General features: G+C 38.6%; 1 protein-coding gene across 7 annotated transcripts; it reads left to right on the top strand.

Annotated features, from left to right (window-relative positions):
* Positions 1-50,586: 50,586 nt before the first annotated feature.
* HIPK3 (homeodomain interacting protein kinase 3) lies at positions 50,587-143,796 on the top strand. 7 transcript variants are annotated; one of them, XM_024559068.4, is made up of 17 exons: positions 50,587-51,139; positions 71,232-72,330; positions 113,668-113,791; positions 122,759-122,878; positions 123,504-123,590; positions 124,062-124,246; positions 125,358-125,517; positions 125,884-126,007; positions 132,691-132,812; positions 133,087-133,205; positions 133,298-133,459; positions 133,616-133,678; positions 133,976-134,266; positions 134,559-134,699; positions 136,207-136,442; positions 136,659-136,786; positions 139,866-143,796. In XM_024559068.4, the coding sequence occupies exons 2-17, from the start codon at positions 71,234-71,236 to the stop codon at positions 140,340-140,342; spliced, it is 3,636 nt and encodes a 1,211-aa protein (XP_024414836.1). In that variant the 5' UTR covers positions 50,587-51,139; positions 71,232-71,233; the 3' UTR covers positions 140,343-143,796. The 7 variants fall into 7 exon arrangements, with proteins under 7 accessions (XP_024414836.1, XP_024414835.1, XP_024414838.1 ...); XM_024559067.4 differs by having other exon boundaries at positions 133,084-133,205; XM_045193982.3 differs by lacking the exon at positions 50,587-51,139 and adding an exon at positions 51,505-51,908 and having other exon boundaries at positions 133,084-133,205.
* The last annotated feature ends 383 nt before the right edge of the window (positions 143,797-144,179 follow it).

The following is a 144,179-nucleotide window of genomic DNA, read 5'->3' as shown; positions in this document are numbered from 1 at the left end:
CCCTCCCTTTCCCTCTCTCTAAAAATAAATAAGTACAATCTTATTTTTTAAAGTTAAATGTATGCTTACTATATCACCTAGCAATCCCACTCGAGTATCTACCCCAAGATAAATAAAATTGATAAAATTGTTTTCACACAAAAACCATATATAAATGTTTATAGCAACTTTGTTCATAATCTCTAAAGATTGGAAGCAAACCAAATGTCCATCAATTAGTGTTAGATAAATGAACTATGGCACATCTGTATAAAGAAATACTATTCAGCAATTAAAAGGAACAACCATTGATATATGGAATAATACAGATAAACCTCAAATACATTATACTTAGTGAAAGAGAAGCCAGACTCAAAAAGACTACATACTGGTTGATTCCATTTATATGACATTCTGGAAAGGGAAAAACTATAGGGATGGAGACCAGATCAGCGTGGTTGCCAGTTACGGCAACCTAGCACCAGGTGTTATAACAATCCTGAACTTGTATGATCTTCCTTCTTTGTCTGTTTGCTGAATGAATACTCTTTATCTCCCAAAGTTAGAATGTTCCAGGACTTATATTCACATTGTTGTGCAATAGATCTCTTATAGAACATTTTCATCTTGTACAACTGAAACTTTATACCCATTAAGCATTAATTTCCTCCTTCCCTTTTCCCCAGCCTTTGATAGCCGCCTTTCTATTTTCTGCTTCTATGATTTTGAAATGTGGAATCATACCGTACTTGTCCTTTTGTGACTGGCTTATTTCACTTAGTATAATGTCCTTGAGGTTCATTCATGTTGCAGCATAATAGGACTTCCTTATTTTTTAAAGCTGCATAATATTCCATTATATGTAGATACCACTATTTTTTTTCAGATTGGTCTATTTTTGTGGTAAAATTGGTATGCAAGATTATATGTATTTCAGGTGAACATTATATTCTAATATCTGAATACACTACCTAATGTTCACCCTGTATGTCTGGTTACCATTCATCACCATACAATTGATCCCTTTCATCCCTTTTGCCCTCCCCCCAAACTTCTTCCCCTTTGGTAACCACCAGTCTGTTCTCTGTATCTGTGAGTTTGTTTCGTTTGTTCATTTGTTTTGTTTTGTTTAGATTCCACATATAAGTGAATTCATACAGTGTTTGTCATTCTCTTATTTAACTTAGTGTGATACCCTCAAGGTCCATCCACATTGTTGCAAATGCCAACATTTCCTTCTTTTTTATTGCCGAGTAGTATTCCATTGGATATACCACATCTTCTTTCTCCATTCACCTATCAGTGGGTACTTCGGTTGTCTCCATTTCTTGGCTATTGTAAATAATGTTTCAATGAATATAGGAATATAGGGGTGCATATATCTTTTTGAATTAGTCTTTTCATATTCTTTAGAGAAATACCCAGAAGTGGAATAGCTGGATCATATGTATACAGCATTTTCTTTATCCATGCCTCCATCGATGGACATTTCAATTGCTTTATTTAACCTCTTGGCCACTGTGAATAATGCTGCAATGAAAGTAGGTGTGCAAATATCTCTTTGAGATCCTGTTTTGAATTCTTTTGGATATATACCCAGAACTGGGGTTGCTGGATCATATGGTAGTTCTATTTTTATTTTTTTGAGGAACTTCCATACTATTTTTCATAGTTATCACATCACTTTACATTTCCATCAACAGAACACAAGGGTTCCAATTTATGCATCCTTACCAATACTTGTTATTTTTCATTCTTTTAATAGTGGCCATCCTAACAGGTGTGAGGTGGTATCTTTTTAAGAATATATATGTATTTATTTATTTTTAGACAGAGGGGAAGGGAAGGAGAAAGAGAGGGAGAGAAACATCAGTGTGTGGTTGCCTCTTGCACGCCCCCAACTACATCCCAGGCTACAACCCAGGCCAAGTGCCCTGCCTGGGAATTGAACCAGTGATACTTTGGTTTGCAGGCCGGCACTCCATGCACTGAGTCGCCCAACTAGGGCAGATCTTTAATCCATTTTGAGTTAATTTTTGTATATAGTATAAAGTAAGGGTCCAGCTTCACTGTTTTGCATGTGAATAGCCAAGTAGCTATTGATTTTTAAACTTCCTTTTTTGCATGTCTGGCAAAGATTTTATTATAATATCATAATATATTGATTATTGAGGGCATAACAGTGGCCTTTTCTTTTTTCTTTTTCTTTTTTGGTTTTTCTTTTTTGGTGTTACTTGATAGGAAAAGTTCTCAGTTTGGTTATATAAAAGGTATGTGTGAATTTTCTCTGTAAATATATTTGAATACATAAGCAACAAGTACATTCTGGTACATCTTATAATGTATAAAAGAAAAAATATCTGAGCTACTCTAATGGTACTTCATAAGTGCTAATATAGAAAAGTTAGTTGGATGGAAAGAGCAATAACAGTAGGAAGAAAGTAATTTATTAGTTAATTTCCTTTCCAAAACTTAACCTGTAATAACAGGGATTTTGCTTAGAAAAGTAACACTAAAAACAAACTCATATGCCCGCTACCAATTGTGCTAAGTATTTCTATTTCTTTTTGTTGCTTTCTATTATTGCTTTTTCTATTTCTCTAGGAAAAAAAAATAGAGGAATGTCTTAGGTAGTAGTGGAAGATGGGACAAAACAAGAGGCATTTGGATTGATGTAATTAGTGCCCTGTTGAATTTAAGAATATAGCATCCTACACATGTGCGAACATAGGTCAGCAGCAGATTTAGGGAAGCACTATTAGACTGCACCTGTTGGGGTCCTCAGTGATTCCAGGCCTGTTCTAAGGCTTCCACTCGGAGCTGGCAGTTGTTGTAGGGATTAAATTATTTAAAGCCTTCAGCTGGCTAGTGGAGGCAAGCAGTAGCTTAGAAAACACTCGATCTATTTTTTAAAATCTGTTCCTAAGTTTGCTTTGCTTAGGCTGTAAGACTTCATGCACCACCCACCTGCCACATTCTGGAATCTTTTTGTTAAAGAGGGTAAATTTATCCAAGTGGGGGAGAAGATCTTTAAGGAATATCTATATTTTAACACATAGTTATTTTGAACATAATTTATTTGTCATAAATATTTTGCTACGCAACTAAAAAGGTATTGCTTAAATTTCTTTTCAAAAGGTGATTACCAAATTACTTATTTCAATAGCTATCTTAAAGTATTATTTTTAATTATAGTTAGAGGGGCTTTTTTAACCAACAATATGTGGACCCTTTCAACAGGAACATTTTAAGAAGGCAACTTCCATCTATATTAACTAATTTGGTAGACTATTATAATATATCTGACTTTTTTTTAGAAAACAGTATTACTTAATAAGCTGTACTGTGCCTTGAAATGATCTAACAGGGAGTTTGGATTAAAAAAAACTTCTAGATAACTCTGAAGCAGAGGCTTTATTAGGCAAATCTATTTGTATGTAATTAACCACTATTAGAAGCCCAGTGTATTTTTTTTTTCACTGAGGAAAGCTGCAAATATCTTATTTTCCACCAGAAATTTTTAGTCTGCTTTGAGTCTATCACTTAAATTTGTTAGATGCATTATAGATTAAATCAATATATTTCCAAAATGAAGAACTACATTTCTGAAATTATTCACTGTCTGAAGTTCTTTCTTGACTGCTTTCTAAAATAGTAAGTATGTTATTTTTCCAAATTGTGGCATATGGAATAGGATAACTATGGTGGGCCATATACAGTTATTTTCCTAAAATTTATATGTAGAATTTTTGAAACAAACAAAACCCAAAGAAATAAGAATAAAGTGTTAAATGTAAAAGTCTAAACTTCTTAGATTAGAGGCCTGAAGATTTCTTATTTGTAATCTTGTAAAACACAAATTTCATCACCTTCTTTCTTTCCCCCCTTAAGACTTTTCACTACTTTTTTTTTTTTAAGATTTTATTTATTTATCAAGAGGGGAAGATAGGGAGAGAGAGCTTGATTAGTTGTCTTTCTCATTAGTTGCCTCTAGTCTGCTCCCCAACAGAGTGGCAGTGGGCAGGGGTAGGGGGTGGGAAGGTGGGGACAGGCCTGCAACCCAGGCATGTGCCCTGACCGGGAATCAAACCGGTGACCTTTCACTTCACAGGAGGACGCCCAACACACTGAGCCACTCCGTCCAGGGCTCATTACTTTATTTTTGGAAGCTTATTTTTGGCATGATAAGATGAAGGCAAAAATTTTAGATATGTAGGAGATGAAAGAAATCAATTTAGGACAAACAATCTTTTAAATAGACAAGGTAATGGTTGAGCTATTCATTAGTGCAATTTCTTATTTGACTGCAAGTAAACCCCCAAAGACAAGTGGAACATGATTTCATGCTAAATGGTGGCATCCTTTGCAGAGTCAACTTGGGCAAATCAAACCAAATGACCTAAACATTACACCAGCTTATTTTAACTAATTTTATTCAATCAGGCAGAGTTTCATAGTTTCTCCAGTTTGGTTGCTTTAAAAATGTTTACATTGGGCACTATCCCAGAACCCCACAGGCAAGGCTTTTAAGAAGTGCCAGCTCTATTCCCACTTCTAGTCCACCTCCCCCCAAGTCTCTTTCTTGCTTTCAGCAGGCTCCCTAGGGATTCAGCACTCATTCCTCTACTCCTCACAGCTGTCACCACCTGCTCTATTTCCTGGGGTTCCTCCCCCACCCCATCCCACCTAAGACTGATTGTGGTCGGACCCAGTTTCTTTAGCTTCACCCCTTCCTTTCTGTCTCTGAAAATAAGTGTGAAGGCTGTTTATACACTGAGAAACTAAAGTGCCAGGATGAACCACGAATCCAGCTGTCTCTACCTTTGTCATAAACATTTCCTTTGTTGGAGACCCATCAACCCTCATGCTCCCGACTACCCCTTAGAATCTTTAAAAAATAAAACCGAGATGTTTATTTAACTTCTCTTTAAGCTATTTGACTTTTCAGCTAAGTATCACTTTGCCTAGAGTAGCTTCCTACTGCAAACACAATGATTGTTGGCACGAAATAGTTAAACAATAAAATCCTAAGCTGTTGTACCCAGAGGGGCTCTTGAATGGAGTCAAAGGGAGTAAGCACTGGTCACTTGGCTACCCCGACCTGCTTCACTCACTTAGAGTCACCAGCCTGGACTCTGTAGGTGTTTAAATTTTCCCTTCTTGCCTTAGGTCTCTCTCAGCTGAATGCTTATCAACATTAGTCAATCATGTCTATAAATTTCTAGTGTGTACTATAAAAAGAGTACTACCTGGAGGAAGTAGTATGTTGGAGCCTTGATTTCCCGTGTGTTAGATGGGCAAACACGACCCTTTCCCTATTGGCTTAACTCTGTAACTCTTTGACTCCTCACCACACCCACAGCAAAGGGCACTGGTAACAAACAATCTGTGGCAACACCTAAACTCTTACCCAGGTAAGGATTCAAGATCTCTTTGCTTTAGTCTCCTTTGAACCCTCTCATATATTAGCTCTTCTCCAGTCCCAAGCTGACTGAATTTGCATCCTGGTTTTCTCTTCTTTTTCCTCATTTGTATGTAATTATCAGGTTTCATATTACACACACACACCCCTGTCCCACCCTTGGAACTGACCTGATAACTCCATAGAATACTGCCTCTGGCAAATTCCTTTGACCCAACAGGAAAATTAGATTAAGTCCCTTCAAGAATAGGGGCCATGTTGTATCTTTTATCCACGATACCAAAATGGTGTCTTTTGTGTAATGTGCATTCATCATCAAATTTTGTTGTTAATGATGATGGTGTTGAAGATTATGGCTTTGACAACTAGATCTGCTTTAAGAAAGCACTCCGGAAGTCTTAATCTTTGCATTGACATGGTAGGCTTATAGTTAGCCTACAGGGAGATAATATAGTGTACTGACTATGATCGTGAACTCCAGAGTCAGACCTCCTGTGTTCAAATCCTTGTTCTGTCACTTTCTAGCTATGTGACTTTGGTAAATTGTTTTAGCTTCTCTAGGTCTCAGTCTCCTCATCTATACACTGGAGGTAATGACAACACTTCCCAGGGTTGTTAGGAGGATTAAATAAGTTCATGCTAATAATGGAGTTAGAGCAGAGTTCAATACTTAACAAGCACAAAACGGTTAAACAAACTAATTTTTAAAATAACTACTTAACTTCTGCCTGCCTAGGTAGTATTAAAATATTGTAATTAAAAATGTTTTTATGCAGTTCAGCCAAGTTCCAGAATAAATTTAATCATAATTGCTTTGCCTAATATTGAATGCTTTCAGTTTCAGCTTTCAATCACTAATAACCATCATCCAGTGGATAATTATGATGTGGGTTACTCTGAAGCTTAGCAATGAGTGTCAATAGTGTCTTCTCTTTTTCTACAAAGTCTCTCTAAAATGGAAATACCTAAAATAAAAATAAAATAATAAAATGGAAATACTTTTGACATAAAATGAATACTTAGAAAGTGTATGCTTAAGTACAGTAGAAGTGTTAAAGTGTTTGTTTTAAATTTCTTTCTACATTTTCCTTTACAGATTAAGACTAACATATTGACAACACTTTAAAAGGGAATGATTATCCCTGGCTTATGTGGCTCAGCAGATTGAGTGCCAGCCTGCGAACCAAAAGGTCACCAGTTCAATTCCCTTCCAGGGCACATGCCTAAGTTGTGGGCCAGGTCCCTGGCTGGGGGCATGCAAAAGGCAACTGATCAATGTTTCTCTCATCAATCTTTCTCTCCCTCTCCCTCCCTTCCCCTCTCTCTAAAAATAAATAAATACAATCTTTTCTAAAAAAGAATTTAAAAGGGAGTGATTGAAGTAAATCATTTAGATCCTTATAATGGTCTACTGGCACCTGTTTAAAAGAATGCAGTAAATTTATATATACTATAATAATATGAAACAGCCATCCAGCTATGCTATGATAAAAAAGGAAAGTGTAGAACAGAATGTATGGTATGCACACATATGCTTTTGTAACAATCCTATTAAATGGGTCACACTCAAAATAAGGTAAAAGTAAAAAGCAACTTCATTCTTTCCCTTCACTATCCCTTTAAACCTCGAAGAAAATCTTGTGCAAGATCATAACTTTCTTGGTTACTTTTAGAACATTAAAAGTCTTCAGAGCACTTTTATTTCCAATAATAGTTTCATTTCTGTAATTAAATTGGCCAGTTGGTGAAATAGTTGCAATTCCAAACTCCTGTGTAAATTAGAGCTTCTTCCTTTCCCAGCTCAGCTCTTCGTTAAACACGAGGAAAGTGGCAGGCTGGGGGGCTTCTCAGCTTCTCAGCCGTGGTCTTCTTCTGCCTCTCTTCTGCTTCTCTAAGCTCCTCTGGTCTTCTAGGAGTAGCAGGTTCTGGTTCTGATTTCGGACCGCTTTTGTGGTTTTCTCAGAGATCCCCCAACTAGGAACCTCCACAATCAGGAACCTCTGATTGCAATTCCTGTGATGTGGTTGATGCCCTTGTCTGGTAGGCCACTTCCATCTCTGATCCGCAGCCCTTGGGTGTCTTATGGTTATACACACACACACTTTCTGCTGGGGGTCTCACACACCTCTGGGTAGCCCAATTAGGCAATATTGCTTTTAAACCAACTTCAATGCGTTTTTTGCCCATGATTGTACTTGGCCTTCACATTAATGCAGCTCACTCCTGGGGAAGCTTGGCCTCTTCATTCTCTGCCTCTTCAGGCCTAACGCCATAGCTTCTCACCTTAGATTCCCCAGGTGTGCATCAGACACCATTCCACCATGTTCCCCAAACCTTGAGGGATGCTGTCCTGCTCAGCCTTAGAAGTGAGCTCTTTGAAGGCTTCTTCTTGGTTTCAGGTAAGGGAAAACACCATCCTATTGCCCCCCATGGGCATGAGGAAAACACAGAAATAACACAATCTTCTCCATAGAAAATGCCCCTCTCTGGCCAGTTCAACTTAAAGACTTTAATACCCTCACGAATGGCTAAAGTTTGCAAAGCCAGTTTTTTATTTTTGCCTTTTAAGTCCTGTTTGGCCACTTTCTGTGGAATATGAATGTGTGTTGTATGTACTGTTTTCTTTCAAATTTTGAGGAGCTACAGCTGAATTAAGACAGAAAGGGTCTCATTATAACATCCTACTTAACATACAGGGTGGGGAGAAAGTAGGTTTATAGTTGTTCATATGGAAAATAATACAATAATTAATAAATAATAAAACAAGAATAAACTTTCACATATTCACCAGTGTAAACCTACTTTCTCCCACCCTGTATATTCGGAGAATAACTCTTCATCGATATACAAGAAACAAGTGCTTGCGTCCAGAGGAGCTGGGGGGGAGGTAAACAGAGGGAGATATGTCACTGTATAACCTCTTGTAGTTTGAAAATTTTAGACTGCCCTGGCTGGTGTGGTCAGCTGGTTCAGCACTGTGCCGCAAACCCAAAGGTCACTGGTTCGATTCCCAGTCAGGGCATATGCCTAGGTTGTGGGTTTGGTCCTTGGATGGGACACCTACAAGAAGCAACTGATCAATGTTTCTCTCTCACATCAATGTTTCCCTCCCTCTCTTTCTCTCTCCCTTCCCCTCTATCTAAAAAAATAAGTAAATCCTATTTTTTAAAAAATATTTTATTTACTTATTTTTAGAGAGGGGAAAGAAAGAAGAAAGAGAGGGAGAGAAATATCAATGTGTGGTTGCCTCTCATGTGCCCCCTACCAGGGATCTGGCCCGCAACCCAGGCATGTGCCCTGACTGGGAATCGAACCAGTGACCCTTTGGTTCGCAGCCTGGGCTCAATCCACTGAGCTACACCAGCCAGGGCTGTTTTTTTATTTTTAAAGCAAGTGTCGAAGATAAATGAGAATATCTACTGCATTATATAGCCAGTGGCAGCCATTGTTCTTGCCTTGTGCTACCCTTAGGGTTGGAGTCAGTACTTTATGTCTCAGAAAGAAAATCCATTCTACAAGGCACTAGAGGGAAGATTTTGTAGAGAAAATGGATTGGAGGGTTACATCATAAAACATACAGTAAAATTTAATAAAACCCCCATTAACCAGTTCTGTTCTTTCCCCAAGTTCATCTCTGGATACCAGATACCTTCCCTCCCTTCTAGCCCGTTTTTCAGGCAGTCTATCCTGTTACAATCAGCTTTACAGTCATTGAGATCTTCTCTCCAGACTCCTAAATTTCTCCTTTTTCTCCTACAGAGCAACTCAACTCTCTCAGTTCCTTCAATTGTGCATCTTCACATATGAAACCCTGTTAATCTAATAATGCACTTTTATTCAAAGAAAGCAAGTAATAAACAAAATTTACAATCTACTTTTTTTAAATATGTTTATTGATTATGCTATTACAGTTGTCCCATTTCCCCCCCCACTCCACTCCATCCTGCCCACCCCCCTCCCTCCCACATTCCCCCCCTATAGTTCATGTCCATAGGTCATACTTATAAGTTCTTTGGCTTCTACATTTCCTACACTATTTTTACCCTCCCCCTGTCTATTTTCCACCTATCATCTATGTTACTTATTCTCTGTACCTTCCCCCACTCTCCCCCTCCCACTCCCTTAATGACAACCCTCATGTTCTAGTTGTTTGCCTAGTTTGCTCTCGTTTTTGTTTTATGTGTGGCCGTTAATAACTGTGAGTTTGCTGTCATTTTTACTGTTCCAACTTTTGATCTTCTTTTTCTTAGGTAACTCCCTTTAACATTTCATATAATAAGGGCTTGGTGATGATGAACTTCTTTAACTTGACCTTATCTGAGAAGCACTGTATCTTCCCTTCCATTCTAAGTGATAGCTTTGCTGGATACAGTAATCTTGGATGTAGGTCCTTGCGTTTAATCTTGGGTAATGTAATTATGATGTGCCTTGTTGTGTTCCTCCTTGGGTCCAGCTTCTTTGGGACTCTCTGAGCTTCCTGGACTTCCCGGAAGTCTATTTTCTTTGCCAGATGAGGGAAGTTCTCCTTCATTATTTGTTCAAATAAGTTTTCAATTTTTTGTTCTTCCTCTTCTCCTTCTGGCACCCCTATAATTCGGATGTTGGAATGTTTCAAGGCGTCCAGGAGGTTCCTAAGCCTCTCCTCATTTTTCCAAGTTCTTGTTTCTTCATTCTTTTCTGGTTGGATGTTTGTTTCTTCCTTCTGGTCCACACCGTTGATTTGAGTCCCAGTTTCCTTCTCATCACTATTGGTTCCCTGTACATTTTCCTTTGTTTCTCTTAGCATAGGCTTCATTTTTTCATCTGTTTTTCGAACAGATTCAACCAAGTCTGTGAGCATATTGATAACCAGTGCTTTGAACTGTGCATCCGATAGGTTGGCTATCTCTTCGTCGCTTAGTTGTATTTTTTCTGGAGCTTTGAAGTGTTCTGTCATTTGGGCCATTTTGTTTTTGTTTGTTTGTCTTGGTGCCTCTGTTACTTTAAGGGGCGGAGCCTTAGGTGTTCACCGGGGTGGGGTAATGCTGGTCGCTGCGCTGTGACGTTGTACGTGGGGGGAGGGGCCGAGTGGGAGCAATGGCGCCCGCCTCACTCTCCTTCGGATTTCAATCTTTCACTCAGATACCCACAATCAAACTGGGCCACTCTGGTGCTGGTTCCCGAGTAAGTGGGCCTGTGCACACTCTAGGCCCCTGTGGGTCTCTCCAACAACCTCTCCTGTGAGGCTGGGAGTCTCTCCTGCTGCTGCCCCAACCCCCACGGGCGTTTTCAATCAGAGGTTTGAGGCTTTATTTCCCTGAGCTGGAGCCCTGGGTTACGCGGTCTGCTTCGCTCCCTGCTGTTCGTCCGGTTTATCTGTGGGCGAGTGTGGTGCCGCGGGGTGCTACCCGCTGCTCTGCCTGCCCCGTTCTCCGCCACTCTGAGTCCGGCCTTCTGGGTTTATCTGTGCAAATGTGGGGCCTCAGGGTCTGCTAGTGCTCAGACTGCCTGCGCCATTTGTCCCACACTCCGCCAGTCTCAGTCCCGCCACAGCCACGCGAGTCCTCTCCACCCCGGTGCCTGTCTCCGCCCCTCCTACCAGTCTGGATGAATGTTTATTTTCTATTTCCTTGGTGTTGGTCCCCCTTGCTGTTCGATTCTCTGTCAGTTCTGGTTGTGCGACGAGGCGCAGTGTGTCTACCTACACCGCCATCTTGGTTCACAATCTACTTGTTTTAAGATGGAAATTTGTCCTGCCACATTACAAGAAAGCAGTAAACACAGAATCCAGGTTTATGCAGCTGAGGACATTTGGTGTCACAAAACCCCCAAATATTAGAGGCTTAAAGGCCCTGATTCAAGAGATGAAGAAACTAAGATGTAGAATAAGATCCATGGAAGACTATTAGTTATCCTTCAAAATCTGTTTCCCCATCTTTCACAGTAATAGGTTTATAGCTTGGTGTGGCCACAAGAGTAAATTCTTACCAATGGAACAGGAGCAGAAGTCATTTGTGCAGCTTCCAGATCACTTGCTTAAAAGGAAGTTGCTTATTTCTCACTTCCTCTTTTTGCTCCTTCTCTTGAACTGGAAATCAGACTTGATAGTGACACAACTGGGACCATTCAGACAAAAACAATGCCCTAGTATCTTGCTACTTTAAGAATGGTCCATGGGCTAGTAGCATCAGCATCAGAACTTCTCAGAAAGAACTTGCTAAAATAGCCCCACCCCAGACTACTTAACAAAATACCCATGTGATTTGCAGTTATATCAAAGATTGAAAGAACTACATAGCAGTCCCCCGTCTTTTTGGTACCAGGGACCAGTTTCATGGAAGACAATTTTTCCACAGACCAGGGTTGGGGAGATGATTTCAGGATGATTCATTCAAGCACATTATGTTCAAGCTCATCTTCTGCTTTGTGGCTTGGCTACCAACAGGCCCAGACCAGCACCCCTGCATGGAGTCACAAGATAGAAGGAATTAGGGTCCCTGACTGTCAGAAGCTGAAGTACCCTGATAGCCTCTACCTGCCCCATCCCCATGCAGGTTTTTTATTGTGGTAAAATACACAAAACATAAAATTTACCATCTTAACTATTTTTATTTTTTTTATTTGTTGACTTTAGAGAGATTGGAAGGGAGAGAGGAAAAAAACCCATCAATTTGCCTGGCTGATGTGGCTCAGTGGATTGAGCACTGGCCTGTGAACCAAAGGGTCACTGGTTTGATTCTCATTCAGGGCACGTCCCTGAGTTGTGGGCCAGGTCCCCAGTAGCGGGCGTGTAAGAGGCAACCGCACATTGATGTATCTCTCCCTCTCTCTCCTCCTTTCCCTCTGTCTATAAATAAATAAAATCTAAAAACAAAAACAAAACAAAATCCTACATCAGTTTGTTGTTCCACTTATTTATGAATTCATTGGTTGTTCCCTATTTCTGCCCAGATTGGGATTGAATTTGCCAACCCCAGTGCATTGCAACTATGCTCCAACCAACTGAGCTACCTGACCAGGGCCATCTTAACTATTTTGCTTTGCAATCCCGGTGCTCAATCCACTGAGCCACACCAGCCAGGGCTCGTCTTAACTATTTTTAAGTGAACAGTTCGGTGTTATTAAGTATGTTCATATTGTTATGCCACCATAGCCACCATCCATTTCCAGAACTCTTTTCACCTTGCAAAACTGAAATTCTACACCCATTAAACAATACCTTAGGGATTTCAAGCAGTGTGCTGCAAGAATTTTTAAAACATGCAATACCTTACTAGCCAGGGCGCTGACTTCTTTTCCCTTAGATTGTCAAAAAAATGACAACAGCCAACACAATAGCCATCTGGTGTGAATAAATCAAAATTATGCCTACTCTTTTGTCAGGTCAGCAAAAATTTTTTTTTTTTGGTGTGCCACGGAATTTTCATAATTAGTTTATGTGTGCCATGAGATAAAAAAGGTTCAAAATCACTGCAATTCTCTTCTTCTCCCAACTCCTGGTAAACACCGTTCTTCTTTTTTCTGGATCCACCTACTCTGGAGCTAGAGAAAGAGAGAAGGAGAGAAAGAGGAAGAGGAGGGAGGGAGAAAGAAAGGGGGAGTGGAAGGCAGGGAAGGGGGAGAGAGAGGGAGAGAAAACAAATATCTAACTTATTAAGCCACTGTGTTTTGGGGTGGACTGCTCAGATTCCCCTCCTTTAGAACTGAAACACTTATTTTCTCAGCTGGTAAGATTATTGGCAGATGACAGCCTTGACTGAGCCCCTGTCTCCAGAAATTGCCCTTGACTGAAGAGAGATAACTCACCCAAAGTCTTTTGGGGGGCCAGCCATTTTACATCCACTGGATACAGGGGTGAATGTAAGCACTTCCCCAATTTGGGATAACTCTAAGGAATCATTCCAGCTGCAAAGCTTCCCTTGAGTTATTGTGATTGCGTCATTCTTCAACTTTTCCCTCTACCTAATTCTACCTCCTTTACTCTTCCACATGGTTAGTCTCTTGAAGACTCCAGAATAAACCCTGATTTGGTATCCTTGGCCTAAGGATAAGAGCTATCATAGTGAAGAAGGACATGATTCTAAAGCTACCAGTCAAGACAGTAAATAAAAAATATCATCACATTCTGGGGGTAGTGGCCTCATAGTATTGTTGGCCCCCTAAGACCACCCTTTTGAAACCAAAAGAGTGCAGTGGTGGTGGTCACAGCACCTCCATTTGTAAGAACTGCCAAAACGTCTTCTGAAGTAACTGTGCCATTTTGCATTCCCACCAGCAATGTTGAAGAGTACCAGCTTATCACATGTATCTGTTTTTTAGCCGTTCTAATGGAGGGCATAGCTATAGCTCATCATGGTTTTACATTCCTTTCCTTAAATATTAATGAGGTTGAGAATCTTTTCATGTGCTTATTTTCCCACTGTCTATTTTCTTTGGTAAAGTGTCTACATAATTCCTTTGCCCATTTTTTAATTGGATTGTTTATTTATTTAATCAAGTTTTAAGATTTCTTTGTGTCTTTTAGATACAAGTTCCTTTTTTAAAAAAAGATTTTATTTTTTTAATTTTAGAGACTAGAAGGAGAGAAAGGGAAACATCAATGTGTGGTTGCCTCTCACACGCCCCCTACTGGGGACCTGGTGCAACCCAGGCGTGTGCTCTAGACTGGGAATCAAACTAGCAACACTTTGGGGCGCAGGAGGGCACTCAATCCACTGAGCTACACCAGCCAGGGTTGGATACAAGTTCTTTATCAGATATGTATTTTGCAAACATTTTCTCCAAATTTGTGGCTTCTTGTTTCATTCTTTAACAGTTGTCTTTTGCAGAACAGAAATTTTTTATTTAATTTTTAAGAAGATTTTTATTTATTTATTTTTAGAGAGAGGGAGAAAGAGAGGGAGAGAAACATTAATGTGTGGTTGCCTCTTGCACGCCCCCTACTGGGGACCTGGCCTGCAACCCAGGCATGTGCCCTGACTGGCAACCGGACCAGCAATACTTTGGTTCGCAGGCCCGTGCTCAGTCCACTGAGCCATACCAGCCAGGAAAAGCAATTTTTAATTTTAATAAAATCAAATTTGATTTATATATTTCATGGATTGTGGGTTTAGTGTTATATCTAAAAACTCATTGCCAAACCAAAGACACCTAGAAATTAGGAATGCCTTCTTCTAGAAGTTTTATAGTTTTGCATTTTAGATTTAGTTCTGTGACTTATTTTGAATTAATTTTTGTGAAAAGTGTAATGTATGTGTCTGGATTCATTTATTTTATTTTATTTTAAATTATATTTTATTGATTATGCTATTATTGTTGTCTTGATTTTTCCCCTTTCGCCTCCCTCCACCCAGCACTTCCCACTCCCCCAGGCAATCCCCCCACCTATGTTCATGTCCATGAGTCATGCATATAAGTTCTTTGGCTTCTCCATTTTCTATACTGTACTTTACACCCCCATGGCTATTCTGTAACTACCTATTTGTACTTCTTAATCCTCTCACCTCTACACCCATTCTCTACCTCCCCATTCCCATCTAGCAACCTTCCAGTAATTAACTTATTTTCTCTTGCTTTTAAGAGTCTCTCTTTATCTTTAATCTTTTGCCTTTTAATAATGATATGTTTTGGAGTGGGCCTCTTTGCATCCATTATAATTGGGCCTCTGTACTTCCTGGAGCTGCATGTCTATTTCCTTTGCCAAATTAGGGAACTTTTCTTTCACTGTTTTTTCAAATACATTTCCAACTTTTTGCTCTTTCTCTTCTCCTTCTGGCACCTCTATGAAGTGAATGCTGGACCTCTTAAAGTTGTCCCAGAGGCTGTTTATACTATCCTCATTTTTTTGGATTTTTTTTTTCCTCTAGTTCTGCATGGTTGTTTTCTGCTTCCTTATGTTCCAAATCATTGGTTTAATTCTCAGGTTCATCCATTCTACTGTTGTTTCCCTGTAAATTGTTCTTTATTTCAATTAGTGTATCCTTCATTTCTGACTGGGTCTTTTTTATGCTGTTGAGGTCCTCCCTAAGTTCCTTGAGCATCCTTATAGCTAGTGTTTTGAATTCTACATCTGATAGACTGCTTATCTTCATTTTGTTTAGCTCTTTTTCTGGAGTTTTGATCTGTTGTTTCATTTGGACCATGTTTATTTCTCTCCTTATTTTGGCAGCCTCCCTGTGTTTGTTTCTGTGTATTAGGTAGAGCTGCTTTGACTCCATGTCTTGGTAGTGTGGCCTAATGTAGTAGGTGTCCTCTAGGGTCCAATGGCACTCCTCTATCACCCAAGCTGGGTACTCGAGGTGTGCCCTTTGTATGGGTTGAGTATACCCTTCTCTTATAGTTGAGACTAGGTTGCTGTTGGTGGATCATTGGGAGGGATTTACCCAGGCCAGTCAGTTGCAAGGACTGGCTGTGACCACTGACTATCAACCTCCACCTTCCATGGAGGATCAGCTGTGTAGGGTCAGGGTATTGGTGCACTGGATGTGGTCTATAGCTGTCCACTGGGTGCATTGGCCCTGAGGTTTCCCAGGTAGTGTAGGCAAAGGTCAGACCCCACCTGTGTTTTGTCTAGGGCCATCCTGCCTGACCTGTAAAGCAATCTGAGATGGCTGCTACTTGTGTTGGGTTTGGAGATTCCCAGGTGAAGCCAAGCTGTTCTAATTTGGCTGCTGCTATGACTCACTGAAGCCAGCTGTTGCTTGTTTGATAGAATTTAGGAGCCAAGACCAGCCATTCTTATGGAAAAGCAACTTGAGCTTCTGTGGCTCTCCAAGGTGGGTCACACAGTGTTAGCCAGGTTGATGGAGTCTCAGATATGGCACCAGCCTACTGGCTCTGTCAGGGGAGGGCTCAGCAAAGGGAAAATGGCCTTTGCTTGCCCCAATACTAGACACTTCAGTTTCTCCCTGTATATCACTGGTGCCCTTCAAACTGCCACTCTGGTGCAGGAGCTCAGAGGGAACAAGTCTGAGTAGGTGAGTCTGTTCGTGGGCTCCCCAAGAGGAACTGCATGGGGCTCCAGCAGCCTCCTCCACCAACTCAATCCCCGCTGGTTTTTGCAGCTAGAAGTTGTGGGGACTTACCTTCTTGGCACTAGAATGATGGGGTGGGGAAACTGGTGTGGGGCTGGGACTCCTCACTCCCAAGATATCCCCCTGAATTTTTATCCACATGGCTATGGGGCCAGCCTGTTCTGTGTCTGGGTGGGTGTGGTTTCTTTAATTCCGTAGTCGTCAGACTTCCACTCAACTTGATTCCTGACTTTCCTGAAGTGATGGTTGTTCTATATTTTAGTTGTAATTTTGATGTGGTTGTGTGAAGAGGTGAACCATGTCTGCCTACATGGCTGTCTTGACCAGAATTGTATTCTTTTTTTTTTTTTTTTTTGCATATGAACACCCAATTGTCTCAGTACAAACTTGTGCAAAAGACTGTTCTTTCTCTGTTGAGTTGCTTTTACTTCTCTGCCAGTGGTCCGTGGGCTGTATTTGTGTGGGTCTGTTCCTTGGATCTCTGTTCTGTCCCGTTGATCTGTGTGTCACAGAGCCTGTTTTTCAGGTAGCCAGCCTTAGTGTTGTAGCTGATACTCACTGAGTGTTTATCCTATGTTTGGCACTTTTCTGTGACCCCTGTATCCCAAGAGAGAAAAGTAAGGAACAGCTGGTTAATAACTTGTCTAAGGTTACATGGCAAGTGACAGGGCTGGGCCGTGAACCCAGAGCGTCCACTTTCCAAACAAAGCTCATGCTCTTAAATCATTGTGTGGTGTTGCCTCTCCATATTCAGGGGTCGAGTCAGTGGCAAAAAACAAGCCTGTGACTTGGGTTTCCTGAGTGCCAGTTTAGTGCACACTTCCTTCTCTCTCTTCACTATATTTCCCTAGTTCTGGGTAAAGTTTTGCCTATTCTCCAATAAAGGTTGTGCCCTCCCTCTCACGTAGTGGTAGTGAGTCTCCAGCACTTACTAGCAGTGTGCCATTGAGGGTATTACTCACAGTCTCTGAGTTTTAGTCCCTTTGTATGTAAATAGGAGTAATAATAGTACCTGTTTCATAAGGTTGATATAAAGATAAAATGGGATAACATTTAAAACGTGAGGTAAAACCCTAGCATATAATAAGCCTCAATAATGTTAGCTGGCATTATCATTATTTCTGCCTGGCTTCTGGAGCTCTAAGGAGCTTCTCTCTTTGCCACCCCTTATTGTCAGCTTTAACTTCCCATTCAGACTGGGGAAAGCTGACTTCTGAGAGGTCATTTTAATCTGGTTACTCAAGTTCAAAACATTGACTGGCAGATGATGGGAGAACACTGTGCTTTGCCCTGATATGTACCACATAGGGATTCCCTGGAGTCTCATTCAGTGCGTACGCAAAGCAACTGCAGACATGACCACACAAGACAGAGGACTGTTCATTTGTGCCTCAAGTATCATTTCTGCTATGTTATCAGGAAGGCGGTGTTTCTTTAAAGGCAGTAGTTCTAATAGGGCTATCCTTCTTTCACAAATACAAATACTTCATAGCATCTACTTTATTATCCTGAAATAAAATTCACTGATAAAATAACCCATTCACACAGATAATTTTAGAAAACTGTCAAGGTCCTAATTGAATATAAAAGAAAAATGAAGGAAAAGCATTTTATATTAAAATATGTATTTTAATATATCAATGCTTGGGCATAACTACATTATGAGATCATAAAGCAGTTGGATGTTTTTACAGGTAAACCCATGCCTAGAAGTATACCTGTAATAGCTCACAATTCAGAGTGCTGCAATTGTGTTGAACTAGTGACTTGAGTGTCTTGAGTACTGTGGCTGTCCTTGATTTCTGAAATGGTGAAAAGTTCTTTGTAAAATTCCAAACAAAACAAAACACAGCCTTCCCACATTATACCTACAAGGTATGTTTCAGAAAATTCAGTGTGTATTAGAGTTTGTGTTCATATCAAAGATGAGAGTAGCTTGTAGACTCAGGCCTTTATAAATAGGTGTTTCACTGATATGTCTGGAGAGACATCAAAAGTTGTGAGGGACTCAGGGTAATTCTTTGGAGTGGACGGCGTCCCTGGCAACTGTCCATTAAATCTCAGCAGTGCTTCTCATTAGGACATCCAAACATGCTCCCGCAGAAGCCAAACTGCCCCTGGAGAAGTTCCACTTGCTTTGAGAAGCACAGCTTTAAGGAAAATGTTATTATATCAAGGCAGGGGAACTAAAAACTTCCCAGAAATATTTTCTTCAATATAATGATTATTTCACACCACCACCGTTTTCTAAATGAGGAAACAAGCTAATCAAGATTAAGTCACTTGTGCCAGGTCACACAGCCATTAAGTATCAGATTTGAATAGTTCCAGCTCTTAGCCTTACCCCACCCTGCTCATTATATCCTTCCACTGGGAATGCATTGGAAAATTTCACATCTTTGGCTCAGGGCCCAACAATGAAATTGCTAGAACTTCAGTGCCCCCCACCCTAACCTCCAGCCCCTAGAAATCCCCTAAATTCTGGTTCCAGGGGCTCCGCTCAGCTGCCTTGCTGGTGGTGCTTGCCTTTCCTCTGCCCCTCTCTAAAGCCCCGTGCCCCTGCCACCCTCCCTGCCTTATTTCCTTGGCCACTGGCTGCTGTTCAGGTTTTCTCACAGAGTGGCCTGGCTGAGGGGGCAGAAGTACCCGCCTTGGGGGTGACTCTGCTTCCAGTTTCCTACAAGGCTTCAAGGGGACAGCAGCTGTTTTACTTGATTTGGTCTTTTTTTTTTTTTCCAAATTATAAGAGAAAGTTTATTTAGAAAGTTACAGAGGTAGTAAAAGTGAGCCAGCTGGGCTGTGTAATCTCAGGAAACAAGTTACAGAGGCAGAAGAAGGGCTCTTGGAGCTTAGAGAGAAAGGCAAAGGTAATGTACCTGGGGAGAAGAGAGGAGGGAAAAGTGTTCCTAAGGGGGAGAACACCTTATTTGGTCTTTATTCCAGGTCACTGTCTCTGGGAATCTGACATGGGCACTGGGGACTGGCCTGGAAGGCTGTCACCCCTTGATGCAGACTCCCATCAGCGGCATCCGCGGTGTTGTGGATGCGACGAACAAATTCACACGGACTGCAGAAGTCCTGTGGAGAAAAGGGATGGCTTGGCCACTCTCTGAGTGAGAGAGCACCCTGACCCTTGCCTGGACAAGCTTTTATTGCTTTTCTGGGAGCATTATATCAAGGAAGGTCCTCATTCATTATGCACAGTTTTGCTTTAGGTGATTATCTTTTACAGATAACAAAGAAAAGGATGTTGCTGATTACTTCTTACAGGTAACAAAGAAAAGAATGTCGAAAATGCAAGGGAAAAAGTGGTTGAACTGGTCATAATCCATCCTTGGCAGGTTTAGCACAGACTTTAGGAAGTTACTTCAAATATATGCATTAAACATTTGCTGCCTTAACTCAGGGTGAGGGAGTTTTAGCAAAAGCAAGCCTCAAAGCAATCTAGGTACAATGCAGGCCTGGTTCTCCATCGGAAAGCCAATCTGTGGGCCTGGCTCCTGTGTGCCTCCTTGTGCCTGTTGATTTTTTGAACCAGGGCTGAGCTGCTGCCATGACGACTGGTTCACTATAACCCCTCACTCAACAGTGTCCTTCCCTTCCATATTCCAACCATGCTGCTATACTCTTACCCCTCCAAGTGAGTCCTTGTTCCAATCACTTGACTGTATGGGAGCTTAAAAGGGGGAGGGGAAGGACATTATTCAGTAGCTCCTTAGAGGATATTCCAGCTCTCTTAGCCTAATATTAGCCTCATGCTTCTTCAACTGGAGTTGGCCGGCCACTTAGAAGTCATATCCCTTGAAATATGCAGCAGTGTAATGGAGAAGCAACAGGGTAAATAGGGAATATCTCCTTGGACACTCAACTTTTCTAAACAGTGATTTTAAAATATCTTAATTTTATAACAAATGTGGAGATTTTGTGGAATAGAATATTCACGAATAGAAAATATTCACGAATGTTTGGGATAAAGCTTGTGACCTAGAGAGATTCCTAGTTCTTGATGTTCTTGTATGTCTATCCTTGTTCCTTCCTTTCCCCTCCTCTACCCTACCCTCAGACCATCAGAACTATGCACTCACCTTCCTCCATCTCAGAGATAAAAGCAGGATTATGGCGTCTTTTTTTATGGTACTCAAGTGTTTATGTTAACTATCTACTGACCTCCCCAACTCCTCCGTTCCCACCCCAAACATGTGCATTCTAGGAAGATGCCTTGCTTTACCAATCATTTTAGGGTGCCTTGCTATGTACCCCAGGGCAGGGCCTGACCTTATTTCATATTTATATCACACTGGAACCAAATGCAGTGCTGGCACTTAGTATGTGTTAAATAAATATATGAATGAATGAATCAAATACTTTTTTGAGGTCTGAAATGAAAAGCTCTACCTCACCATTTAGTTAAATGATAATTAAAATAAGTGATGCCAATCACCACCACTTCATTTGACAGAAATTTTAAGAGGATAAAACACAGTGTGGGTATAGTAGAGGCCATTCTGCCGTGTCAGGTGCTCGGTGCTCTGCTAGCACTCTGCAGCACTCAGCAGTCCATGGTGGGGCAGAAGAACAGCATGTTTATGTTCACAGTGAGACTGTACGTTGGTACTGCATTGCCAAAGGGCAACTTGGCAATAATATTTTCACGCTCTAGGACAAAAATTTATCCTAGAGGAGTGATAAGATATACATAGAAAGATTTGTTGATGGCAGGAGTCTTTATAATGAGAAAACTTGGAAATAATCAAGTATACAAACTATGGTACTAGTTAAATTAATTATGGTATATCCATACAATAAGTTATTATAGCATCATTAAATATTATCTCCCAAGAATACTTAATGACATGGAAAAAGATTCCATAAGGTGCAAAATAAGATAGTAACTGCAAACATTGCTGAAATTTATTTATTTATTTATTTATTTTAGAGAGAGGGAAAGAGTAAGAGAGAGAAGCAGTCAGACAGACATTGATTTGTTGTTCCATTTATTTATGCATTCATTGGTTGACTCCTGTATGTGCCCTAACCAGGGATCAAATTCACAATCTTGACATATAGGTATGATGGTCTAACCTACTGAACTTCCTGGCCAGGGCTGCTGAAAGAAATTTTAAAAGACACAAATAAATAGAAAAACATCCTGTGTTCATAGATCGTAAGATGTAATATTATTAACATGTCAATACTACCAAATTGATTTACAGATTTAATTCAATCTCTATTAAAATCTCAATGGCATTTTTTTCAGAAATAGAAAAAAAACCCTAAAATTCATGTATAATCTCAAGGGACCCCAAATAGCTAAAACAGTCTTGATAAAGACAAATAAAGTTGGACTTCTCACACTTCCTGATTTCAAAACTTATTACAAAGCTACAGTAATCCAAACAGTGTGGTACGGGCATAAAGACAGACATTTAAACTAATAGAATAGAGAGCCCAGAAATAAATCCTATCATATATGGTCAAATGATTTTCAACAAAGGTGCCAACACCATTAAATGGAATAGAACAATTCATAGTGATGTATGGAAGCAAAAGCACAGGCAACAAAAATAAAAAATAAATTGGACTATGTCAAAATTAAAAACTTCTATGTATCAAAGGACACAAACAATAGTGTATCCAGTATATACAGAGTCTGGCACAAATAACATCCCTTTTCATTACAAAGTCTGTTATTACAAAATCCTAAGCATGTAACTGTAACACAACAATATCACACTCAAGCACACCATATAACTTTTAGGTGAAATGTTCAGATTAAAACTATAAATTATTATACCCATATTATTACCCTACCAACCACAATCAAGCAGGCGTGACTTCTGCCAGACCCTGTATGTAGAACTCGTACAACTCAACAACAACCAGAAAACCAAATAACTCAATTAAAAAATGGGCAAAGGAGTTGAATGGATATTTCTCCAAGGAAGATATACAAATAGCCGACAATCACATTAATAGATGTCTAACATTGCTAATTATTAGGAAAACATAAATCAATGCCACAGGGAGCTAGCACCTCACACTTACTGGGATGGGAGAAAGAAAGAGAGAGAGGCGGCGGGAGAGAGAGAGAGAAAGAGAGAAAAAGAGAGAAAAAAAGGAAGGAAGGGCGGGATGAAAAGCTGGCAAGGATGTGGAGAAATTGGAAGTCTTGTGTGTTGCTGGTGGGAATGTCAAATGCTGCAGCTGCTGTTAAAAAACACTATGATAGTTCCTTGAAATATAAAAGTAGAATTATTATATGATCCAGCAATTCCATTTCTAGTTATATATACAAAAGAATTGAAAGCAAGCCCTAGCCAGGTAGCTCAGTTGGTTAGAGCATCGTCCCCATATGTCAAGGTTGCTGTTCAATCCCTGGTCAGGGCGCATACAATAAACAACCAATGAATGCATAAGTAAATGGAACAACAAATTGATGTTTCTCTCTCCCCCACCCCCAATCTTTCTCTTTTCACCTCCCCTCATTCCTAAAATTCAATCAATAATTTTTTTAAAAGAATTAAAAGCAAGATCTTGAAGAGATATTTGTGCACTCATGTTCACAGGACCATTATTCACAATAGCCAAAAAGTGGGAGCAATCCTGGTGTCCATCAGTGGATGAATGGATGAAGAAAATGTGGTATATGCAATAAAATATTATTCAGCCTTAAAAAGGAAGAAAATTTTTACATATGTTGCAACATGAATGAATATCAAGGACTTTATGATAAGTGATATATGCCAGTCACTAAAAGGGCAAATACTGTATGACTCCACTTACAGAGGTATCCAGAGTAGTCAAATTTACTGAATAAACTGACAGTTTGATGAATGTTTTGAAAGGGCCATCTAAGCAAAGCAGCCCCCAAATGCCAAGGGAGCTGAGAGGCCAAAGAATGAGGCAGGCAAGTCCAGCTTGTCAGTTTAAGGAATTTAATATGGAACTTAGATACTGAACACAGTCCAGGACAGTAGCAAGATGAACTGATCCCCATTCCCTCCACCCTCCACCAGACTCTGTTTTATAGCTAAAAGCAGTGAGAATGTGTGGATGATCAGAGGGGTCGGGGGCTGGAAGGCTCTGGTGCCAGAGTCAAGGACATCTATGGTGCTTGTCCCAGAGGGAGAGTTTGTGGGAATCCTGTGATCAGCCCAGAGCTGTGCACATATTTCAGAGCTCACCCTGGGGGATGGGAAGGGGGTCAAGGACCCGGGTTCACCTACATGTCAAGATGGCAGATTAGCTCTAAGACGGAGTCACTTCTGGTCTGCACACTGAGGAATGAGACATTTACATAAACCACAAAATACATTCTAATGTCTTCAGACCTCCTGACTGAAGAGAAAGACAGAATTGTCTTCCCAGTCAAGGCAGTCTTTGTGGTCTAGGAAGTTTCAGTGACAAAGTTTCAGTGACTTACTGCTTTTTGTTCCCTTAATTTATCATACTCCACTCCATTTTTTGTAATCAGTTGGATTCAAGAACTTCAGAAGGAAAGAGCATGAGGACTAGTGATGAGGAATCCTGCAGGCCACGCTCCAGACAAGGATTCCCGTCTGCAGCTCTTGCATGTCGTATCTGCTGTAGCTTTACTTTTCTCCCAGGTGGCTGAGCTGGAGTAGTTGAAGTAGTATAGCATAATGGCTCTGGAGGCCTTCTGGAAAATTCCCAGTTCTGCCAAATGGCAGCAATGTGGTTAAGTTTCTTTATAAGAACTGAAAAAAAAGTCTCTGCCCCCATGGAGCTTACTTTGTAACGGGGATGTAAGAAAAATACAATAGACTTAATAAAATATGTAGCGTGTTAAAAGATGATTGCTACAGGAAAAATGAGAATAAGGAAGATCTTGTACATTGGGAGGATAAGGGCAGGCTGCAGTTTTGCAGGGTGGTCAGGGGTAGTGTTACTGAGAAGGTGACATGTGAGCAAAGATTTGAAGGGAGTGAAGGAGTGAGCCATGTGGACATATAGGTGAAGGTTATTCCAAAAAGAGGAACAGCCGGGTCTTAGGGCAAATGTACTAGAGCAGGAGAATGAGTGGTACTTTTAGGAACATCAGAGATGTTAATGTGCTGTGGCTGGGTGAAGTGATAGAAAGAGAGAAGATTAAAAGATAAGGGCAGAGAAGTAGGGGAACATAGGTGATACAGAGCCTTGTTGGCTGTTCTTAGGATTTCGACTCTTTTAAAATGTTTTTTATTGGTTGATTTGAGAGAGAGAGGGGGAGGAGAGAGAGGGGGGAGAGAGACAGGGAGAGAGAGATTGATTTGTTGTTCCACTTACCCATGCATTCACTGGTTGGCTTCAGCATGTGCCCTGACTGGGGTCAATCCCACAACCTTGCCTCATCCTGATGATGCTCTAATCAACTGAGCTACCTGGGAAGGGCAGGACTTTGACTTTTATCTTGAAGACACCAGAGGGTTTTGAGCAGAGAAGAGACATGATCTGACAGGTTTTAAAAGGATCCCTCTGAATATTTTCCATATGTTGAGAATAGATTAGAAAAAGGTCAAGAGTGAAAGCAGGGAGATCAGTTATGTGCCCTCTGTAGTCATTGGGGAACGACAAGATTGTTTGGACCAGGCTGTTAGCAGTGGAGTCAGTGAGAAATGGTCAAACTCTGAGTATATTTCGAAGGTAGGATTGTTCTGATACACTGATGTATGACTCCCAGGGATTTGTCCTGAGCAATTGGGAGGATGGAGTTGCCATCAACTGAGACAGGCAAGACTGTGAGTAGAGCAAGTCTGGGAAGAAATATCAGAGGTTTCATTTTGGACATAAGTTTGAGATGCTTATAAGACATTGGAGAGATGTCAACTAGGTAGTTGGCTATATTATTCTACAGTTTTATAGCTAGATCTTGACTAGGTATAAAAATTGCATGTAAAAACCTTTAATTCAGTGTCTGGAAAATGGTAAATGCTCAATAATGTTAGCTACAGTGCTGCTGGTGATAATTTTCATTACTCACTACTGAAGGCGCTCTGACTCCCAATTTAACCATCCTATCCTTTTAATCCAGCTAAACTAAAATTGCTTTTCCCAGTACTCCAACTTTTTTTAATATATACAGCACAAACAAAATAATACAATAATAGAGCAAAACTGTTTTTAAAAAGCCTCATAATCTTACTATGTAACCAAATTTTTTTCTTTTTCCATGTGTGTCCCTTTTGTCTTATTTTGAAAATATCATTTAAAATAGTTGAATCATGGTGTATGTATACATATGTATCCCAGTTACTTCAAATAATATTATCTCATAAGCTCTTTTCCAAGCTGGCTGCATAGTTTCCATATTTACAAATTTTCATGGTTGAAAACAATCCATATTTAATTGTGCCTTTTGCTATTGTTGCTCATTTACACTGTTTTTTAACCTAGCATTCATAATTAGGGCTGCAATCCCATGCACTTACAATTTTTTCCTCCTAGGACATCTTGCCAAGAGTGAGCAGAATTACTGGATCAAAGGGTATAAACATATTAAAAACTATCAGTATATAATGCCAAGTTGTGAATGGGTTGTCCCAATTTATAATGTCAAAGGTTGGATTTTATTTCATAAGAAAAAAGAGAACAAAGAATAAAATAAAATGCATGAAACTGGAGTCATTTACAAAACAAATTTCCTGATTCCTTTATAATGAAACTCCACCCATTGATGTTTTTAGCTAGGCTACATAGCCTCAGCTCATGTTTTCAGCCTATTTGATCTCTATGTTACACTTAAATTTTACCCTGAGTTAGGTAGGACTTGCTTGCCACTGGGTATAGTGAATGCTCTGATATAATCTTTTTGTTACTTATACTGAGAACTGATTTTTTAAAAGGTTTTATTTACTTATTTTTAGAGATAGGGAAAGAGAGGGAGAAAAAGAGAAACATCAATGTGCGAGAGATACATTGATTGGTTGCCTCTTGTACACCCCAAACTGGGGGCCTGGCTCACAACCAAGCATGTGCCCTGACCAAGAATTGAACCAGCGACCTTTTGGTTTGCAGATCGGCACTCAATCCACTGAGCCACACCAGCCAAAGCTGAGAATTGTTTTTTAAAATCATTTTGTAATTAAAAGATTCATATTTCCCTCTTTATATTCTTACTTTCTAAGTCAGATGTTCTAGCTTTTGGTCTGACTTCAGCCCTTTTAATGCACCAAGGGATAATAAATGATTTAATTTGGCCCCACCCCTACTGCCATGGCCTAAGTTAGCTGTTCAAAGTTACCTAACAGGTAGAATTAACTGGCCTTGGTGACGAACTGACTATCTAATCTCCCTTCTCTTTAAGGGTGAAAAGAGGCATGTCTGAAGTTGGATACTGAAGTAAAAAACCAGGTAAGCTGGTTCAGACTGGGTAGGTTGTAGCTCAAGGTTACACTATAAGAGCAGGAGTAGTAGGCCAAAATAACGTTACTTAACAAACTATCCCAAAACTCAGTGGTTAAATCCCCAGTCCTTGTTCTCCCTCCTCCCTCCTCCCTCCTCATCTTTTCCCTCCTCTTCCTGAAGCATGTAGGCAGGGCTGAGCAAGGTGACACCTATGCCTGGCTGGTTTGGGAAGCCGTGGCTGCCACAGCAGGGTGGTTGCCGAAGCCTGAGTAGGGTGAAGATGTCTGCTTAGGGTGTGTCCGAGTGGGGGGTCAGAGCCTGAGCAGGGTAAGAGAGCTTCTTACGGGGGGGGGGGGGGGGGGAGTTGGTGCCAGAGATGAGGAATAGGTCACACTCAGGGGTTCATAAAATAATGATAATAAAGACAACGGAGAATGGTTTGTTGCTATTGGAAAAGGGAGGTACAACCATAGAAAGGAAGAAAGACTTAATAAATCCTGTATTATTTATCAGACTGGATTTAGAACTATCAATGTGAACTCATGGTTTTTAATATATTGTATATTATAATATAACAGAATTATATTCAATTTCATAGAAGTGTTACACATGTAGAAATCCATATTACATTGAAATATATGTCCATATATATATACATAGATGTCAATCTATGTTCTGGAATTGGATTAGATAGTAGTCATGGTTGTACAACATAAAGAAGATGCTAAAAGCCACTGAACTGTGCACTTTAAAATGGGGGATTTTGTTATGTGTATTATATCTCAATGATATAAATATACTCCATTTAGATATATGAGTGGGAAATACAGATTAAATGTGAGTACATACACACACGTACGCACATGCATACCTATATTGCCCAACTCTGTCCAGTGAGAGAACCTTGCTGCAGTGAAACCCAACAGCAATGCTTGTGATTAGTGTGACAAGGTGCTGATTTTTTTAAAACATGGTGACTACAATAGCATAATTTATTTTAATCACACGATTAACCTATCATTAGCTTTCAAAAACTTTTATGCAATATGCCCCCATTAATTCAATGTCTATTAAATAACAAGTTTATCTTTTACTTTTAAAATTATATTTTATTGATTATGCTTTTACAGTTGTCTCAATTTTCTCTCTTTACCCCAACCCACCGAGCATTCCCTTCTCCCTCAGGCAATCCCCACACCATTGTTCATGGCCATGGGTCATGTGTATAAATTCTTTGGCTACTCCATTTCCTATACTGTACTTTATATCCCCGTGGCTATTCTGTAACTACCTATTTGTACTTCTTAATCCTCTCTTACCTCTTCGCCTATTCCTCCACCCCCTCATCCCATCTGACAACCACCAAAACACTCTCCATATTCATGATTCTGTCTCTGTTCTTGTTTGCTTGGTTTGGCTTTTAGATCCAATTGTGGATAGATACGGATTTATTGCCACTCTATTGTTCATGGTCTTGATCTTCTTCTTTTTCTTAAATAAGTCCCTTTAACGTTTCATATAATAATGGTTTGGTAATGATGAACTCCTTTAGTTTTTTCTTGTCTGGGAAGCTCTTTATCTGCCGTTTGATTCTAAATGATAGTTTTGCTGGTTAGAGCAATCTAGGCTGTAGGTCCATGTTTTTCATGACTTTGAATATTTCTTGTCTATCTCTTCTAGCCTGCAAAGTTTCTTTTTGGGAAATCAGCTGACAGTGTTGTGGGAACTCCCTTGTAGTAACTAACTGCTTTTCTCTTGGTGCTTTGAAGATTCTCTTTATATTTAACCTTTGGCATTTTAATTATGATATGTCTTAGAGTGGGCCTCTTTCCATCCATCTTGTTTGGGACTCTACTTCCTGGACTTGCATGTCTATTTCCTTCATGAAATTAGGGAAGTTTCCTTTCATTATTTTTTCAAATAGATGTCCAATTTCTTGCTCGTTCTCTTCTCCTTCTGGCACCCTGTGATATGAATGTTAGAATGCTTGAAGTTGTCCCAGAGGCTGCTTACACTTTCCTTGTTTTTTTAGATCCTTTTTTCTTCTTGTTGTTCTTATTGGTTGTTTTTTGCTTCCTTATGTTCCAAATCATTGATTTGCTTCTCAGCTTCATCCACTCTACAGTTAATTCCCTGTAAATTGTCCATTATTTCAATTAGTGTATCCTTCATTTCTCATTGGGTCTTATATATGCTGTTGAGGTCCTCACTAAGTTCATTGAGCATTCTTGTAACAGGTGTTTTGAACTCTACATCTGAAACATTGCTTTTCTCCATTTTGTTTAGTTCTTTTTCCGGAGTTTTGATCTGTTCTTTCATTTGGGCCATGTTTATTTCTCTCCTTATTTTGGCAGGCTCCCTGTGTTTGTTTCTGTGTATTAGGTAGAGCTGTTTTGACTCCATGTCTTGGTAGTGTGGCCTAATGTAATAGGTATCCCATAGGATCCAGTGGCACAGCCTCCCCTATCGCCTAAGCTTGGTACTCAAGGTGCGCCCTTTGTATGGGCTGAGTACACCCTCCTCTTGTACTTAAGCTTTGATTGCTGTTGGCAGGTCAATGGGAGGTATTTCCCCAGGCTAGTCCATGGCAAGGACTGGCTGTGACTACTGCTTACCAACCTCCACCATCCATGAAGGATCAGCTGTGCAGGGACAGAGTGGTGGTGCTCTGATGTGGTCTGTAGCTATCCACTGGGTATGTAGGTTCTGGGGTTTCCTGGGTGGTGCTGGTTGAGGTCAGTGCGTACCTGTGTTTTGCCCAGAGCCACCCTGCTACTCAGAAACAATGGAACACAGTGGGTATCTAGCTCACAGGCCCCTGCCTAAAGCCCAGCTATTTACCATACTTAATTCAAATTAGGCTATTCTACTTTCTAAGATTTCCTTCCTAAAGTAGGTTTTTCTGTCCGAAGCTCTTGAGCAGGAAAGGGAAGGGGACTGTCAAAAGGTTCTTTCCGAGTCTTGTTTATTAATAAACAGCTTAAAATCAGTATCCCCAAATGGCAGCTTCAAGGTGATAAAACTTGGTTCCCTTCACCATTGTTTACTAAAAGGAACCAGAGTTCCTTGAGGAAATGGTTGGTTGCAGGGATGGTGCAGAGGAAGTAATAGATAAGTCTGGACTATTTTATGTCAGAAAAGAAGGAAATGTTCAAAGAATAATGGAGATATGTCAAAAGACATGGAAGCCAGCGTGAATTGGCTCCCACTGGTCTACTGGGAAAAATTAAGCATCTAAATAAAATAATAATAGCAACAGGTTATAAACCATTGAATAAATAGGAAACCATGAGTTCATATTGTTATAAATAAAAGGATAAATTGAAAATTTGACAAAGGAATGGGAAATGTACATAGTTTCAAAAAATACCAACAAAACGTTTATTACAAAGGTGAAAAGAGTAACTTCACAGTGAAGTCTAGTGGATACCACCTTTGTCAACTGACCAAAGTGAATATCATCATTTATGGGAAAATCAAAACCCTTTGCCACCTGATAGGTTGCAACAGAAGAATACAGCATTACGTCAGTCATATTCAGTCAAAGATGCATAATCCGAAGCTATTTGTAGAAAAACAGAAAAAGACAAAATAACTGTCCTGTAATTTTAAAAAATGTAATAATTAGGAAAAGCAAGGAAAGATTTAGGAACTGTTTCACACTAAAGAAAACTAATGAGACATAACTAAATGAAAACATGTGACTCTGAAATGGATCCTATGACAATAAAGACCATTGCTAGGACAACTGATTAAATTTGAATATGGTCTAAGGATTAGATGGTGGTAATGTTTTAATGCTAATTTTTTTTAAATGTTGAGTTGTGGTTGTTTAGATTGTCCTTGTTAGTAGGAAATATACACTTGAGAATTGGGGGGGGTCAGTAATGGGACATTATTTTGGCATCTTACTCTCTAGTGATTGAGGGGAAAAATTCTGTGTACTGTGCTTGCAAGTTTCCTCTAAATTTCAAATTAAAAAAAAAATAATGTGAAAAATGTACAAGGTCTGTTCTGAAAAAGTCCAGCCACTATTAATATAATCAGAATGGTTTACATGATATTGATGTAACCTGGTATCCAAGGAGAATGGATTGGAATGCACATGCATGAACGATGATGACTTCACTGTATTTCTCAGAGGGGTGGTAGATGCTGTTGAGTGAGCATGTGTACTGAGTGGCTATCACACTCAAAATGAGTAGAGCAACGTATCTGTGTCAAATTTTGTGTTAGGCTTGAAAATTCCTTCTCAGAAAAGTATTCGGATGATTCAGAAGGGTGCAGCTATGGGCAACTGGTGATTGGCTGCTTCATTACAACAATGTGTCCACTCACACATCATGTCTCATGCAGAATTTTTGATGAAACAGTAAATTACCCAGGTGACTCAGCCTATAGTCCAGATTTGGCACCCTGTGACTTTGGGCTTTTCCCAAAATTAAAATCACCTTTTAAAGGGAAGAGATTTCAGTCCATGGATGAGATTCAGGAAAATAGGACTGGGGAGTTGATGGCAATTGGGAGAACTGTGTGAGATCTGAATGTGCCTACTTTGAAGGGGACTGAGGCATCATTGTCCTGTGTAAAGTTAGAATGTACTGGGACATGGAGGACCTAAACCATGGCCTATGCTGGAACAAAGAAGCTATGTGTCACTGGCTAAATACCAGACCACGAGATTCCCCATTATCAGAAGCAACTGAGGCATAGCTGCTGGCATCCTGCTGGAAACAGGTTGAATCCTCACTGCCCCTTCCCTTTCTTCCCAGAAACAAGACCCATAAATCTCCCCAACTTTCCATTGCTGTATCAGCCAACTCTATCAGAGGACATAGTCTTGCAAACACCTATACCCTGGATACCTGGGGCAAATCAGCACTCTCCCTGGGGGTCTGCTACACACCCTTAAAAACCCTTCTACCCTTTCCCTTGCTGCCGTAATCTGCTTGGACTCAGCCTGCCTGATCACAGTGTCCTGCCTTGAATAGAAGCCCTTAATTGGATCTTTGGCTCCCAGTCCTTTTTTAGCCACCTTGGCTACCTAACAGTATGTTGTATCTTCTTCAATAAATGTCTCTTTTTTCATATTACATGGCTGGATACCTTCTGGACAGACCTCGTATATATGCATATGCATAAATAAAGAAGAAAGTTCTAAATGATAATGATACAGAGAAATCTGTTCAGATCACTGGGGAGGAGTAGGAAGGGGCATTAGGAGGAGGTTGCCCAAGGCAATGGTAAATAGTCTAGGACGGGACTGGCTGAGAAGATGAATGCCTCCAGAGTGACTGGAATTATGTCCAAGAACACTGGAAATAAAGGAAGTACTCTCAGGCTCTCAGGCTCTCCAGCTAGCGGGCTTTGGCTCTGCAACTCTTCTTCTTGGAGGATGCCTGGATGATTGTGCTGCAGCTGCCTGCATTTCCCAAAAGACGGTATTTTGGATGGGAAGGAACTCTGGGCACAGCCTAGGATCAGGTGGGCCTGGCAGAGGATGGCAGGTTTATTCTTTGGGTGTCCTAGAGAGAACAGGCTCTGAGGTAGAAGCTTGCCATTGTTCCTAAATTGTGTAGCTGTTGTGTCTTATGTTGTTTTAATTTGTAAACTAACCTTATAGAAAAAAGATAATTAAAACTAACAGGGAAATGATAGGAGAACTCAGGTGTTAGAGTTTAGCCATAATTGATAGGTTTAGGTGATTAGTGCTGTAACTAAAGAGTTAAAGAGTTTAGACTTAACTGATAGCTTAAGTGACTAAAGTATGTGGAAAACTGTTATTACAAAACTGTGAAGCTTTTGAATAAAGACTCCTTTCCTTTATCACCAAACCTTTGCCTCTGGAATTTTGCCTAGAGGGTGGCGGTGGGTAGCAGGACCCCAGTTGCTGTTCAGTAACAAAGACACACATTAAACTGTTAACTGTGGTTAATTTTGAGGAGTGAATCATGAAATGGAGCAGGACTAAAGAGGGACCTTAAGATATTTTCTATAAACTTTTGTATTGTTTGAAACTTTTGGAAAAGGAAAAAAAAATAGTCAAGCTATACCTCTGAAGAAAAAAGACCTAACTTAAAAAAAAATAGATTTTGTTTATTTACTTTTAGAGAGAGGGAAAGGGAGGGGAAAAGAGAGGGAGGGAAACATTGATGTGTGAGAGAAACAGCAATAGGTTGCATCTTGCAGGCCCCCAGCTAGGGACCTGGCCTGCAACCCAGGCATGTGTCTTGACTGGGAATCAAACCCGTGACCTTTCAGTTCCCATGCTGGAGCTCGATACACAGAGCCACACCAGCCAGGGCAAAAAAAAGGAAAAGAAAAAAAAAGGACCTAACTTGAAATGAGTGAACTTTAAGAAGCTGCGAGTCATAAACAATATTTCTGGCCCTCCGAGACACCCAGACTGCTGGTTTTAAAAGATTTTAAAGGAGTTATGGGAAGTTCAGGGTTTTGTTTAAATTTATATTTGTAACAGAAGCCCTTCCCAGTAGTATACTCATTCGTTTTTGTTTCTTTGTTAAATATTTACTGATTTCTTTACTCCTACTGTAGAACTATAATATTTTAATATTGCTTCTGTCTTTGGAGTCTGTTTGGAGAGTCGGTCACCCTTACCATAGCTGAGCTTAGCTACCGATATTTTTTTCTTTTGTATACTTCCTCTAAGCTTTCCTTCATGGGTGTTAGGGAAATTTTATGTACTTGATTGAAGAGAACTTTCTTGTACAGTATGTCCTCACTTAATTTTGTCTATAAGTTCTGAGACTTGAAGCAAAATGATGGATAAAGGAACCTATTTTACCTTAGGCTAATGGATATAAACAAGAATTAAGTTTCTGTGGCATCTCATCAACATTATAATGGAGTGGAACAAAGTGACTTCTTTAATGTGAAGATCTGCTATATTGTGTTCAAATGACCAGAGAAGAAAGAAATCAGTAAATATTTAACAAAGAAACAAAAAGGCATGCGTACACTGTTGGGAGGGGCTTATGTTGCAAATACTAAGTTTAAATAAAAGTCTGACCTTCCCGTAACTCCTAATGAGTCCATAAGATTAATAACTGTTTCTGAACTTTGCATTATCAGTAGACTAGAATTTAAGTTCCTCTCAGTTTTACTGAGTATATATTATACATGTAAAGAAAAAAGAAAAAAAAACAAAAGAGGAAGAGGGAATTTTAAAACCATACAACAATGTTTTCTATCAAACCACAAAGTTGTGCAATTACCTTTGTTTTTTGTTTTTTTCTGAAAGAAGTGTTGAGGACTCGAATATGTTCTTGAGTAACATATTTAGAGCAATTTGTCCTCTGAAGTGTTTTAAAGTCATAGGCTGTATGTTTGTATTTAGATTTTAGGTGACTCTCCGTACAAGGTAGAATCACAGCACTCTAAGCTGTTGCAGAACCTCACTTCTGGCCCCATTTTTTCACTGGCCTGTAGTGACTGCCACATAAGGTTACGTAACATTCAACGTTGATAAACACAGCAACAGATACATACATTTAGGGAAACTTTACAACATAGGAGTCACCTGATGAAAAGGGAACTTGGGTTTTGGGAACCATTAAGTTTCTGGGGTTTTGTTGTTTTTACATAAAATTAGATTTTAGGCTTCTTTTTGTAAAAGCCCAAAGTGTCTAGTATGACGCTTGGCTCACAAAAGACTCAATAAGTACTTGTGGACTTTAGAACAACGTACTCTGATAAGTGTCCTTAGAGACATATTTCCCGGTCCTGATTCCCTCAGGCTTCTATAAAAATAGAACATGACCTAAATGTGTTGCAGAAACAAACTTCTGGAAATATGCAGTCCTGGGTCATGCTTTTTTTTACCCTTTCTACCAATAATCACAGTATAACTATGTACATGGAGTTGCAATTTCACCTCATTTAAGTTCTCACTAACCCTCTGGAAACAAGTTCAGCTTAGGCATTTCATTTTAAAGTATTTGAGCATAAGAGTTATTTCTCTCTCACTTAGTAGTGCTTTCTTGTAAAAACATATTCTACAGAAGCTGCAATTTGACTTTTAACCTCTACTAACATGAATAAATACAAGTTTCAGAAGACTTATTTAGGCATAGTTTTCCATGTTCTTGCCAATAAAATTTTATGTGATGCACTGTTTTAGAAAATATTTTGTGTGTATTCACTCTTTAAAGATCTGATTCTTTAAAGGTTTCTTATTTGAGTAAACATACTTGTCTTCAGCTTTTTTTAAATTAGGAAACTAAGTAATTCAGGGAGGTGCACTAATTCTTCCAGGCCCCTGGGGTACCATTTGGTGGTGGTGCCTTCTTCATCACCAAATCACTTACAAAGTGGGAGCATAATATGTCCTCAAATTTGATTCCTAGGATCAGGCCCACACAAGTTGAGAAACAGAGAAAGCATATTGCTACACCCACTGTCATAAAGCTCTAGCTTTTGAAAAATGTACTCTGCCCTATTTAAGTTTCCTAGTGAGTTCATACAACTTCCAGAACCATCTCATACTCCCAAGCTTTTCTACCACTGTGGGCTCTACTCACTCTTGTGACTATTTTCCCTTTCCAAGTACTGCTTCATGCTTCACACTTTCTGCTCATCAAAACTTATCTGTCCCTTGTCCAATTCTATTATTGTCTTGCTACACAAATTACCTAATTTAATAAAATAATTATAATAGGGAATCAACTACTGCTTCCCTCCAGTATTTTACTGGCAAGACTGTCTATTGCTAGGAGTATTCAAAACATTGAAAACCAAGAATACTCTGTTGTTCTTGGAAAATTCTCTTTCAAATGTTGACTCTGATGAGTTATTTTACCCCTAGTGAATCATGGGAGTAATGATCACTTTTACAAAGCACCTATAATGAGATGGGAGAAAGAACAACCTAGGCAAAATTTAGATCTGTGAAAACGTATTTTTGGTTTAGAAATCTATTGTTAATTTGCACAACATGTTCTGATGGCAGAATGACTTCCTAAATTTGAACTTGAAGTTGACACAGAGAGAAGCAATCTGACACCTCTGTTGCAACCAGCCTATTTTCAACAGTCAGAAAACAAACTCAAATAAAACTTATCTCTGAGTTTTTGGTAGGATACCACTGAAAGGATGATGTAACTTTTCCTTTCTTGTGTTTTGGAGCTCTATGAGGCCATTTCCTGGGAAATGAGTACTTTACTTATAATGAACGTGGCAGGCAGATGGATCTCATAGGGATGCTTCAATGTCTAACAGTTTGCAGTTTCTGGAAGAGCTGGAAATTTCTATTTTAAGTGGAGGCTTGGTAAGCAATACTGATAAATGTTTACAAAATTGGTTCAATTACTGCTGATTTTCACATTCTGTTTTTGATTTGAATCTTAAATATTTAACAATTTAAAGTGTGGAATTCACAACCAACAAATAAAAAAATCATCTTTGCAAATTTCTCCAACATTTAAAAAAAAGTGATAAACATTTTGAATTTACAGTAAGCACTTGTTTCAACATATTGGGCTATTGTCTGAAATGGAAAGAAACTTTTTGCTAATAGGAAATCTTGGCTATATCCCTTTCATGATTAAAAAAATGGGGCGGGGGGGGGGGGGCGGAATCCCTGGCTGGTGTGGTTCAGTGGCTTGAATGCTGGCCTGCAAACCGAAAGGTTGCCGGTTCGATTCCCAGTCACACATGCCTGGGTTGCAGGCCAGATCCTCAGCTGGGGGTGTGTAAGAGGCAACCACCAAGGGATGTATCTCTCCCTCTCTTTCTCCCTCCCTTCCCCTCTCTCTAAAAATAAATAAATAAATAAAATCTTAAAAAGAATGGTATAGTGTTTTAGGTATCTTTGCTAAGAAAAGAACTATAGAGTCATGCTAAGATGGAATGGACTATTTGGGAAATGATTCTTCAAATTGCAAACGCTTACAGGTAGCAACCTGTTTTTTAAAAAATAGATTAAGCACAGAATAAGTACTTAATGTTTTTCATTTGTTTTTTAAAGATTTTTATTTATTTATATTTATTTTTAGAGAGAGGAGAAGGGAGGTAGAAAGAGGAGAGAAACCTTGATGTGAGAAATATCCATCAGTTGCCTCTCTTATGTGCCCTGACCAGTTATCAAACCCTGAGTGGGAATCGGACTAGTGCCTTTTGCCTTGCTGAATGATGGCCAAACAAATGAGCCACACCACAAATGGCTGGGCGGCTCAGTGGATTGGGCATCATTCTGCAAACAACAAGAGTGATGGTTCGGGGCCTCTTTTTTAAATAATTTAATTTAATTTAATTTTTTTAAGAGAGAGAGAAAGAGGCATCAATTTGCTGTTCCACTTATTTATGCATTCATTGGTTGCCTCTTGTATATGCCCTTACCAGAGATCAAACCTACAACCTTGGTGTATCAGGTAGCATCCTTTTAATGAATTGAGTGGCAACAGGGAACCAACATATCAGTGTGGCTATATAAGTTAGATTATTTGCAAAGGCCAAACAAGGAAATAAAAAAGAGATGAGTGAAGATCATGTGTTTGATATTGGTGAATTAAAATGTATTATAAAGATAGTGATTATATTTTTAATATACATATTTCAGGTCCTGTCCCCTGGAAGCAAACATCAAGATAGATGAGAAGTACCAGGGATTTATTAGGGATACGTCCTAAGAAAGGTAAAAGGGAGAGAACAGGAGAAGTCAGTCTGTGATGAAAGTTGGACACCTCTAGGAGGAGCAAGTGGAGAACTGAGAATTGATTAGGGAGAGCTTTGGGAGATGGTGCAGCTCTGAGAAAGTCTTGGAACTTCCAACAGGGAGTTGAATGCAAAGAATGTGAATAGAGGAGTCCTGTGTTGGGCAGAAATGGCCAGGCTCCAGACCCCAAGCCAACCATGCTCAGTCATTGGCTAAGAGCTGCCTGGGGAGGGTGTGCCCTGGGCTTGGAGGCTTTGTGCCCTGACTGGGTACCTAACTGGTGCTCTTTTTGTTTGCAGAACGATGCCCAGTCCACTGAGCCACCCCATTCAGGCCTGTAGGATACTTTGTCATCTTCTTCATCTTCTTTTTTTAAATTAAGTTGGTCTTTTTCTTAATGATTTGTAGAAGCTGCATATTCACATAAAGGAAGTTATCTTTTACATGAGAGTCCCTAAGTTTTAAAAATTCATGTTCAAAGTGGGTTGGAATCTTTCTATATTAAATTTTAAATTTCTTATTATGAATGTACATACTATAAGGGAAAGAAGGAATTGTATACATCTCAGGTGAGGATTACTAGTTGAAGTTTCCTTATTTAATATGATACTTTCCTTTACAATACAGTGAATCAATCTATAAAGGCATATTAAAATTTTTACAGTGCTGATCCTATGAAATAAAATAAACCTTTTAGTATTTGTCCACTATGTGAGCAAATTTCTTTTCTACTGGATACTTTGTCACTTTCAGTAATTTATCTTTTTTCCTCAGTGACATTCTTAACAGCATAACAACAAAGAGAAACATAAGCAAAGTTGAGCCTTGTATAACATAATTCCCAGAGACAGATGCAAAGCTATAATATAGCCCAGTATTTCAGCAGCAAATAGAACTACTAGTCTATAACATTTTCTAAGAAGTTAAGCCCTACCAAACTATAGATACTTTTGTTGGCATCACAGCAGTTGTGATCTGCAAAATCTTAAAGAAAGTTTTTGCTGTAGCACATTAGATAATACTAAAGAGTTTGTTTATTTTTGATCCTATGACTTCAGATTTTAAAAAATTAAACCATTTTACACTCAGTGTTTACAAATTAATTTTATTTGCTTTTCCAAGTATTTTTCATTTTGACAAAAAAGGAATAGCAAAAATGCTACATATTCAATGGTGCCATCTTCCTATGACGCCAATTTTGGAGAACTCTTTAAAAAACACTCCTCTTTCGAAAGATACTTATCTACTTGCAAAGGAACATAACCCCCAAGAGATTTTCTGGATTGTTCCCTGATTTGTAGGGTTTTTATATAATTTCCTGCATATGCTTATGCACTCACACCTAATTAGTCATAATTCTTTAGAAAAGGCTTGTTTTAAAGAGGAGCAGTTTAAAGACAACAACTGTGACGTCTTTGGAATTTATAAATATCTAGTGTAGGACTTCCTTAAGCTTGTCATCTGTTTCCTCATTTCAACAGTTGGAACAATGTTAGGCTGTATTTTAAAAATGTTGGGTTTGTTTTGCAAATACAGGAAAAGCAACATTTCCTAATTTGCTTAGAATGGCGCTCACATAATTTGGAATGATGTCAACTCTAGCTAAGGACTATTGCGATATGGCATCGAATAGGTTGTATGTGTGTACACACAGATGCCTCTCTCTGACTGTGGACTGAGTGTGCGCAAGTAACGTAATAGAAGATTTTATTTCATTTTTAAGTATATTTCATTGATTATGCTATTAAACATTTGCGACCCACAGAGAGAAACTGAGTTAAAGTGGACACACCTGGTGCTATTAAACACATTTCCTTTTCTTTAGCCATGGCTTAACTTATTCACCTTAAATAAAAAAGTGATCGTGGTGTTTGTTCCTTAAATCCTCGCGTTAGGCCCTGGCTGGGGGCTCAGTTGGTTAGAGTGTCATGCCAGTGCACCAAGGTTTCTAGCTTGGTCTCCGGTCAGGGCACGTACAAGAAGCAGCCAATGAGTGCACAAAGAACAACAGATCAGTGTTTCTTTCTCTTTCTCTCTCCCCCTTCCTCTCTCCCTCTAAAATCAGTTAATCAATCTTCAAGTGAAGGTTCCTGAATAACCATATTTTTAGTAGGAGAATGGTATTTCTTGAAATGGTGTTAAGGTGAGTTATACATTAGTAGAGTCTTTTAAATACTTAATAGTTGCTTATCATCATTTATATCACAACTATACTAAAAACAATTGTATGGATCTAGCTCAAAATTCTATTGTAGCCCTGACCAGTGTGGCTTGGTTGGTTGGGTGTCCTCCCGCAAAGGCCAGGATGCAGTAATTGAGAGGTATCTAGTAGGGGATGAAGTTAGAGAGGCAGGCCTTATGGCCTTGTGGCCCACGGGAAGGAGCATGGTGTTACTCCCTTTTCAATGGTTGGCTTTGGGCTGGTTCAGGCAGGGAAACTACATGGTCTTCCTGGCTACTCACTGGCCTTACCTCACGCCGTTCTCTCCCTGATTCCTCTTCCCTGGCTACACTGTCCTTCTGGCTCTTCTTGGATTATGTCAAGCTCTTTTCTGCCCTTAGGTCTTCACACTTCTTATTTGATCGGCCTGGAACAAAGCAAAAACACTATTTCTCTACATAATGATGTGGCTCCCTCCTCTACATCATTTAGGTCTCTGGTTAAAGCCATTTCCTCATACAGCCTATCTAAAAATGCTTCACCCCTACACTGGCTGGTGTTGCTCCGTGGGCTGAGCACCAGCCTGTGAACCAAAAGGTCTCTGGTTCAATTCCTGATTAGGGGTGTGTGAGAGGCAACTGATTAATGTTTCTCTCTCACATCATTGGTGTTTCTCTCCCTCTCTTTCTCCCTCCCTTCTCTTCCAAATAAATAAATAAATAAATAAATACAATCTTTGAAAAAATAAAAATGCTTCTCCTGTACCTACACACTATGTCTGTTCTCCAGTCTCTGGGGATGCTCTATATCTCTCTTTTGCTTTTTTTTCTTCAGAGTATTGCTACCTGAATTTAAAATTGTTTTGTTTATATGCTGTCAGCCCCACTGGAATGTAAATAGGACACGAGGACATGGATTTTGACTGTGCTGTGCACCATTGTGTCCTCAGTGCCCAGGACACTGACAGGGGGTCCAACCTTTTGGTGTCTCTGGGCCACAGTGGAGGAAGAAGAGTTGTCTTGGGCCACACATTAAATACACAAACACTAACAAAAAACTGATGAGCAAAAAAAGGTTTTAAGTAAATTTACAGTCTTGTGTTGGGCTGCATTCATAGCTACCCTGGGCTGTGGGTTGGACACCCCTGGTAGCACATAGTGGGTGATTTAATTTGTTATCCATAAAACAATATTACCCAAAGCCTCGTGGCTAAAAACAACAAGGATTTATTATCTTACAGTGTTAATGGATCAGGAATTCAGGATGTGCTAAGCTGGGAGGTTGTGGCTCAGGGTCTTTAAGGTGTTTCAATGTTAGACAGGGCTTCAGTCATCTGAAAGCTTCAGTGAAGCTGGAGGGTAGGCTTCCAAGCTTTTCCATATGGCTGCTGGCCAGAGGCCTCAGTTCCTTCGTTTCTCTGTTGGGCTGCTATCAACCTAGAAGCTGGAAAGTGATGAGTGAGAGAGACTGATTAAGGCAGAAACGCCAGTATGTTCTTATGACCTAGTGTCTGAAGTTGCACACTGTTAATTCTGCTCCATTCTATGTGTTAAAGATAAGTCACTAAGTCCAGCCCACACTCAAATGGGGGAAACTAGAGTCCACTTCTTGAAGGGAGAAGTTTCCAAGAATTTGTGGACATATTAAAAAACTAACACAGAAATCAATATTTGTTGAATGGAAGGATGCATAAGTTGGGTTATATGTTTATACAATCCTTTTGGATGCTATGTGGAGAATGGACTATAGGGGGCAAGAACAGAAAAAACAAGACTGATGATGATGATGACGATTTGTTAATTCATTTTCTGTGCCAGGAACTGGCCCAAGTGCTTTACAGCCATTAACTCATTAATCCTCAGAGCAAATTTATGAGGTATATTTCATTCTGTTTTCCCTATTTTACAGATGAGGAAAACAAGGCAGAGACTTTAAGGAACAGCAGTGTAGGCAAAAGATGGTCTAATGCTACAGTTAACACCAGCTCTGGCCGGGAAGATTTCAAATGCCTACATGTTCTCTAATTGGTGATCCCAACTCCTAACACCCTTGAGCATAAGGTATTAACAGGATTCTTTAAACTGGTTGAAGATGATGCCACAGACATACAAGATAATATACTCATAAATATGTACTCTAGATTCTAAGTTTCTTCCAATGATATTATAGAAGTCCATGATTTATCTCTCTCTCCTTTTTTTCAATAATAGAAGTATATTGCTATTATGAGGATAAAACTGTGGGTTTTTTAATCTTTACTTTAAAAGTTTTTGGAGCAAGAAGTAATAAATTTATAAACATAAGGATACTCATGAGTGTTTTTAATATTTTGTGGATTTTATAAAAACATTTATTTTTGTTTTTCAGTTATTTGGACAAGTATATTTTTAACCTCAGAACTTAGTGCAGTGCTATCAAGCAACTGAATCTTTTTTTTTCTGAATCTAGATGGTTCATGTGTGATATATGATTTCCTATTATATCAAATATGTAAGAACTACATTAACATACCATTATTTTACTTCATTAAATAATTTATATTAAAAAATAAACTATGTAAATAAAGTAGGTTTTCCTTTATGCAGTTTTGAAATATTCTACTGCTTGTCATGCAAAGAATGAGTCAGTTGTCTTCTTCATTTTGAATGAAATTCTGTAGTCTGATTGCAGATCAAAAATGACCTTTACACTGCAATTCTAGTATGCTGATTTAAAACAATGCTTGTTTAGAATTTATTGCATATTTTATTTAATTTTACTGCAATGTGAACTAACTCTACTTTGCATAGGGAACTATATCATTTGTATTTTTGCTTTCACATTTGATTGCTTCCCCCATAATCTCATAGGCCTTTGAATGACAGCCCTCTTTTTCCTTTTTCCTTCTTTCTGCAAACATGTTTTACCCTATTGCTGTGTTAATTCCAATAGCAATTTTAGGAATAAATTTCCTCCATTACTTATTTCAAAGACATGAGCAGGTGCCTCTGCTACTCAGAAAAGACAAACTATGAAGACTGAAAAGACTTTAACCAGATCAGTGTTTCAAGAAATGGAGAAGATGCACCACGGCATTAATCTCCTGCATATCTAATGACATCCATAGTCGTTGTGCTCCCAGTAATTTGGACATATGGGCAGGTAGTGAGCAGGTGACATAAATAACTATACTTATATTTACTGAAGGCAATTTAAGCATTTGTGGGGTTAGTTGGGGATAGGAGAAATGTGAACAAGGTCTGAGCAGAAATTCCAGTTGGTATTTTATTATTAACTGAGAGGAATTCAGACAGTTGGGATTCTGTGTTTTCTCTTTGGGGATACTACTAGGATAGACTTCAGAATTTTTTTGCATTGAGGGCAAGACAATTCTCTTCTCTCAAGGAAAACTGCCCCTTTCAAAGTAGAGTAACAACTAAAAAGGATGATCCAGACATAAAACTGAATGTAGTAAAAGGGAAGGAGAAAAGGTTAAGCATGAGAGTGACTAATTCCTCCTTTCAGTCTAAAAAGAGAAGATGAAGGCAAACAGAGGGGAAATTTTGAGGAAAGACAAGCGCTTCCTTTTGTAGCTCAAGTCTTCCCCTTCTTTCCCTGTCTCCTGTGGCTGACCTCAAAGGGGACATAAACTGAGCAATGTGATCCTAAATATCTTCTCCAGTTAGCCTGAAATTTTACTAATTAGACCTTCTTAAACATTTAGATTCACCTAACCTTTACATTGAGTGTACCATGTATTGAGTTTGCATAAACGATCTCATTTCATCCTCAGCTTCTTTGCAATGTAGGCATTATTATATCAACTTCAAAGATGGGGGGAAAAACTTAGGGAGGTATGACCTGTGCCCAAAGGCGCATAGATAATGGAGCAGTCTGCTGATTCCTCCCTGTTCAGTCTCCTCCCACCACTTCTCGGGAGTCTCAAAGGACAAAAATAGAAGGCTAAAATCTACAGGGCTGTTGCTTGGACCATGCAGGAGTCACATGGCGGAAATCACTGATTTGTATGTTTATTATGACACTTTTCAGACATATGGCAGAAAAGTGTGTTCCATTAACAAAACTAATATATTAAGACAATTTTCTGACAGATGGAAGCAAAGCATCATGAGAAGTGCCTTTTCTAATTTCAACAAAGACTTCGGGCTATTGGCTGCTTTGGCTATTTTGAAACATAAAATTTGAAAGTATGTTTTAAATAGCATATTTCCCTAAGATTAAACTTGAAGTTTCTTGGGGAATGGGTATGTTGATCAAGGAAAGAAGTAATTTTGATCAAAATTGGTAGGAATTGGAGAGTCACAGGGTGGGGCACCTTTGGTAGCCACAGCCTAACCTGAAGCAGTTCTAAGGGAGTGTCATTGAAGAAAGGAATGTAGAAGACTAGGTATGTAAGGGGAATGTAATATAAGGGGCATCACAGTACTTAGGAATAGAGCACTAAGGAAGACAGGAATGTCGATATAAAACTATCCAGCCTTGACCAGTGTGGCTCAGTTGGTTGGGCGTTGCCCCGCAAAGCAAAAGGTTGCTGGTTTGATTCCAGATCAAGGCACATGCCTGGGTTGCTGCTTCCATCCCCAGATGGAGCGTGTACTAGAAGCAACTGATTGATGCTTCTCTCACATTAATGTGTCTCTCCTTCTCTTTCTCCCTCTCTCTAAAAATAAATAAATAAAATCTTAAAAAGAAATAATGTCAAAACCTGTAGAAAATTTTTATAAGAGTTTGTTAGAGTTCACTTGAGCCAAATAGAGAACACTCCTGGAAGCGAGGTCTCAACGGACTGAGAAAAATGCTTCCCAGATGACAGTTGCAGTTTCTTTTATACATTTGGAATTAAGGAAGATTACATAAATGTGGGAGAAGCAAGGCAGGGAAATCTCTGTGATTGGATTATAGGTCAGTTAACAAGATTATATGTCCTCTTGAGGGTGGCATTTCAAAGGGAGTTAACCTAGATGCACAAAAACAGGACAAGGCCTGCCTAAGACAAAGGTAATCTTTTATCAGGCAAGTTATAGTCCTGAGGTGTGAATGCCAGCATTACCTGCCAAGTTAGGAATTTATCATCATAAATTACCTGTGAGCTTACTCTGGTTAGATTTATTATAGAGTCCCTTGCCCTGGCAGGGTAGTTCAGTTGGTTAGAGCATCATCCCAAATACCGCAAGGTTGTGGGTTTGATCCCTGGTCAGGGCACATATAAGAATCAACCAATGAATGCATTAATAAGTGGAACAATAAATTGATAATTTTGTCTCTTTCTCTCCCTTCTTTCCTCTCTCTCTAAAATCAATTTTAAAAAGTTTATTATAGAGCCCCTTTTGTTTGTCCATAGGAGAGTATCAATTCAAACCTCACGACTTTATCTAGGCCCACTCTGGTGTCTGTTCTGAAAGTCTCAAAAGCAGCTATCCGGAGGGTGTTCCCCTGCCTCATTCACACTAGGGCCCTTGGAGCATTTTTGTCCTTTAGAAGAGCCTGATTGACACATATGCAGAGTAGGTTGTGATGTCACATGAAGACAGAATTTTTTCTTAAATGCCTGAAATGTCACTAACCTGGAGGAATCTAGGGTTTTTGTAACAGGCAGAGTTTTGTATTTGTAGTAGTTGTATTTTGTTGTAGTTGTTACCTGCCTAGGTATGACTGAACACCCCACTTTTGTTAGGTGAGCAGGGATTCTCCTGGTTGATCCTTGCATACTTCTCTATATGTCCTGCTCGGACACATGAGCTCAGAAAGAAGGGATGGGTAATTTACTACCTGGAGGCAGGCATTCAATATTGAATATGCAGGAACTGGGCTGTTTCCCTAGTTCAGGTGTAAAGAAACGAAAGGAGGAATTTGGGGATCAATCAGGGAGTTCCTATTTTGGGAACCCAGTCATTTTAATGAATCAGGTGGGATGACTGAGGTAGGAGGAATAGACAGACCTGTATAGTTATGGGCAAAGAATGAAACTGGTCTGATCCTCCGTGCTCAGTTATCTGAACCTCTGTTCTCCTGATGAACTTGAGAATTATAAAATTCTACTTTCCTCCTAGAGCTTAATATTTGTCATAGCCATGATCTGATGTTGACTTAGTTCATGTCCATGGGTTGTACATATAAGTTCTTTGATTCTCCATTTCCTATACTATTCTTAACCTCCCCCTGTCTATTTTGTACCTACCATTTATGCTTCTTATTTCCTGTACCTTTTCCCCCATTATCCCCCCTCCCCCTCCCTGCTGGTTTCCCTCCCTGTAATGTCCATTTCCGTGATTCTGTTCCTCTTCTAGTTGTTTGCTCAGTTTGTTTTCATTTTTTTAGGTTCAGTTGTTGATAGTTGTGTGTTTGTTTTCATTTTACTGTTCATAGTTGTGATCTTCTTTTTCTTAGATAAGTCCCTTTAACATTTCATATAATAATGGCTTGGTGATGATGAACTCCTTTAACTTGACTTTATCTGGGAAGCACTTTATCTGCCCTTCCATTCTAAATGATAGCTTTGCTGGATAGAGTAATCTTGGATGTAGGTCCTTGCTTTTCATGACTTTGAATACTTCTTTCGAGTCCTTTCTTGCCTGTAAGGTCTCTTTTGAGAAATCAGCTGCTAGTCTTATGGGAACTCCTTTGTAGGTAACTCTCTTCTCTCTTGCTGCTTTTAAGATTCTCTCCTTATCTTTAATCTTGGGTAACTTAATTATGATGTTCTTGGCATGTGCTTCCTCGGGTCCAACTTCTTTGGGACTTTCTGAGCTTCCTGGAATGAAAGGAAAATTTTAAAAATACAAAAAAGTAAAAAATAGATGGTGCCTGTTAGGGTGGTCAGTGCTGCAGGCTGTGAAAAAATTCACAAAGACAAGAAAGTGTAGTGAATAAAGTTTTTATTCATTCTCCAAGAAAGGAGAGGGGCATGGTATGGAGAGATATACCAGCATTGAGGGGTCAGAGCTTTGAACTTTTATTGGATTATAATCGGATTAAAGAAGGGTGGGGGCTTCTATTGTGTGGCCTCTGGGATGTTGCAGCATTGCAGCACCAGGCTGCAGTTTGTTCCAATGTATCTTCCACCTGTGGCTGTAGGGAACGGTTAGTTGTTTTCTTGCTTTCCAGTAATTTCCAGTCCTGGGGACATAAACTCGGAAGAATTTATCGCAGTCACCTTTAACAATGTCATAGGCCTGGGAGGCAAATGGTGCCACAACAGCAAATGGGGCCGACTTCATCCTTTCAGTTCCCTCACTCAAAGCCGATGGCTTCCTTGGTCATATTGTGTCCCTCTGAAATCCTTCACTAGCTTTGTAAGAGGGGTAGCCAGGGGACCCCCCAAAGAAGGATTTGTAATGGGGTCCAGAACTCAGGGTGTCCAGGAAATATTAAAAATATGGGATATCCTCACCCCTACAAGTCTGAGCTGGGGGATGGGATACATGGGGCAGGGCCATTGAGAGTTGTTTTGCATAGCAACAGTTTTGCAAATAACCTCAGGATTGGTCATTTAACATATCTATAACCTTTAACTGGTTTCATAGATATGTTAAATAGCTGTGGCCATGCTTTGAGCCAGGGGGATGGGAGTGACTTCCACCCAGGATGTAACTGGGAGTCAATGCCCCCTGGTTACAGAGCCTATGTTACAGAGCTTGGAGATGATTGGCTCCACACCACAGGGCCACACCTGCCCAGATAACTATGGCAGCTCAGAAAAGTTGGAAAAATACGGGAATGCTGGCAAGTATAGCCGATTGTGGGAGGAGTCCGAAATGGGGCTGCAGAGGAAGATTGGTGCTGGGATTTAAACCCAGGCGCAGCAGCCAGGACAGAAGAATCACACTGCTTTAGCAGAGAGGAACCGCGCGGCTCTGGCAGAGAAGAACCATGTGGCTTTAGCAGCGGAGAACCTCATGGCTTTGGGTCTCCCTTTGCCACTCAGCTTAGGAAGCTGGAAAGCAAGATGTAGCAGCGATGCAGAGCTCTTTCTTAACAGTTTGGAAGAAGGCAGGAGAGACTCTGTAGGAAGGAAAGGGGTGAAAGGACTCTTGCTGGTGGCCCAGAAGGTGCCATGTGGGTTTGGATTAAGAACTGGAGATTCTGGTGACACAGCTGATGGTGCTGAGAACTGAGGGAGGCCTATCAGCAGAGTGCAGATTACTGGGAAGAACTGGGGGCTACCTGAGCCACAGATTTCTATTTCTTTTCCTGAGATGCGGTACCCCAGACTGGGCAAAAAGGGGAAGGAAGGACTGTGTGTTTGTGGGTGTTTTAAGGGGCTTTGGGATTTTAGTGCAGACATTAAGTCATTACTCTTAAGTCTGTATAACTTTTGAATAAATAATTCCATTCCTTTTCACCAATCTCTGACATGGAGAGCTATAATTCCCTGGTGGTGGGCAAGGTGAACCTAGTACGGAGAGACCCCAGGAGAAGGGGGGATCCATTCAGTAATATTGTTTGGCCCCTTCTTCAGTGGCCAATCAGGGAAAATCATGGGAGACTGCATGCAAAGTAGCTTTGAAGTAACACAACTACTTGTATGTGCACAATAAAAGCCCACCAAAACTAGCCAGGAAGGATACGCCCTATAAGAATAGAATCCCTCCAGCCCGTGAGGTCAGTCTCTGCTTGGAGTTGGCCTGTTCCCATGTTCTCTGCTATAAACTCTGTTTGTTCGGTTCAATTCTTTGTCCCGAACACCAAGAACCTGGTTAGCTGTGCCCACCTGTGACAGCTTCCTTTGCTGATTGAATAAATTTCTAAACCTCAGTCTGACCTTTGCTTCTCCCTCTACCCTCATCTGCTTTGGTTTATCTTCACTCTGACTATAAAAACTGTGAGTCTCTCAAAATTTCTATTCTCTATGGCCTTTTTTTTCTACATGACTTTTGCATCTTGCATTTAAAAAAAGAACTTAAGACTATGAAAAACTTTCCTTTTTCTTTCAAAATATAAGAGAAAGTTTATTTAGGAAGTTACATAGGCAAAGAAAGGCACTTGGAGCTTGGGTAAAGGTAAAGGTAAGGCACCTGGGGGGAAGAGGAGGGGGACAGGAAAGACTTGGGCCTGCTCCTGGGAGGGAGGATGTTAACATTTTTTTTTTTTACAAACTTCATGAAATGGCTAAATCAGGAACTTTGAAAAATTTCCTGGGTATTGGTGTTCAGAATGGATTAAAGAGGAAAAAAGGCAGGAGATAAAGAGATTAAGTTGAGAGACAATGGGTAAAGAAGATGACTTGAATTAATAGTGTTTACTTATTTAGCAATGTTTACTAAAGACAACTATAAATCAGTTTATTAGGCACTGGCAATGCAATGGTTAAGAAAAGGATGACAAAAACCCTTCCTGGAATTTACATGTCTCCTGTGTCTCAAGTACCAACCTCAGGAAAGGAAGGGGGAAAAAAAAAACGTTCCCATTTTCACCTTCTTCATAGATATAGCAATGCCACATAACAGGAGAATGGAAGCCTTCAGTTACAGGTGATCTAGAGAAATGCTTTGCAAAAATTCTGAAAATTTGAAATTCTAGTGGAATATGTTTAACTTATTTTCTATCACTGTAACTTTTTCCTTTTGAGGAATGTTTTCATCCTTTTTTTTTTTGGTTCTTTCCACTATTGTTTTAAAATCAAAAGTAAATAATACTATGTTAAAAGAAATGGCTACATGCAGCTATCTCTCTGAGGGACACTCACAGTTTTTCTATTTTGGAAGACGTTTCAGCTGGTTATCCTATCTTTCCTTAACTTGAAGAAAACATCTGCTACTTGAAAATTTTATTTCCAACTGTCTGCCTTCCCAATTTCCGACTGTATGCCTTTCTCTTTTAAAGGCGCCTTCCAAAATACTCCCAGTTTGTAAAGCAGAGAGTAAATGTTTGGTATTAAATATGCAGCAATTCGCCACTCCCTTTGCCCTACCCCAGTTACTGCAACAGAAAATATCTGGATATAAATAGGTATGTGGTAGATTCAACCCTCCTAGAGAAGATTATGAGGGGAACAAAGGGCATTTGCATTGCTCAGAGAAAGGTGTTCAGTCCCCAAAAGTTAAACATTAATTCAGAACAAAAGGAAACTGTTAAAAAAAAAAAAAACCCACAACAAAACACCTCGGGATGAAAGGTACTTAGGTCGGGTCTCCTAAGGAAAAGGAAAGGAGTGTACCAGGGCTTTGCTGTATAACCTTGGGCAGGTCACATAAACTTCTTTGAACCCCTGTCCTAGCTTAAGAGTTTGGATCAAAGATCTCTGTATTTTCTTTCGTCTCTAAAATTCTATCGTTCTATGATTACGTTGTTTGAGACGGGCCGTTTTGTTGATTTCCCTGTCTCCGGGAGGGAGGTAACTAATCCTTGGTAGTGGAATTGACAACGTGATGGAGAATTATCCACGCAGAGGCGGGTTACCTTCACATTTCCAGGTGTTTGGATCCTCGAGACCCTTTTGGAAAATTTCCAAGAGGGCCTTTCCCCTGTTCTTTAACCTGACTACAATTCTCTTGACTCTTTGGGACGGGAGAGCGGGAAGGACCTATGTTAGATTGGGATTGTTCACTTGACTCAACATTTCCCCTTTCCTTATTTTTGGGCCTTAAAAGAAAAAAAACGCCAAAAAAACCAAACAGATCTTAAAGGGGTGAAAGGGGAAACTATGATTACAGGATCTTGAAAAGCTTGCCAAAACCCCTCGCAAGCATTATCATCCTTTGGTGGTTAGGATCTTTCTAAAAATACGTATTTTTGGCGGAGTGGGCCTAGGGAAAGCGAGGTTTGGAACAGCAGAGGGGGCACTGGCAGATGCTTCCTTTGCAGGACCGGTGGTGTAAGGGAGCGCTGGGTGGGATCTACGCCCGCCGCCAGGCGGGCTCCGAGCTACTAGGGCGCGGCAGCGAGCAAGCAGGCGGGCGGGCCCCGGGGAGGGGCTTCAGGGAAGCGCCGCTGCCGGAGCGGAGCGGGCAGCCCGGCTCAGCGCGCAGTGCGCCCGGGCAGGCGGTGGCGCTGCGGAGGCGGCTGCTGAGGCCAGCGGGCGCAGAGGAGGGGCCGGAGACTGGGGCGGCTGGCGGCAGCTGCCTCGGTGACGACTGCCGGCAGCGCGGAGGCCAGAGGAGACCAAGCGGCGGGCCCCGCGGTCTTCGTCTCTCCCGGCAGTCTTCCTTCTCCTCCTCTCTCGGCAGAGGCGTCAGGAATGGGCCCCAACTGCCGTGGGCCCCGCACCCCGCGCCTCCCGTAGGCCCCAGCAGTCGGAGGGTGGCCTTCGCCCCAGCCAAGCCCAGCCAAGCCGTCCCCACCCCAAATCCCCGGGAAGAAGATGAGGGAGACGGGCCCGGAACTCAGCAGCCAGAGCAGCAGCAGCAGCGGTCGGGGGAGGGTGTTTCGCCGTTTCCTCTTAGCCGCCAGGACAAGATGGCAGCGGCCGCGGAGAGGGGCTGAGCCCGGGCTGGGTGGTGCCGCCTGCTGAAGCGCCTGGCTCCCTGTCCTCGGCACTGCCCCGCACCCCACCCCGGACATGCTCAGGGCTGCGGCTGCCCGAAGAGGGGAGAGCGCAGGCCTCTAGGAAGGTAAGGGAGCAGGGCAAGGGGTGGGGGCACTAGCTCATCCGAGGGGCCAGTGCCGTCGGGCTAGGGCGCCCCTTATCGGGATCCCTGCCGGGCAGACACTTCCCGGGCGGCGCGTACTCGTCGCACGTTCTGTAGCCCATCTCTGTGCCCTCCTGCCGCGCGCTTCGGCTCTGGCCTCCGCCGGGCGGCGGTCCGGGCGTCTCCCTAGGGGCTGGTGCGGCCCCGTGTCGGAGGCCGCGCGTGGTTCCTGCGCGTGGTGGCGCAGCCTCCGGGAAGCCGCTCTTGGGCCAAGCCTCTCCTTGCCAAGGTTGCGCAACGGCTTTTCCCAGCAACCAAAGTTTTGTTTAGTCTCACAGGGTGCCTCTTCCCCCATCGCAGCCATAGGCCGTCACTACGGATACCTCTTGTCTTTCATTAAGGGGAACAAACACAAACACAGGCACGCACGCAACTGGAGCGCCCCAGCCCATGGCTGCGTCCCTGGCTTTGTGGCCCAGTCACCGGCGTCGCAGAGCGGCGGGTTTGGAGGGTGTCAACTCCTGGGACGTGAGTGCGTGTGATTGTTGGGGAGGAGAAATGTGATCCGAGGCTTCGCGTCCCCTGTGGCTGCCGAGGAAGGCGTGGCGGCCGCGCGGCGGGGCTGTTGCCGGCATCTCTCGTTACGGTGGCGGCCGCCGCCTTCCCTTCGCCGTGCTGGGAGAACTCATGGAAGGCCCTGGGATGAGAATGTCTGTTTTCCCGTCGGGAGGGAGGAGTCTGTTTTAAAATGGTATGTTCAGCAAACCCTGTTTCTCAGTCTTATTTCTGCTTGAGTAGTTGGTCTAAAGGGTTTGTGTATGTGTCTGTGAATTACCTTGGACCTGTTACAAAGTAGTCCTAACACGTTCAGTCCTTGAACCGTGTTTTCACAACCTCTTGCTGCCCTGGTTAGAATTTATTTTCCACCTGTCAGTTCGCTGCTTCTAATTATAAAGAGCTTCTATTAGCAACAGTGGAGTTTTTCAGATTATCATCCAGTTTACAGGGAAATGTTATGGTTAATTCTGTTGCCAACTTTGATGGCTCTTTGGTACAGAGTCAGGAAAGGAAGCTGGTAAAACAGTCTGTGTTTGTGCTTGTGTGTTCCTTCTAGTAGTTTGGAGGTCGGCTGAATTCTTTTTACTTTTTTTTTTGGAGGGGTATTTGCTTGTTATCTGTAACTTCTGAAGTAGAATTACTACTGAAACCATTCCAATTTGTTTCAAAGTTTTAATTGCTGGGCGCTTAAAATTTTAAGAGATTCCCCTTTTGATCAAATTTTTGATGAAAACTTTTGAGTAGGATCGTTGGGTTTGTTCCCAACTAAAACATTTTAATCCTGCATTCTCATTTAATTTTTCAGAAGCTGGGCAAGCCTCAACATATGTTTGATAAGTCTAGATTCTGCTTATGTTTTCAGGCGCAGTGCTAATTTTATACAATGAGCCATGATACGGTTTTGATAGGTCATGATTAAACAGTATTTAAATAAAATATGACTGAGCTTTTTAAAAAGACTTTTATAGTTCTGTTTGTTACCTTACGCCTTCATGCCACTTGACAGTAATTGAAAATGTAACCAACCAAATAAAATTCTTCACGTTTAAATCAACGAGGCGTTTCTTGGCATATTTATGGGTGCATTCATAAAGTGTAGGGAGCTATTATTTGTGGAATGTAATGTTTAACCTTGTTGAAGATTATTTTTCTTTTATTTTTGAAACTTCCTTGTTTTTAATTGTGTTAAGGTAGAGGTGTGTTGAAATAGTTGATTGAGATTTGGACATTTCATTTTTTTGGTCATTATGGGAAAATTGAACAACAGTTTGTTAATTTTTCTTTCTACTCCAGAGAAAATTTTTCTAAAAAAAAATTCTTAGATTAAAACCATGTTTTAAAAAGGTAAGACGAGCTTGAAATCTAGAACAGAACCAGCCATTAAATGTTTTAAATTTATATTTGGACATTGCTGACTGCAGTAGCTAAACATACATATTAGGCAAGCAGATCATAACATGGTGAGCCAGTCTTAGTTTATTGTCATAATACCTTTTCCATTGAACTACTCATTATCTTGCTTGTAAACCAGTCATTGGCTTCTGGGCATGGAGTTTCAGAGTCACATAAAAGTGGATGGTTTTTATGAGATAATTCTTCTTGTAAACATGCTTGAAAAGAAGCTTCAGATCATACTGTTTTAATTTTTGGGCTGTTCTGTCATGGGTGCCATAAAGTAAGGTGCAAATTACAGAGGTAGGTGGCTGTACTAGCATGGCAGGACATGTAAATATTTGTTTACTACAAGGTGTTCAAAGCCCCCTTGCAACTTAAACAGCAACAGTTGTCAAGTGAACTTTTTTATTGAGCTTGTGTTTTTAATATTTGATACGTGAACACTGAAGGTGTATATATATAACGAAGGGGATAAGGGACACATGCATATTTCAGAATGCTGAAACTGTTTCCCATACATTGAATGGAACATTTGTTTGCATGTTATTTTCCATTTGAATGCCTGAATGACTTATTCTGGTCACTTTTTAAAAGTGTTTATTTTTTTAAAGATTTTATTTATTTATTTTTAGAGAGAGGGGAAGGGAGGGACAGAGAAAGGAGAGAGACATCTATGTGCCAGAGATAAATCGATAAGTTGCCTCTTGCACACCCCCAACTGGGGACCTGGCCCACACCCCAGCACCTGGCCCACAACCCAGACATGTGGCCTGAGCTGGAATTGAACAGGCAACCTTTTAGTTTGCCGGATGACGCCCAACCCATTGAGCCCCACCAGTCAGGGCTTATTCTGGTAACTTTTGAAGTTAACTTTATTTTGTTTGTTAAGAGGAGTTAACTTTCTTAATATGCTGTTCTCAATCCAGCAGCTCCCCAAGGGTGGTGACACAGTAGGTTCGAATTGCATTATTGGTGGTTATGGTGATTCAAAGGCATAAAAAATGTCATTTCCACTGCAGCTTTACATCTGCATTTGGAGATGGCAATACTTATAGGGTGTTTGTTCTAAGGAACTTTGAAGTTCTCCATATTTAAAATACCTCTAGAGTTATTCTTGCATCTTAACTATTAGAGAACACAAAATGACTTGCTGTATGATGATACTGTTGCTGCCAAAAGTAATGTCCATGTAAAATTTCGGGGTTTGCAGCTGCCCTAATTTCCTAGTGTCTGAATTGAGACTTCTAATGTGGTATGTTTAACTTGGAAATTACTTCTAGACAGACTACTAGAATTTTGTTAAAATGGAGGAATCTATCAATATATTGTATTGCTTTTTAAAAGTTGCCTCTCTTGTCCCACACAACTTTCTGAAAGCTTTGTCATGGGTAATCATTTTTCTGTGATAAAATGGGAGCCTCAAGAAATTGCTCTAAATGTCCTTACTGGTTCTGGGTCCAGCTGCTTAAAAAGTGTATCTTGCCTGGTACCTTTAAACACCTAGAATTGAATAGGGACATAAATACAGAGTAGAAGTTTTAAATCAGTGGAGTCTTTTAGGGTAGCCAGAGCACTTAATGTGACCAACTTAGGGAAGTACAGCCCACTTCTCTTGGTTGGCTTGGTATAATTAAGAGTGGTTTGGGGGAAATACCTTAATATTAGTGTGTTGATTCTGTAGCTTTGTCATAGCTGTTGTTTTGGACTTTATCTTTAAAAACATTTTTTTAAGATTATTTTTATTTTTATTGATTTTAGAGAGGGAGAAAAGGGGGTGGAGAAAGAGCAAGAGAGATGGAGAGTGAGAGGGAGGAAGAGAGAAGAAAAACATCGATTTGTTGCTCCACTTATGCATTCACTGGTTCATTCTTTTGTTTGTATGTGCACTGCCTGGGGATCGGACCCACAACATTGGGACGATGTGCTAACCGACTGAGCTACCCGGCCAGGGCTGGACCTTATCTTACTCACTGTTAGGACCGAGCTAGAATAGAGATGGGGGTTGTATGTTATATATATTATTTACCCAAGTGTTTGTCAAATTAGACCTTGACCTATTTGGCAGTTCAGGCTGTTCTCCTTCGTTGATACTTGGGCTGTGTCTCTACGCAAAGGCAGCACATTGCCTCGATTTCGAGGCACACCACTGTGTCCTGAGGGTCTTAGAGCCTCTACTCTTCCTACTTGGAAGTTAAAAGAACTGGATGAACATTGAAAATACCATATTTTTCGAGTGCTATTTGTGGTTAGGGAAAGGTAAGTCATTTAACTAACTTTGTCCTTTATGTTTAGAAGTTAATGCAAAATCAGTACTTTTGAAAGCTGTATTTTTCCAACAGAAAGGCTTTGAAGTGAAACAAACCGAGGACAATATTTTTTACCTTAAATGTATTTTGTTATCATGACCCCCAAATTTTCTCTAATTGAATTTTTTCTTCCTGTGGGAGAGTGAATGAGAGGGAAGGTAGTGGGGCAGGGAAGGTAGAGAGGCAGGTATGGTAGAAGACGCTGGGCCACAGTCAGGGGGAAGCTGGTTTATTAGATCTGGGAGCCTTCAAAATCTGTTTTGACTTGAATGTTGAAATTGCTGGAGACCAAAGTTCACTTCGTTATAGTCAATTAAATATTGTGGTAGCGTGGGGGAAAGATTAAGAATGTGCTTTGACACCTGCTAAGTGATCAGTCTTGTGAAATAGTATCTGTTTATCATCCTCCACCAGTTTCTTAAGTCCTCCTCCTCTCCCTCTTTGTGTCTTTTGTTTTTCAATCTAAAAGACTCTTTTTCCTTATTGTAGAATTTTGGGAATATAAACTTTCTATCTAATTTTAAAAATATTACATTATAGGCCTGACTTAAAATCAGAAGTGTGAAGAACGTAGAACATATATTTCTATTAAAATGAGTTTGATTTATGGGAATACTTTTTTTGGTCTTTGGAAGTCCTGAATGATAAAACTAAGATGCACGTAACATATGAATTCGGGTTTTTCAGACTGAAGTAAAACCCTGACTTCTCTGTCAGTCACACAGTCCTTTTTTACTGTCTGGGAAAAATATTTCTTCTTTTAAAGCTTAGGTTTGCAGATACACTTTTTATGTTGCATTTTCTTTTCTGTTTTGTCATTTTTTTAAAAACAAAAACATTGCACCTAAAAGAAGTGGAGATTTAGTGAAGAATAATAAAGAGAAATGTAGTACTTTGGTCATTTGAACTGTACTTTTCCCTTTAGGTAAGGACCTACATTACGAAAGTTGAATTTTAGTGTATAACTCTTGGTCACATTGAAAAATAAAGGATTGGCAGGGTGGCCAGGTAAATTCTTTTTTGTTTTACATAATTGTTAATGCTGAAGCACCTTTTCTAGTATGAGAAAATTATTTTGGATAGATATTGAAATAATCAGATGAACAGATGTAAGTCACTCCCTCTCCAGTTTAAAATTTTATAGCCACTTATTACAGATTATATTTGGTTACATATGGCTTACCAAGAAAACAAGATTTGATAAATGATGTGAAACTTGGCTGCATTTGACTAACCAATTATTCTAGTTTAGAAAATTTTAAAAAGTATTTGACTTTTTCAAAGCATTTATATTACCTTTAGATTCTTTAGCTTCCCCCTACTTAGTTGCATATAACTCAAGTTAAAAAATATTTTACAATTTTGGAAAAACAAAATTGCCAGCTTTGACACGTTTGCAGAAAAGTACTTGCTTAGAAAATGTTTCCTACACTGTAAAGCACTTATATAAAGGCCTAAAAATTTCATCTGTATATATTTTGATGGTGTTATCTGTTTAATAATACAAGAGTCTCGTAGCTTGGGTAAACTATACGACTTTAGGTATATAATGCTACAGTCTTAAATAGTTAATAAGTAAGGTAGTGTGATAACATATTGAAAATTGAACCTGACTTTCTAGAGACATTTCTTCTAATGTATAATTTAAATTAACACTTCTGAGGCTTTAAATACGTAATTTATTACAGTTTCTATTGAGATTAAATAGGGTATAGTGACAGAATCAATGAAAATTACAGGTTATGATGCTATACTTCCTCACAATCTCAAAAGAAAACCAAACCAAACCATGTTTTTGGCCAACTTATAATCAGTTTTACTGGAGAAGGAACAAGTATCTTTGTGGTATAGTACTTGTGTTTTAATATATTTTAGTTATAAAGATAAGAATAGTATTGGGTTAAAAAATACTAGATTTTTAATCTGTTTAGCATACTTTAAATATTTTTGTATAGCTGGATCACAGACTGAGTGTAAATAAATGAAAAAGTTTTCAATGGATGGTAAAACAATGGTAAGTCACTGTTTTGAGCAAGTAGTAGATGAAATTAGCTCAGTACCATAAGTTTGTTTCTGTGTATGTGTACATGAGTTGAAAAACACTGCCTGAGAAAAAGAATGGTTTAAATAGAGCATAGTCGTGTTTCGTAAGACTGTTAATTTCATTTTGTTATGACATATTTAAGCTACCAGGAACAGTTCAGGTTTTTGTTTATTTATTTTTGATCCTCACCCAAGGATATATTTATTGATTTTAGGGAGAGGAAGAGAGAGAGAGAGAGAGAGAAATATTGATCAGTTGCTTCCAACCTGCAACCTAAGTATGCGTCCTGACTGCCCTCACTGGGGATTGAACTCTCTTCCTTTGGGTGTGCAGGGATGACTCTCCAACCAGCTGAACTCCTCAACCAGGGCTAGTTCCTTTTCTTAAAGTTGTGCGTTAGTATTTACCACTCTTACCACAAAAGCAAAAAAAAGTCATTTAAAAATATGAACCATGCCGTGGCTCCTGTGGCTTAGTTGGTTGGAGCGTCGTCTTATAGAGCAAAATGTCGTGCGTTTGATTCCAGTCAGGGCTCGTGCCTAGGTCTCAGGTTCAGTCCTGTCTTGGGTGCACGCGAGGAGCGCCTGATCAGTATTTCTCACATTGAGGTTTCTCTCCCTCTCTCTTCCTGCCTTCCCCTCTCTCTAAGATCAATAAGCATGTCCTTGAATGAGGTTAAAGAAAAAAGGTATAGCCATCTTGAAATTGTTTCCCTTTACTCTGGTTTGAAGAAAATGAAGTGCTTCAATTTATAACCTATTACAAGGTAACTTAATATTGCATTTTAGGAAAAGGTTATATTTAAAAATATAAAATAGTATCTGAACTGTTTCTTCAGGTCAGAAACAATGTCTTAAAGATTTTTATATTCCTAAAGTGCTTAATAGACATTGGGGGATAAAAGTAATCAAATACAGGCATGCTATATTCTACCTATTGTAACTACCTTAAAGCAGGGGTGTCCAACCTTTTGGTGTCTCTGGACCACACATTAGATACATTGTGACATTTAATCACAAAAAAATCTCAGGATGTTTTAAGTAAATTTATGATTTTGTTTCGGGCTGCATTCACAGCCGTCCTGGGCTGCCTGCTGCCATAGGGCGGCAGGTTGGACACCCCTGCAAGTATAGCAGCTTTATTAAGTAGTTCGACAGGCACCTGACCAGACACCTGTGAATGTGTTATATAGACATTTGACTTCTGAAGACATACTCTACCCCTCACCTCTTTTACTAGCAGATGAGTCTGTTTCCCACATAGAGTTAAATAGGCATGGCTTTCCTCCAGATTTCCAACCTCTACCTCTGAACATAACTTGTACCAGTATTCATTGTGTTTTCACCACTGCCTCAAAGAAAGAAACATCCCCTTTTCCCTAGAATTACCCCCTATTCACTGTGTGGATTTCATCCCGAATTGTGTTTTTCAACACCTTGAGCCTGTCCGATAACTTCAGGCACCCCTCCCATTTTTTATTGGCCCCCTCTTTTTTTTTTTCAGCCTTTTAAAAATAGGTATCTAGGATCTTAAGTGGCCATCTTTTAATTGTGCCTCTTCAAGTCTGTGGACCCATTTTCTCTTTTCTGTTTCTTCCACACTTCTTAAATGTGTACTGTAGCCTCTATTTGAATTTCTGTTCACTTCTTCGTGGTTGGCAGTCTTACTCTGTCCGGGACACTCTACTGAAATTTCTCCTAAGCTCTCCATGGGTTTATTCATAGCTTACATATTTTTCCAGAAGATTGCATCTGTAGTGTACCCTACTCACTTGTGAGCTTTCAGTTCATCTTTTGAAATATGATCTCATTGTTTCCCCCCATAGGTGGCTCAAACTGAATTATCTATCTTATTTCCAAATGTTTCATTTTCTGTATTTTCTTTTTCATATTCTCATTCATTTCTGTTGCTGCTTATGTTTGAAATGTTAAATTTTAAAATATTTATTCTTAAAAATCTTCACCCAATGATATGTTTATTGACTTTAGAGAGAGAGTGAGGGAGAGAGAGAGAGACAGAAAGAAACATCAATGAGAAAAAGCAGCATCGATCAGTTGCCTCCCATACGCGCCCTAACTGGGGCTTGTACTCGCAATCTAGGTATCTGCACTGACTGGAATTGAACCTGTGACCTTCATTGTATGGGTCGATGCTCCAACCGAGCCACCTGGCTGGGGCTTAATACATTTTGTTATGGTAGGTGGATTTCAAAGAGCAATTTAGTGGGATAATTTTTACTTCTTTCAATTTGCAAGGTTTCTGTGAATAACATTTTAAGTGTTAACATTGTTATAAAATAACTGGGCATTTTATTATGTATAATTAATATGTAATCATTGCTTTTATGTCTGTATTTTGTATATTCTATCTAGCTTCTTATGCAAATGCCTGAAATATGGCATAAGGTCAGTTTGGGCCAATTTCTAGTTATTAAATGAGAATAGATTTCTGAACAGTAGATTGTAACTACTTTGTGGCCATTTTCAGTCAAATGATTTAGTGTATTTTTTTTTATTTTATTTTTAGAGTGAGGGGAAGGGAAAGAGTAAGAGAGGGAGAGAAACATCGATTTGTGGTTGCCTCTCACATACCCACTACTGGGGACCTGACCCACAACCCAGACATGTGCCCTGACTAGGAATCGAACCGGTGACCCTTTGGTTCACAGTCCACCACTCAGTCCACTGAGCCACACCAGCCAGGGCCAAGCTTGTTGGACATTTGATAAAATTATGAATCTAGGATTGAACTTCCTCTGTTGATTTTAGTTGTCTCAAAGGTAGATTAAGTTAGGTCGTGTTCTGGTAAGGATCATTTTACCTTTGCCTTCTCTGCCTTTAATATTTCATACTCATCTTTAAAAGTTTCACGTATTTTTAAAACAAGAAACACAAATTTCATGGTGGTTGTTGGGGTAGATTTCCCATAAAGTGGAAAGTAAATCATTTGGCTTTCTATTAAGGGAGTTGTCATAACCCAAATTGATAAAACTGTTAACTTTTATTTGAAATGTCTACAAAACAGTCATGTTCATATTTTTTCCCCTGTATCCTTTTCCTAACAATCCATTGGAAGGTATTGGTAATCATAGATATTGTGTGATGAGTTTAAATAAAATTTTCTTTTGTACTTAAGTTTTGTAAACTAGATTTGACTTGTTAAGCTTAAAGTTTACTTCAAGAAAGAGTGCTTTGGTGAATTTTTTATTTTTAGTCAGCTTTTCTGTCAGTATTTCCATTTCTTGAGTTTTGGTATTATATAGCTTGAAAAAAATCTAGAAAATTATATGCTTCAGTAAGAATAGTCCTTAAATGCTGTTTTTCATGAACTCTTTCTAGCCTTTCTAGAATAAAGATTTACGTTGGCAAGGTGATTTCTAGCAGCTTTGAAATGTGCACTGAGTCATTTTCTGTTCCAAAAGCTGGAATTTTTTGCTAAGTCAGATGGAGCTTGTTGTTTAACAGGCTGATCTGTGTTACAGTCAACACATTCCCTGGATGCTTTGTCCACAGCGCTGCTGGAAAATACCCAGGACTACAGTGTTTTCAAATACATGTTTTGTAGGCGCCTCGACAGCAGGTTTATTTTATGAAGTTTTCCAATATGTGGTGGTTCGTTTATGTGAAAATGCTGCTTATGTGAAATGTTTTAGTGTAAGTTTCTGGATAGAATGCTGGTAAAATAACCTGTTAATGATGCAGGTGTTTAAAATATTGAGATTTAAATGGCCATTGGAGAGTTAAACTCATTTGCTACATGCCAAAAACTTATTTGATTGTGTATCCTATCTTTTAGTTCTAAGAAGACATGTTATTTTGTCTTTTATAAATACATACTTAAATTACAAAGAAATTTAGAAATATCAGTAAGTGGTTTGACTAGAAACTACTTTTTAGTGTCTAAATATTGCTAGCTATGTAGTTCCATTTTTTAAATCCTGTTGTAGAGCCCTTTTTAGACCAATACTAGGGTTCTCTGTCTTTTCCAGAATGAAAAGTCCTTCTTATTTTCAACTTTATTGGACCACATAGCGAAATTCTACTTTTAGTCTCTATTGATTGAAGAAATTATATAATGACTGTAAGTTCCAAAAATTGTGAACTAAGTAATACTTTTAAATGAAAAGCTTTTCTTTTCAGTGCTTATGAATACTTTTTTATTAATGCTGGCAGATGATCCCAGAGATCAGGCTGGTGTGCCTGATCATTTTAGGTTTTTGGTAATTTGGGCCATGCCTAAGATATTCAACAGTTCATTCCCAAATGTGTAACCCTTGAAGAGCAGCCTTGTGCAAGAAAAACATTGTTTTGTGCCTGTCACTCATTCTTCTTTTCTGTTTATCACTTGACAAAAATTCAGGTATACAGAAAAGTTACAAAAATAGTACAAAGAATTCCTACATATCTTTAACCTAGATTCTTTAAATGTTACTATTTTACCCCATTTGCCTTTACCTTTTCTCTTTGTATCTGTATTACTTCTCCCCCTGAACTATTATAAGTTGCAGACATAATGTCCTTTTATTCAGTTTTTTCCTAAAAGTTTTTATGTCTCTGTAGTTTTCTGTAATCCAAAAAGTGTCTCAGTCTTTGTGTTGCTTCCTGACATTGACATGACAAATGCTACCAGGTGGATTTTTTTTAAAGAATGGCCTTCAATTTGGATTTGTTTTCTTGTGTTTAGGAATGTCACAGTGAAGTGTGTTCCTCTTAGTACATCATATCAGGAGGCACATGATGCTCACGTTGGTCATTCCGTTAAGGTGGGATCTGCTGGTTTCTTCCTTTAGATTAATATGTATCTTGTAGTCATGCGCTTTGAAGCTGTGTAAATGTTAACTCTCAAGGGTCTTGCAAGATAAAAATTAGCTACGGATGCTGGCGGAAGATAGGAGATAAAGGACTTTTTTGGGGGGTGGTAAGGTCAGAGATAAAGGACTTTTTTATTTATAGTGATAGCAGTAGTCAGTCAGTATGTCAGTATTTGCCCTAGTTCCCCAACTCCATTCCCACAGGGTGATGTGAATGGGACCAGGTGACTTATGCAAAAAAGAAGTTACATAATAGGAGTTACATAATAGGAGTACCAGGCTTAGGAAACTTGAATCTTCTACTAGGGGCAATAAGCCTGCCTGACATTTGCCCAAGAGGGAGTCATAATCTTTATTTTACTGGGCATTAGTCAGCCTGTCCTTTGCTCAAGAGGAAAACATTATTTCTACCTTACAAGGCCAATATACAAATATCATTGAGAACATACTCCAGAGCAAAGACGTGCAATACAGGGAGAAATATGAGAGTCCCACAGTGAACTGTCTCCCAACAATAAAATCCTATTATTCAAACTTTCACCCACTAGTTTTTGTACCCATTGATAATTATTGTTTGAATCAGTTATGACTGTTGCCAGATGGTGAATTTTTTTTTAAAGATTTTATTTATTTATTTTTAGAGAGGGAAAGGGAGGGAGAAAGAAAGGGAGAGAAACATGGATGTGTGAGAGATACATCAGTCGGTTGCCTCCCGCACTCCCCCATCTGGGGACCTTGCCTGCAACCCAGGCATGTGCCCTGGCTGGGAATCAAACTGGCGGCCTTTCGCTTACCAGCCAGCACTCAATCCACTGAGCCACACCAGCCAGGTGCCAAATGGTAAATTTTCAATTCTATCATTCCCTTACGTTTATTTAATTTTTTCTCTTTCCTGTCTTATTCCTCAGGTCTCTCACTCCTGCCCTCTGGGATAACTTCCAAGTAAACTCCCTGAATACAGGCCTTTCTTTAAGATTCTACATTTAAGAGAACTCAGGCTAAGTCACAAGGAACCTCAAACTCAATATGTCTAAAATTGAGTTCAGTGTTTCCTCTAAATTGTCCTTTTGCTTTGCTTTTTATTCATTCATTTATTAAATAAAAAATACATTTATCGAGAGAGAGAGAGAGAGAAATGGAAACATCAATGTGAGAGAGAAACATTGATTGGTCACTTCCCATACATGCCCTGACAAGGGAGAGAATCCACAGCCTAGCTGTATGCCCTTTGGTGTACAGGACAATGCTCCTAGCAACTGAGCCATCCCGTAAGGGTTGTTTTATTTTTTAAACATTTTCTATATTATTATTTGGTGATTCATTTTTCTTTCTTTTTTTTTTCCTTTGGTTTTTTTGGTGATCGGTTTTTCAAGCCAGAAACATGGTCGTGTCATCTCCTTCCTTTCTTTATTCCTCACCAGGTTCTGTGGTTCTTTCTTCTTCCTACCTGTTGGCAGTCAGTACTTTCAACTTCATTCCCTTGACTAACAGTAGTCTTTCGGGTGTTGCCATTATTGTTCCTTTTCAGTTTATCCTTCACAAACTTGTCAGAGTGATCTTTTAAAAATACAAATATGAGGCACCCTATCACCCATAACTCCTTAGCCTGGAAGACAAGGGTCTTTAAGATCTGTGTCTTTTCTTTTAAAGCTGTGCTTCTTCTTAGGGTTTATCCTTTTCTTTAGCTGCCCCCTCTACTGGCAAGTTAGTGTTCTAGTGCGGAGATTGGCCAAATTTCTTACAGGGCCAGATGGCAAATATTTTAGGCTTTGCAAGCCACATGTGGTTTCTGTTGCATACTTTTTTTTCTTTTAACAACCCTTTAAAAATGTAAAAAACATTCTTAGCTTTTGGGCCATACAAAAATAGTCTGGGTAAGATTTGGCCAACCATAATTTGTGTGTCCCTGTTCTGGCCAAATAAAGCTAGTGTATCATGTATTTCATTAGTCTCTGCCCTTATATATGCGGTTGGTTGGTGCTGCACGGAATATCCTCTCCTACACAGCTGACTTCTTCACATCCTCCTTTCAAATTTAGCTCATAGGTTAACTTCTTACTGAATCCTTTTGTGCTCCTTTAGCGCATATGTTAATCATCCCCTTTTCTTTGCCACCTGAACCCTTATGGTGCTGCTGTCACTATGAGGTAGTTATTCATATGCATATGTTTGCCTCTTGCTAGGAGTTCATTGATGAAAAAATGTTTGTTTATTGCTTATTCTTCCCTTTCCTAAATGTCTTTACTTGATTTGAATTTTTAAAAATTACACTTAAGAGGGTAAATGTTACGTATATTTTACCACAATTTTTTTTACTTTAAATAACTTTTTAGAAAGGTTTTATTTATTTATTTTAGAGGAGAAGGGAGGGAGAAAGAGAAGGAGAGAAACATTGATGTGTGAGAGAAACTTCAGTTGGTTGCCTCTTGCATGTGCCCCTACCGGGGACTGACCCACCACCCAGGCAGGTGCCATGACAGAGAATGGAAACAGAACCTTTCTCTTTGCAGGACGACACTCAACCAACTGAGCCATGCTGGTCAGGGCAACCTTTTATTTTTTAATGACACTTGACATACAATATTATATAAGTTTCAGGTCTACAGTCTAGTGATTAGACATAATTATATAACGTGTTAAGTGATCATCCCAGTAAATCAAGTACCCATCTGACACCATACATAGTTATTACAATATTATTGACTGTATTCCTAAGCTGTACTTTACATCCCCATGACTATTATGGAACTACCAATTTGTATTTCTTTTATTATTTTCTATTTTTTTTAACACTTTCTTTTTTTATTTATTCTAGAGAGAAAGGAAAGGAGGGAGGAAGAGAGGGAGATAAACAGTGACGGGAGAGAAACATTGATTGATTGCCTTTTGTATGCCTTGACTGGAGGCAGAACCTATAGGCCAGGCATGTATCCTGACCAGGAAACAAACCTAGCCTTTTGGTTTGTGGGACAAAGACCAACCAATTGAGCCACACTGGCCCATGCCCAGTTAGTATTTCTTAATCCATTCACCTTTTTCACCCATTCCCCACCCCCTTTGCAATGGGCAACCATCAAAATGTGCTCTGTATCCATGTGTCTATCTCTGTTCTACTTATTTGTTAATTTTGTTTTTATAAATTCCATTGTTCACAGATGTGTGTTTATTGCCATTTTATTATTCATATTTTTATCTTTTTTCTTCTTCTTCTTAAAGAAGACCCTTTAACGTTTTACGTAAAACTGGTATGGTGGTGATGAAGTCCAAGAGGGTTGATCTTGTTTGGGATTCTCTGCACTTCTTGGATGCGAATGTCTATTTCCTTCACCAGGTTAGGGAAGTCTTCTGTCGTTATTTTTTTACATAGGTTTTCAATTCCTTGCTGGCTCTGTCTCCTGCCACTCCCATGATGTAAATGTTGGTTCTCTTGAAGTTGTCCCAGAGGCTCCATACACTGTCTTCATTTTTATGGATTCTTTTTTCTTGTCTTTTCTGCTTCCTTATCTTCCAGATCTCTGATTTGATCCTCTGCTTCAGCTACGCCATTGTTGATTCCTGATAATGTAGTCTTCATTTCAATTAATATATTCTTCATTTCTGACTGGTTCTTTTTTATATTTTCTAGTTCATTTTATGTTTCCTGTGTCTTTGTTAAGGTTCTCACTATGTTCATCTACTCCTCCCCTAAGTTAGTTGAGCATCCTTATAACCAGTGTTTTGAACTTTGCATCTAGTAGATTGCTTGTCTCCATTTAGTTTAGTTTTTTTTCTGGAGTTTTGTTCTGTTCTTTTATTTGGGACATACTTCTTTTTCCCCTCATTTTGTCAGCCTCCCTGTGTTTGTATCTCTGTGTTTAGTAGAGCTGCTATACCTCCTGGGTGTGGTAGTATGGCCTAATGTAGTAGGGTTCTGTAGGTCCAGTGGCACTGCTTCCACTGTCACCCAACCTGGGCACTCCAAGTGCCCCTCCCCCTCCTGCCCCTTGTAGGCTGTGTACACCCTCCTGTAGTAGTTGAGCCATTTATTTATTTTCATTTCTGTTTGAGCCATTTATTTATTTTCATTTCTATTGAATTTATTGGCGTGACATTGCATAATAAAATTACATGTTTCAGGTATACAATTCTATAGTACGTCATCTGTATAGCATATTGTGTGTTCACCACCCCAAGTCAAATCTCTTTCCATCACCATTTATCCCCCGTATACCCTCTTCTACCTCTACCCAACCCCCTTGTAGTTGAGCCTCTATTGCTGTTGCCACCTCAGTGGGAGGGATTCACCCCCCAGACTGATTGGTTACAAGGACTGGCAGGGACCACTGCAGAGAATAAGCTGTGCAGGGGCCCATCCCACAGATCAGGACTTAATGTCAGTGGGGCTCTAGTGCCTGCTGTGTTGCCCCTTGAATGTATTGCTTGTGGAGATGGTGGGGTGGTGCTTTCACATGGTCTGAAGCTGTCCACCCAGTGCACTGGTTTTGGTGCATCTCAGGAAGTGCAGAGAAAGGCCAGCCACCACCTGTGTTGTGCCCACGGTCGACGGCACAACAGAGTGATCTACATGTGACTGCTACTTGTGCTGGGCTTAGAGGTGCCCGGGAGAGGCCAAGCTCTGAACCAAGGCTGACTGCTACTAGTGTTGGGCCTGGGATCACCTAGTGAGAGATATGGGGCATGTGGAGGCCAGATGCTGCTTGTTTGAGAGATTTGGAAATAGCTTGAGTGGGTAAGTTGGGTGGACATGGGTCTTAGTTAATCACCCGGGCAGGGCTAATGATGTTAGCCAAGTTGATGGAGGCTCAGATAGGGTGCATCTTCCTGGCTTGTCGGGGGAGGGCTCAGAAAAGGAATAATGGCCTCTGCCAGAATGTCTGTCTGGGATAATGCTGCCCCTGCAACTCTTGGCTCAAAGTCAGATAATTCAGTTCCTTTTCGTATGGCCCTTTGCTTTTTTAGCTGCAGCCTCCAGTGCTGGAGCTTAGAGCAAGTGAGGCAGAGTGAGTCCATGTGTGAGTCCTTTAAGAGGAATGCCTAGGACTCCAGCAGCCTTTTGTCTCACTCAGCCATAATTCCCACTGGTTTTTACAGCCAGAAGTTATGGGGATTTCTCTTCCTGGCACTGGAACCCTGGGCTGGGGGTGGCCTGGTATTGGGCTGGGACCCCTCACTTCTCAGAGGGTACCTCTGAAGCTGAGATATCCCTCCGGATCTTTATCTGCTACACATGGGTTCTGGGTCTCTGCCCCTCCTAAAACGTCTCCACGTGGCTTCTCCATTATATCCTTGGTCGTAGGACTTCCATTCAGCTAGATTTCAGGTAGTTCTGAATGAGGGATGTTCTGTAGTTTATTTGTAATTTTGATGTGGTTGGGGGAAGATGCAAGTGCCATGTTTACCTACGCCCCCATCTTGACTGGAAGCCTGGATTTAATCTACCACGGTTTTTTAAAGATTATTTTTATTTATTATTAGAGAGAGGGGAAGGGAGGGAGAAAGAGAGGGAGAGAAACATGGATGTGCATTGATTGACCAGTTGCCCCTCACATGTCCCCCACTGGGGACCTGGCCTTCAGTCCAGGCAACCCTGACTGGGAATTGACCGGCGACCTCTCAGTTCATAGGCCAGCACTCAATCCACTGATCCACGCCAGCTAGGGCTCTGCTATAATTTTTTTATAAGAAAAAATTGAAACTTCAGAATTGGCCCTGATTGGTGTGGCTCAGTTGTTTGGGTGTTTTTCTGCATGTTGAAGGGTCACTGCTTTGAGTCCCAGTTAGGGCACATGCCTGGGTTGTGGGCTCAGTCCTGGTCTGGGCATGTGCAAGAGGCAGCTGATCAATGTTTCTGGCATCGATATTTCTCTCTCTCTTTTTCCCCTCCCTTCCCCTCTCTCTAAAAATAAATAAATAAAATCTTTAAAAAATAAAAATAAAAATTGAGAACTGGCCCTTCAGGGTAGCTCAGTTGGTTAGAGCGTTGTCCTGATATGCCACGGTTGCAGGTTTGATCCTCTGTCAGGGCACATCCAAGGTACAACCAATGACTGCATAAATAACTGAATAACATCCGTGCTTCTCTTTCTCATTTCCTCTCTCTCTCAAATCAATAAAAAAAGGTGTAAAAATTGACAGTTGAACAAGTAAAAGAAAGTTGATTACGGGTAATGCAAGGCATTATTGTCTTTAATTAAATCTGTTTGTGATACCAGAGCACATTTGAAGGAAGAACCTGATTACAAACAGAATGTGTAGAAATTTGGCAGAAAATGATTCAGACTTTTCATATTGGCTAATGAATGTAAGGTAGTAAAATATTTCAATCTCTGCTTCCTCCCTCTCTTTTCAGAAGATTTGTAATATGCATAATAAGAAAAAGAAGTTTTATTTTGGCTAGTGTTAGATCCGTGCTCGTGGGCGTCGATATTGGTTACATGGCTGTTTTGGTAATTTTAAAATGACGTGAAGAATTTGGACAGAGTTCAGATGGGTCTTAAAGTTTTTTAGAGGAATGGAAAATAAAGCCCATTAATCAAAGTTAAAGTACCTTAGATTATTAAGCTTGAAGATTGGAAGCATAATGGGTGCTTTAACATGGGTCTTCACCATCCTCTGAGTGGTATTTTATAGGCAACTCCATCTCACAAAGGGGTAGAATTTCAAAACTTTAGTTTCTTAGTTGATAAGGACAAATGACAAATTCATGAGTAACAGTTGCAGAGGTATAACATAGTATATATGGCTATGAAAAATAATAGGAAATGGTATTTTACCGAATGAGTGTTTTGGATCCTAGGGACTTCAGCAGCTCCTTGGAATACTGTACTCTGTAAAATCTGTGAATGTGCACCGTAAATCCTGACTGGGGTGGCTCAGTGGTTGGGCATTGGCCCGCAAACAGAAAGGTTGCTGGTTTGCTTTCTGGTCGGGGCGCGTACCTTGGTTGCATGCCAGGTCCCCTGTTGGGGGCATGTGAGGGGCAGCCAATCGATGTCTCTCCTGTGTATTGATGTTTCTCTCCCTCTCTTTCTCCCTCCCTTCCCTTCTCACTAAAAATAAATAAATAAAATCTTCAAAGAAATATGCACTATAAAATACTCTTATTAGGTCATGAGTTTATCTGATGGAGGGTGGGAAAAGGGAAAGGCTAAATACTTAGATATGCCAGGGAGTCCCAGTGCTCAAGTTAATTAGTAATTTTGAATTGTTTTTTTGGGTCTGTTGTAACAGCTATCTCTAGCACCACTCCCATCCCCTTCTTCTTAGGTGCTGTGTATATTATGTGACATCCTATCTGTTTATTCTCTGAAGTCCCCTTTGAGATTGGTCCCACAGAGCAGTAGTTGGGTTATTGGTTGATGAGGGTTAATTACTTTTTCTAAGCTTCCCTTAGTTGTTGGCCTTGGTTGGGGCCCTTGGTTTAACTAATTGCCTTCTAGCTTGGTGTGTTGGGAGAGGAAAGGTATGAACAGCAGGATTCAGAAATTGCCATAGTTTCTTTAATATGTCTAGGGTATTTACTTGGATCTCAGCTGTTGTCCGCAGAACACCTTAATTAACATGGCAAGGAGTGTCCTAGAGTGGTATGCATTCGATTCCCTAGGACTTCTTGTTGACCACTCAGACATGAGGGCCCTGAATTGGTAGGACTTGAATTTGTGTAGTTTCTGTATGGACTAGATCACTGGTTCTCTGAGTTTAGTGTCAATCTAAATGGCTTTGGGAGCTTGTACACATGTGCAGATGCCTGGGAACTCACCACAGGCCTACTGGATCAGAATCCTTTCTAGGTGGAGTTTTATGTATACATTATTTGTTGATTTAACTTTTTATTAATGAAAAATGCCAACATACTCAAAAGTAGTTAGGGTAGTATAATGAACTCCTTTTTATAATCAAGGTACTGTAATGAACAGTTTATGGCTAACCTTATTTAATCCATATCCCCATCCATTTTCTCTTCTATTATTTTGAAGCAAAACCCAGATGTATTATTTTATCTATTAAATATGAAATGTATATATTTTAATAGGTTCCCAAGATGATTAAAAGCTTTTTGAACAGGTCATACATTTACATTGTAAAAATTAAAGTGGTAGAGAGGATGGACAGTGAATAACAAATCTTTCTCATTGTCCCCAATATTCTTGTTTTCTCTAAAGCAAAGAAATCTACAATTTTTTAATGTATGTACAGATATTCAATGTATATTTAAATGTATGCACATATAAGTCACTTTTTTACATTAAACACACATAATAAATATTTACACATTTTTCTGAATTTTGCTTTTTTCCAGATAATAGTAATATTTTCACAATCAGGCCTTAGTAGGGTAAAGAGATTGATTTCATTCTTTTTAAAGACTATAGATTGCTTATTTATCAAGGTGTATCTAGCCAGTGCCTTTTAGATGGATGTTAGGTTATTTCCAACATTGTGTTTCTTTACACAATGCTGCATGAATATTCTTGTATTAACTGTAAATGGGTTGCCTGGTTCTAGATGAGAGGACATACCCGTTTGCAGTTCTGTTAGGTATGGCCAAGTTGCTTCTTACCATCTGTGTATGGTATGCAGGGTTCTCCAGGCTCACCAGTTCCATTTTTAAAATGCGTTTCAAGTCTCTCCTATTTGTGCTTATGCTTTTGTTTAAATCCTTGAATATTTTTATAATAGCTGCTTTAGAAATCCTTGTTTGTGAGTTACATCGTTTGTCTTTCTGAATCTACTTCTATGGGCATGAGTCATAAAAGTGACTTTTTTGCAACACTCATAATGGCTGAAGAACTAACTAAAGTAGAGCTATTGAACATGCTTATCTTCTCCAAGGGAAAAAAAAAACCTTGATGGAATTTAATTGTTTTTATAAATTAAGCATTTGATCCTTTTAAAGTTTTCTTCATGAGACTTAAAATTAAATTTTTTGTAGTTAATGTTCTTTTTCTCTTTCTTTTGCAGGTATGGCCTCACAAGTCTTGGTTTACCCACCATTTGTTTATCAAACTCAGTCAAGTGCCTTTTGTAGTGTGAAGAAACTCAAAGTAGAGCCAAGCAGTTGTGTATTCCAGGAAAGAAACTATCCACGGACCTATGTGAATGGTAGAAACGTTGGAAATTCTCATCCTGTCACGAAGGGTAGTGCTTTTCAGACAAAGATAGCATTTAACAGACCTCGAGGACACAACTTTTCATTGCAGACAAGTGCTGTTGTTCTAAAAAACACTGCGGGTGCTACAAAGGTAATAGCAGCTCAGGCGCAGCAAGCTCAAGTAGAGGCACCTCAGATTGGGGCGTGGAGACATAGGTTACATTTCCTAGGAGGCCCTCAGCGATGTGGATTGAAGCGCAAGAGTGAGGAGTTGGATAATCATAGCAGCGCAATGCAGATTGTCGATGAATTGTCCATACTTCCTGCAATGTTGCAAACCAACATGGGAAATCCAGTGACAGTTGTGACAACTACCACAGGAACAAAACAGAATTGTACCACTGGAGAAGGTGACTATCAGTTAGTACAGCATGAAGTCTTATGCTCCATGAAAAATACTTATGAAGTCCTTGATTTTCTTGGTCGAGGCACCTTTGGCCAGGTAGTCAAATGCTGGAAAAGAGGGACAAATGAAATTGTAGCAATCAAAATTTTGAAGAATCATCCTTCTTATGCACGTCAAGGTCAAATAGAAGTGAGCATATTAGCAAGACTCAGTACTGAAAATGCTGATGAGTATAACTTCGTACGAGCTTACGAATGCTTTCAGCACCGTAACCATACTTGTTTAGTCTTTGAGATGCTGGAACAAAACTTGTATGACTTTCTGAAACAAAATAAATTCAGTCCCCTGCCACTAAAAGTAATTCGACCCATTCTTCAACAAGTGGCCACTGCACTGAAAAAACTGAAAAGTCTTGGTTTAATTCATGCTGACCTCAAACCGGAGAATATTATGTTGGTGGATCCTGTTCGGCAGCCTTACAGGGTTAAAGTAATAGACTTTGGGTCGGCCAGTCATGTATCAAAGACTGTCTGTTCAACATATCTGCAGTCTCGGTACTACAGGTAGGTGACAATGCTTTTTGGTCATTAAACAAATGCTGAATTTATGCTAACTGAAATGAATTTGTGTGTGATGAAAAAAGACTGCTTTAGATAAAGAAATCAAGACAAGATCAGTTTAGGTTTGAGGTTTTAAAAAGATTTTTAAAATTTAGGCATAAAATCTGCTGAAGCAGAATAGTAATCTTTACTGCAGAGTTCAATGCGAAAGACGTTTCGTTATTTTTATTGTTAATAGAAGACCTGAAGGAATGATGATCAAACAGAAGTTTTAATATGTTGGAGAAGGGCTTATAGTACAATGCCTTTTTTATATATCTTTGGGCCTTTTAGCACTTAAGAGAACTAGTTTATTGCCCTGGCCAGGTGGCCCAGTGCTTGGAGTGTTGTCCCCGTACACCAAAAGGCTGCAGGTTCAGTCCCTCGTTGGGGTATGTATGAGAGGCACCGATTGATGTTTCTCACTCACATCGATGTTTCTCTCTTTCCCTTCCTCTCTCTCTGAAATCAGTAATAAGAGAGAACTTTTTATTACTGATTTATTAAAAATAATCAGAATTTTTTTTTACTCTTTTATCCCCTTTATTCTCCTCCTCCCTGCACCCCACCATCCTCCAGCATTCCCCCTGCCCCCCAACTTTCATGTCCATGGGTTGTATATTATAAGTTCTTTGTATTCTCCACCTCCTATACTATTCTTAACCTCTCCTTGTCTATTTTGTGCCTACCTATTATACTTCTTATTCCCTGTACCTTCCCCTCCTCGTTCTCCCTTTCCCCTCCCTACTGATAATCCTCCAACATTTAGAAAAGTTATAAGGATTCAAACAATTATTTTAATTAATTATTTTAATATTCATACACATTTCCATGGCTATCACTAATGTTCAGGCCACCTTTTCATAACAAGTTTTATTATGTTCTTTCCACCTATATGCTATTTATAGTGCTATGGATGGAATTTAAAGAAAATAATTTCCACGTTGATAAAGTGCTACAATGTCACGATTAATACCTCAAGTACAATAGATACTTATATGGGCTAGCCAATGAATCCAAATATCTTCTTGTGTATGTAAATGATTTGAATTTATAATTTTACAATTTTGAGAAAATTGTTTCACATCAGCCTGCATGAGTTGATTGTGGTCTTGGTATACTCTAGAGTCCCGTGAGTCTCAGCACAGTGGGCACATACAGGATCTGTTAGTGTTGGCCATGAATAAGTTAGTAAGTAGATGTATACATGCAATTTATTGTTAGAAATTTTTAGAACATGAGGGTTATTAATTTAGGCCCCCGAAGGGGTAGTTATTTTCAGGTGTTACATCTGCCTTTGTATTATCTTCTAACAGTGATTAGCTTCTTCCAAATATGTGCTGCAGTAAACAGGACAAGATAAAAGAGAAATTAATTAGCTACTACAAAAATCAGCTTCAGGAGTTTGTCTAAGATGTAGGTGTAGGTGGATGCTGTGCTGGCTCCTTCATAAGAACACATCAAATGCACACCAATGTTTAGAGCAAATCCTCCTGAGAGACAGTTGTGAGCTAACTGAACAGCCTCTGCACAGTGAGCAAGACTGACTGCATAGATAAGGTTGGGGAACCACAAGAGCCCTCTGGGAGCTGAGGGAGTGACCCAGTGGAGGAACTGGAGAATGCCATTATTTATGATTCCCCTGAACCTTGATAGCAAGTGGGTGCTCCGTCCCCGTATAGTATACACAGGTTCTCTGGCAGACGTGTGTGGTGCTATACCACATCCCCAGGCATCCATACTGGAGCTAAATCCAGCAGAAACAGGAGAGCACCATAGTGTATGTACAAGGGGCCTCTTCCGAAGATTGATCCAGCAGGTGCAGCAGGGAGCATGCACAAGTGGGGCTTCCCAGCCCAGAGACAGTGAGGAGTTAGAAAAAGTTTGTGGTATTCACACTCTGGGCTTCCCTGTCCTGAGTGAATGGTGTGCTGCTGTGTGCATACCCATGCAGGAACTCCTGCCCCTGCCCACAGAGAGTGTGCTCATAAAAGGCTGTGTCACCTGGATAAAGGATGGAACGGGACAGGCATGCAGACCAGCCCTGTCCAGACCCTACTCTGATTGAGGACAATTAAAGCAACAGGGCACACAGGCAGGAGAGATCTGTACATAGTGAGAGGGGTGCTGCTATGTGTGCACATGTACAGGAGTACCACTCCCTGGCTCTGCAGCCCAGAGAGTTCAGAACTACCAAAGTTTGGCTTACATGTGTGCACATGTAAGGATGCACCACCTGGGAAAAGGGAGGAGCTAGGAAGGCACACAGAGCAGTCCCACCCAGACCTTACTCTTACTTCAGACAGAGCAACAGGGCACTCAGGCAGGGCTGCCCTGTGTGGTGAGAGGGGGTCTGGCGGAGATCACTGTTGCACCACAGGCTGAGGGGCAGAAATACCAAAGTACTGTTGTGTATGCTCGTGCAAGCCTGCCATGACCCTGCTCAAGGATAATTATCCTTGCTAAAGGATAATTTAAGCAACCTTGCAACCCCCCATGGCTGCCTGTAGAGTGAGTGGGGTGTGGCCAAGTGTGCAAGGAGCCATACTGCCTGGAAAGGGAGCAGAACTAGCAAAGTGTCGAGGTGTGCGCACACAGGCAGGCCTGCCCTAACAGGAGAGGAGAGGACCTGGTGGGGTCTTGAAATGCAATCTTGCAAAGCAACCCTGCCCGGATCCAGCTGGGATCAGAGAGGGTTAATTTGATAGGGTATTCCAAAAGCACATGGAGGAGCCCTGCTTGCATCAGGCAACCCCATCCAGATTAAAAGGGCAAGGAAGCTAGCACACACCAGGCTAACCCCACCCAAACCTGCCTCTCCAGGCTAGGTGACGTAGAAGTAGATAATTTGCTTGGTACAGAATTCAAAGGAACAGTCACAAGGATGCTCAACAAACTTGAGAATACAGTCAAGGAGCTCAGAACACTTAAACAAAAAGGTACAAATTGTAAAAATGAACCAATCAGATGAAAAATATAATGGCTGAAATAAAAAAGACATTCAAAGGAATTGATAGCACATTAGTTAATACAGGAGAATGGGTTAGTGGTCTGGATGACAGAATACTGGAAATCACCCAATGAGAACAGCAAAACCAAAAAAGTATTTCAGATGAGGATAGTATAAGCGTTCCCTAGGATAACATGGAGATCCTCACATTTGTATTATAGGGATTCCAGAAGGAGAAGAGGGAGACAGGGGCAGAAAGAGTATTTGAAGTAATATCTGAAAACTTCCCTAATCTAGGGAAGAAAACATACATCCGGGTCCAGGAAGCACAGAGAGTTCCAAAAAAGATGAACCCAAACAGACCCACACCAAGATAATATTATAATGAAAATGACAAAGGTTACGCTCCTCTCAAGAGACATAGGGTGGCAGAATGGATAAAAAAATGACACACTAATATGCTGCTTACAAGAGATTCACATCAGATCAAAAGACACACAGACTGAAAGGGAAGGGATGGAGAAATATTCTGTGCAAATAGAAATGAAAATATAGCTGGGGTCAATACTCATATCAGACTAAATAGACTTCAAAACAAATAACGTAAAAAGAAACAAAGAAGGACATACATAATTTTAAAGGGGTCACACCAGGAAGAGGATACAGCAATTGTAAATTTCTAAACACCCAACGGAGGACTACTTAATTATATACATGAAGCAAATGTTAATGGACATAAAGGCAGAAACTAACAGTAATATTATAATAGTTGGGGACTTATAATATTTTATTTCAATGGATAGATCACCCAGACAGAAAAATAATACGGAAATAATGGCCTTAAGTCTCACATTACACAAGTTTGACTTGATAAACATTTGTAGACCATTTCATCCAAAACCTGAAGGTTATACATTTTTCTCAAGCGCATGTGGAACGTTTTCTAGGATCACATACTAGGCCACAAAACAAACCTCTATAAATTCAAGAAAATTGAAATTATATTAAGCATATTTTCTGATAGTAATGGCATGAAACTAGAAATCAACAGAAAAAAACTGGAAAAAACACAGATACATGGAGACTAAACAGCATTTTTCTAAACAACCAGTGGATGGAAGAGGAAATGAAATAGGAAATAAAAAACTACCTCAAGACAAATGAAAGTGAAAACAACCTTACAAAATCTATGGGATGCAGCAAAGCAGGAAAAATCCCAGATAAACAAACTTACACTTAAACTAGAAAAGGAGAAACAAATAAAGCCCATAGTAAGTAGAAGGAAGGGATAACAAAGATGAGAGTGGAAATAAATGAAATAGAAAATAGAAAAGCAGTAGAAAAGACTAATGAAACTAAGAGCTGAATTTTGGAAAGAATAAGTAAAATCAACAAGCTGCTAGCCAGACTCATCAAGCAGAAAAGAGAGAACACAAATAAAATCAGAAATGAAGAGGAGGTATTACAACTGACACTACTGAAATACAAAGGATCATTAAAGAATACTACGAGCAATTATATGTCAACAAATTTGACAATGTAGAAGAAATGGATAAAATTTTAGCAACGTACAACGTTCCAAGACTAAACCAGGAAAAAACTATGAACAGACTAATTACTAACAATGAAATTGAAGCAGTAATAAAAAAAAAATCTTCCAACAAACAAAGGCCCAGCACCAGATGGTTTCACAGGTGAATTCTAGCAAACGTGAAGAATAATTAGTAGCTTCTCAAACTATTCCAAAACAATTGAAGAAGGAACACTTCTAAACTCATTCTGTGAGGCTACCATTACCCTGATACCAAAATCAGACAAAGACACTGCAAAGAATTACCGGCCAATATCCCTGATAATATATATACCAAAATTTTCAACAAAATACTAGCAAACCAAATTTAACAGTGCATTAAAAGGATTATATACCATGACAAACGGATTTATATCAGGAATGCTAGAGTGGTTCAACATTCATAAAACAATATAATTCATCACATCAACAAAACCAAAGGTAAAAAATCACACGTTATCTCAATAGATGCACAAAAAACATATGACAATTTAACATCATTCATTATAAAACTGAATAAAGTGGGTATAAAAAGAACTTAGCTCAACTTAATAAAAGCTATTTATGACAAACCCACATCTAACTTCATAGAGTGGTGAAAAGCTAAAAGCTTTTCCTCTAAGATCACGAACAAGACAAGGATGTCCACTCTTGCTGCGAATTTTTACATAGTACTAGAAGTCCTAGCCATAGCAACCAAACAAGAAAAAGAAATAAAAGGCATCCAAATAGGCAAGGAAGTAAAACAGTCTATATTTGCAGATGACATAATACTATATATAGAAAATCCTAAAGAATCTACCCAGAAATTAATAGAATAAAAATTTAGTGAAGTAGGAGGATAAAAAATTAATATACAGAAATTTATCACATTCCTGTACAGTAATAACTAACAATCATTAGGAGAAATGAAGAACACAATCTCATTTACAGTTGCATCAAGAAGAATAAAATACCTAGGAATAAACTTCACCCAGGAGGTGAAAGACTTGTGTTCTGAAAATTATAAGACACTCAAGAAAGAAATTGAAGGAGACACAAATGGAAGGATATACAATGCTTACGGATTGAAAGGATTAAAATTGTTAAAATGACCTTATTACCCAAAGCAAATCACAGATTGAGTGCAATTCCTATCAAAATACCAATGTAATTATTCTCAGAACTAGAACAAATAATCCCAAAATTTACATGGACCCACAAAAGACAATAACCAAAGCAATTTTGAGAAACAAGAACAGAGTTGGAGATATGCTCCCTAATCTCAAACTATACTACAAAGCTATAATAAAAACAGTATGGTACTGACACAAAAACACACACAGATCAATGGAACAATAGAGAGTTTATATGATCAACTCATCTATAACCCAGGATGTAAGGAGATACACTGAAGTAATGACAGTGTCTTCAAGTAGTGTTGGGTAAACTAGACAGATACATGCAAAAAAAAAAAAAAAACACAAAAAACTGGACTACTGTCAAACCATACACAAAAGTAAACTCAAAATGGGTTAAAGACTTAAATGTAAGGCTTGGAATTATAAAACTCCTGGGAGAAAACATAGGAAATACACTTTTTGACATCAGTGTGTGTAACAACTTTTTGGGTATGTCCCCTCAAGCAAGGGAAAATAAAAGCAGAAATGAATGGGACTACATCAAACTAAAAAGCTTCTGCACAGTGAAGGCAATCAAAAGGGCAACCTATTGAATAAAATATTTTTGCAAATGATATATCTGATAAATGTTTGATACTTAAAATATATGAGAAACTCATACAATTCAATAACTAAAAATAAGCAATGGATTGAAAAATGAGCAGAGGCTATGGATAGATATTTCTCCAAAGAGGACGTACATGTGGCCAACAGACATATGGAAAGATGCTCCACCTCATTGTTCATTAGGAAAACGTAAATCAAAACAACGAGATGCCACCTTGCACGTCAGAATGGCTATTATCAAAAAGTCAAATAATGTGTTGGCAGGGTGTGGAGAAAAGAGAACCCTTGTGCACTGTTGGTAGGACTGCGGACTGCCGCAGCCACTGTGGAAAACTGAATGGAACTTTCTCAAAAAACTAAAGATAGATGTACCACATGACCCAGCAATTCCAGCTCTGAGTATTTATCCAAGGAAAATGAAAACACTAATTCGAAGACATAGGCACACCTATGGTTCACCACAGTATTTACAATAGCTAGGATATGGAAGCAGCCTAAGTGTCCATTGATAGATGAATGGATAAAGAACATGTATATACACATTGGAATGTTATTATGCTAAATGAAGTCAGGCAGAGAAAGATAAGCACCATATGGTTTCACTTATATATGGAATCTAAAAGAAAAAAACAACAGAAACAGACTCATAGAAGCAGAGACCAGAATAGAGGGGCGGGGGGACAGGTGAAAAAGGGAAGGTGAATATAATCGATAATGTGATAAGTTTACATGGTGCCAGATGATGGTGATTACTCAAATTAGTGTGATCATCACATTGTAAGGTATAAAAATTTTGAGTCACTACATTGTGTACCTGAAACCAATAACTACTATAAGATTGTATACCAACTTCACTTAAATTAAAAAAAAAATTTAAAAAATCAATTCCAAACATATGCCCTACTAGCAGGACATCAGAAGATTTCTATATTTACATCACTTGGTGATTATTAGAAATTAGGAGTATAGCCTAATTTACCCTTTAGTACATTCCTGATTATGTGATTTTTTTTTTTTTTTTTTTTTTTTGTAGTATGAGTGCTAGATACTGTTCGTAAACCTACTAGATGGTTTAAAAATTATTATAGTTGTGGCAGGGTAGTGAGTATTAGTATCTCACTAAGAGATACTAAGATTTATATGATCCTTTGTTTCCCTGACAAACTTTATTTTAAATTTAGTGGAATATAAGATTAGCTTTTAGTTAATTGTTTTCTGGGCACATTATTTTTAAATCTTATGTAACAGCATGAAAAGAATAGTGGTGTTTTTTCCTTCCCTTTGTACTCTATGGATTCTGTCTTAAGAGCCTTTAGTAGTCAGCTAGCATATTCTATAAGCCCCCGGGCTCCAACTGCTTGGGCACTCTGTTTAGTTCATTTGTTAGTAAATGACTTCCTTTTATTTCAGGCCTGCATTATTCTACATATCAGATTTAGTCCATGTGCTATCTAGATTCCTTTTCTTTATTTGAAGTTCTCTGGATCAGAGTAAAAAAGAAAAAAGCTTTATTTAATTTTTATACTTGACATTGTCTATTATAAGATATTTCAAGAGAGTAAAGAAAATTCTTTAAAAAGCAATCTCATGTCCAAAATATTTTATGATAATGGTTTCTGCCAGTACTAGTACTGCTCTGTTGGCAATGAAAAAAGAAAAGCTGTGACTAATTGCTAAGGAAATTAGTAGTTTCTAATTTGTTTTTATATTAAATTTTGAAGTAAATAATCTGCCTGATTCTGGAAGCTATACAATTACTATGCTAAATTACAGGTTCTGTGTTTAGAATTAGGAAAAAAGTGAGGTTTTTATTTGTAAACAAAGTGTAGTGCTAAGAATTTGGTGGATGATGTCTGATGTTGGTTGACAAAAACAGTTTAAATTGGACTTTATGTCAGTTAGATCTAAGAGTTAGAAGAGTTAGTAAATATTAAGGTAGATTGGTAAAAATGTAGTATAGTTCTTAGTCAGGTACTGTCTTAATATGTAGTGTAATTTTGCATGAAAATAGCAGCTAACCATTATTTTTTTCAATGTTTTTGGCAGTTTGTATTTAAAAACATTACCAAATCTGGATTCGTTTATGAATGCGTTTACTTATAAATATGATTAGGCAATAAATAAAAGTCTTACCTTTGATTTTTTACTTTTTGTTTTAAAAATACGTTGTATTTAAAAAATAAAAGCAGGAAGTGGAAACTTACCAAATTAAATATTTTTGAGCTAATCACAGTAGGAACACACATACCCCAGGTTCCAAGGTAAATGATTTGTGTTTAAACACAGGTTCATGTGTTATTTTATTTCTTTGAACTGTACAGCACAGAAATGTAGTAGGGATATCTTAAAATAGACAGGGGACAGTGGCCAGAAATTGTTGACTACTATAGATGGTGAGGCTGTCTAGCTCTTGTGGTGATAGAAGCCAGAAGTACATGCTAAGGGTGCTGATTTGCTCGAGGTCAGCATGTTCTAAATTCAGCTGCTTGAGTGTGGTTTCTGTCAAGAACACATAAGGCTCTTGAATGCATAAAAGGTTTTAGCAGCAGAAGGTGCTGTATTTATGAGGTGTGGTGGCAACATTCAGGTCATGAATATCTTTTTCTTTTTCTTTTTTAAATATAAATTTTAGCCTGTGGCTCTGAGTCATTTCAGAACATAGAGACAAGAAAGTGGGCTGTGAAGTGACCTGTACAGCACTTGTATTCTTTGCTACTGTACTAAGTAATTTAGCATTAATTGTTGTTGAAGTGAAAAATGCTTTCTATATTGCATGTAATAGCTGACAGAAAGGCATGTGGTTAGTGGTAAACTATTTAGACTTAATAGTTTTTGTTTAGGGCATTCCCACCCCCTCATGCCTTATTAGAGCCTTAATTTCCAAAGAGAATGTTTCTGTAATACAATAAAAGTACATAGAATTGCCTCCCAATAATAACTAATATTTTATACATGGTACTTTATAATACTAGAAGACCATGTATATGTACTGCATCATTTTTTCAAGTGATTTTACGTTTATTTCCTTCGTTTCTCATGTTTCATCCCCATGAGTTAGGTATGACCATTGGTGGAATTCCAACTTAATAAGTAGAAAACGAGACTTGTAGAAGTCAGGTCCAAATTCACACTCACAATTTTTGTTGAGCCCTTTTCAGGTTCTTGCACTGTGCTGAGTGCTAGGGATACAGAAGTGATTTAAATATGGTTTCATCAGCCCTGGCTGGTGTAGCTCAGTGGATTGAGTTCAGGCCTGCGAACCAAAGGGTGACTGGTTTGATTCCCAGCCAGGGCACATGTCCTCAGTGGGGTGCATGCAAGAGACAGCCACACATTGATGTTTCTCTCCCTCTCTTTCTCCTTCTCTTCACCTCTCTCTAAAAAAATAAAATCTTTAAAAAAATGACAAAAAATACGGTTTCATCATTTGGATGAGGTGTGTGTGAAGTACCATGGGAACCAAGAGGGGGGGCATTTAGCCTAATCTGAGGGTTCAGAGACAGCTTCTGGGGAGAGATGACCCCTAAATGAGCCTCCAGAGTAGGGTAGTTAGGATTGACTAGTCTTAAAGGGTGTTGTCTCTCACTCATCCAGCCTTACAAAACAAAAGCTCAGTGTTGGTCTGAAATTTCTACCAATTTGTTCTCTGTGTCATAAATAGTTTTTGTTTGGGGATCTTTATTAGACAATTACAAGGTTATCAACTGTGTTTGGCTTTAGCAGATGTTGTAATAGAAGGTTGTGAAAGTCTTTAATGCAGTGGTTTTCAATGCCATACATTGTGGTCACAGACACAGATTACTACATATATCAGGCCTCCAAATACAAATTTTGGCAGAGCTCTTAAAGTTTTTTTTAAGAACAGCTTTATTGAGATAAATTCACATACCATGGGTTTCTCGTTTAACATGTACAAGTCCGTGGCTTTTAGTATATTCACACCTACACTGCATCACCACAATCAATGTAAGAACATTTTCCTTACCCCTAAAAGAACCCTCCCCCCGCCCCCGCTACTCCTCCACCCTTTAGCATCTTTCCCCACTCTCCCCGTCCCCTCTGGCCTAGGCAACCAAATATTCTAGACATTGCATAGACATGTAATTATACAATATGTGGTCTCTTTTGACTGGATTTTTTACCTAGCGAGTTCTTAAGGTTCACCCATGTTGTAGCAATGTATCAGTACTTCATTTCTTTTTGTTGCCAAATAACATTCCCTTATGTTGATGTACCACATTTTACGTACCCACTTACCAGTTGATGGAGACCTTAAAATTGTGTCAGTGAAAAGAGACATGTATAGAAGACCACATTGTGGTCCATGACTAAGGCTTTTATTAAAAATATTTAGGGCATAGTCCTGGCTCAGTGCTCAGTGGGTTGAGCACTAGACTGCAAACCAAAAGGTCGCCCGTTCATTTCCCAATCAGGTCACACGCCTGGGTTGTGGGCCATGTCCCCAGTTGGGGGCGTGCAGGAGGCAACCAATCAATGTTTCTCTCACGCATTGATGTTTCCTTCTTTCTCCCTCCCTTCTCCTCTCTCTAAAAAACAAAAAATGAATAAAGTCTTAAAAAATATTTAGTGCACATAAGGGTAAAGTATTATGCTGGGTGCTAGTTATACATTGAGGAGCAGTAATACAGACCATACCATTATGCTCCTTACAGTCTAATGGGTAGACGACCAGACAAGTAAAGTCCTCTGATTGAAAAGAACAGGGGGAGAGAGTATTGGAATGGACTTACTTTTTTTTAAACTTTGCAACTTTTTTGTACATCTAAAATTATTTCAAAGATAGTGTGAATTCCTGTATATCCTTCACTTAGATTCTCCAAATGTTTCAAATTTAAACATTTTACCAGCCTAGGTTTATCACCTATTCTTTCTTTATGTGAACACACATACATACATACAATATTCGAAAATAAGTTTCAGATGTGAAACCCCTTTACCTCTAATACTTCAGTGTGTCTTTCCTGAACAATAGCATCATCAGTTAACATCAATTTAATGTTACTGATTTTTTTAAAAGATTTTGTTTATTTCTTTTTACAGAGAGGGGAGAGGAGGGAGGAAAAGAGGGAGAGAAACATCATCATTTGGCTGCCTCTTGTGTGTCCCCACCTGGGGACCTGGTCTGTAACCCAGGCATGTGCCCTGATGGGGAATCGAACCAGCAACCTTCCTGTTCACAAGCTGGTGCTTAATCCACTGAGCCACACCAGCCAGGGCTTATGTTACTGGTTTGATGAACTATTTGAACTATTCAAAATACTGTTTAAGTTGGTTAAATTAAAATCAATTTAATAATAGTAGTGTATTCAACACTGTATTCAGATTTTTCCATTTGTCTCACTAATGACTTTTTTCTGGCCCTGCCTTCCGTCCAACATCACACACTGCATTATTTTCCATGCATGTCTGTTTAGTGCAGACTCATACTGAATTGTTTGCCATGGGTGTGTTTTTAATTCCTCAGTTCTTTCTTCGCCTTTAGCGATACTGACACTTTGGGCCAGTTATTTTATAGAATGTTCCTCAGTTTGGGTTTGTTTGGTATTTTAAGGTTATGTGTTTTTGGAATAACTTCACAGAAGTGATGTGTTCTCACATATTGGGAGGTGCATGATGTTAATTTGTCCCATTACTGGTAATGTTAACTTTGATCACTTGGTTGAGATGGTAACTGCCAGACTTTTCCACTGTACGGTTTTATTTTTCTTTGTAATTAATAAGTATATCGTGGAGAGATATTTAGAAACTCTTCACATACATAGTTTCTCATCTTACTTTCAGTGATCAATTTTAGTATCCATTCATGAACATAGCCTTAAACAATTACAAGTGTGGGGTGGGAAATGATGATTTTCTAATTTAATTATTCCTTTGTAAGGAAGAGCTTTCCTTCACTTTTATTTTTTGTTCATTTGTTGGTTTCTCTGTATGAACTCATAGATTCATATTCAGTGGGTTTTAATCTGTTATTTGTCATTATTTTGCTGCATAATTGTCCTAAACTATCCAGCAAGAGCCTCTTTAAGCTTGCTGCTGTGTCCCTTTAACTTGGCCCTGTCCTTCCTTGAGTGCCTGCTTTCTGGCACCATGTGATGTTCCAGGCTTAATTTGTACTGTTCTGCCTCATCCCTGGAATTGGCCATTTCTCTGTGGAGCTGTGGCTCCTTTTATTGGAGAATGCTGTTTAGAAAACACGATCTGGATGCTAGTCCAGATGTGCTCATTAGTAGTGGGGCGTTACTGCTTTTATGCCCTATGAATGGGAAAGTTAGAAAATGTGTATGTGTTTGTGTGAATGTGTGTAGCTCTGTATCTGTCTGTTCATACAGTAAAATCATGAATTCGTACTGACTCGTCCAGGTCTAACACCTCAGCATTCACACTATCCTTTTTCCTCTATTTGTACTCCCTTCTCTGACACCGAGAAATTCGGCTGTCATTACCCACAATATGTTACTTATTTGCTCAATTCTAGAATACATTTAAAGTAGTTTGGGAATTGCTTGCCAATACCACTGCTAATTTGCCAACCAGGGTACAACATTTATTTATAGTCTTTTAGCCTCAGACTTGGAGTATGTGGTCGAAATACTGTGTATCAGAGTTGCCTGAGCAGGTCCTTCCCCAAGTCTCCTCTGTTCCACCTTCACTGTGATTATGTTACTTATTTGAAATATAATTAAGTTCATTTATTTGTAATTCATTTTGAGTCCTCCGTGTACTTTTTTATTTATTTGACTATATGAAATATTAACATGGGTTTAAAAATCAGATCTATTCCAAAAGGTTATCTCAGAAGTGTCAAATGCCCTATCTGCCCCCGCCATCCATTCCATGTCATTCCTTCCAAACCCATTTTGGTAACCAGTATTATTAGTTTCTAGTTCATTTGTGTGTGTGTGTGCGCGTGCACGCGTGTGTGTGTTTGGTGAGGGTACAAATGAGCAGATAAATGTCTATTTTTTCAATCCCCTTTCTTCCAGGAAAGATAACATATTACAGACACCCATTTGCACTTTGCTATTTTCCCTTTAGAGTGTTTCTTGGAAATAGCTTTACGCCATTCATAGAGGTAGTTCTCATTCTCTCTTACTGCTGAATCGTACTTCATTGTGTGGGTTACTATTGGTTATTCAGCCTCTTCCCTAATTGTTGTCATGGTGTTCATCAGTGTTTACAAACAGTTGCAGAGAATGACTTTATGTAATACTGGAGCCACCAAAAGAAGCTGGAAGGGGCCAGAAAAGATCTTCCTCTAGAACCTTGAGAAGGAGCGTGGCCTTGCCACACCCCAACTTCAGACTTCTAGCCTCCACAGTTGTGAGAATAAATGTCTGTTGTTTAAGCCACCCCCTAACAAAAAAGAAATAACTTTATGCACACGTAGTTTTACATTTTTGGGCTTTTATTTTTAAGGTAAAATTCCAGAAGTGGAATTATTTAATGAAAATGTACATGAATATGTAGTTTTGTTAAATATTGCCAAATTCCTTTCAATAAGGATTCTTCCAATTTCCATTGCTACCTACAATATATGATAGTGCCTATTTCTCTGTAGCCTTACCAACAGGAAATGTAATCATTTTTTAAACATTATGCCAATTAATTGGTATACCTATGTAGTTTTAATTAGCATGTCTCTTGTTATGAAGTTAAACATCTTATGTTTAAGGGTCATTTAAAACTTGTTGGGGGTGTGTGTGTGTGAATTACCTGTTTATGTCCTTTGCTTATTTTTCTATCAAGAGTTTGGTCCTTTTGCCCTGGTCAGTGTGGCTCAGTTGGGTGGAGCATCCTCCTGGAACTGAAAGCCTGTGGGTTTGATTCCTGGTCAGGGCACATAGCTAGGTTGCAGGTTTGATCCCCAGTCTGGATGCATATGATCCTTGGTCCAGATGCACACGGGATGCAGCCAGTCAATGCTTCTCTCTCATCAGTGTTTCTCTTCCTTTCTCTCTAAAAGCAATGAAAAAAAGGATTCCTCTGGTGAGGATTAAAAAGAGTTTGGTCCTCTGTGTCTCAATTTTCAAGATTTCTTCATATATAAAGAATATTACCCATATGTATAGAATTTTTTTTCATTTTGTCATCTTTTTTTCAGTGGAGTTTGTTTTTTTTTTTCCTTGTAAATTTTTTCATGCGTGTGGTCAATTTTATCAGTCTTTATAGTCTCTGGATTTTAAGTCATAGTTAGAATCCTTTCCCCATACTTAGTTTAAAGAGGCATTTGTCCTCTTTTCTTCTAGTACTTACTGAATTACATTTTTATCATTTGGGTCTCTAATCCATTTTGAGTTCATGATTATAATTGGTGTGAGGTGTGGCTCTAATGTTCTTTTTCTAAATAGCTAATCACTTGTAGGAACCTGCTTTGGATAGGGCGTGCAGAAAACAGCTATAAGGACATGATGTACTAAACTAAGACTTGAAGGAAGCCTGTCATCCAGAGTGGGTGGGATGAGAGCCCTAGGCAAAGGGAAGAGCATGTGTGAAGGCTCTGAGATTGGAAAGAGCTTGGTAAAGTAAAAGCCTGCCGGTGAGACTGAGGCCTGGTGGAGTGGGTAAAGTTGAGGTTGTAGGTAGCCACCGTGCGGTTGGTTTGTATCGCTCTGGCTGCTGTTCGGAGGGTAAGAGAACAAGAACGAAAGTAGGAGCAGGAAAACCATTAGGAAGCAGGTGCCACAGTGATCCACAGTGGAGAAGTGTTGGCAGTGGAATGAAGCGGATGGATTTGAGATGCATTTTGGTATTAATGCTCTTACTTTGTTTTTTACTTGGATTAAAAAATGTTTTTTTTGAAGAGGTAGATACTTTGTTATGGTTGATGATATTTGTTGACTTAAATTGTGTGTGAATTTAGACAAACACCTGACTTCAACAGCCTATGTTTTCTTATTTGTCAAATAGGAATATCATCATGATTCAGAGTATATCTATATCCATATACACTTTTATATATACAGAGTAGGGCAAAAGTAGGTTTACAGTTCATAGAGACAGTAACACAATAATTAATAAATAATACAATAATAAACTGTGTACTCACAACTGTACACCTAGTTTTGCCCCACTTTGTATATATATTTAATGCTGTTAAAGTTGTGCATTAAAAAACTAACAAGGAAAACAAAGGAACCTGGAAAACCCTCTACTAGTTGTATTTAGAATGACCCAATCAGAGGAAGTGAAATACAGTCTTCAAAAGATTTTTTTAAAGCTTAAATCATAACATTTTGTTTTTAAATTAAATTATTTTAGGCTGATTTGTTTCAATGCCCCAAAATCAGATGTTAGTGTTTGTCCCATAGAAATGACCACTTTTTAAAAATCATGTATTAAGATAACTAAATAAAAATAGGGTCACAGAAGATACTCTGTTTTGCGATTTGCTTTTGATTAACTGTATAGCTGTAGACTTTTTTGATGTTTTCTAATGTAACCTCCTACCTATACATGCATTACTTTTAATAATATTGTAATTATTTATTTAGCCTCAAGGTGAGGCTAAATAAATAATTGCTTTTCAGCAATCACAGGAGACTTACTTTCTGAAACTGGGTCCTGCTTATACCCATGGTACCTAAGTTGTGTGGGGAAGAAATAAACCTTTTTTCTTAAACAGGTATATTATAGAATCAGGTATTTTTCTAGGGCCATGAGTTTAGTCTTCTCTAGTTTTTCTTTTATGTCTATATTGGTGGAAAATTTTGAGAATTACATGAAATAATCTCCCCCGCCCTTTTTCCTGGCATCTTTCATTGTTAAAATTCCCCATTGGTAACCAGAAATCTAACGTGTCCTTACTCCCATTCACATAATGCAGTAATTCTGCTAACCATAAGAAACTTGGTTAACAAGTAGATTAGGTACATGTATTTTATCTGAGGAACATAAATATATTTATGTTTCAAATTCTGAAGTATTAGAACTGAGTATAGTAGCATTTTGCTTAAAGCACTGTCCTTGGGCTCTGTGCCGGGGGCTTTATTTTATTTATTTTAAGATTTTATTTATTTATTTTTAGACAGGGGAGGGGAGAGAGAGAGGGAGAGAGAGAAACATCAATGTGTGGGTTGCCTCCTACCTGGCCCCTGCAACCTAGGCATGTGCCCCGACTAGGAATGAAAATTGAACCAGTGACCCTTTGGTTCACAGGCTGGCATTCAATCCACTGAGCCACACCAGCTGGGGCCAGGGAGCTATGTTTTAGACATGGTCTCTTAAGTACCAGAGGAACTAAACTCCTTGTAGAAAGGGAGAGGAGAGAAAATACAACTACTTTGCCATGTACTAAAGTCTGTCCATTTGAAAACAGCTTTGGAATTATTCTAAGTATTAGATCTTCTAAAGGTTATCTAAGACCCTTTCAGTTCGAAAATTCTACAATTGTATATGCCAAGGCACTTGTAACTTCTAATTTCCTTCCCTCCCAATTTCTTTCTCATTTTGCTCCATCCTTAGGAGATGAAATGAAAAATGTTTCCTACATAATAATTTCCCATATTTAAAAGAGTTCCTAGTTTATTCTCCCTATTAATTTCTCTAAGATAATTTCTTACTTAGTTCTTTTTGTATAATGACAAACCAGTGCTTATGATTCAATAAATGATTTCAGTAATATGAAGAAGAAGCAACATGAATAATAGGATGGAATTTGGGTAGAACCAGAAAACTAGGAATTCTGAGTTTTAATCCTAATTCTATTACTGAATGACTTAGTAATACACCAGTGGGCAAAAGTAGGTTTACAGTTGTGAGTATATGGAACACAGAATTGACTTGTATTCTTGTATTATTATTTATTCTTTTTTCCTTTTTTAAAAACTGAATGTATTGGGTGGCATTGGTTAATAAAATTATACAGGTTTCAGGTGTACTAGTATTTATTCTTGTATTATGTATTTTTCCACACAAACAACTATAAACCTTCTTTTGCCCACCCCTGTATATGACTTGTGAGGAGGCAAATTAACTTTGTATGTTTGTACACTAACGGGTTACAGTTGGTGTCATATGATCCTCTTGCCTCTTAGGTGTGATGTTAGGTTATAAGATAATATAGAAATGCTAAATAATAATAGTCAAGCATAGATCAAAAACATTTGTAAAAGATTGGTCAACAGGTGACTTAATTCTGTAGATTGTAGATGTGAAATATGTAGTATGGGTAATGGCATATAAGCTGGGCTGATTTGTAATTTTATGTCAGGTTTGAATGACTATATCCTAGAATTGCTTACAACTTAAATAGTTATTCATAGGTTAAAAGGAAGACTTTTGTGATTTTTTTTTTACATTGAGTAAAAGCTTGTGATTTTAGAGTTATTAGTGTTTTTCTTTGTGCTAGTCTTTGTCTTAAAGGTACACATGGTGTCATGAATGAATGGAATGCAGTGATATCATGGATTAGATGTCAGTCCTGACCTCACACACTTCAGAATGTATGTGCCTGTTTATTTCGGAGTCTTCAGAGTTTTCCCGTGAATGGAATGCAGCACCCTGGATGTTATTCACAGTGTCTGCTGCTGTGGAAAAGTGCCAGTTCAGTGGGCAGTGAATAATTTAGGCATCAGTAGGTGTGGTGAGATTGTATTACTTAGGAGAGAGAATCTAATATGTGCTAAATTTTGACATTAAGAAAAACAGATGTTTCTTGTGTGAGAAAACACTGGATCACAAAAATTTTGAATATATGCAAAAACCAGTGTACTAAATGAAAAATGAGTTGATTTAATGTTTTAAAATTGTGATAGTAATGAATGCTCACTGTAAGAAAATTCAATGAAAGAGAAGTCCATGCAGCACACAGGAATGATTTCCCCTTTCTATTATGGCTGTTTTTATGATTTGTAACTTTATTTTTACAGCCCTCTATGATGTACATTTCACTTGTTTTCTTTTTTAAAAAGTATAGTTTATAGATTGTGCTGTTACAGTTGTCTCAATTTTTCCCCCTTTGCCTCCTTCTGCCTGGTAACCCTCTTCCCTCCAGCAATCTGCCCCCTTAGTTCATTTCCATGGATCATGCATATAAGTTCTTTGGCTTCTCCATCTCCTATACTGTTCTTAACATCCTCTTGTCTGTTTGTACCTACCAATTATGCTTCTTAATCCGTGCACCTTTCCTCCCATTCTCCCTTTCCCCCCTCACAGCTGATGACCCTCCAAATGATCTTCATATCTATGATTCTATTCCTGCTCTGGTTGTTTGCTTAGTTTGTTTTTTTAGATTCAGTTGTTGATAGTTGTGAATTTGTTGCCATTTTAATGTCCATAGTTTTAATCTTCTTTTTCTTAAAGAAGTCCTTTTATCATTTCATGTAATAATGGCTTGGTGATGATGAACTCCTTTAGCTTTACCTTATCTGGGAAGCACTTTATCTGCCCTTCCTTTCTAAATGATAGCTTTGCTGGATAGAGTAATGTAGGTTGTAGGTCTTTGGTTTTCATCACTCTGAATACTTCATGCCAGTCCCTTGCCTGCAGTTTCTTATGAGAAATCAGCTGACAGTCTTATGGGAACTCCTTTGTAGGTAACTGTGTGGAGGAGGGCTCAGAGAGGGGACAGTGCTGCCGCGTGGCTTCTGGAGGTTTGGCTAGCATTTGCCCCATTTCTAGTCACTTCATCCGCTCCCCATGTGTGACTGGCACCCTTTCAGCTGTTGCCTTGGTGCTGAATCCCAGAGTAGGTGGGTTTGTGTACGTTCTAAGTCCATGCAGGCCCTTTAAGCGGAGTCCTGAAAATCTGACAGTTTCTTCCACCGCTCCAACCCCTACTGGTTTTTATAGCCAGAAGTTACAGGGATTTATCTTCCTAGCACTGGAACCCTGGGCTGTGCGATCTGGCCTGGGCTGGGATCCCTAGCTCCCAAGGTGTCCCTCCTGATTTTTATCCACCACATGTGAATGTGGTACTGCCTGTTCCGCCCACCGCCGTGTCTCTGCCCCTCCTACTTGTGGGGATAAATGTGGCTTCTTTAAATCCATGGTTGTTGGACTTTCATACAGTTCTATTTTCTGACAGTTCTGGGTGTTACTTGTTTTGAGGTTTAGTTGTAATTCTCTCTGTGGTTGTGCAAGGAGGCAAAATGTGTCTACTTATGTCTCCATCTCGACCATAAGTATGCTATGAGGACTTGTAAGAAAACAACAATCAGACCCCTGGGTGGTGTGGATCCCATGAAAGGACCAGGGAGCTGTGGAATAGCATGTATTGGAAACAATTAAGTCTTCTTATAAGAAAATCACTGTTCTGAATCAAATCTTGGTCCTGTACTGCTGTGAAATGTTTCCTACACGAAGTCCAGAACCCACACACGACAGGCCGGCCCAAGGCAGACTTGCTCTGGGCCAAGCCCCATCCGTAGCATTCCCATCCAAATCCCTAGGAGGGAGTGGTTCCGCCCCTCCAGCACAGGGGCGAGTCCCTCGGAGGACGGCAGTGCCTGCAGCTTTCAGGGGCTCTGAGCCCCTTTATCTCCTAGTACAGCTCAGCTCCCATCCTCAACGCCAGCCCTTCCTGGGATTATCTCCCTCCTTTTTCTCGGGAACCCCATGCCCTTCGTTTGTCTTCCGATAGCGCCACAGAGAACCTTCTTCTCTGTTTTGGACACACATAGTTACCTTTTTACTACACTTCCAGGAGACTTGTTGGGTCAAAGGATATGTGCATTTTGCTGATGGGTGCTGCCAAGTTTCCTTTCAGAAATGTACTCTTCCAATTTATAATTTAAGCAGTAGTGTTTGAAAATGCCCTTTTCCTCACAAGGGGTCATCACAAGGATATTTCTAGTCTTATTTCTAGTCCTGTTGGAGCTCTTTCGAATTGTTGGCTTTTATTAGGCAAAAAACAAAACCAAGTTTTAAATTTTTCACCACTGTGTACTACATATAAAAAATGTTTATTGAATTATTGAGGTGACATTGGTAAATAAAATTATATGGACTTCAAGTGTACAATTCTATGATACATCATCTGTATATTATATTGTGTTCACCACCCAAAGTCAGTTCTTCTGTCACTACTTATTCTTCTTTACCCTCTTCTACCTTCCCCCACTCCCCTGCACTACATTGTAAAAAAAGTTGTAAGTCTAGGCTATATTGGTAGGTGCTTTTTGGTGTGGGAAATGAGAATGTAAAAATGAGCGAGTTAATAAAATAATAACACTCAGATTGCTTAGGACTAGCCACTGGGATAGAAACATTTCATAATTACCCTTTACCCATGATAAGTAATAATAACATTATCTTTGCAAATACGGAATTCGAGATCTGTAAGCAACTTTGCCCAGTGGTGCATAGCTAATAGATTGAAGAGCTATGGTTTGAGCTCAGTCTGCCTCCCCACTTTACCATGCTCCTTCTTCAGGGATTTCCCCTCATCTTTCTGAAACTCTTCTCCTGAATGACACTGATGTCTTGTTTGTTAATCACGAAATATGATGGATTTGTTTTTAAAGTCCACATTTGGCTGGGCCTCTGTCATGCAGCTGTGTTAGTGCTTCGTTTTATTGAAACTTTCCTTGTCTAACTTCCTAAACACTTTACCCTCAGACTCTTCTCTTTCTTCTCTGACAACCTTTTCGTGTTCTTTTACTCACCTGTTAATTGAATACACTCTCTGGGGTTCAGTCCTGGGGCCTTTTCTCATTTAATACTGTTCCCTGTTGGAGCTCTTACTCTCCCCCATAACCTCAATTGGTTTATTTATTTGTTTGTTTAATATGGTAAACTTTCAAAAACATTTCTATATTGCTGATCTCCCTTTAAACACACAACTTCTGTTTTCAGTTATTTCCTTGGACAGTCTCTGGGTGTTACCAACTCATATTTAAACAATTCTTCTTTCTCCTACATTCTTCTCATTCTCCCCTACTGTACATCAAGATTAGAAAAGGAGCCATTGACCTGGCTTGGTTGCTCAGTTAGATGGAGCATTGTCCCAATATGCCAAGGTTGTGGGTTCCATTCCCAGTCAGGGCACATAGAAGAATCAACCAATGGTCCTGGCCATGAGGCTCAGTTGGTTGGGCATCATCTTGTACACCAGGAAGGTTGCAGGTTCCATCCCCAGTCAGGGTACATATGGGAAGCAGCCGAACGATGTGTCTCTCTCACATCAGTGTTTCTCTCTCCCCCTCTCCGACTTCCTCACTCTGTAAAAATCAATAAATATACCCTAGGGTGAGGGTTAAAAAAAAGATTCAACCAGTGAATGCATAAATAAGTGGGACAACAAATTGGTTTCTCCCTCTCCCTTTCTCTATCTAAAATCAATCAAAAATTAAATAATATTATTTAAAAATTTTTCCCCACTTATTCAGTGTTGGACACTTTGAGTTCTTTGGCTTGACTGTTTTTCTGCTATGTATCTAATCATTATGTGACCAAATCCTATGGATTTTTACCTCTGAAATAATCTTCATGTGTCAATTTTGCCATACTCTTATCACTGCCCTATTCTGGACTTCTGTAGTAGATTAAGAATTCATTTTTTAACCTGTAGTCTCTCCCTCTTCCTATTTCTCCTCCATTGTTAGAGATGCATTACAAGTTGCTGCAAGAGATCACAGTGTGTGCACACACACATACTGGAAAGTTTTTACTACTTTGCTCTCTCTTACCCCTTCAGTTCCCAGTAAGAATGTACTTAACAGCAAACGTCACAAACTAATGGCCTCTTAGAAACCCAGTTGCAGTGGCATCAAGATTATAGCACGCTTTGGGCCTTGAGTTGGAAAAAGCTGACAGAGTTAATCAAAAAAGGGATTAGGGTACTTGAAAAATGTGCGAGTAGAGTGTTTTGCTTAGGAAGCTTTTGGTGACTAAAATAGTTTTACAGTCCGTGCCCGGCTAACAGGAGCCCTCTATCTCCGTTCTTGCATCAGGAGTGTCTGAGGGTCTCCTCTCTCTTGGGTAAGGAGCTCCTTAAATTTCACCACAATGTTTCCTGGTGCTGTAAACGTGGCGTTTCGTGTTTTTGCCTTTTACTCAAAGCTAAATCAATCATCCACAGTTCTTTGTAAGTGATAAAATATAGTTGTAATGACTATAAAATGTATAAATATATAAATATAAAAATATAAATATAATGGCTATAAAAGTCACCTAAAAATAGGGTCATTTTCAAACAAAATACTTCTAGAAGTATTTAGAAGGAATAAACTCATTGAGAGGATTTATATTTGAGGTAACGTGGTGGTGGAGCTATATAACATGACATGAGTCTGAATCTTTTAAAAATTTTGCTTGCTCTAATTTGTTCATTAAAATATAACTCCTTCAGAGAGAATGTCATTGAATTAGTAACAGGATTCTAAACACTTTTGTATTTTGGATATGATAGAGGGTATTTTTTTAAATTTATATGGGCATTAATTACAAAGTATTTTCAAAGAGGGATAGAATTGAAGTATAAAAACAAATGAAACAATATACTTATGTCCGTTGATGCTGAATAATGCTAAGTAACAAATTATGTTTCTGTGTTTATTTACAGGTTCGTTATTCTAGTTCTGTTACTTACTGTGCTCCTAGAGCAAGTTGTTTAATTTTTCCATTTACTCATCTGTAAAATAATGATCGTAACAGCTACTTCAAAGGTTCTGGTGAAGGTTAACCTCTTTAATGCGCATGTAAAGCACTTAATACAGTCTTGGGACGTTGTATACACTTTATAAGTAGAAGCTATATAAGAAAATGAGGGGGGCCCTAGCTGGTGTGGTCGGAACGTTGTCCTGTAACCAAAAGTCTTAGATGGTCTAAGTGTACAGATTTTAAATTTACAACTTGATAAATTACAATATGAATTAACTCATAACCACTACCCAAGTCAAGTTTATCAACTAATTGGGTGTTTTAATTTGTGCCAATTTTTTGCCTAATTTTCTCTTCCCTTTGCTGTCTTACTGTTCATTTATGGGTTTTAAAGTGTATATTTCAACATGAAAACTTTTGGAGCAATATTTTTCATTCTCTGGCTACCTTTTGTACTCTCTTAAAAGCTAATTCAGGTGATTAAGTGGGCTAATTTGATACATGGTCTTATTTTAATGTTTAATACTTAATATTTTATCTTTTAAAAACTTCCTTTATGATTAGCACTATTTGTGTCCTATTAACAAATCTTCACCTACTCTAATGCCACTGTTTTTCTGTTTTCTTTCTTTTCTGTTTTCTTAGTGTTTTACTTTTCACGTTTAGACCCGCCATCCATCTGGAATTGATTTTTATGTGTGGTGTGAGCTAGGGATTAAGGCATATTTTCCTCCATGTCAACATCCTTTAACTGAGCACCATGTATTTATTATCTCACTGCACGGCAGTAACACCTTTGTCGACCCAGGGGAGCTTGCAAGTGTGGGTCTGCATTTGGACTCTGCTATTCATTGCTTTGTCTCTTCTTGTACTGGAATCACAGCGTCATTTCCACAATTGATAGTGTAAGTCCCTCTACTTGTTCCTCAAAGAATTGCTTCTGGCCCTTTGCATTTCCAGAAAAATAAACTTATTTTTGAGGTATGTTGTCCCTTAGATATGCTCTGAGAGTTATTTTCTTTCAACACTTTCAGGATATTTTCTTGTTATATTCTGGCTTCTGTTATTTGTAGAGCAAATTGGCTTCTTCGGTATGAAAGTGTCCTTTTTCTCCTCTCTGATCACACTTAAGGTTTTTTCCTTGTGTTTGGTTTAAGCAGTGGACTCTGTATCTAGGTCTGTGTGTGTGTGTGTGTGTGTGTGTGTGTGAGAGAGAGAGAGAGGGAGAGAGAGAGAGAGAGAGGGAGAAATGTGCTTGGCCTATGTTTAAATTTCACCCCTCTCAATATTTTACTGTGAAACTTCAAACTTAAAACTAACTTTAAAGGATTGTTTAGTGAACATATATATACCTACTACCTGGATTTTACAATTAGCATTTTGTTACATTGGCTTTATCATCTCTATCCATTTATCATTTCATTTTTATTTTATGCGGCAATTCAGGGTAAGTTGTAGGTATCAGTACACTGTACCATGAAACACTTAAGCATGTCTTTCATAAAATTGCTCAGTATTTCTTTGTTTTGGAATTAAATTTTATATACAATGAAATGCAGGTTTAGTGAGTTTTGTTTTTTAATTTTCAGAAAGATTTTATTTATTTCTTTCTAGAGAGAGGGGAAAGGAGGGTGAAAGAGAGGGAGAGAAACATCCATGTGAGAAAGAAACATCGGTATCAATCGGTTGCCTCTTGTTACGACTGGGAATCAAACCCGCAACCCAGACTCATGCCTTGACCAGTACTCGAACCAGTGACCCTTCAACACCCAAACAACTGAGCCACCCTGGTCAGGTTGCAAGTTCAGAGAGTTTTGACAAATGCCATATACCTCTGTAACCCTAAGTTACAACATTATCATCACCCTAGAAAGTTCCATGTCCTTTCCCATTCAGGGCTAGTCTGTCCCTCTTCCCCCTTCCATATGTAACTACTGATCTGAGTTTTTCCCACAAATTAATTTTTTCTGTTCTAGAGCTTCACATAAATGGAATGATACAGAATGTACTCTTTTGTCTAAGGTTTATTTCTTTCAACATACTACTTTTGTGACTCACTGATACTTTGTATCAGTAGATCATTTTTTAAAGTTTTTAAGTAATTTTTCTGGCACAGGAAGATTTCTAGGCTCACCTTATACTTTCCCTGCCTCAGTTGTAAAATGAGCCATTTCTCTGAGGATTGCTTAGTGGGGGAATAGTATCTAGAAATCAAGAATTTGTTGTTTTAAAAAGTAGATTCCAGTTTTATGGAAAAATTTTTTATCATTTAATCTACCTTCTTGAACATTGGGCATTGCGATATGCAAGGAACTCTGGATGATAATATCTTCCTCCAGAGGTAATTCTTTTTTATTCTGAAAGCCAGGTGGAGTAGGTAGATCATGTTATTCCAAGTGAGGCTGGTCTATTTCAGTCTGCCCTTGTTCCTAGGGTGGAGCCTTTGTGGTTTCCGCTGAAAAGCCTGGATGGAGCGAGCATCTGCCAAGGCCCCTCTTCCTTGGCAGGTTCTGAATTCCAGTTTTTGTTTTCCCAGCCCAGTGGGCCAGCTGCCATTGCTTTCTGTTCAGCCTCGGTGCCTCACTGTCAATTGGTGACTACCTCTAGGAAATGTAAGGCTCACTTTAATAAGTTTTCTCTTTCCTCTGGGACTTTATTTCCTTAAATTCTAGCTGTCTGGTTTGTTCTCTGATGACTTCATACAGCTTTTTGTTTTTTAAAAACTTTTATTTCTTAGAGCTTTTTTAGGTTCACAGCACAATTGAGCAGAAACCACAGAGTTCCCATATCCCCTCCCCTTCCACACGTACAACCTGCCCCACTGTCGACATCCTCACCACAGGGTTACATTTGTTGTAAGTGATGGACCTGCCCTGACCTCATCATTATCACCGATAGGCCGTACACACAACTATTTTTGTGTGGTTTTTATCCAGCTTTTACAGTTGTTCTCACTGGGGCTGTTAATCTGATAACCAGGTACTAAATTACCTTCCTTTTCCTTCTATTAGGCAGATTATAATTCAGTATATTTGAAAGCTTTTCAGTGATGCCTGGTGGTTCTCTAGAATGGTTATTTGTTGGTATTCATGGTTCTGGTAGGAAATTATTCGGGGTTAAATAGGTGGGAGAAAATGTGTCTGTGGGTGTTTCACATGTTCATATTCCCTTAATTCCACTGGTCTAGGTCCAGAAGTTGCTCAATGTAGTCATGCATTTTGTAGGTTATCAAATACCTGAGAATTTCATTTTAAATGTATATTAAAATGGAATGTATGTTAAAGAACATTGTATCTAAATGAATATTTTGTGTCTACTGAGCACATCTGAAAGGAGTGACTGGTTGTAAAATACTCTGCCATGGACGGTGAGAGGCAGCTCTTACTCTTAAGGACCTTAATGTTCTTCTTAGTGGAGAAGATAAAACACATACATAGATATTAACAGGACTGTTTGTAGAAGGCACATTTTATTGCTTTTAAGGTTTACAGGCTAAACTCAAGTTTTTGTTTTGACACCACCATTTGATGGCCCTGTGACTTTGGGGAAATCTCTCAAGCACTCGATTTCAGATTCTTTTTGGAGAAAGGGAGATTAATTATTGCCACAATAATCTGGACCCACAAGTATGTCCTTCGTTTGCAACGGAATGAATTGAGGTGGCAATGACATTGATAAGTGCCTAAGGCCTAGAGTTTTGTAAGTAACTGCCAATACTGGGATTTGAGTTCAGTTCTCTGTTACTCCACAGCTTGTTGTTATTTGATTATACCAGCATATAACAATTTATTTTGAGAAATATTAATAGATACTGAACAAATTGATAGTAGTAATATGCTTTCTAACATACACTTAAAAAAAATTAAGTGTAAGAGAGCATTACTCCTGTGGTATTCTTGCTGAAAATAGATAACTTGAACAGAAATTGAGGGATGTTCCACAAAATAAGTGGTCTGTATTTTAAAAATATGGTAGTATCTTCATTAAAACCACAAAAGTGTTTGGTGGCTATCCCAGATAAAGGAAATTAAAGAAAGAGTCATGGGCCTGGAATTGATTTATTTTTAAAAGTTTTGCCATAAAGGATGGCAAAATTGGAACAATTGGAAATATCTGAATAATAGTATTGTATTAATACTTATATTCTGATTTTGACAAATACACTAGAGCTATGTAAGAGACTCTCCGTGTTTTTAGGAAGTACACACTAGATGAAGTACATAGGTAAAGGATACTGTTTCTGCAACTTGACTCTCAAATGATTCAGAAAAATTGCATTTGTGTGTGTACATCAAAGAAGAGCAATACAAATGTGGTAAAATATTAACATTTGGTGATTCTGGTTGACGGTATATAAAAATTTTTAGTACTTCACTGACCAGTGTGGCTCAGTTGCTTGGAGCGTTGTCCCAAAGCCTATGGGGTTGCGGGTTTAATCCCTGGTCTCGGAGGATATGGGAAGCAACCAGTTGATGTTTCTCTCTCCCCCTTCTCTCCTTTCATCCAGAAAAGCAATGAAAAGGATGTCCTTGGGTGAGGATAAAAATAAATAAAAATTCTCTGTACTAATTTTGCAGTTTTTCTGTAAGTCTAAAGGTATGTCAATATAAAAAGTTACAAGGAAAAATAAACATGGGAAAAATAGTAATATATTTGCCTAGCTGTTAAGAGATTTTTTGCCATTAACAAATGGTATGCTCCACCATACCACCAGATTATGTTAGAGATCATCGGATGAATCATTGCCTAATCTCCTGCCTGTTTGTTAATGCATAGGTATGTGGTCGTGGGATTAAATAATTTATTTGCAGTACTTCATAAAATAAAAATGACTTATCTGCGCAGTGTCAAGGAGCTTGGACTCTTATTCAAGCCCCACCACTCACTAATGAGAGAGATCTTGAAAAGTTACTGCTCTGCTTCAGTTTCCTCCTCTCTGAAATGAGATAATACAGGACCTACCTCAGAGGATTTTGTTATAATTTAATGAAATAATGAATGAAATATGACTTCTAACAAGAGCTTAATAAACATTTTTTATTTTAATAATTATTATAGGGTTACAAAATTGAATCATTTATTACAATAAAATAATTTTGTTGTTTGATTTTATTTAAGCACACCTTATACAGTATGAGCTTTTGTTGGCATCAACTGGTAATACATTATAATTTTAAATATATTTCGTAGTCAGATAAGTTTAAGAAATTCTGGACTATTTTATGCTTTCCTCCTAATCACCTGTAGAATAGGGATAACAACATTTATCTCTGTTACCTCATAGAGTAAAATATTCGAAAGAGTGGTAAAGTACAATGCAATACAAATATAAGATATTAATAATGTAGTTCATGTATATTATGATGGGTGGGTTTTCTGTATCTAATAGTATATAAACCGACATATAAAGAACAGATACTTCTCATATTCCCCTACCAATCCATCTCTTGGTTTCTCTCTCAATATATGTTAATAACAATTTTCTTACAGTTTTCTCTTTCATATCATGAAAATTTTGAGTGATCTTGTAACTGCTTTTGGTATATAAAGCATGAAATAAATAGTGCTGTCTACAAATGAAATACATTTCTCCTACCATTACAAAATATTAGCCCCTGGTTAATCAAATATGCAGGTTATTGATGTGTCCATCTTTTAGGGCATAGGGTTCTGAGCGTTTGGAGATTGGTAATGCATATTAAATCTTTGCTATCTCCTGTCCTCCCCCTCTCAGATTTAACATTTAATAAGTTCTGAAAATGTTGTCAACTGCTGTCCTTTGTACTTGGGGCTTTGATCTGGATCATTGTCCCACATACTCAAAAGATTAAGTGGCTTTGCCATAAGGATATTTTTAATTGGGATATTTTTAGCCTCTGACTCAAGCTACATTTGAATGAGTGTCTATTCTAAGAGCCTGTGCTTTGATTACATTTCAACATGTTATTGAGTAGTTGCGTTGCAGTTACAATCATAAAGATATAATCTGTGTGAATATCCAGTGTTTTGTAGTGATGTTATTGCCTAAAGCAACACACTTCTTATCACATTAAAAACATTCATAACTTTAAAAAGAAAAATATTTCTAGAAATATTTTTAGAAATAGTTGGTTGTCTTTTTTGAAATCTGAACTCAAAATACCTTTCTAAGATTGTGTTGAAGTTTTGATTGTTATTTTTAAAACGCACCATTCTGCAGGATATTGAAAAGAATGATGATTAAGCTGGAAATAAAGTCGTTAGTATATTTTATTTTTTAAATTTTATTGATTATACTATTATAGTTGTCCTGATTTTTCCACCTCTGCCCCCCTCTACCCAGCACCCCCCACTCCCTCAGGCAATCCCCCCACCATTGTGCAGGTCTATTGGTCATGCTATGAAGTTCCCCGTCTACTCCATTTCCTACATTGTCTTTAACACCCCCATGGCTATTCGGTAACTACCTATTTGTACTTCTTAATCCCCTCACCTCTTCACCCTTTCCCCTCACACCTCCCTCCCATCTGGCAACCATCAAAATACTCTCTGTATCCATGCTTCTCAGTTCTTGTTCACTGAGTTTGTTTTTTTAGATTCAATTGTTGATACGTATTTATTGCTATGTTATTATTCATAGTTTTGATCTTTTTCTTAAATAAGTCCCTTTAACATTTCATGCAATAGTGGTTTGGTGATGATGAACTTATTTAGTTTTTTCTTGTCTGGGAAGCTTTTATCTGCCCTTCAATTCTAAATGACAGCTTTTCTGGGTAGAGCAATCTTGACTGTAGGTCCCTGCTTTTCATGACTTTAAATATTTCTTGCCACTCCCTTCTAGCCTGTAAGGTTTCTTTTGAGAAATCAGCTGACAATCTTATGGGAACTCGCCTGTAGTAACTAACTTCTTTTCTGTTGCTGCTTTTAAGATTCTCTCTTTATCTTTAACCTTTGGCATTTTAATTATGATGTGTCTTAGAGGAGGCCTCTTTGCATCCATCTTGTTTGGGATTCTCTGTGCTTCCTGGACTTGTATGTCTATTTCCTTCACCAAAGGGAAGTTTTCTTCTATTATTTTTTCAAATAGATTTCCAATTTCTTGTTCTTTTCTCCTTCTGGCACCCCTATGATGTAAATGTTAGACTTTTTGAAGTTGTCCCAGAGGTTACTTATACTGTTCTCACTTTTTGGATCCTTTTTTTTTTTCTTGTTGTTCTTATTGGTTGTTTTTTAATTGCTTATGTTCCAAATCTTTGATTTGATTCTTGGCTTCATCCAGGCTTCTCATGTTTCCCTGTAAATTGTTCTTTGTTTCAATTAGTGTATCCTTCATTTCTGACCAGATCTTTTGCATGCTTTGAGGTCCTCACTAAGTTCCTTGAGTATCCTTGTAACCAGTGTTTTGAACTCCGCATCTGATGGATTGCTGCTTATCTCCATTTCGTTTAGCTTTTTTTTCTGGCCTTTTGATCTGTGCTTTCATTTGGGCCATGTTTCTTTGTCTTCTTGTTTTGGCAGCCTCCCTGTGTTTGTGTCCATGTATTTGGTAGAGCTGCTTTGACTGCATGGCTTGGAAGTGTGGCCTAATGTACTAGGTGTCCTGTAGAGTCCAGTGGCACAGCCTCCCCTATCACCCAAGCTGGGGACTCAAGGTGGACCCTTTGTGTAGGCTGAGTACACCCTCCTTTTATAGTTAAGCCTTGGTTGGTGTTGACAGATCAATGGGAGGGATTTACCCAGGCCAATGTGCCGCATGATTGGCTGTGACCTCTTACCATCAACCTTCACCCTATGTGGAGGATCATCTGTGCAGGGGCAGGGTGGTAGTGCTCTGACATGGTCTGTAGCTGTCCACTGGGTATGCTGGCCCTGTGGTTTTCTGGGTTGGTGCAGGCCAAGGTCAACCCCCCACCTGTGTTTTGCCTGGGGCCACCCTGCTGGGTTATAAAGCAATCTGAGATGGCTGCTACTTGTACTGGGCTTGGAGCTTCCAAGGGAAAGCCAAGCTGTGGATCTAGGCTGGCCACTGCTAGTGCTGGGCCTGGGACTCACTGAGGCCAGCTGTTGGTTTTTTGATAGAAATTAGGAAGCTGTGAAGCATGAGCCAAGACCAGCCATTCATATGGAAAAGCAGCTTGGGTGGACTGGTAAGTTGGGTGGGGCAGAGTCTCTGAGGATCTACAAGGTGGGTCAAACAGTGTTAGCCAGGTTGATGGGGTCTCAGATATGGCACCAGCTTGCTGTCTCTGTGGGAGGAAGGCTTAGAAAAGGGAGAGTGGCCTCTGCTTGCCCTGATGCCAGACATTTCAGCCTCTCCCACTATGCCACTCATGCCCTTCAAGCTGCCACCCTGGTGCTGGAGGTCAGAGGGAGTGAGTCTGAGCAGGTGAGTCTGGATGTGGGTTCTTTAAGAGGAACTGCTTGGGCCTCTGGAATTTTCTTCAATGGACTCAATCCATGCTGGTTTTTGTAGCCAGAAGTTGTGAGGACTTAACCATTCAGGCACTGGAACACTGGGCTGGGGTCCTGGTGTGGGGCTGGGACTCCTTGCTCCCAAGATGTCTGTCCTGAATTTTTATCTACCACACAGGGGTATGGGACTAGCCTGTTGTTGTACTACTGCACTCTTCCTGCCAGCCTGGATGGATGTGGTTTCTTTAATTCTGTAGTTTCAGACTTCCATTCAACTCAATTTCTGATGGTTCTGAGTGATATTTGTTCTGTATTTTAGTCGTAATTTTGATGTGGTTGTGTTAAGAGGCAAGCCATGTCTGCCCACGCTGCCATCTTGATCAGAAGTCTAGTTAGTATATTTTAACTATCATTCTTCTGTTAAAGTTGTCAAAATGTTCTTTAATAATACACATTTTTGTTGCATTATTATTTGGAAGGATTCTTGGAAGTCCTTCAGTGTAAGTTGCCCTGTTTTGCTTAGAAGAGTCTCTTTTATGATATCATCTACACACGGTGATAGAGCCTTTAAGTACGGAGACCTCCATTATTCCTTCCCTCCTGAGGCAGTGCATTCCAATATCCAAAATTCTTCCTATAGCCCTGACTGGTGTGGCTCGTTGGTTGGGTGTAGTCTCACAAAGAGAAAGATTGCTGGTTTGATTCCCAGTCAGGGCGCATGTCCGAGTTGTGAGTTTTGGTAGTCTGGGTGTGTACAAGAGGCAACCAAGAGATGTTTCTCTCTCATATGGATGTTTCTCTCCTCTCCTTTCTCCCTCTCTCCCCTCCCCCTCTCTCTAAAAATAAAATTAAAAAAAAGAATCCTTATTAGAAAAATATTCCTTATAATGAAAGGAAATAAAGGTAAGTCACCTAACCCTGGTCATTTAGTCTAATTTGATGACAATAATATTAGAAGAAAATGTGAATTTTTAAAAAAATTTAGATGATTGACACTTTTTAAACAGTAATCTTTTATTAAATAGTATAAGATATTTGTTTTACAAACAAATGTTGTGAAAATGCATATTTTCCCCTCCTTTTTGTTAAGTTGTTTACTCAGAGATAATTGCCCATAAAATTTGGGTGTATATTTTTTCCAAGATTTGCTGTGCTTGTACAAACACATGTTTACTGGTATCTGCATTTGATAATCACTGTAGGTCTTTGCTGTCTTTTGCTAAATATGGGGTTATGATTTGTTAAAATTTATTGAGTGCATGACGTTGAGTTGGTATTTATGAGTAGTCAGACCTATGGACTGACTAGTGGATGGTCACATCCACTGTTGAGCTCATTTCCTAATTGTCCCATGTAAAAGGATCTTACACAGCCATCTTGAGGAGCACAGTAACTGCCAAAGTAGGAGCCTTATTTTAACTAAGAGGTATCGTCCAGATGTCTGTGTATTTAATATGAAAGATCATTTATGCTTAAGATGAGTAAATGCTTAAAGATGAGGAAAATGACTTAGTAAAATGTCAACTAGAGTTCTTTTAATCTAAGTATATTTATAATAATTTCACATTTCCTGGTTAGTCTTAAAACCAAAGTTGATGTGTTTAAAGAGTAAAAGAAGAACACAATAATAAGTATAGCATCCAAGTGGGAGAACTTTCAGTAAGATAAAAGTCTGATAGTTTTAGTAATTCTAGGAATTATTTTAAGTGTAGTAGATGAGCATAAATTTGGAAGCTGTAAAAACTGGCTTTGTACCCCGGGCTGCACCTGGTACTTGCTTTGTGACCCCTAGACAAGTACTTGCCCTTGTATCTGTTTCTTTATTGTTAAAATAATTATTAGGAATATCAAATGGGTTAATATTTATAAAGTGTTTATTTTTTATAGAACAATTTGTGTTTTATTTGGTATTTCTCAAATAACATTTCTTTTTTTTTAAATTTTATTTTATTTTTAGAAAGAGGGGGAGGGAGAGAGAGAGAAACATCAGTGTGTGGTTGCCTCTCGCATGCTCCCAAATGGGGGCCTGGCCTGCAACCCAGGCATGTGCCCTGACTGAGAATTGAACTGGCAACCCTTTGGTTCTCAGGCCTACACTGAATCCACTGAGCAACACCAGCCAGGGCTCAGATAACATTTCTGAAATGGATCAGCATGGCTTACGTTTCAAAGAATAGAAGATGAATTTTAGGGAAAAAACTGGCAAAACCATTCTTCTGAAAGGGAATTGCAGTAATCCAGATGAGAGATGATGGTGGCTTGGACTAGGGTGGTAGCAGTAAAGGTGGAACAAAGTGATCAAAATCTGAATATATTTTAAATATAGAGTCAGTGGGCTTTTTGGTAGATGTGGGAAGTCAGGGAAGAGTCCAGTTTGATTCTTGAAAGTCATGGGCCTAAGAAAGTAGAAGGATAGAGTTGGCATTTCCTATGATGGGGAAGGCTAGGGAAGGAGTAGGTTGGGGGCAATTGGGAATTAGGAGTTCTTTTTGAACATGATCAATTTGAGATATCTAATAGATACTCAAGAAGAGATGTTGAGTAGTAGTTGGGTATCTAAGTCCTGAGTTAAGGAGAGCTGTCTGAGTTGAAGTTAAGATACACAGAGGAGAATCTTATGAATGGAGGTGGTATGTATTTAAAAGTGTGAGTGGATAAGAAGATCACCTAAGGGAAGTGAATGTACGTAGAGATGATAGATTTCCAAAGACTGAGCCCGGGGGTACTCCAGAGTTGAAAGGTTATGGAAATGAGCTGGAGCTAGAAAGGAGCTTGAGAGGGGAGGGGTAGTGAGGTAAAGAGGAGAAGAGTGGAGTCCCGGAAGTTAGATGCAGTGTTTAAGCAGGAGAGAATAATCAGCTGTGTCAGTGCTGCAAGTCAGATTGACTATGTGGCAGTGCAGCAGCTGATGGTGACCTCAGTGAGAGCTATTTTGGTGGAATGATGGGGTGATGAAAGCCTGCTTTGAGTGAGTTAAAGTTAGAGGCAGAATTGGAGGTGTCTTTTCTAAACAGTGCTTTCAGAAAGGACTGGTGTAAAGGGAACAGGGAAAAGGGTTATGGCCGAAGGAGAATACATACACAAGAGATTTTTTTCAAGGTGGCAGATGTGGGAGTGTTCTGTATATAGAGAGGTATTGATGAGAGAGTGGGAAATGGGTATACTTCATTCAGTGAACATGGATGCCTTAGACAGAAACACTGGCAGGGGCAAGTGGGCTAGTACCTGTGGTGCTGAAAATGTGAAATTTCTTTCAAATTCCATCTTTCTTTTTTTTTCCCCTCAGTAAAGTAGAATGCAAATAAAACAATCAGAAATGTGGATGGGGGAAGAAGTGGTGGTTTGAGAAGACAGGTATGAATTAGGAAAGTGGGAGCATGAATAAATTAGGGGAATACACAGTACTGTTTTACATTTTACACACTTAGTCCTCTCTCACTTAGTCCTGTAGATAACCTTTGGAGTATGTAAGGTATTAAAATCCCATTTTAAAAATGAAGATGCTAAGGCTCAGGTAAATACTTGGTGGTTAGAGAGAGAGCTAGGTGTCTATTCTTGAGTGTTTCAAGCCTATCTCTATTTAGATGGTTTTCCTTACTTGAAATCAGTGCTTCCTTACCAGCCTCCAAAATTTGCATAGATTCCCAATGCTTTAGTGCCAGTTTATCATAAAGTCCTTATGAAATTTACCCAAAGGGAATTCCACCCCTGATCCATGCTCTTTTATTAATATATTGGATTGCCAGTGTATGGACCAAGGGTTCTTATTTTATTTAGTGCCCTGGAGGATTGATAAAGGGGTGTACCCTCGTAAGATCAACTCAGTCATAAAGTCTGCTTCATTGAACAAAGTAGAAAAATCAGTAGTTTCTTCAACAGTAGTACCCTCTTTTCCTTTTTGGACATACTGTATATTCCATCAAAGGCATTTCTCTCTGTACTGGCTGGTTCTGTCCGAGGCAGTGTGTGCTTGTTTTTGGTGAATAGACTCTCTGCTCTGCCTTTCTTCGGCACTGGAGTATATTCTTGCTCAGTAGGCTGGTGAGCTGACCTGGCCTCTCTTAATTTCTCATTTTTCATAATAACCCAGAAGTGGAAACAACCTAAATGTCCATCACCTTATGAATGAATAAGTAAATGTGGTATATCCATACAATGGAATACTACACAGCAATAAAAGTTAATGAAGTGCTGATACATGCTGCGATGTGTTTGAACTTTGAAAACATGCCAAGAGAAAGAAGCAAGTCACAAAGACCACAAATTGTATGGTTCCCTTTGTATAAAGTACCCGGAATAGGCCTATCTACGGAGACAGAAGGTAGATTTGTAGTGACCTAGGGAAGGGGAAGTTTATGACAAATGAGTGACTGCTGACGATTATAAGGGTTTCTTTTTGGGATAATAAAAGTGTTCCAAAATTGTGGTGATAGTTGCACAATTCTGTGAACATACTAAAAACTATTGAATTTTACCATTTAAATGAGTGAATTATGTAGTATGTGGATTATATCTTAATAAAACTGTTACTTTAAAAAATACCTTCTGAATCTTTCTCTACCTCAGAGAAGACTATCCTTATTTTTGTATTTTTATTGAGTTTACCGTTTTCAAGTTTCTGCTGCATTTCTCTGGTATCTTACTGTCAAAGATACTGACAAAGAGAAGTATGCAGATACATATTCATCATGAATAGAAGCTTAGATGGCTGCACCTTGCAGTCCTATTGAATGACGGTACCTGAGAGAATCATCAGCTTTCTCATTTCAGAAAGTTTTTGATACATGCCCTAGACCTGACCAGACCTGTTTGTCGCTGCAGTCACAGAAGCTGAAGAGTAGCAGCATTACATGTTGGCGTAACTGATATATTCTCTCTGTAGAAAAACTAAGTTAGGAGCGAAATTATGATCACCATTTTCTTGATGTCCATAAAATCATCCCATGAGTTCATAGTTTAATGGCATTTGTTGTGATAACCTAAGGCACCTCTCTCTATTATAAGAACATAATTGTTTCTAAAACTAGATATACTGAGTTCCTGAACTGAGATACACCCTTTTCTAACAAGGCTAGGTTTTTTCTGTCAGTAGTTGAATTTTCAACTTAAAAAAGTAAGTAAAAATGAAATGATGTAAAAGAAAATAAAATGTTCCATTAATAGTCATCTTCTTTTCTGAGTAACAGTACTTCACTGTGGTCTTATTTGAAGCATCTACTGCCACCATTCTCTTCTGATGTCTAGCAAAAGTCCCTCGCAAGCCATCTAGTGTTCAGTTGCCCACTTAAAAAAATTTTTTTTTCAGCTTACCCACTTTATATGTTATATCAGTGTTTCAGGGTTTTGGAGAAGGAGAAAGGATTTGGTCTTAATGAATAATGATAAATTTGATTAAAAGCACATGGCAAAAAGACAGAAAGAAAGAAACACAGCATTTAAGGTAGAGATTGCCTTTGTTAGCGTATGACCTAAATTTTTGAGTCTGTTTGTGGTTTTGACACTTGCCTTCTAATTGTGGCAGAGTAATAAACAACAGGTTTATTTACACTCTCCATTCAGTAAAACATGGCTAATGTGTGCCTTGCCTGTTCTGCAGAAGTACAAATGATGTTTATTCCCTGCTATATCCTTTACACTGCCACATTGTTGGTGCTCAGAAGGGAGTTAAGGTAGATTAACAACAAAGTGGAAGAACTTTCTTTGGGAGTGGAACAGAAGATTTATTTTAAGAGTGGTCCACATATCAGAATCCCTGCTATGACCGTCTTTACACAGAAGTATATTTAGCACAGGGGAAGAATTTGAAAGCCAATTAAGATATAACTAAAAAAGTAAGGTTTATTCCTTACTGACAGATGGATACAGCATTCTTTCATGCATAGCCTTAATTTTTAGACTTTATTTGATTGTGAGATGGCTGGTAGAACTCTTGACATCCCTGAGTTTCATGTATATCTGCAATTTTCAACCGTTTTCGTCTCATGGCACGCATAAACTTAATAAAATTCTGTGGCACACCAAAATACTATATTTTTTGCCTACCTGACAAAAAATAGGTATAATTTTGATTAATTCACACTTCATGGCTATTGTTGTTTTGGCTTTTGTCAATTTTTTATTTGACAATCTAAGGGAAAAGAGGTCAGCGCCCTTGACCAAATCATCAGGTATTGCATGTTTTAAAAACTTTTATGGCATACCAGTCAAAAATTGCTGATGTAGATTATAAGTACTTGAAGGTATTGTTTGCCAACCTTTTACATGTAGTAATACACACAGAAAATGATAATATTTTGTGGCATACTAGGGTAAACTGGAGAGAATTTGGACGCATTTGAATAGGACTTGATGAAGAAATTTATTGCATTTTCTCTATGATATATATGTATTATAGAATAAGATACAAAAGGCTTTTGGAACATAGTTGTGGCAGCCATGGAATTGTGCCCCTCAGATTCCCCTTCAAGAAAACCTCTTTGAGGAGCATAGTTGACTGAGAGCTTCCAGCAGTTGCACCTTCAGATGTGTGTGGGGGCAGAAGCCACACTACACTAGGCTGCTCCCAGCCAGTAACCAACGTAGAGTGGGTGTGCTAGAGCTGTGCTGAGCTTGCTTGATGGGGGCACTTCCCTTCTGTCCACCCAGACTTTCTTCACTCCAGTTGGAGGTTCTTTCCACCCAGCTCATCTTCCACAGGTATCAGAACTGCTCAAGGTCTGAACAGTCTTCATCTACTCCTGCTTCCTCTTCCTGTATCCTTCACAGGCACCTTCCCCAAGAAATTTGTGGCACATCTGATCTGCTTCTCACAGGATCCAAATGGACAATAATATATAATAAAATTGCATAAAACTGCCAGTTAAAATTTTTTCATATTTTAAAATGAGAAATTTGAATTTGCTTCCATGAATATAACATTTTTAAATGATTTTTAAAATTTATTTTGGTAGAGGGAAAGGGAGGGAGAAAGAGAGGGAGAGAATAACCGATCGGCTGCCTCTCGTACATGCCCCAACTGGGGACCAGACCTGCAACCCAGGCCTACGCGCTAGCTGGGAATTGAACTGGTGACCTTTTGCTTTGCAGGATGATGCCCAGCCAACTGAGCCACACCGGTCAGAGCATGAATATAACTTTTGTGTCTTAGGTTTTATGTTTGAAATGGCTTTATGCAATTCCTAGTCAGGATTTGAAAAGATATCACCATATTAATGTCACCATCAATTAGAAACTTGGCTTATTTATTAAATGGTAGCAAATGGCGGAAGTAATTCATCACACTTTGTTTAATTGACGGAAACTTCTTTTTTACTGTTAACCAAACTTCAGATAATTTCAGTCTCTTTAAATCGTATATTTCAGGTACTATTATTATGTTACTTTTCTTTCATTGCCAAATATGATGTTGAAGTTTTCTAAATAGCCAATTTCAAATCCCATGAATGTTTTACATTAAAAATTTTAAAATCATAAAGCTTTTACACACACAGCCATAGCCCCATTAGTTTTAATAATTCTTTAGCATTCTAATTAGTACATGATTAAATATCACTAGTGAACCCCATTTTACTCTATATTTTTGAAACTAAGTGCCCTTTTGCTTTGAACTTGTTTAAGTATAGGTTAATACACACTTTGTAAACTCTTGTGCCCGTTTCTCTCTCTTTCTGCCTAGACTTCTATTCTTTAAGATCTAGTGCAAACCCAGACTTTACTCTGATGCTTTCCTTTGTGGCCCAACCTGTGTTGGAATGACTTATTTGAGAAATATTTACTGAATGCATATTCTTTGCTAGGTTCTGCATATACAGTAGTGAACAAAAATAAGATCTCTGTTTTCTTTTGCACCATGTTGTGAAAATAAAAGATTGATAACTTAGTGGAACTTATTTTTTTTCCTTTTTCTACAATACTGTTTAGCATTTGATTTTGTCTGAACATAATCTGTCTGTATACATCTATATAAACACTTAAGTATTTTGTCAAAAGAATGAAAAACCCTTTATATCTATGTTTTAAAGATCTTTTATTATGCCTCAGAGCATCTCCCCATAGTAACTTGTTTTTAACAGATGCGTGTGGATTAGCATCTGCAGAGTCTTAATTATTATAGCAGAGATGCCCAGGAGGGGAAGAGTCACTGGGCGGATCCCAAATCTGTGATAGAAAACAACTTGTCTGTTATCCCTGAACTATTCTGATCAGAAGCTCTGCAGGAAGGAGATGGAACAGTCTTCCCATTAGTCTGACTACTTGAGGTTAGGGCTTTGGTTCTCATTCATGTATTGGATTTACCCCTGGAACTTTCAAAAATACTGATGCCTAAGTCCCATTCCCAGAGTTTCTCTTTAAATTGTCACAGGCTGTGACCAGGACCAAGTGATTATAATGTGCGGCCAAGATTGAGAACCACTGCTTTAGGAGATAAGGACTATCAGCAGTCTCAAGTTAAATAACAGCTTTATTTTGTGTAACTATATATAATATGTATGCTGAGAGAGCCTGGGAACAGTGCCATTCCAGTAGAAATGAGGACCCAAAGCTCTTTGAGGGAACTCTAGCTGGTCAAGTCTGGGAAAATTAGAGAATCAAATAATTATAATAATGGATTATAATCCACTGAATAAAGTAGGAATCCATTACTCTATAGCCACATAGGGAAATAAATGAATAAGTTGAAAGTTTGATAAAGAAAGGAGTATTCATACAGTCTCAGACTGAAACCCCACAAAATACTTACAAAGGGGAAAGGAAGGACAAAATAGTGGAGATAATCTAGTAAACACCATGTTAATCAAGTAATCAAAGTGAACATTATCAGTAATGGAACAAACCAAAGTTGTATGCCACCTGGTAGCATATAATGAGAAAACATCAATTCTGTAATGTTCCTCTCAGAGATTTATAACCCGGGTATAATTAGGAGGACACATCAAACAAACCCATATAAGGTGGGGGTCATTTTACAATTAACTGGTCTGTAATATCCTATTAGTCAAGGTCATAGAAATCAAGAAGAGACTCGAGGAAATATTCCATATTGAAAAAGACTAAAAGAGATAAGACAGTTGAATACAATGCGTATTTCTGAATTGGATCCTTTTGCCATAAAGGACATCATTAATGTAACTGGCACAACTTTGAACTCGAGTCTTAGATGTAGAGATGGATCAGCGTTCATTTTCTGATTTTGATGATTGTTTTGTGCTTTGTAGGAGAATGTTCTTGTTTGTAGGAAATACAAAGCATACAGTTATTTGAAAATTATTCTCAAGTGGTTCAGGAAAAAAGTTTTCATTATACTATCCTTACACATTGTCTAAGTTTGAGATTGTTGTAAGAACAGAAAACCTACACTGATGCACATGCAAATCTGGTGTGACTGTGATTGTGACTGACTTTGGAGTTACACGGCTGTACGTGGGGCCTCTCCTGGAATCTCGACCTCCTCGTGGGAAAGCCCTGCTTAATAGCACCGTAATTTATCTGGGAATATCTTTAATGGAATTCATCTTCCGGATCATCAAAGCTTTTTAAGTGCTGAAGTGCTTTTTAACTGGTTTTGATATATCATCTACTTTTCTGCCTTTTAAAGCAGAATACATTGAACTTGGTCTTGTCTCTTTTGAATGACTAACGGCCCTAATTATATGAATATTTATTATTGTGTTCTGAAATGTTATCTAGGTCTAGATCCACTTGTAGCCTTTGAGGTTTTATTTTGTTTTGGTTTTATCTTTCAAAGTCTGGTTTCTGGTTCTTTTGATGTCATAGTGCATGTACTTAAGCGTTTGCCAGATTTTTTCTAGTGTGTTACTTCTCATCTGCTGTACTCAAAAGCAAGTCTGTGCTCTTTCCCTTATTTAATGTTAGTAGAAATATGAGGATTAAGTGTAGAGATTTTGTCATAGTGATGTACTTACAGCACCTTTTAAAGCTTAATTCAGGATTATGGCTAGGTTTCAAAGAGTTCTGAAAAGTGAAGAGTTACTATAAATAGAAGGTGATTTTTTTTTGTCATTTTATTAACCTTTCTTAGAATGTCAGATGAAATCAGATACTTTTTAAGGAATACCACTCTGATTTTTTTTTTTTAATTTCAGAGCTCCAGAGATTATATTGGGGTTGCCATTTTGTGAAGCCATAGACATGTGGTCCTTGGGATGCGTGATTGCAGAATTATTCCTTGGATGGCCGCTCTACCCAGGAGCCTTGGAGTATGACCAGGTAACAGAACTGTCATGATAATCTAGTAGAATTGGTGGATTTTACAGAGAAAGAATAGACTAATAGGGATGTTTTTCTTTAGGTACACAATACATCTGAAAAACCTTGTACAAAGAAAATGGCAAGACCTGAGATCTTGTGGACTTTAAACTCACTCAAGATCTCAGAACTGTATTTGATTTTTAAAAACTCTTTTATAACACTAGGTACATTTCATAATAAAAGTACAATCCACAGCCCAAAAACCAGTATTGTAAATGTCTTGGGAGAATTTTTGCGTTAGTTTTAGACCACAGATGTACAAGCGGCTGGACTGCGTCCATCTGAATAATAGTGCTGAGCTTGGGTGACAAACTTTGATGGTGGATGAAATGTCAGCCTCTTCCAAGGAATAAAAGGTATCATATAACCACTGTTCTTAAACCAACAACCATTTTTAGTCTTAAGTACCTCAGTCACCTGATCTCTCTTTAGTATTTTTAGCTGTTTTTGAATGGTGCTAAAAGTCTGGTTTAACATTATTTAAGTGATTCTCAGTAGAATCCAGCAAATTACCTCTGTAGACACTTTTCCTGATAATTTTCAGGTATGTTCATTAGCCTCTCTCTAAGGGAGTAGACAGTGTAGTTTGCTATTTTCTTGATTTTAAATATGAAGATTCTCTTTTGGAGTAACTGTTACCTTACTCATTTATTATGTGAAGGAGTTTTCATAACATCTTCCTTATTAGAGAGATACATACTCAACTCATTTTAGTGGAAAATGTTAGTCGAAATTAACAAAGTGGTTATATTTTATCTTTGTGTAATTGGCTTATAGGGGGTAAATATGATTTATTCAAAAGATACACTATTTAACTTTTAGGTATAAAAAATAGAATATAGAACATTTTAAAGCATATATGACATAATTGTAACAATAAAATGTGCATTATTTCTGATTTTCAGGGCATAGCATTCTATGTCAAAAGGGATATGAGCCCTGGTTGGTGTGGCTCAGTGGATTGAGTGCTGGCCTGTGAGCCGAAAGGTCACTGGGTCGATTCCCAGTCAGGGCACATGCCTGGGTTGTGGGCCAGGTCCCCAATAGAGCATGTGTGAGAGGCAACCAATTGTTTCTCTTGCACATGGATGTTTCTCTCCCTCTTTCCCCCATCCCCTCTTTCTAAAAATAAATAAAATCTTTTATAATTTTTTGTAAAGGGAAAGAAGGGGAGATGCAAAAGGTAGCTAATTTGGTGACATAAATGTTGCTGAGATGATGCTAAGTCATTTACTATTCTTTTTTTTTTTAAACTTTTTTTTTTATTGTTCAAGTACAGTTTTCTGCCTCTTTCCCCCAGCCTCCCCTATTAACTCTTAAATTAGATATAATTAACATTAATCTCCTTTCTTCAAATGACTTTCTACCCATAAAACTTTTTAGGCCAGGTTTACTATAGTCTTTGCCTGCCTTCCTTCATTCTGCATATGTCTTAAAAGACAGTTTCTGTAACACATCCATACATACTTGGTATCTTCAGCTTTTACCCAACCACTAACTTGATGCAGGTGCTAACCTGTAGTTTTGAAACAGTTGGTGATTTAGTTGGAGAGTCCCATAGTTCTTAGCTGCTCAAGTACTGAGGTGCCAGTCAAATGCTAGAAATATGCCTTTGACTTTGTGTACGACAGTTTATGGCATGTATACTACTCTGGAACCGGACACCACCTGGTGGCAATTTCAAGTTGATTTGTTATTATACCCTGGATTTGGACTTCACAATTTTATTCTTGGACATCTGATATTAGTACTGAAAACAGCATTACAGATTTTCTAGTTACTGCTCCTTCTAATTTTCTTTTAATTTTTATTCAATTATAGTTGTCCCACTTTTTCCCCTGTTGTTCTCCCCTGCCCTTCCCACCCCTTCCCCCATCTTTCATTTTTATAAAGGAGAGAACTCAGGGCTAGGAAAGTGAAATGGCTTGTCAAAAGTTACAATGGTAATTTAAGACAAAGACCCGCCCAAAATTCAGTTTTTCTAAATTCCATAATGGAAGATCATCAGTATTTTCAAAATGTGTATTGCTTTAATTACAGAGGATATAGTAATTGAAAAAATTTGTGGACATACAGCATTGATAGTTGTACAGTTATCAATTCACTATTTTAAAAGTTATTTTCTAAAATATATGGATGCAAATGAATAGGATCAATGGTGTAAATATCCTCATTTCGGTTCCAATTTTAGACTTTATTACTCCGTTTCAAATACGATGTTTACTACATAAGCTTTCATAAGTGTCTATTTTCAGGATAAGGGAGCAGCACCTTTCTATTTCTAATTTTCAAAGTTTAAAAAAAAATCCCAAATTGGTTTTGCACTCTCAAATCCTTTTTTGCATCTATTAAAATGTTCACTTATTTTGGTTTTTTTTAACTGTATTTATTAATGTGGTTGGATTTCATACACTTTCCCTCTAATTAGGATGTGAACGGGCCATGCATAGGTTTGCCTCTCTCTTATCTGTTCCTATTCAAGTCATCAGCTGTCCTGATACACTTGAATAGCCAGCCAATTGGGGTATGGTCACTATTTTGTTTTGTTTTGTTTTATTTATTTAATTTCATTTATTTTACTTTATTTTATTTTATATTATTAAATTATGCTTTAAAAAAATAAGTTCACTATTTGAGTGGCACTGGTTCCTAGGGCCGTAGAGGCTTCGGGCGTGCGTTTACATAGTTCTTTGCCTGCGGTGGCAGTACAGTGGGTGATGTTAATATTACTAATTGACACTGAGCTCTTTTATGGAACTGTTCCTGGCACTTTCCACTAACTCATTTAACACTCAGAATAACCCTATGAGGTATATATTACTATTGCTTCTGTTTTAGAAATAAGGAAACCATATTGTTGATATTTCTTATGTCTAACCTTTATCTAACCTTCTAATGAAATCTTTTTTTTCAAAAGAGGTGAAAAAGAGTTAACTTTAGATTGTTAACTCTATAATTGTTACATACTTAAAAGCCAAATTTGAGTCACCAGGAAAAAAATACTCAGATTATTTTAGTTCTTCATTGGAGGTTTTTGTTCTAGCCCTTTAATCATCTTTATCATCTCTTAAAGGCTTTCCATGGCAATTTTCTCTTTGAATTTTGGATTCTACCACTAGACACTGACCATGTTGAGAATTTGGAACATTATATTTTCTCATACATGTATTTTGTCCTCATTTGTGTACAAATATATTTACTGCGTGTGTTTAGAGAATGCTGCCCTGCGAACTGGTACTCTGTTGGAATTCCTTCCTGCCTTATTTGTACATACTCTGTCTTGTTAGTGTTCTCTGTACTGTATTCAATTTACATTTACCAGGGAAATACAGAAACTGTGATAGGAAATTAAATACTATTTTTATGGATGGATGGACAGCCAATGTTTGCTTGATAAGTTTTGATTGTTCCTGCAAAGTGTTTGTTGGAGTTTAGATAGAATCTTCTCTGGAACAACTAAAAGTCTGAATTGATATTCAAATCATTATGCTCGGTAATTTCAAATCATATCTTAATAAAGTTCACTATTTCAACTCCAGGGTGGTGGTGGGGATCTCGAAAGGATTCTATTTTGTCAGATATTTGAGCTGGAAAGAGACTTAGGGTGTTTTAAGTTTATTTATTTTTGTGTAGACTATCAACATAATCCAAGAGCGGAGCTATAATGTGACTAGATTTTGTGAAATCTGGAGTTGTAGGTACTTTTGAATCAAAAGCAACATTAGGTGGATTAATAGATACTGGTAGGACTTCATTCTGGTGTGAGATCATAAGTGTGACATCGCTGCTTTTCAAGTGCTTTAATCTGTTCTGATTCTAATTTGCCACTCACGGTTTCTGCTTTTTTAAAAAATCATTACAATTTTTTTAAATTACAGTTGACATACACTGTTTTATTAGTTTACACTCCAGTGATTAGACATTACATAACTTACTAAGCGATCATCCCAATGAATCTAGTACCCATCTGACACCATGCATAGTTATTAGATAATTATTGACTGTATTCCCTATGCTGTACTTTACACCCCCATGACGATTCTGTAACAACCAATTTGTACTTCTTAACACCTTCAACTTTTTCACCCATCTCCCCAATGCCCCTCCCCTCTGGCAACCATTAAATGGTCTCTGTATCTGTGAGTCTTTATGTTCTTCTTCATTTATTATTTTTTTAGAATCAATTGTTGATAGATATGTATTTATTGCCATTTTATTCATATTTTGTATTTTTTTTCTTCTTCAGGAAGACTGGTGTGGTAGTGATGAACTCCTTTAGCTTTTTCTTTTATTTTTTTAAAGATTTTACTCATTTATTTTTACAGAGAGGGGAAGGGAAGGAGAAAGAGAGGGAGAGAAACATCAATATGTGGTTGCCTCTTGCACGCCCCCAACTGAGGACCTGGCCCGCAGCGCAGGCATGTGACCGGACGGGGAATCAAACCTGCGACCCCTTGGTTCACAGTCCACTGAGCCACACCAGTCAGGGCTCCTTTAGTTTTTTCTTGTCTGTGAAGCTCTTTAATATGCCTTTCAATTCTACAAGAGAGCTTTGCTGGGTAGTGCAATCTTGGTATAGGCCCTCGCTTTTCGTCATATTCCCTGCCACTCCCTTCTGGCCTGCGAAGTTTCTGTTGACAAATCAGTTGGCAGTCTCTTAGGAGCTCCTTTGTAGGTAACTGACTTGTTTTCACTTGCTACTTTTTAAATTCACTCAGCCTGAAGGTATGGGGACTTCTTTTCCTGGCAACCCTGGTCTGGGGGGGTATGTTGAAGGGCTGGGACCCCTCACTCCGCAGAGGGGACCTCTGTAGCCGAGATACCCCTGTCAATTTTTATCTGTCACACATGGTTGTGGGACCAGCCCATTCCGTGTCTCTGCCCCTCCTACCAGTGTTGATGTGGCTGCTTCTTTAGTTCCCCAGTTGTAGAACCTCCATTCAGCCAGATTTCAGGTGTTTTTGAATCATGGTTGTTCTGTAGTTTAGTTGTAATTTTGATGTGGTTGTGGGAGGATGCGAGTAACGAAAGTAATGTGGCTGTTGGACGAGGTGATTTGCCTATGTTGTCAACTTGACCGGAGGTCTCTGCTTCCTTTTTTTTTTTTTAAAGTTTACTGATTTTAGAGAGAGAGAAAAGGGAAGGTGGGTGGAGGGAGCGACAGAGAGAGACAGACAGATAGACAGACATCGATTTGTTGTTCCACTTATTTATTCATTCAAGTTGCTTCTTTAATGTGCCTTGAGTGGAGATTGAACTTGGTCTATCGTGATGACACTCTAACCAAATGAGCTGTTTGGCCAGGGCCCTGCTCACTCTTTGCTTAGGTTAGCATGGCCATCAAACTCCAGCTCTGCCTTATCACCCTTCCACTCATCCCGAAATAGTAATTAATGTTTCTTATTCACATTCCTGATACTGTAAATCTGATTTGCTTAGGTTATTTTTCTTTGAGTTCACAAGGCCAATTTGTGAATTAATTGCTTCTGAGTCAGGTTCCTACCTGTTACCCACTGGGGACAGGGGAGGCGATATGTGGGTCTCTTCATGTACTAGAGGTTATAATGGAACAGATTCTCTTTGAAAGATTGGGCAGGCATTGTGATAAAAACATAAACTTACAAATTCACTTGATGCTATTTGTTTTGTTTTGTTTTCAGTGCCATACCAGTTTCTTAGATACTCTATTCTCTGCTCTTTTGGCACTTTCTTTTCTTTTTTTAAAAAGATTTTGTTTTATTTATTTTAGAGAGGGGAAGGGAGGGAGAGAAACATCAGTGTGTGGTTGCCTCTTGCACGCCCCCTACTGGGGACCTGGCCTGAAACCCAGGTATGCAACCCAGGCATGTGCCCTGACGGGGAATTGAACCTGCGACCCTTTGGTTTGTAGGCCAGTGCTCAATCCACTGAGCCACACCAGCCAGAGCTGTTTTCTCTTTTGTAATGGCACTTCTTAGCTTAATTGCAGAGTATGTGCTTAAATATTTATTCTACTGAATTATATGCTTTTGAAGATTAGCACCACATTTTATTTATCTGCATGTCTTTAGCATCTCATGTACAATAATGCTTTGTGTATGTTTGTTGAAATTGAATTGTTGAACACCTTTCCTGCCATCTGAGAGACTGATATAACATCTGGGTACTGATCTCTTAGTACTTTTCTATTTTCTGTTTCCATGAAACAAGGAACTTGGCCACTTGGGGAATGTGGGGTGAGGGGAAAGAATCACATTTTAATGAAATGAAGTTAATTTGTAAGGAGGAGATTTTAGTTATTTCATATAAAATCGAGGATACAAATATGGATAAACATAGAATCTGTTGTCAGGAGGCTCACAGTCTACTAGGGAAAACAGACATTAAAAAATCATTGTAATGCAGTGTTATGGAGGCATTAAAATTGATGTGTTCCAGGTGTGATGGTAGCACAGAAGGAAAGTGATCACCCCTGTTTGGGATGGTTTCTCCCCTAGAAATCCTTGAACTGAGGCTTGAAGAAGGAATAGTAAGAGTTGGTCACGTGGAGTTGGTGAAGCGGAGTAACATGCACAGGGGACCGTGAAGTCGGAGTTATGCAGCAATCTAGGAAAGAGAAACTAGCTGATGCAAACTTTAGTGTGGTGCAGGAGCATGTATAGAGCAGGACAGAGACAAAGCTGGGGGCCTGTGTGCCTTGATTCGAAGTGTGGAGTCATTCTGTAGGGAGTAAAGTAATTTTATACAGGGTAAGTGACAGATTTGCATTTTAGCAAAATGGCTGTTGGTCACGTGAACAATAAACTGGGGGTGAGTGGATGGGGTCATTAGGGAAGCAGGTGTACTGATTAGGAGACTTGTGAAATTGTAGAATTCAGAATTGAAGAAGACCTGAAATAGAGGTGGAGAGGAGGGGCTGTTATGAAAAATGCTTGCAAGGTAAAATTGTTTGGGTTTTGGATGTTGTGGGGAGGAGGGTGAGGGAGAGGTACTTGTCTGTCATAAATTTCAGGCTTCTGATTTTTGTGTGAGGGGGGAAAAACGTGAGGATTGACAGATTTCAGGGAAAATCAGTTTAGAATATGCTCACTTTGAGATACCTAAAGGCCAGCTAGTTGGCGAGTTTCAATAAATAATTGAATCTACAGGTCCAGAGCAAGAGATAAATATTTATGTGCAGAATTAGAGATAAGCTCCATGGGCATTGGAGCTTATAGAAGGAACAATGACATATAAAACCCTGAAACACAATGTCATATAAAGAGCAAGTGGAGGAAGGCAATTAAAGACTCAAGAATAAATAAGAGAACCAGAAAAAAAAATGATGTTGTGGAAATGGAAGGAACAGAGTTTTTAAGTAAAAAGGTAATAGCTAATCATTATCAGTAGAATAAGGATGGATATATAACTATTAAATGTGTCAAATATTAATAGGCCATTACTTAGCTTAGTACCTTATCATGGGAGTAACAGTAACGTCCAGGTTGCAGTGTGTTGACATGAGAAGTAAAATATAGGTCACTATTTTAAGACTCTTAAGTGAATGAGAAAAGAGTTTTAAACAGTAAAGGGCTATGGGGGGGATAGAGGATATTAAACATTTTTGTAAATTGAGTGGAAAGATCTCAAAGAAAAGAAGGAATAGAAGATGCAGGAGAAGGTGGATTAGTTGATAGTGCAGAGTCCTTGAGGTTTAAAAACAATAGGAACCCTGTGTTCTCAAACATAGGTTAGAGGAGTTAAGCCTCTGTTTATTCCCTGTGCTGCCCAGCCATTAAATTGGGGCAAGGATATTTGAGGGCCTACTGTGTATCATACATTATCATGGGTGTTTAAGTAGACAAAACAAAGTACTTCCCATCATGAAACTTAACATTCGTTCTAATGAAGAGTAGGGTAAGAAAATATAGAAAGTAATCATTCACAGTATCAGTTGGCAAAAAACATGGTGAAGAAAAATAATGGAGTAAGGAAGTTGTGGAGTACCGAGGAGGGGAGAGCTTATTACTTATTGGTGGGTCTTGGAAGGCCTCATGAATAAAGCGACATTTGAGCTGAGAGCTGAAGGAAGGGAAAGATGAGCCATACAGATTCCTGGGTAAAGAGTGTTCCAAAATTAAGGAGGTTAAGTTCAGAGGCCCTGAGGCTGGAACTTTTCGTTGTTCTGAGCGTGCTCATCACACCTGTGTCTCTTCCTCACCTGACTCAGCCATGCCAGTGATGTAGATGTATTCCCTCCAATGCCCCCCGCAGTCGTAATTCACCAAGTCTTTATCCATCTGAGTCTCTTGAATCTACCCCTTCCTCTCTCCCCCAGCTCAGGGCCTCCTCATCTCTCCTCTGGCCTCATCCTTTCACCACTCTTAGACATTATGGTAAAAATGTAACTTGTTAACTCCTGCCTAGATATCCCCAGTGGTTTCTTACTTCCTGGAGTAAAATCCAAACTTCTTAACCTACTGATAAATACTTTTGCCTTCTGGTTCAATTTCATCTCTCGCCATTTTTCCTTCAGTGAACCCTCTGTTTTTCCACTCTTTGGACGTGTGGGCATTTATTCCTGATTTCCCATATTAACTCATTTTATAACCTTAACATAACTCATAATAGATTAGGTTTTCCCCCACTCCTACTGAGCTAACAAACTCTTATTTGTTCTTTAAGACCCACCTTGAGAATCACCTCTTCTGGCACATTATGTGACTGTAATTATTTTAGGTATCCCTTCTCTGTCTTTCCAGAATGCATGCATTTATTATGGTGCTTATGACACTGCATTATAATGATTGATTTGTGTGTTCCCCACTAGACTGTGAATTTCTTGAGAGCACAGACTATGTCATTTAATTCTTAGTATCTAGCATAGTGTCTGATATATAATATGTGTTCAATTAATATCTACAGCATGAAAGAATAAACCCTTCTGTTTTGTAAATTATTTTTCAGATTCGATACATATCTCAGACTCAAGGTTTACCAGGAGAACAGTTGTTAAATGTGGGTACAAAATCCACAAGATTTTTTTGCAGAGAAACAGATATCTCTCATTCTGGTTGGAGATTAAAGGTAATTCATTAAAAAATATATATTTAGAAATACATTATCTCTGTTGCCTCCTTTGCATGGATAATACCCTCCATGTTTAATTTAATTTTACTGCCTTTTTTCTTCTTTTGAATTTTCATTTTGACACCCTCTCCCCGCCCCCTTTTTAACGAGGAAGGCCCTTTTTGAATGGTTTAGTTCATCCTCTAATCTGGCAACATAATTATTAACTCAAGTTAAATGGTTTTTAAAATTTTATGTGTATAATTACTTTTGTGTTGTGTGTTTCATCTTCTCTATCCTGTTCTACCTTTTTAAGCTTTATAGGACAGGGACTGAATCTGGCCACTTAGTACTAACCCAAGTACCTAATTTATTTGTGGATCTTTGGGGGATCAATAAATCCTCAATAATTTAATTTGTAATTATTTTGTTTGAGGAGTTTGTTATAGATGGGTTTTTTTAATTGAACCAAGCTCTTCTCATTGAATTAAAAAATACATTTATGATAGTAACTCTTTTGAAACTACTACTTCCTTTAAAATATTCAGTATATTACTCTAAATGTGCCAGAATTACAGGAACAAAGAACTTACAAGTGACGGGTAGTAATATATTATTTTCTCTCTTTGATGTATTCAATAAGACACTAGAAGAACATGAGGCAGAGACAGGAATGAAGTCTAAAGAGGCCAGAAAGTACATATTCAACAGTCTGGATGATATAGTGCACGTAAGTAGCACCCTCACGTTTGCGAATCTTAGTGCTGACGGTGGCAGGCTTGACTGCCAGAAACGTGAGAACATGTCAGTCGTTTTCTAAATGACTAAGAATATTTGCTCTTTTTAACCTTTTCAGACAAAATCAGTTCTAAGGTTTTAACATTTAAGGAACTAAATTGCATTTGTCTTTATTAAATATTGAATTTATACTATCCTGTTCTTTAGTAAAAAATATTTTCTTTAAATGGGAAAATCCTAGCAAACAAATTTTTTTATATTTCATTAGAAATGGATATTTGTTTAGTGGGAAGTTTTTTTTCCTGCTTTGAACAGTATTTGATACTTGAAAACATTTTGAGAATTTGTTAAACTCAATTGTTCTATCTTCGAAATAATTGTGGTTCTTTGTTCTTTCTTATGTTGTGCTGTGTTTTTTTTTAAACTGTGAAACATTTGATGACTTAAAATTTTGGTTTTGCAGGTGAACACAGTGATGGATTTGGAAGGAAGTGATCTTTTGGCTGAGAAAGCTGACAGAAGAGAATTTGTTAGTCTGTTGAAGAAAATGTTGCTGATTGATGCAGATTTAAGAATTACCCCAGCTGAAACTTTGAACCATCCTTTTGTTAATATGAAACATCTTCTAGATTTTCCTCATAGCAACCAGTATGTTACCTATTTGTTAAAGCAGTTCTGGAGAAATAATAATATACTGTCTTTTAAAAAATCAGTTTGTTAGAAAAATGATTTAATTTCTTCATTAAATATAAGTAACCGAGTCAGAAGAGGTCATGTTAAGTTGGCCAAGATCACACAGGCTAGTAAGTGGCAGAGTAGAACTGGAACACAAATCTCAGTTGCATTCCAGGGGTCTTTTTCTAAAACACCAGACTGAAGATGACTGAGTGATTTTGTTTTTATATGACATTCTTACTCTAATAACCAGGCATATATATACTAGAAGGAAATGTTAACAGTTCTTCCTCTTTTGAGTTTTGCAAACTCTATTTTCAACTTCTCTTCACACCATTTGCTTTTCTTTTTTCCCCTTCCCCTTTCTCCTTTCTCCTCTGTGTTGTGGAAAGAAAGGAGGTTTTTTTTTTTTTAATGGGGTAGTAGAGAAAAATGTATGCCCACATTGAGAAGGCCTTATCAGAATTACCTTAGGCCAATCTCACAATTTCTTTGAATCCCAGACCTCTTTTTTATAGGCTGAAGGGAGTAAAACAAATGACTTAAAATGGCTTCTTTTAATATTTTTGAGAAGACTGAGTGAAGAAGTTATAGGGATAAACCAATATCTGCTATTGGGGATTACCCTTAAAAAACTGATGTTTTGATAAAGTTGAACTACTATCTCTATCCCATCCCCCCACCACTTAAAAATGTCTAATGGTTTCCATATAGAAGCACTTGAAATATAATGTAACTTCATAGTTGGTACAATTAATTTAGGGATGTGAAGATCTAGAAATTTAAGAAAAATTAGTTAGGGTGGAGGTCATAAACTTAATAGTGTGCTAACCAAAAAATGCTTACTGTTACTTTGATATCCTAAAAAATATCGCAGATATAAAATACACTTTTACTTGCTTTAAAATTCAGTCTTGTAGGATTTCCTGGTAGAAACAGTATTGGAAATAAGCAGATTAAGTGCAAGTCATAGAATCTTTTTCTTTTGGAACGAATTTTTAAATTAATACACATTAAATTTAAACTACTCTCAATATTTAAAATAATACTACAGTTGACCTTTCCTTCACTCTTTTTTTTGCAGTGTAAAGTCCTGTTTTCATATTATGGATATTTGTAAGTCCCACCCAAATTCATGTGACATAAATAATCACAATAAAACTTCAATCTTAAGACCGGTTTCTTCAAACAGTACTGCTAATCTGACAGCAAATTTTACTAAAATTGGCACATTAAGAAGTCAGGTAAGAATTTAATAATTTATACCTTTTTAAATTGCTTGTTTTGCTTTTGAAGTATACAGAAGTCTCATGTCAGGAGTTAGACGTTACAGTGTGGCCGTTCTTTTAAATCTGTAATATTTCAGGGTAACAGCTGGAGCGTATCTGCCCAAATTCATTTTCTCCTTTTGCCTTTCGTTCTTTCCATACCCTCTACCGTCCCTTCTGTGCCCCAACTCCACGTACAGTAGAGTGCAGGAGAATCGGTCTCCGGACCCGTTTTTATCGTAGCATTATGGCTTTCAGAAATGTGTTTTAGTTGTTTATAAAGCATGTGGGTAGCAAGTGGAAGACTGCTCTGTGTAATGCTCTGTGCATGGATCATTTCAGGCGCTAACCACATCTGCTCATTCCGTTGTGCACCATGGAATCCCTCTGCAGGCTGGAACTGCGCATTTTGGTTGTGGCGATGCTTTTCAGCAGACGCTGATTATCTGTCCCCCAGCTATTCAAGGTATTCTTTAATTTAAATTACACTTTGAATTTAGGCATGCATTATTCTTAAACAAATTTAGTTATCCATTAAATATATTGCATAGTTTTTGCTACATTTAGTGCTACACTTGAATTTAAGCTGGTCAGTAAACTTTAGAGCAGTAATGTTCCTTTCTTGACGGAGCTCCATTGTAATCATCATTAACAAATGGGTCATATGACAGTTGGGTTGGCCGCACTGAGTGTCACTGCTCCAGATGTTCGAGCAAGTACATGCTCTCTCTCATCACTAGACGTTAGAGTGTCCGAGAGTTCGTTTGTATAAATTTTGGTCAAAGGAGTTCTGTCCCAAATGTTACAGTCTTGTTCTTTACCAATACAAAGGGCTGGGTTTTTTTTTAAGATTGATTTTTACTAGATTGATTGAGTTTTTTAAAAGATTGATTGATTGAAATTAGATTATGTCCCATACTTACATAAAAATAGCAAATTAAATCCTCAAGTGTCATGGGTGGCAGACTATATTTGAAGAGGCCATAAATTCTCCAGCGGGAGTTTCTTAGTGGTTCTTACAGGGTGATAGCAGCAAACTTTGCAATTGGAATGTCAGAATAAAACCCTATTTCCTAGGTCCTTTCATAGCATTTTGTTCTTGCTAAGATTTAACATCCACTTGTATTGTAAAGCAACAGGTTAATTATAAGTGGGGCCCTGACTCTTTGAAGCATGGTGGTAATACTGTACATTTGGTGGAAGTAAAAGAAGTTGGTGCTAAGTCAGGACACCGGGGATGTAGATCTATTTCTTGTATTTGCGGTGTTATCCTAGACACATTTATTAACCTGCTTCCACCTTAGTCAAATAAAGCAGCCTGAACTACTGCTAGTCATTTCTAGCCTTTAATGTTTTTGAATTCTAAAGGTTATTTGAATTTTTTATTTGATTTAAGGATTTGAGCAATTAAAAAAATTTTTTTAGGTATCTACCACAGTGTTTAACAAAGCACCAAGAGTACGTTGCATTGACTGCCTGGTAACAAGAGAATGGAAACATGTCACCTCCTTAGCTACTTTGTTTAACCGGTGTACCTTTTCTTTCACCTTTTTTTATATGTTGGGTTTTCACGTTTCATTGAGAGAAAGGTTTGTATCACTAAAAATATAAAAAACAACTTAGATGTTTGGTTTTCAACATGAAATTGTGGTTCAGTGGTGGTCTGACGGCACTCTTATTTAAAGATGCTACTGTGTTTGTTTATTTTTCACTTGTTTATTATTTAAAAAAATTAAGCATATAGAAAAGTTCAAAGAATAATATAATGCCTTCTACCCTAGATCAACACTTTTCCACGTTTGCTCTGTCTGTCTATTGAGACATACATATACCATTTGAGAGCAAGTGGTAGACATTTTAGTTCTAAATACTTGGGCATGAAAGACTGAATTTTTTTTTTGTAGGTTATCATTTAAGTATTGTCTTGACAAATGCATTTTCATTTTGATGAATTTTTAATTTGTACTAACAAATAGATTCTTAGGTTCTAAAAAAAAATAATTTCTCCCACGTACCAAAGTTAGTTTGAGGGTCACCCACCTACAGTGTGGTATATTTAACCAGGTTTTGGGATAGCAGTTTTTTTCAGAGCCTACCTTCTGTTTGTAGCAAAAACTTGAAGAGGCTTGTGAGACACATTTGTAAACATGGTTAAGCATCATTCTTAAAACATACAATGAGGTTAGACAAAATCTTTTATTTTTATGTGGCTTATAATTTATAAAAGGTTAGTAACTTTTCTGTGTATATGTTAGTAACTATATGAGTGATTCATAACCAGGATAACAGAAAAAAGGAGATATTGTCAGACTCATTAACCCATTAAATGACAAGAACCATGCTTCTGAAGACAAAGCATAATATTAGCTTGCGTAACAGGTGCAGTTGCAGGAAAAGGACAGTCAGGCTGTATAAATATGATGTTTTATTGTTTCTTATCTGAGTATAGTGTCTGCTTGGAAATGAAAGCTTCCCTCTCTAATTTGCTTTTAGCATCTCTGTAGACAGTTCCAATGTTGGTCTTCTTACCCTTTTCATTCACAATGTGCCAATCTATTTCGAACAAACATTTTAAAATGATTATTGGGAAGGGAGTTCCAACCAAGATGGAGGTGTAGGCAGAAATGCTTTGCCTCCTCCAACAACCAAAAGAAGAATAACAACCAATTTAAAAACAAAGAACAGCCAGAACTGCCAGAAAAACATTTGTATGGAAGTCCAACAATCAAGAGGTAAAAAAACATTCATCCAGACCGGTTGGAGGGGCGGAGACCAGCAGCCAGGCAAAGAGGGCGCCTGGCAAGGCCAGTTGGTGGACCATGTGGGAGACCCCGCATTCGTTCGCAGAGAAGCTGGGAGGAACAATGGGGATAGTGAGACAGACCAGGAAACCCAGGGTTTCAGTGTGGGAAACTAAAGACTCAAAACCCCAGGCTATAAAAAATCTGTGGAGGTTGTGGTGGCAAAGAGAAACTCCCAGCTTCACAGGGGAGTTCCTTGGACGGGCACACAGGGTCCTAAAACATACACAAACCCACCTTCCTGTGAATCAGCACCTGAAAGGGCACAGTCCGCCTATGGGAAGTGAGGGAAGTGACGGAAAGTGGGACGAGAGTGGAGCAAGCTGCACTGTTCCCTCTCTGGCCCCTCCCCGACAGGCAGCATCACAACTCACTAAAGAGGGTTGTCCCCCCCACAATACTTAAGACTCCGCCCCTTACTGCATAATAGGTGCCCAGATTCGAAGAAATAAGGCCCAAATGAAAAAACAAAACTCCAGAAAAAGAACTAAGCAACATGGAGATATACAACCTGTCTGATGCAGAGCTCAAAACACTGGCAATCAGGATGCTCACAGAATTGATTGAGCTCAGTCGCAAAATGACGGAAGAAATGAAGGCTACACAAAGTGAAATAAAGGAAAATATACAGGGAACCAATAGTGAAGGGAAAGAAACTGGGACTCAAATGAATGATTTAGAACAAAAGGACGAAATAAGTATCCAACCAGAACAGAATGAAGACACAAGAATGCAAAAAAATGAGGAGAGGCGTAGAAACCTCTGGGACAACTTTAAGCATTCCAACATCTGAATCATAGGGGTGCTAGAAGGAGAAAAGGAAGAGCAAGATATCAAAAACTTATTTGAACAAATAATGAAGGAAAACTTCCCCAATCTGGTGAAGGAAAGACTTCCAGGAAGCCCAGAGAGTCCCAAAGAAATTGGACCCAAGGAGGAGCACAGCAAGTTACCCAAGATTTAAAGATGAGAGAATCTTAAAAGGAGCAAGAAGAAAGGAGAGAGTTACCTACAAAGGAGTTCCCATAAGGCTATCAGCTGATTTCTCAAAAGAAACCTTACAGGCAAGAAGGGGCTGGAAAGAAATCCAGGACCTGCATCCAAGATTACTCTACCCAATGAAGTTATCATTGAGAATGGAAGGGCAGATAAAGTGCTTCACAGATAAGGTCAATTTAAAGGAGTTCATCACCACCAAGCCCTTATTATATGATATGTTAGAGGGACTTACCTAAGAAGTAGAAGATCAAAAACTATGAACAGTAAATGACAACATACTCACAGCTATCAACAATGGAACCTAAAAAACAAAAGTAAAAACTAAGCAAACAACTAGAACAGGAACAGAATCAGAAAAATGGAGATCACATGGAGGGTTATCAGTGGTGGGGGTGGAGAAGAGTGGAGGTAAAAGACACAGGAAACAAGAAGCATAATAATAGATAGGCACAAAATAGAGGGGGGGGGTTGAGAATAGTATAGGGAATGGAGAAGTCAAAGAACTTATGTTTACAACCCATGGACATGAACTCTGGAGAGGGGAATGTTGGAAGGTGGGGGGCGGCAGTGCAGGGAGGATGGGGATAAAGGCCAGAAAAAAATTGGGAAGACTGTAATAGCATAATCAATAAAATATACTTTAAAAAAATAAAATGATTGTTTGGCAACTGTTGATAGCATTATGGCACCATTATAGCTTATATTTTAAAATAAATTTTATGTCTGTTTCCCTTCCCTTTAAATTTTTAAATTTGGAAATATAGTATTTAGGTTCATTATACATTATATATTTTAAATATTATAGATTTAATATGTAAATATAGATAGGTAGATGTTGTTTTCATATATTTTGCCATTTTCAAGGAGACCTCACCAAGCATTTATTTAACAGATCTGAGTGTAGGTTGTCTGTATTAAATGAGCATTTAACATTATTTGGCAAACTGAACAGCGAGTTATTAATGGCTTCTGAGTGAGAATCACTATTTTTAAATCGAATAGATTCCAGCAAAATTTTCCTTGGTTGTACTAGACCGATCTTTAAGCTTTTTGTGCCCCACTCTCCAGATAGTAAAGCAAATCTAATCAAACGAAAAGTTTTAGCAAACAGAGTAACTATAATAGAAAATTGGGATCCTAACCATCCATACTTTTGAATTGGATTAAAAAAAAATTAAACCTCTTGCCCTGCCCAGTGTGGCTCAGTTGGTTGGAGCATTGTCCTGGAACTGAAGGGTTGCAGGTTCAGTTCCCGGTCACGCTATGTAGGTTGCGGATTCGAACCTCGGTACAGGCGCATTCAGGAGGTAACCAGTCAATGCTTCTCTCTAGCATCGATGTTTATCTCCCTTCTTCTCTCTAGAAGCAATGAAAAAAATGTCCTTTGGTAAGGATAAAAAAAAACTGTAGCCATCCTGAGGAGAGAAGATAATAGGAGAATTCTTACAATAATTATCTTACAATAATAATTATGAGGAAAATTTAAGGGCAGTGTGATTTTTGTTGGGATTTGAGAATTTGCTCGGTCTTTCAATCCTTGTCAAAGTGAATTCTTTTTTTCTCTGATGAGATTGTCTACTGCTTCGATATACCTACATCGCCTGGGTGTGCTTATATACCTTTTCTTGGAGAACTTGCTGATCAAGACGTGCTTTTGGAAAGGGCAAAAAAGTTAGTTTTAAAAAATAATGCGTAGGTATTTGTTAAACTTAATACCTAGTTCTTTAGGTGTAGCTCAGAGGGTAGAACACTTGAGTAGTAGAATAAACTCCTGTGACGAAAATAAACAACAAAATTAACATTTTCTTTAGGATTTTAAAAAATTTTATTTTTTAATTACAGTTGACATTCAACATTATTTTGTATTCGTTTCAGGTGTATAGCATAGCGGTTAGATAATCATGTACTTTACGAAGTGATCCTCCCAATATTTACAATACCTGCCTGGTACCATACATATTATTACAATATTGTTGACTATACTGTCCAAGCTGTATTTTACATCCCCATGACTATTTTGTAGCTACCAATTGTACTTCTTATTCCCTTCACCTTTTTCACCCAGGCCCTAACCTCCCATCCCTCTGGCAACCATCAGTGTATTCTCTCTGCATCAGTGAGTCTGTTTCTATTTGTTCATTTATTTTGTTCTCTAGATTCCACATATAGGTGAAATCCTATGGTGTTTGTCTTTCTCTCTCTGACTTACTTCACTTAGCATAGTATTCTCCTGAGGATTAACACTTGAAAATATTTGTGCAGTAAAAATTGTAAAGTTATATTTCAATGGGAAAAGAAAACAATTGTATTTTTCTCTTACGGCTGATTGGAGATACCTAAGATCATTTTTATCTAAAAATTATATTAAGTAATCTGCCAAACTATATTGAAAGTAACTTCAGCAACAGACTGGAATTATCAAGTAGTGGATTTATTTCAATAACTGAGCTTTCTGATCTTGGAGCATGTGTCTGTAAAATCTTGTTAGTCAAAGCTCTAAGCAGGGGTGATACTACTTTACTGTCTCAAATCTTAATATCATAAGACCTTATATTTACAACGTCCCTTTGCAATGCATGGCATAGAAATACTAACATTAACAGGAATAATGTGGCTGATAATTCTGCTTTCCGGTTTTCCTAGCCAGTAAGCAAAATGGAATGCATTTGACCTGGAGTTCTAGCAGCCCTCTACTGGAAATGCCAGTAGAGTAAACCTCATTGACCAAAGCAGAGTTGTGTCGTTCTATTAGGCAGAAAAGGTTATTTTTTTGCTTTTCCTTTGGAGGTCAGAATGAGTGTGCCATCCCAAATTTTCTTGAATCATGTAAACCATTGTGGCCATTGAAGTGCAGAGTTCTGATACAGTCTCCCTTTGGTGCCAAGAGTGTAAGATCCTATTAAAATTTTGAAGAGGAGAATGCTATGCATAGCTAAAAATTTGTATGAAAAGATGAACCTGCTGGAGGATCAGGATGTTGAATCAGATTCAGCTTTTCCATGTCCTTTATCAGAGTGGCGGAAGTACTCAAAAAGAAAAATAAGCTATAATAGCAAACTTTGAAAGGAATAGGAAGTTTCAAGAAAAATAAATGACTCAACTTTGTAGGATGCATTTTAAAACAGTAGAAGGAGTAGCTTTATAACAATTTTTGGAATAATATACCACAAAGTAAATAAAATGCACCTCACTTTCCTAATAGATTGCTTTGTTAATGTTATAAAAATTTTATGTAGGGGATAGCTTTATAATCCTAATCAGAATTTAGCAATTGTTTAAAAGTTTTAAAAGAAAAAATTCTATCTCTGAGTGAATTCATGTTTGAGAACTATTCTTTTCTACTTTACAGGTATTCCTGCAACACATGGTAAACCCACTAGTTATTCAATAAGGGTAGATAATACCGTTCCACTTGTAACTCAGGCCCCAGCTGTGCAGCCACTTCAGATCCGGCCAGGAGTTCTTTCTCAGGTTGGTAATAATTCATTGGTTTTGCATATGTGCTATCCTCCTCATACACAAGTAGAAGTACTGACCCATTCATAAAATATCAGCCTGTGATGTTGGGAAACAATGAAAATGACCTGGATGGGAATTCAAACTTTTATAGATTACTGACTGTAACTTTGACATTATCAGATGATTGTTTAATATATTTTTGATTTTAAGATCTAGTAATGAAGAATCACTCATAGTTTAATAGTTTTTTTTTTCTTTTTTCTTTTCTTCTTTTTTGGTGCAGCAGACATGGTCTGGTAGAACACAGCAGATGCTGGTACCTGCCTGGCAACAGGTAACACCCTTGGCTACTGCTACGTTAACTTCTGAGGGTGTGGCTGGTTCACAAAGACTTGGAGACTGGGGGTAAGTTACAAACAGAAGTACTTCTTTGTGACTAGTTTGCAAAATAACTCTGGGTAAAGAAGGGATTTAATTTTTCTAAACTTTCTCCCTAGGAAAATGATTTCACACAGCAATCACTATAGCTCGGTGATGCCGCAGCCTCTTCTAACCAATCAGATAACTTTATCGGCTCCTCAGCCAATTAGTGTGGGCATTGCACATGTTGTCTGGCCTCAGCCTGCCACTACAAAGAAAAATAAACTATGCCAGAACAGGTGGGTGTTGATATTTTAACTTTGCTCTGCATTTTGAAAATTAATCTTTAAGATAAATTTTGCATGTACACTAAAGGGTCACTCTGTTGTATTCAAAATGACCTCTTTGATAGCTTTGTTGCAAACACTAAGCCAGCTCCCTTCTCAATTTCTCAGAGGTATTTTGGTAAAACTAATGGAATGGGAGCCAGGAAGAGAGGAAATAAATGCTTTCAGTTGGTAAGACTGTCTTTATTGCCCTTTTGTTTATTATCTGCCTATAATTTTAGACAATTTTAGACACACAGACATCACATTTACCAAAAAATATTGACCATTCGAATGTGATAATGCAATTGATATTTCTAGAGATAATATTTTATATTTCACAGAACTTATGATCTGTATGTTAGTATGTTACATACATGATCTTGAGCCAAGTGACAGTTCACATTGTTCATTTTAACAAGATTTCTTAGAAAAATGCCATGTTCTTATTTTGATTGTTAAAATGACACTTTATTTCTTTGATTGCAGGAGTAATGCATTGCAGAATACCAATATCCCACATTCAACATTTATTTCTCCAAAGATAGGAAATGGGAAAGATGTCGAGGAAGTAAGTTGTATAGAGACACAGGACAATCATAACTCAGGAGAGGCAAGAAATTGTGAAACATCTGTCAGGCAGGACTCTGATTCATCAGTTTCAGACAAACAGCGGCAAACCATTGTCATCGCTGACTCCCCAAGCCCTGCAGTGAGTGTGATCACCATTAGCAGTGACACTGATGAGGAAGAGACGACCCAGAGACATTCTCTCAGAGAGTAAGTGCCGAAAGCAGTTCCTCGTGTTTATGCTGCATCCTTGAATAATAGTGATGGTGCCCCCTGGTGTGGTGAGAAATAGCTTTCTGTGACTTAGTCCTTGTCAGTGTCTTGGAGTAAACTTCCTAAATGGTATTTTCAGGAAGTTTAAACAGTTTTCCTCTATAAGCATTAGATTTTTGTCCACGTAGGTTGCTCTTAACTCATTCATATTCATAATTAAGTACATTACTTTTTGGCTCCTGGGGAGTATCTCGTAATGTTTTTGTTCTTCCCATCCTTCTCTCACTAGATGTAAAGGCAGCCTAGACTGCGAAGCTTGCCAGAGCACTTTGAACATCGACCGGATGTGCTCGCTGAGTAGCCCTGACAGTACTCTGAGCACCAGCTCCTCGGGGCAGTCCAGCCCGTCCCCTTGCAAGAGACCCAACAGGTGAAGGACTTTCCATGGTGATATGTTAAATAAATATTAAGTCAGCTAAAAAGCCTATGATTTCCTTTGTAGTTGTTGAAGTTAATAAATGCCTGCCAGTTTACTGCAGTGGCTTCTCTCTTGAACATAATTTTTGAACTAGATCAATTTTTATAACTCAGGTTTTACATAGTAATTTTATTTATTGTTATAGAACAGATCTAAATGAAAAATTGAGGTTCTAATAAATGATTTTTTGAAGAATCATTTGTTTTTGAAAGGGTAAAAAAACCACATTCTTAACTTCAGGTCCACAGAATACTAATATAACTTAAATTTTGGATTAGAACATATACTTTAGCAAAATAAAAAAACAAGAACATGATAATGTTTTGCATAATGAAGTGGTGACCCATTGTCAGTAGAAAATCTGTTGTGGTTCTTTTCTCTCTGTGGTGATTGATTAGCACGGTTTCATCCATATTTTCTTGCCTGGCTTTCCTTTTGTCCAGGAACAGGGTTGCTGCTGAAGTAGTGAGCTTCCTCTACCCGCCAGCATGGCGATGTGCTGACACATTGAGTGGTGGGCCACAGGAATGTCAGTGAAGTGCCTTTGACTTCAGCTGTTAGGGTTTTTTACGGTGGAAGCAAAATTGGAATAAATTTTAAGTCTTAATCTTATACATTTGTCTTCTCTTTTTCCTAAATCAGGAAATATGGTATGGAATACCTATAACCAAAGCTCTGTGGAAGATATAAAGAAATTTTAACCTATCTTCCTATAAATTGCCTTTAATGGACTTGGAAGTTGATACTACACATATACATAAATATTCACATACATATGAAAGTATGTGTACACATATAAATGTATGTGTAAGACATATAGATAAAATATGTAACTAAAATATACATATAAAAAGCGATGCTTCAAACTGTTAAGTATGAAGTAAATGAGTGAGACAGATGACAAATGCAGAAATCCTAAGGAGAGATGTTGTCAGGGCCCGAGAGGGTCAGGAAGAGCAGAGAAATAATGGGACCCTGGTTAGGTCTTCGGAGGCCCTTTCAGATAATTGTGTAGTTAAAAAGGACCCACGTTACCTACCGCTGACGGGATGTATCTTAACATCAGAATTTAATCTTCAATATCCGTAATGATTGTACATGTCATTTAAATTATCCAGGAGAGTGCTTCTTTTGTAGTATCTTGATGACATTTTCTAGAATGTGTGAAGTGGAATATATGAACAACTACTATTAAGGGTCAGATAAGAAAGGGAAGAAGACAAAATTCAGTGCTAGAAGGATGTTCCTAAACAGGACAGAATTAGGGTTAGCAGTCTGAAGACAGAATTCATCTGAGAGTCTAGAAAATTTATGAAAAATTGTTACTGAGCAAGGAAGAAGTAGTTAGATATGAAATAACTGAGTAAGATTGTCACCAATTTGCTGGAGCCTTGCTGTTATTTAACTTTGGGTTTAATGTGAAAAACATATTGTTCATAAAGATACTTTCTTGATGCAGTATGTCAGATGAAGAGCAGGAAAGCGGTTGTGATACTGTGGATGGCTCTCCAACATCGGACTCTTCGGGTCATGACAGTCCATTTGCAGAGAGCAGTTTTGTAGGGGACACCCATCAAAACACAGAACTGGGAACCTCTGCCAACACAGAAACCAAACCAGCTGTCCGTACTGTTGTGGTGCCACCGATGGGACTAGAAAATGGATTAATTGCCGATGAGCATATGGCAAACACAGGTAAACTGAGTCCTCCCTATTTCCTTGATAGTCCCTTAAAAGGTGTTAATTTAGGAACACAGAGAACAGCGTTGCCAAGACTCATCTCTGAATTATCAATTTGATCATTTAATTTTAAGGTTCTCAAATCACTATTGTGTAAAGTATCTAAAGACTTTGTCATTTTTATATAAGAAAGAAAAAGCATTAACTCTTTGATGTTTTGTTCATTGCCAGATTCTATATGCCAGCCATTAATAAAAGGACGATCTGCGCCCGGGAGATTAAACCAGCCTTCCACACTGGGCAGTCGTCAGCAAAAAATGACGTCAGCATTCCAGCAGCAGCATTTGCATTTCAGTCAGGTACATTTGTGAATTTGTAAGAAAGAGTGTTTGGGATTCAAATTACGCAGAATTTCACTTCAGGGAGAAAAAGATTCTAAAACTGTGTGCAATCTTAATAAATTTTACCCTTTTCATTACCCCGAGTGACTAAAGAATAATAATCCTGATAATAGGATAATTAAGTAGATTATCCACAAAACCTGAGTTTTTCAGGAAAATTAAGCTCTTAGATGCTCTTTAATATGCCTTAGTTTTTCTTCTTAGTCCCTTTAAATTAGAATTCACATTAACAGATTGATGGTTACTTTTTTTAGTTTAAATTATCTTTTTATTTTTCAGTTACAATTGACATACAATAATATATTAGTTTTAGGTGTATACCCCATTGATTAGATATTATATAACTTACTAAGTGATCATCCTGATAAATCTAGTACCCATTTGACACCATGCATAGTTGTTAGAATATTACTAACTATATTCTCTATACTGTACTTTATATTCACGCAACTATTCTGTAATGATCAATATGTACTTCTTAGCCCCTTCACCTTGTTCACCCACCCTCCCACCCTCCCTCCCATTGGCAACCATCAAAATGGTCTCTGTATCTATCAGCCTGTTTCTGTTCTTCATTTATCGTATTTTTTAGATTCATTTGTTGATAGATATGTATTTATCACCATGTGTTCATGTTTTTTATCCCTCCTCTTCTTCCTGTCCTTTCTCCTCTCCTTCCTCCAGTTCCTCCTCCTCCTCTTTCTCTTCCTCTTCCTCTTCTTTTTCTTCCTCTGCCTCCTCCGCCTCTGCCCATCTTCTTCTTTCTCCTTTAACATTTCATATAATGCTGGTTTGGTGGTGATGAACTCCATTAATTTTTTTCATGTCCGGGAAGCTCTTTATCTGTCTTTCTATTCAAAATGATAGCATTGCTGGGTAGAGTACTCTTGGTTAAGTCCTTGCTTTTCATCACTTTGAATATTTCTTGATACTCTCTTCTGGCCTGCAAAGTTTCTGTTGAGAAATCAGCTGACAGTCTCTTGGGAACTCCCTTGTAGGTAACTAACTTCTTTTTTCTTGCTGCTTTGAAGATTTTTGTCTTTAACCTGTTGCATTTTAATTATGATTTGTCTTGGTGTGGGCCTCGTTGGGTTCATCTTGTTTGGGACTCTCTGAAATTCCTGGGCTTGTATGTCTATTCCTTCACAAGGTTAGGGAAGTTTTCTGTCATGATTTTCAGATAGGTTTTCAAATTCTTGCTCTCTCTCTCCTCTCCTTCCCACACCCCAGTGATGCGAATGTTGGTATGTTTGAAGCTGTGGCAGAGGCTCCTTACATTATCTTCACTTTTCTTGGATTTGTTTTTCTGTTTGCTGTTCTGATTGGGTGTTTTTGCTTCCTTATATTCCAAATCTCTGACTTGCTCCTCAGCTTCATCTACTTTACTATTAATTCCTTATAAATTATTCTTCATTTAAGTTAGTGTATCCTTCATTTCTGACTTTTTAATGGTTTCAATGTCCTTTTTACGGCTTTTATGTCCTTTTTTATGTGTAGAAGTTCTCCCTAAGTTCATTGAGCATCCTGATAACCAGTGTTTTGAACTCTGCATCTAGTAGATTGCTTGTCTCCACTTTGTTTAGTTCTTTTTCTGTTTCTATTTTGTTATGTCCTTTCATTTGGGACGTATTTCTTTGTCTCCTCATTTTGGTAGCCTCCCTGTGCTTTTCTCTATGTATCAGGTAGAACTGCTACATCTGGGCTTGACAGAGTGGCCTAATGTAATAGGTATCTGGTAAGGTCTAGTGGCACAGCCTCCCTGATCACCCAAGCTGGGCACTCTAGGTGTGCCCCTGCCCCCCTTGTGGGCTGTGTACACTCTCCTGTTGTATTTGAGCCTTGATTGCTGTAGGCACATCAATGGGAGGAATTTACCTCCAGGCCAATTGGCTGCAAGGACTAGCCACGACCACCAATCACCAAGGAGGATCAGCTGTCAGGGGCCTGCCACACAGAGCAGGACTTACTTCAGCAGGGCTCTGGTGCCCACTGAGTTCCGCCCCTTGAGTATGTCACTTGTGAAGGTGGTTGGGTAGTGCTTCGACATGGTCTGAAGCTGTCCACTGGGTGTACTGGCTCTGCGGCCTCCTGGGAAGTACAGGCCAAGGTCAGCCGCTGCCTGTGTTCTGCCCAGAGCCTCTTGGCTTGAGCTACAAAGCAATCTGCAGAGGGCTGCTACTTGAGTTGGGTTTGGAGGTACCCAGGAGAGGCCAAGCTGTGAACCTTGGTCAGCCGCTGCTAGTGCCAGGCCTGGGGCTACTTAGTGAGAGATATGGGCACGCTAAGGCCAGATGCTGCTTGAGAGATTTTAGGAAAATCTGAAGCATGAGCCAGGATGGGCCATTCGTATGGAAAAACCACTGGAAGCAGCATAGGTGTGTCTGCAAGTTTGGTGGGCTGGTGTCTCAGGGAATCACGAGGGCAGGGACAACAGTATACGCCAGGTTGATGAAGACTCAGATATGGACCCGGACGGCTACACTTCTTGTGTTAGTCGTGGTGATAGTGAGAGATGCCACATTGAGAACTTGCCATCTATGCAGCGCTGTGCTTAGCAGTTGAGTTTCCACTTGGGGAGAGAGATCACACTGACGGGAGTGAAACCTTTATCCAATCCTGTTTTTGCCAAATACTATGTATGTTACCTTGGCCAGGTCTCTTCAGCAAATCTAGACCACAGTCAGTGGGAGTAATAGCTGTATCATGTGTTGTTTGGGAATTAAATAATGTCTTGTATGTAAATGTTGGGCCTACATATGATAAGTGCTTCAAACATGGTAGCTATTAGTAGTGGGGGGGGGTCGTGATACTGGCAGTGGTAGAGGCAATGTTTATATCATAACAATATGTAGTGATAAATATTAAAATGTTATTACTAATATACAAAATCGTTAGTTTTCTCTGTACTTGGTGCAATCTAAGATCTGAGAGGTTCTTTATGGGTTATCAGTCACAGCTTATTGTAATTTCCTTTTTTCCTTTCTTTTAGACTTTTAAATATGTATTTAGCGTTTTTTGTTTTATTTGTTTTGGATAGGTTCAGCACTTTGGATCTGGGCATCAAGAGTGGAATGGAAACTTCGGACATCGAAGACAGCATGCATATATCTCTGCTAGTGCTACCAGTAACCCATTCACTCTGTCTCACGGAAGCCCCAACCACACAGCCGTGCACGCACACCTGGCTGGAAGCACGCACCTCGGAGGACAGCCCACTCTACTTCCTTACCCATCATCAGCTGCCCTCAGTAGTGCTGCACCAGTGGCCCACCTCTTAGCCTCTCCATGTACCTCAAGACCTATGTTACAGCATCCAACTTACAATATCTCCCATCCCAGTGGCATAGTTCACCAGGTCCCAGTGGGCATAAATCCCCGTCTGTTACCATCCCCAACCATTCATCAGACTCAGTACAAACCAATCTTCCCACCACATTCTTACATTGCAGCATCACCTGCATATACTGGATTTCCATTGAGTCCAACAAAACTCAGCCAGTATCCATATATGTGAAAACTCAAAAGGAGCATATTGAGGAAGCTCAATGATAGAAACATTTGATTAAAAATAAAAACATGGTATTTAATAAATATTAGCCATGGCACAAGAAAATTATTTTTGAATCATGTAGACTTGGGTGCAATTTAAACAACTTTGAGCTTTAAAAAAACTCACTTTTAATGTGTTTTGCACATTTGGTATAACTTGTCTTTGGTCATGTTATCTTCTTATGTAGTTACTCTAGACAGGTGACTTATGGGAGCAAAGTTCAGTTTTGCTCCTGCTATTTTTTATAAAATTGCCTTCTAACTAGTGCAAGACACGTCCATATTTGGGAAGCCATTCTGTGTACAGACTTAGAGCAACAGATGCACATATGTCAGAATTTCAGCATACAAGTGAATTGTATTATCCGTGTCTTAGTGTATAAATGTTGGGTCACTTACCTAAGAAATTGAGCTATTGTTCTTTACATTTGCATGTGTCTTTGCATGGGCAAAATGTTGCCTAGACTTTGCTCTTAAATGTCGTTCTAATAATCTCAGCTGCATTGTAAACCGTTCCCACACATAGTGCCTTAAATATTTGAGGTTGTTAATGTTATTACCTATATATAAATGTTGAGGACTGCAGCACTTAAAAATCAGATCTACTCTTTAGTTTTCTTTTGGTAGAGTAACGTTCATTTTTGGTTTTGTGTGGTATGATTTCAGGTTGTAGCTGTTTTTTCCTTACTAAGAGGGCAGCATGTTTGCTATAGCTGAATTGAATTCTGCTGTCTGATTTTTCAGAATGATCTAGCTTCAAGAAAAGCAAGCAGTTAGTAGTGCTTAAGAAAAATTGATTCAGTATCTAATGGATAGTTGATATCTGTCACAACACAGCATTTTATATACTGTTAAGTAAAACTGCAATACAATCTACGTTTATTTTGGGAGTGTTTGCTGTATAATTGGATTTAATAAAATATTTAGAGGTGCAGTAGGCATGACTTCGAGTAGATAATGAAAGAAAATGCAAATTGCTCATTGATTCATGATGTGGTTTCACCTTAGCTTGGGCAAACCATGCAGTATTTAATAAGTAGTAGCAGAATATTTACTATTGAAGCTTGAAAAGATGTGAGTTCTTTGTGTGCAATTTTTCATTTATGCATGTGAGAGGGTTTTTTTTTTAAAGTATTTTTACATTGTAGTACTTGTTTTGCTTGTTGGTGGTGTTTGCTTATTTAATACATTCCGTCAGGGACAGAAATTACATGCTTTTCTTCCTAGGAAGTGTGTTTTGGGTTTTTCCTTTCTTATTTTTTCTTTTTCTTTTTTTCTTTTTGGTGATGGTGGTGATGTTTAAATGAAGTTGCTTTTACAGCACCAAAGACTTAATCATCCATTTCCTATATAAAAGGTAGCTACTTTTTGCATAGACCTCAAGTATATTGTAGTGTAGAGGTGGAATTTAAGGAAAGGTATTAAACAGGCTGTGTTTTAGCTTATGGGCAAGTAATAAATTGTATCATTTATCTTGAATGTATCATAGATAAGCTGCTATATAACGATTGCCACTTCAGATAGCTGTGAAATTAGGTGATTAACTAGTTGTTATTTAGCCTTCTAATTTCTGTATAAGTCTAATTACATGAAATAGAAGTTGGGGTTTTGATTTTTTACTTTGCTTTTCTGTTTGGAGTGTCATTGTAACTACTGTATTGTAAATGATGGAAAATAATAGCATATGTTATTTTGGGGTGTGTTAATTGCATCAGTATTTTATCTCTATTAATGTTTGTGCTCATCACTGCATATAAAAAACTTGGATGTATCAATGTAACTTAATTTTTTATTTTCATACTGGCATTGTAGACACTTGAGAAAGCTGTATCTTGCAGGCTTGACTTAACTTTTTTTCCTTAAAAATCTGGAATATAATCTTACAGCATTTACTGGAATAAACAGTACAAAGCATTTGAGTGTAAAACTCTCCAAATGTTTTGGATTTATAGCATTTCTTTGGTAAATGAATTGCATACCACTAGTACAGCTCTAGTACATTGTTGACAATAAGCTAATAATGAACAGACTTTTCTTTACTCCATTAACACAAGCAGTGTTTTATTTAATAATCATCAATGAAATAAATGTGCCTGAAATTGATTTTAAAAATTACAGTATTAGGTCATAAAATAAAAACCAGCAGTACATTTTTAGTCACACTGAAAATGAAGGACTTAATTTTCCCCACAAGTTTCAGTGTTTTTAGTAATCAATTCTATGCATTTTATATAAATAGAAATATATATTACACATAAAAAAGGAGTCGTCTAAGATTAATTTAAAAGATTATTTACAGATGGCCAAATGTATGGAGTCACTATTTAAGTGAACGCTGTCCTCTACAGCCTTCTAACTTTATTTATATGGCCCAGCAGATTACTCATATCTGCTCACTTCTCGGAAAAGAATCAGTGCTGGCAGTGGGTGTTTCCGAAACAAGTGCGAAGGATTGACTGGCGTTCGTGCCACAGAAGGTACAAAAGTGGTGCCGTTTGCTTTTTGTTCAGGACCCTGTTCACTACCCTGAAATGTCCTGTTCTCTGTATTTCCGTTCCAAGACCGCGATGGTCTTGTTAAATGGACAGTAGACGGGAACCTTCAGTGTTTCCTTCCATAACATAACAGTAACATTCGATGAAGGCCTGCCCCTGTTAAGTACATTGCTCTTCACTGATTCTAATCCTGGGTTTTTTACGTGTTTAAAAATAAAAACTGTTAAAATCCTGTTAAAGCCTAAAGCATATTGACAAAAAAATCTGGATTTATAGCTTCTTTAAAGCCATTTTAAACAGTTTTCTTTGGTTTTAATGCTTAAATAAAACACTGCATGAATTTCAAGTAGCATATTTGCATACTATTTTAATTTACAAATTATTTTTAATCAAATATCCTGATACTTAGTTTTCTTTACTTCAGGGTATTTAAGTATGTTACTGTAGTAGCAAAACCTTTTCATTTTTAAAAATCTCTACAACTGATTTTGAACTTGGTTTGTGTTAAGTAAAAGTTAAATCATACACTGCAAGTGTAGGAGGATTTGTTTTGACAAAACCCAATGACAGATTTGATTACTAAGTTTGAACTGTTAACTGTTCGATGATTTTAGACTTGTGGCTTTCTTTCTTTGGTTAGTTTGTTTTTGCTTTTACTTCTATGCTACACTAGTTTGCCATGTAGCAATTGCACTGTGCAATATTACAATAAGGACTGGGAAAATTTTTATGGATGTAATGTCTATTACAGTTTGCGATAGTATTTCTCTCTAGTTCTCAGTGATTTAAATGTGACCAAGCCTTCTGTACTTTGTCACAAAAAGCGGGTTTTCCAGGTGACTATTTTGGTGAGTGTCAAAATAAGAATTTATGGTGTATTAACTGTCGATTCACTTTGAATTAAAATATATATATTGCAGCAAACAGCCTGTTGACTTTTTTTCCACCCCAGTACTGCAGATAGGGTAGGGAAGGAAAAGGCTGGTAGCATTTGGTACCTAACTGATGTCATCTCATTTAATACTCAAACCACTTGTGTGAGATTGGTGTTATTTTCTTCATTGTAGAAATGAGGAAATAAGCTCAAAATGTCTAGGTAATCTGGTCAAAGTCACACTGCTAGTGAGTAGTGACTCTGGGAACTGAATCAGGCTATTTAACTCTAACTAATCTACTTTCCACCAGTTCTCTTTCCCCCCCCCCCCCCCAATTACGGTTTACTTTCAATATTATTTTGTATTGGTTTCAGGTGTACAGCTTAGTGGTTAGACAGTTGTATACTTTGCATCATGTTCCCCTCAATAGTT

This window comes from Desmodus rotundus, chromosome 5 (assembly GCF_022682495.2).
Source record: "Desmodus rotundus isolate HL8 chromosome 5, HLdesRot8A.1, whole genome shotgun sequence".
NCBI lineage: Eukaryota > Metazoa > Chordata > Mammalia > Chiroptera > Phyllostomidae > Desmodus > Desmodus rotundus.
The sequence above is the reverse complement of the archived record's forward strand: the minus strand, read 5'-3'. Positions and strand labels throughout refer to the sequence as shown.

Excerpts from the sequence above, each read along its gene's own strand:
- HIPK3 (XM_024559067.4), top strand. The coding sequence starts at position 71,234 with ATGGCCTCACAAGTCTTGGTTTACCCACCATTTGTTTATCAAACTCAG. Across the intron at positions 72,331-113,667 it reads CTGCAGTCTCGGTACTACAG|AGCTCCAGAGATTATATTGG; the intron begins GTAGGTGACAAT and ends TTTTAATTTCAG. Across the intron at positions 132,813-133,083 it reads GGCCAGGAGTTCTTTCTCAG|CAGACATGGTCTGGTAGAAC; the intron begins GTTGGTAATAAT and ends TTTTTGGTGCAG.